General features: G+C 41.4%; 2 protein-coding genes across 4 annotated transcripts; one reads left to right on the top strand and one right to left on the bottom strand.

The window, feature by feature from the left end:
- Positions 1-38,436: 38,436 nt before the first annotated feature.
- mxi1 (max interactor 1, dimerization protein) lies at positions 38,437-99,878 on the top strand. 3 transcript variants are annotated; one of them, XM_073026861.1, is made up of 6 exons: positions 38,437-38,557; positions 47,582-47,669; positions 59,286-59,315; positions 96,812-96,926; positions 98,318-98,489; positions 99,183-99,878. In XM_073026861.1, exons 1-6 carry the CDS (start codon positions 38,437-38,439, stop codon positions 99,341-99,343), a joined length of 687 nt encoding a protein of 228 aa, XP_072882962.1. In that variant the 3' UTR covers positions 99,344-99,878. The 3 variants fall into 3 exon arrangements, with proteins under 3 accessions (XP_072882962.1, XP_072882961.1, XP_072882963.1); XM_073026860.1 differs by having other exon boundaries at positions 99,180-99,878; XM_073026862.1 differs by lacking the exon at positions 38,437-38,557 and adding an exon at positions 47,052-47,322 and having other exon boundaries at positions 99,180-99,878.
- Positions 99,879-105,691: 5,813 nt separating this feature from the next.
- Positions 105,692-125,765, bottom strand: smndc1 (survival motor neuron domain containing 1). Its single transcript, XM_073026858.1, has 6 exons — positions 125,609-125,765; positions 124,387-124,506; positions 110,106-110,248; positions 107,319-107,480; positions 107,042-107,195; positions 105,692-106,125 (listed from the first exon to the last, which is right to left on the bottom strand). Exons 2-6 carry the CDS (start codon positions 124,504-124,506, stop codon positions 105,988-105,990), a joined length of 717 nt encoding a protein of 238 aa, XP_072882959.1. The 5' UTR covers positions 125,609-125,765; the 3' UTR covers positions 105,692-105,987.
- Between the last annotated feature and the right edge of the window lie 18,414 nt (positions 125,766-144,179).

Here is a 144,179-nt window from a genome sequence, read left to right as displayed (position 1 = left end):
ACTGATGCCCAAGCTTTAATATATGAGGGACCCAGGCTTATGTTTTTTCAAGATTTTTCGGTAGCCGTTATTCAAAAGCACAAGGAATTCGACCAGGTAAAGAGGCGGTTGAGGAAATCCGGAATCCAGTACTTTATGCTACACCCAGCGGCGCTGAAAGTCACCTACAATGGGACCACCAAGATATTTGATTCTCCTGGCAAAGCTAAAAGTTTTGTGGACATGTTGGATTAAAGAATGTATACAGTATATTGTGTAGCCCTGGTTATGGAGGATAACATGCTCGATGGTCGCTTTATTTCACCTTTTCATTACTCGACGGCAAGATATATTATAGGATGGGTAACATGTTTGTTTTGATTAATACAGTTTCATTATTTGTTTAAATTACTGGTGCTGTCCAGCCTGAAGGAGTTTAAACATGACGGTAACAAATCGGTGGATTGATAAATCATGCCCTGTTTTCATTTTTAACTACCGTATGTTAAATGCCATATTGGCAGTGGGGCAGAATATGGGGTGCTAGAAGGTTCAGATATCCCCTTTAAGTGTGGGGTAAGTCCTCTTGTTCAACGCTGTTAGCACTTTGTTTTTTTTGTGTGTTTTCTTAATTTACTTTTTGCTGCTCAGCTGATCTCAAGTTGGGTTTCTTCTCCTCCAGAGTCACATGATTGTTATAAAGGGTTATGACCAGTAATATATTAAAATTATGCACTTGGAACATTAAGGGGGGCCATTCACCAATTAAGAGAAAGAAAATCCTACTAAAACGGAAAAAGGAAAGAGTGGATATAGCCTTATTGCAGGAGACACATTTAAATAATGAAGAACATCTAAAACTGCAACAGAGTGGATTTGATCAAGTCTATTTTTCATCTTTTAATACCAGGAGTAGGAGGGTGGCCATTTTAATTAGGAAGAACTTACCTTTTATGTTATTAGATGGCATTAAGGATAAATATGGGAGATTTGTGATTGTTAAGGCTTCAATATATGGAGAGGAATATGGTATTCTCAAGGTTTACTGCCCTCCAGCTCATCCTCTCAAATTCCTAACAGATGCTTTTTCCAAACTTACAAGCTTTTCAATACAAAACATTATTGTAGGTGGGGATTTTAATGATCTCATGGATCCATTGATGAAGAGAATGCCTAGTGGTCCCCCATTGCTCTCCTCACAGTCCAAACGAATCATGAGTCTATGTGGAGAACTAGGACTTGTAGATATCTGGAAGTTGTTACATCCCTCAGACAAAGACTTCACATTTTTTTCTAATCCACACAAGTGCTACACCAGAACAGACTTTTTTCTACCCCCCCCAACCTCTCCTAGATTTAGTTGTATCCTGCACAATTGGAAATATCACTATTTTGGACCATGCAGCAATATGTTTAAATATTAAGCCCAAAGATAATTTCAGCACGATCTAGACATTTGAGGCTGAATCCTTTTATTCTAAAAGATAATAAATTTATAGACTACCTTAACTCTGAATTCAAAGCTTTCCTATCTATTAATTCCAACTCAGCTAGTAGTCCATCAATGCTCTAGGAAACTGCTAAGGCCTATGCAAGGGGATTAATTATCTCCTACTCTGCTAGTAAGAAGCGACAAGCTGCGGAACAGCAGTGTCTAGTGGAAGCAAGGCTTGCAGCAGCTGAAAAGGATTATATTAATAAGCCTTCGGCAGGCAAGTTACAGAATATCACAACCCTACGCTGTACACGAAACTCTTTACTTACACAAGCAGCCAAAAGAAAATTGACATTTGCTAAACAACGATTGTTTGAACATGGTGAAAAACCAGGTAGGTATTTGGCTTATTTAGCTAGAAAGAAAAATGCCTTTCAGACTATTGCTTCAATTAGGGATGGGGCAGGAGCCTTTACTAGTAATTCTAAAATGGTTAATGTTGTGTTTAAGAATTTTTATTCTAAACTGTATCAATCTGAGCAATGTAATTATGGATAATCTAGGATGGAGTGTTTTTTCAGGAATTTAGATTTCCTAGGCATTTCTTCTGAACAAGAGTCCCTCCTCAATGCTCCGTTATCTATACGAGATACAGGAAGCTGTGAAACAGATCCAAAGTGGGAAGGCCCTTGGTCCTGGTGGACTCACTAGTGATTTCTATAATGAGATCACAGGGTTATTATCAGAGCCTATGCTAAACATGTTCTATCATGCATTTAATTGTGGTCTCCTCCCACCATCATTGAGAGAAGATAATACTCCCTCTTTCTTAAGAAAGGAAAAGCCTTGAAGATTGTGCCTCCTACAGGCCTATTTCATTGTTAAACATTGACTTTAAAATTTTATCTAAAACCTTAGTGTTGCAATTAGGAATTGTGTAACCTTTTATCATAAAAGAGGATCAAACGGGTTTTGTAGAAGGCCATAGATCATCTAACAATATCAGAGATTACTTAATGTGATTCAGGCAAGTCAGCAACAGGCAGTGGATGCAGAAAAGACCTTTGATCGTGTCGAATGGCCATATCTTTTTTTTCACTTTGGAATGATTTGGTTTGGGCAATAATTTTATTAAGTGGGTGAAGGTTCTTTATAATGACCCTTTGGCTGCCATTCTCACTAATGGTATTAGGTTGGATAATTTTAGTATTCTGAGGGGTGGCCGGCAGGGCTGCCCTTTATCACCTCTACTTTTCACACTAGTGATCGAGCCATTGGCTGAGGCTATTCGTCGAGACCCCAAAATATCTGCTCCAGACATAGGACTAAAGTCACATAAAATTACATTGTATGTGGATGATGTTCTAATTTTCCTATCAAACCCTGCTATATCAATGCACCACCTTATACAATGCATCAATTCATTTAACACCTTTTCAGGTTTTAAAATCAACTTTACTGAATCAGAGGCTATGCCTTTGGGGAATCTGCAGCAGGTACCTGACACTCAGGGTGTTTTCTCCTTTAAATGGTCACAGACAAGTTTTGTTTACTTAGGTATATTTATCACACCTACATTTGATCAATTGTTCAAAGCTGACAATTGTCACAGTTATCTGACAAAATCAAACAGGATCTTGAGCGATGGAGCGCTCTTCCCATTTCTTGGTTTGGCCGAATATCCTTGCTCAAAATGAACGTTTTTCCTTATCTGTTCTACCCAATACGAATGATTCCAGTCATTTTTACCCAACACATACTTAAAAAAATAAATGGCTGGTTTGTTTCTTTCATCTGGAACAAAAAAAGACCCTGTATTAAAATGTCTAAGTTATAGCTTCCCAGTAGTCTAGGGGGTCTGGATTTTCTGGACATCAAAAAATATCAATTAAGTTCCTTTTTATCTAATGTGGTTGACTGGGTTTGCAGGGACCCCTCCTCAATTTGGCTAGACATTGAAGCTTCACAAGCAAAATGTCATCTTATTAATTTGCTTTTCCTCAATAAGATGAAACTAGTTAAGGAATATTGTCACAATCCAATAAAAATTAATACAGTCAGGGCTTGGAGGGCAGTGCGACAACTTGAGGGCAACGCAGCGAAAATATCACCCTTCACTGCAGTAACCGGCTGTCCAGATTTTCAGCCTGGCATAATGGATTCTGGATTCAAACTTTGGACTTCTAAGGGTATTCTCCATCTTGGAGATTTATTTGATGAAGGAATAATGATGTCTTTTAGTCAAATAGTACAGAAATTTAACATACCCAACAAGGATCTTTTTGTTTCTTTCAGATAAGAGATTATATACAGAAAAAAAATCATTGTTAACTGATTTCTATAGTTCTGACATAGAAAAGAGGGTATTTTGTTCTAAGGGTGAAATCTCCATTAGTACTTTTTACAGCATTCTGAGGGAATGTTCTTGTGGAGAGGCTGAGCAGCTGGGAAGGTCTGGAAAGAAGAGCTGAGGGTAGAAATTACAGCTGAAACATGGGTGACATCTGTGATAATGCAAAGAAGATTTCAGTTTGTAATAGAACTAAAGCATTGCAACTCAAAATTCTGCACAGAGCCCATCTGTCTCCAGATCGTCTCTTGAAATTTAAGACGGGGTTTCTCCAATGTGTTCTAAATGTAAAGTAAATACTGGAACTTTCACCCACTGTTTTTGGACTTGTCCCAAACTTCAGGCACACTGGAGTGATATTTTGGGTGAAATGGAAAAGATTCTGAAGATGGATCTTGAACTGGATCCAATGTCTTCTCTCTTAGGCTTACCCAGCAGTCGTATTATTAACGTACATCAGAAAAAACTTTTTAACATCCTGACTTTTTGTGCAAGGAAGAACACTTTACTTTGTTGGATATCCGATAAGGCCCCTGGACTTTTTGGTTGGCGTAAATCAACCATGGAATACATTCCTTTGGACTTTTTGACATGTATGGTACACTCAAAAACAAATAGTTTTCATAAAACATGGCAACCTTTTCTGCAGTATCTAGATGTAAACCTGTCTGCTATACTAATAAGGGCTTTTGTATAGGATGTTGTGATGATGTCTATATTTTGATGGAAATGTTCTGATAGCTGATATCTGTGAGGGGAAGAAGTGTAAACATATCTGGAAATTGGAAGTTCTGTTATACTGAGCAAAAAAAAAATAATTTTTTTTAAAAGATATCGGTAATCACCACACGGGGGGCAACCACCATCAGAGTTATGGACCATATGGAGGGCTGAAGCCCAGGGCTATTCGACCGGCATACAATGCCAAGTCTTTCCAAGTTGGCAAACTCTGAATTCATAGGTGCCAGCTTTTCCGGGTCCAGTCTACGCGCGTGTACATCAAATGCAGGCCAATTGTGGGAATGTGGTGCTTGACCCCATGTTTTGTGACTGTAGTGGAGAATGTGGGCTTGGTGAGGTTTGGGAAATCGCCCAGCAGTCAAGTAAACTCACATGCGGTGGTGCATTTGCTTGTGGGGAACTTACTGGGGGAGCAGGGTAACAACCCAAAGTCCTTGACATCCACAAGTCGTCAGTTCTAAAGATCGACCAACAAAGCTTGGGCACACAGGAAATCTGCACTGACCAGAGGTCTGGCCACTCTAGCCAGGATGAAGTCCCATGTGTGATGTCGCCCACTGAAGCAGAGCATCACCCATTGGGTCCTGTAAGTCTGGATCATGCTGCCACTGGCAGCCTCTGGTGAGGACTTGTCGCTCTTGCTTTCTCATCAATAGGCGATGCTGTCACTTGAGCTCCTGTCACACAGGAAGAGTTGCCCTGAAAGGGTGTCTGTAATGAACAGTAGATGACCCGGGCAGCTGGAACCCACGGTGTTCTCAGACCTCTGATGTTCCGATGTGCTGACACTGTTGAAGCTACAAGGCAGTCGGCAATTCCTAGCGTTCGTACCAAAGCGAGCGTGGTAAAAACATGAACCCAGCCTCGTCTGTTTCACAACACCGGGCATCCTTATGTTGTGGGCCTTGCTGACCAGGCTTATTGAGGTAGAGAAAGGAGGTGCAATGATGCACTGCTGCCCAGCTAAGTGTAGACTATCAGCCATTTTAACAAGCTCCCTGTAGTCCATCACGGGAGCATTAGCGAGGGCTATGTGAACTTGATCAGGCATTTGTTGTATGAAGAGTTCCCTGGAGAGACAGCATGACGTCCATTAGCATACCTGAGGTCAGGCAATCAGAGTGACTGCTTGGCACACTCACACTCCGGTAGTCCAAAAGGTGAATTTTCAGCGAGTGCTATTTATCATGTTCAGACATGTTCCAGTAGACTCACCACTCTCACATCCGTGGAGTTGCTGAGTGATGCTACCACATAGAAATATTTGGTGTTATCAGCAAAGATTCCTCAGAGTGTGAATTGGGCCTTAGCTTGTGGAAACAAACAATGGCATTTTGCTCCCAAAACCCCTGTAGTTTCAAAGTGACTACATTGGCTGACATATTCAACAACTCTGGAATCACCCTAGAGCATCAGGGTATCACCCTAGAGCATCAGAGCAATGTAGGTTCTCATAAATAGAACAGCATAGGGGTTTTATGTTGAAGAAAATCCGTGGCATCTCATTTATTGTAGTCCAAACACTGAATGTAAAGCACAGTACAAGTACTTTATGTAATTATGTCATCATGTCAGACCAGCCTCTTAAAGTGAACCCCAGCTCAATATTGGTGGCTGTGAATTGTGTATGTTTCCACTAGTTATATTCCCCTACACCTCTCCATAGGTGCTGCCGACCTGCTGAGTTCCTCCAGCATTTTGTGTGAATTGCATTTATTATTTCAATGCAAAGACTAATCTGTTCTGAACTGTAGGTGGCAGCATTGAACTGCTGTAGTACAAGCCAATTAGGGCACTTGCTGAGAAAAACTGGGAAAGAAGAGCAGATTTATTAAAATTAAAGAGGCTTTCCTGCAAAAATGAGCTCAGTCCGTAGCACATTTCTGTCTGAATCACAAAGCTACAGGTTAAATGCTTAATGCAGATATGAGTATAGATTCTAGATTGAAACTCCACTCTAATATTGGGATAGTGTTACTTTGTCAAAAGGGACTACCGGTACTTCTTTTTAGCTGCATTGTAGAATTGAGGTTTCAAGGCCCCATTTTTTTTGCCGAATATTTTCCCCCTACAAAATATCACCAAGTAAAAAGAGTTTTACACTTTAGTGCACACCAGGGTGTAAAACTCTTTTGCACTCTGGCTGATGCTCAAATTGGTGCGGTCTTTCATTGATGTACGAGTGAGTCTGCAAGAAAATGAATATCAAGGTTGTTTATGGAGATAATAAATTTACTTTGAACTGTGAACGCACAAACAGTGTGCGAGAAGTGTGGATTTCTAGCATCTGCAGTGTTTGCACAAGCCTGCAGTGCAGAGGCAAGCACCCAAGCAGAAGTGACGAGGGCGAGCAATGAGAGTGTAGGTGCAACAGCTATTGAAGGGAACTTCATAAAGTCCAGCCTTATCTTGTTCCTTCTCTTCTGCTCACCTCCACCTTCTCAAGGGTAATTAGAAAAGTGTGACTCACACTGGATCAGCAGCACCCAGGTCCTGTGAATGAATTGGTGCACAGCCGATAATTGTCACCCTTACCTCAGCTTATGCTTGAGGTTGAGATACTTACACTCAATCTGATTGGATGGTGGCAAACTGACTGCATTATAGTGGGCCCTAGCAACAGAGGGAGTGTTTGTAAGTGATAGGACACAGGCCTCAGTGTGAATCGGGTCAGTGTTACAGCGGGCAAGGCACGTCATTGGTGGTTACTAGACTGCTGGAATCAGCAAGTGCAGAAACCATGGAGACTGCAGATACTGTATTTACCAAACCCTCTGAGTCACAGAACTGTCCTGCAGTGCCCTAAACTACTTTATCTGCTGTTGTCCAGATAACCAACCTAAAAAGGGCCGGACAGGACTGTGGGTTTTTAATGTTGAATTTTGTTGGTCATTGACAAGAGGCTCCTCGTACAAAAGTAAACACAGGGATGAGCAAAATGTTCCAAGGAAGTTATTAATTCAGCAGTCAGGCCAGATGAGACAAACTGGAAAGATTCTCATTCAACAGGACTGCATTTAATATCCCCTACACTTCACTTTGCCACAAACCATAGCCCATCAGTGCGCTCATCACCCAACTGAGCATCAGGTCTCACAATTCTGAGCTCCCCTCACCCACTGAGCACCCTCTGACCCAAATGAACTCCCCCTCACCCAACTGAGAACCCCTCACTCAATTGAGCATCACCCTCACCCGACATCCAACTTCTCAAATTTCAAAGTTCAAATTCAAAGTTGTTTTCAAAGTATGTATCACAGCCTAAGACAGGGATGGTGTATGGTGGTGCCAGAGACAAGATGGAGGGTACGAGGTGAGCCTATAGAGGTGGGGTGTAGAGGTTTTGCTGGCTGCTCGCTGTACAGAACCTACTCTCTCCTTGGCATTACAGGGCTGCAAAGAAAAGAGCCACCGGGACCATCACAGAGGCTGCTGAGCAAATCCCCAGATGCTATGGATCAAGAGGTGCAACCTATGGACCAGTGCTGCTGGGACACAAGCCAGGGTCTGATCAACCCTGACTGGTGAGTGTGCCTGATGTTGAAAGATCTGTAACACCTGATGAGCCCAGGTTACATCACTGATTATGTGTCCCAGGGCACCTATCTCAGCATCAATCCCCAACTCCTGGTGAAACATTGAAAGTTTTATCACGATTCTCTCCCCTTGACCTTGTCCTGCTAAAGATTTTCTGCTTGCCTTATAGAACTCTTTACACAGCTCCCCAGCAAAAACACTTGCCGGACATTGAATGTTTTTTTTTATTGCAGTCGCTGTTGGCAGTCGATTTTTTTATACATCAAAGTATGCAAAGGAAAAGTTAAATAAACAATCAGTTAACCAGTCTCTGGTGGTTTTGGAAAAAAGGCTTCCCAGGTTCCCTCCTTGGTTAAATAGAAGTTCTCTTCTCCTATAAATAGCCCTGGAGTACTTTTTTTACCAAAACCAACAGGAAAATCTGTAACGTCTTATCTCACAGACAGCAACAGTGGGCTGGTAGTTCTCTCATGTAGTCTACACAACATTCTTAAATGTTTGGAACAAACCCTGATCTGGTCGTTCAGAGGAGACAATCGGCTCAGCACATATTCTCTATGATCTGATGTGTTGTGAATGGCAATGTGCAAGAGATTCATTCTTCATGGAGCCATTCATCACAGTAACAAGCTCCTCAGCCCAACAGCAACACACACAAAATGCTGGAGGATCTCTGCAGATCAGCTTTGATTCCATGGACGCATTTTGGGCTGAGACCCCTCATCAGGACTGTCAACATGATGCTCTGCATTTCCAGTATCTGCACAATCTCTTGTGTTTATGACCTTCAGCCTATTAAGCACCTAATCTTCATAAATCCTATTTCATTCCCAGCAAACCCTCAATAGCTTACCACCCACTCGCCTACACGGTAACTGCAAAACACAGTGGCCAATTCACCTCCTGACTTGTACACCTTCAGGATGTGGGAGGACACTGGAGCACCTAAAGGAACCCACCCTGTTACAGGAAGAACATGCAAACTCCACACAGACAGCACCCAAGGTCAGGACTGAACCTGGGCCATGGGAGCGTGTGGCGGCGGTTCCACTGCAGCACAGTGAAGCTTGCGCTTAGAAAGCAGCTTTCACGTTGCCAGAGAACTCTACTGCCAATGCATGATTTCTGGAGTGTGTTTTATAAGGGCAGCTGAGAGGAAATGTGACCAACTGCAAACTGATGCTGATCTCTGGTCACTTGAAATGAGGAATAATTATTGGCCAAAGCATCAGAATTATCCTTCTGTTCCTTTTCAAAATAGTAGCATAACGTCTTTTTACATTCACCTAGGAGTATGTGTCATGTGTGCATGTGCGCACACGCGCGTGTGTGTGTGTGTGTGTCTATGTGTGTGTGAGTGTGTGTCTATGTGTATCTGTCTGTGTATTACGTGTGTGTGTGTTCCTTTGTACATATATGTGCCTCAAAGCCACTTTAGGTCACATAAAACTATTTGGCCGAAGCAAGTAATTAGGTGGGAAGTTGCAGGTTTGACTGGAGGACGGTACGATGCCTATCCCACGGCAGAGAGCAGATCAAACTCAACCACATGACCATAGGTCGGGAGTCATGCAGGGATCACTCTAACAAAGATCCCAATTTCTGTCTCTTTGGCGTTTTGGGTGACAAGATGCTTTGATATTTATTAGTTTATAGCTGACATTATTCCTGAATTGGGTGTGGAATATATCCAGGCCTACACATTGCCAAGTTAATGATAAAACATTTCAACAGGGCTCCCAGATCTACATTAGTGGGCTGGATTTGAGCCGTATTCAGTTGCTATCAAGAGTCCAAGCACCCTAAGACATTCTCCAGTAAAGAACAGTAAAGAATCATCTGGCTAATATGGATTTAGATCCCAAATCACAGCAAAAGAAAGATCAAATTACATTTGGATCAGGCATAATTCATGAGAAAATATGAGGGTGGCCGGGAAAGAAAGATTATGGTGCCAGTGACTGTGGGGTCTATAGATAGGCCAGAGTTGTCCTGTGATACTTCCTTTTAGATTTTACTTCCCACTAAATCATCAAATTTGCCTTTTTCCTCCCTTACATCAATCACCATCTCAGGGCCCACATGTAGAACCTCTTCTGGATTTCTGATGGTGGTGGAGGGAGATTCTGAATCGTGACTGCGATCTTCTTAGTTTGATTGACTGAGAAGCACTTCAGCACAATGCTTACCCATTGTACCATACTATAGGTGCTCAAATTTCACATTTCACTTTTTCAGGGCTTTCTGAGGTTTGTAAGCAGTCCATCTCCAGGAAGCTGAAGCAAATCTTGCAGTACAGTGGCACAACTAATAGAATCACTGATTCACAGTCTGAACAAGCAGGTTCAATCCTGACCTTGGGTGCTGTTGGTGTGGAGTTTGCACGTTATCCCTTTGTGTGGGTTTCCTCCCACATCTCATGATGTCTGGGTTGTTAGGCTTTCGAGTTGGACTGCACCTAATCAGTGAGCAGGATTCAGTCAAAAGGGTGAACAAAAATAAGGCATTGAGAAGCGGGCAAGTCTTGGATGGTAAAGAACCTTAATGACGGATGTCATCTTTTTGGGACACCACCTGTTGAAGATGTGGGGAGGCTACTGCCCATGATGAACCTAGCTGAGTTTATAACACCTTGCAGCATTTTCTGATCCTGGGCATTGGCACCAATATACCAAATGGAGCTGCAACCAGTCAGAATGCTCTCTACATCTGTAGAAATGTGCTAGAATCTTTGATGACATGCAAGTCTCCTCAATCTCTTAATGAAGAATAGCCCTCATTGCAACTGCACCAATTTGTTGGGCCCAGGCTTGACTTTCCGGGATGTTGATGCCCATGATCCTGAAGCTGCCCACCCTTCCAACCGTTGACCCCTCAATGGGAATGCTGTGATGAGAACTGTCATTAACAGTGTAACAAGAGGCTACACCTTGCTTCCTCCACTGAACCTTCTCCGAGGACCACCACCTTGTCTTGCTGGAGAGGCTTGCGAGTTGCTGAGATCCTGAGATCAATACCGTCTGGAGCTCAGCTCCTGCTAGGGTCACTCTTGGCGGTAAGGTCAAGGGGGAGGTTCCAGACAAAGATCAATCCAACCAAGGTCTCAATGATGGAACTGGAGAGGATGATGGCACATCACAACAGCAGCAGAGGTGGAGGAAGGTGCAGCAGAGAAGGGTCCCCAGTTGTCTTACGCTCCATGCCACTGGACCCTGACTCCAAACTGTCAAGGCTTCCAAAGTTAAACAAAGTCACACATGGGTATTTCTCCACTAACTGAATAACCCCTTGGGAGAACATCTTGTTTGACTCAAGAGACTGCAGTACCACTGCTAAACCAGTTCAGTTGAGAACTGCTTTAGTTCTTGCAGGTTCTGCTGTCTCAAAAAGTTCTGGCCATTTTACTCTGCACAACTAATCCTTGTTGTCTATCCCCTCAGCTGACCTGCAACCATGGTGTGTGGAATACCTGAGCCAGAGCCTGGTTAACCATCCACTTGCATTCCTGTCACCTCCTGGCAAAGCTGTAACGCTGTTGTAATGGACAAATACCCTCATTAAAATCCTGTCCTCGCCCACGCCCACACCTTCCCCTCTGATGCTGCATATCATTTCCACTGGTTCTGTTGTGTCCATATTCATTTGCTCCAAATCTCTGCTCCAGGGTGCTTCCAAATCCGTACCAACACAGAACATCAGCTTGATTCTCTTGCCTTGGTTTAATGTTAACCAGCGCTTATCAACTAGTGTAATCATTCAGTCGCACCAAACATGCCCAAAATTATGAAGGTAGAACATGGAATATACCACAGTACAGCTGAGTACAGGCCCTTCAGCCCACAAGGTTGTGTTAACTTTTCAGACTCAGATGTATTAATCCCATGCATGTTGAAACACAGTGAAATGTATCATTTGTGTTAACAACCAACACACCCAAAAGGGTGCAGGGGGCAGCCTGCAAGTGTTGCACACATTCTGGCATCAACGTAACACACCCATGATACTCAGCAGAACAACACAGAGCACACCAAGTGTTAAAGTAACAGCAAAACAAGCCCTTTTCCTTCCTCCCACCCATGGGCATACTCTAATTCCAGAACAGGCCCTCTTCAGTGGACTCATGGATTTACACAATCTGGACCCTGACTGTGCCAGCAGATTCAAAGGGACTCTGGGTAGCAGGCCTTAACTAGGCTTCTGATCCACACTTCCGACCGGCATTCGGTCTTTGATCTGGGCCTCCAATCGACCTTCAGGCTTTGATCTTTTGCTGTTGACCCAAGAATGGCAGATGATGAAGAATCATCTTGGATGAGGGCCCAGACTCCAGGCTTCAAACGCTGGATTGGCCAATGATGGATTCCTGAAAAATGCAGATTGAAGGGTTCCTGAACATTGATACATATTCTCAATGTAAACTATTAACCAAAATATCATGATACTATATCAACGATGTTGACTAAAAGTGAGAACTTTAGTTAGCTTTGGTAAGGCTAACTGCCTACTAACTTATAGAAATATACAAGGTTCTTCTCGGGGTGAAGGAGAATGAGAGGTGACTTGATAGAAGTGTGCATATAAGATGATAGGAGGACAGACAGCACTTCTTCCCCCAGGGTGGCCATGGTTAATACCAGATGATGTTCTCAAACCAGAACAGAAAATGGTGTAATGTTGCTTGGCATATGGTGGGTGTCAGAGGTACATTTTTTACCAGGAGTGGTGGGTGTGTGGTACACATTGCCAGGGGTGGTGGAAAAGGCAGACACATTAAGGACATTTAAGAGACTCTTAGACAGGTACATAGATGACAGAAGAATTGAATGATATGTGGGAGGGTTGGATTAGATTGAACTTAGAGTAGGTTAGAAGGTTGGCACAACATTGTGGGCTGAAAGGCCTGTATTATGCTGTAATGTTCCACGTTCTATCTGATGGTAAATCTAGACAAGCTTATTTCCATATACACAAGTATGGTGAGGTACAATTGAAAACATTCTAGCAGCAGTATCAGAGGCACGTAGAATCAGGCAGCACACAGATCACATGTTATACAAAATGGAGAACAAGACTCTTCCAGACAAGACATTCATGCAAACAAGAACCAAATAATAAACAAGTCCATGGTGGTGCAGGAGAAGGCCTGTGGTGGTCTGTTGTGCAGGTCAGTTCAAAAACTTCATGGCTGTACAATCTAATAATTTGCAGCTGTAAGGTTTGTAGTGTTCAAGTTTATTTTTACAGCTGTAGTGCAAGCTGGTTTAGTCATGAAGCTGAAAAGAGAAGGGTGTAACACTGCCTACACATCCTGCAGTCCCTTACGCAGCCTTCCACAGCCAAGTTACAGCAACACTCTCTGTGGTTACCTCAGTCAAGTTTTGGAAAGTAACAGCAAGCAAAACTGTGGTGTTAAAGCTGTAATTCCTGCTTTGGAGTATATTAATGTTCCAAATGTAACCCTGTGGTTATCAGGTGCTTCTCAAACCCCTTGCTGAGCACTAGCCCACTCCTTCGGAACTGGGAGATTCCGCCCAGAAAAATAACATTGCAGGTGTGGGGAATCTCTCAAAGCTGCAGTGTCCACCCTACTTTGCATTGGGTTTAAAATTTAACTGCTAAAGTTTAACATTACAGTGTGTGTATATTTAATCAAACTACTCTGCTCTGGAATTTCCTCCCTAAACCAGTCATTTCCTTCTTTAAGACTCTCCTTAAAGCCTGCCTCTTTGATCATCTGTCCCAGCGTCACTGAGAGAGAGGATTGAGCTGCCAGTGCCAGTGGTGGGTGCAGCCTCATTTCAAAGTTTAAGAGAAGGTTGGATGAGTACACGGATAGGAGGGGTATGCAGGGCTGTGGTCCAGGCACAGGTCGGCAGGACTAATAATTCAGTAGAGACGAGTCTGTTGCTGTACTCTAGTGCTCTGTGATTCTAGCTGAGGCTCGGAGTGGTAATCCACTTGCTTTTGTGAGTTTGAAGCAGAAGGAAGACAAGGGAGCTGAGACAATGCGGTCTCAAATGATGCAGGTTACAGTTGAGGCTGGCAAGCCAGAGACAAAGTTCAAATTCCATCATCAAAACTGTTGTGTTGAATGCTTTCTTTCAGAAACAGACAACTCATTGAGTCAAAGAACTACAGCACAAGAAACAGGCCCTTTGGCTCATCTAGTCTGAGCTGAACTATTAACTTGCCTAGTCCCATCAACCTGCATCTAGACCAGAGCCCCCCATACCCTCCGATACCAGAGCCCGCCATACCCTCCCATATCAGAGCCCTCCATACCCTCCCATACCAGAGCCCCCCTTACCCTCCCATATCAGAGCCCCCCATACCCTCCCATATCAGAGCCCGCCATACCCTCCGATACCAGAGCCCCCCATACCCTCCGATACTAGAGCCCCCATACCCTCCGATACCAGAGCCCCCCATACCCTCCGATACCAGAGCCCCCATACCCTCCCATCCGTGTACTTACCCAGACTTCTCTTAAATGCTGCAATCAAGCCCACATTCAATTTTTGCTGGCAGTTCATTCTGCACTCTCATCACCCTCTGAGTGAAGAAGTTCCCCACCGTGTTCCCCTTAACCATTTCACCTTTCACCCTTAACCCATGACCTCATCGAAACTGAGTAGAAAAAGATTGTTTGCATTTACCCTATCTTCACCTGTCATAATGTAGAAGAGTTGTACTGGGGGTGAGGGGGAGTGAATGAGAATTTGGAGGGAATAAAATAGAATTAATTTAGCTTGTTTAAACTCATTTGGCTGAACGGCCTACTTTGGTGCCCTCTAATTCTGTTCCAAAGTCAAGTTTATGTACAAGTGCATGTATACACAAGTGCAATTTTAAAAATATTAGCAATCTGGCATCAGCAGCGTTGCAGGAGTTGCCAGTCAATGTAGGACTGCCTTGGAGAAGCAGATGAGCTTAGAGCATGGATCAGTACTTGGAACTATGATGTTATGGGCATTACGAGACTTGGATGGCTCAGGGGCAGGAACGGCTACTTCAGGTGCCAGGCTTTAGATGTTTCAGAAAGCACAGGGAGAGAGGCAAAAGTGATGGGGGCGTGGCACTGTTGATCAGAGATAGTGTCATGGCTGCAGAAAAGGAGGAAGTCATGGAGAGGTTGTCTACGGAGTCTTTGTGGGTGGAAGTTAGAAACAGGAAAGGGTCAGTAACTCTACTGGGTGTTTTTTATAGACCACCCAATAGTAACAGGGACATCGAGGAGCAGATAGGGAGACAGATTCTGGAAAGGAGTAATAATAACAGGGTTGTCGTGGTGGGAAGTTTTAATTTCCCAAATATCAATTGGCATCTCCCTGGAGTGAGGGGTTTAGATGGGGTGGAGTTTGTTAAGTGTGTTCAGGAAGTTTTCCTGACACAATATGCAGATAAGCCTACAAGAGGAGAGGCTGTACTTGATCTGGTTTTGGGAAGTGAACCTAGTCAGGTGTCAGGTCTCTCAGTGGAAGAGCATTTTGGAGATGGTGATCACAATTCTATCTCCTTTACCATAGCATTGGAGAGGGGTAGGAACAGACAAATTAGGAAAATATTTAATTGGAATAAGGGGAAATATGAAGCTATCAGGCAGGAACTTTGAAGCATAAATTGGGAACAGATGTTTTCAGGGAAACGTACAGCAGAAATGTGGCAAATGTTCAGGGGATATTTGCGTGGAGTTCTGCATAGGTACATTCCAATGAGACATGGAAAGGATAGTAGGGCACAGGAACCATGGTATACAAAAGCTGTTGAAAATCAAGTCAAGAAGAAAAGAAGAGCTTATTGTGGTGAACTACATATACCAGTGTGGTTTGCTCCCAACAGACCCCTGCTGACTGCTCCTGTGGCTCCTCCCACAAACCCCTGTATAAAGGCGAATGAGGCCTGAGGCCGGCCCTCATTCTCCAGGATGTTGTGTTGTTCATTCTTCCAGTCAATAAAAGCTGATATCTCACTTCTTACGTCTCAGAGTGAGTTATTGATGGTGCATCACTTATGAAAGGTTCAACAAACTAGGTAAAGATAGAGATCTAGAGGATTATAAGGCTAGCAGGAAGGAGCTTAAGAATGGAATTCGGACAGCCAGAAGGGGCCATGAGAAGGCCTTGGTGAGCAGGATTAAAGAAAATCCCAAGGCATTCTATAAGTATGTGAAGAGCAAGAGGATAAGATGTCAGAGAATGTCAGGTGGAGTCTCATGTAGATAGGGTGGTGAAGAAGGCTTTTGGAACGCTGGCCTTTATAAATCAGAGCATTGAGTACAGAAGTTGGGATGTAATGTTAAAATTGTACAAGGCATTGGTAAGGCCAAATTTGGAATATTGTGTACAGTTCTGGTCACCGAATTATAGGAAAGATATCAATAAATTAGAGAGAGTGCAGAGACGATTTACTAGGATGTTACCAGGGTTTCAGCACTTAAGTTACAGAGAAAGGTTGAACAAGTTAGGTCTCTATTCATTGGAGCGTAGAAGGTTGAGGGGGGATTTGATCGAGGTATTTAAAATGTTGAGAGGGATAGATAGAGTTGACGTGAATAGGCTGTTTCCATTGAGAGTAGGGGAGATTCAAACGAGAGGACATGATTTGAGAGTTAGGGGGCAAAAGTTTAAGGGAAACACGAGGGGGTATTTCTTTACTCAGAGAGTGATAGCTGTGTGGAATGAGCTTCCTGTAGAAGTAGTAGAGGCCAGATCAGTTGTGTCATTTAAGGTAAAATTGGATAGGTATATGGATAGGAAAGGAGTGGAGGGTTATGGGCTGAGTGCGGGTAGGTGGGACTAGGTGAGATTAAGAGTTCGGCACGGACTAGGAGGGCCGGAATGGCCTGTTTCCGTGCTGTGATTGTTATATGGTTATATGGTTATATAGAATAGGACCAATCAAGTGTGACAGTGGAAAAGTGGGTATGGAACCGAAGGAGATAGCAAAGGTACTTAATGCATACTTTGCTTCAGTATTCACTATGGAAAAGGATCTTGGCAATTGTAGGGATGACTTACAACAGATTTAAAAGCTTGAGCATATAGACATCAAAGAAGAGGATGTGCTGGAGCTTTTGGAAAGCATTAAGTTGCATAAGTCACCAGGACCAGATGAATGTACCCCAGGCTCCTGTGGGAGGTGAGGGAGGAGATTGCTGAGCCTCTGGCGATGATCTTTGCATCATCAATAGGGATGGGAGAGGTTCTAGAGGATTGGAGGGTTGCAGATGTTGTTCCTTTATTCAAGACAGGGAGTAGAGATAGCCCAGGAAATAATAGTCCAGTGAGTCTTACTTCAGTGGTTGGTAAGGTGATGGAGAAGATCCTGAGAGGCAGGATTTATGAACATTTGGAGAGGCATAATAAGATCAGGAGTAGTCAGCATGGCTTTGTCAAAGGCAGGCCGTGCCTTACAAGCCTGATTGAATTTTCTGATGATGTGACTAAACACATTGATGAAGGTAGAGCAGTAGATGTAGTGTACCCATGGAAGGTTTATTGAGAAATTAAGGAAGCATGGGATCCAAGGGGACATTGCTTTATGAATCCGAATTGGCTTGCCCACAGAAGGCAAAGAGTGGTCATAGACAGGTCATATTCTGCATGGAGGTTGGTGACCAGTGGTGTGCCTCAGGGATCTGTTCTGGGACCCTTACTCTTCGTGATTTTTATAAATGACCTGGATGAGGAAATGGAGGGATGGGTTAGTAAATTTGCTGATGACATAAAGTTTGGGGGTGGTGTGGATAGAGTGAGGGCTGTCAGAGGACATTGATAGGATGCAGAACTGAGCTGAGAAGTGGCAGGTGGAGTTCAACCCAGATAAGTGTGAAGTGGTTCAGTTTGGTAGGTCAAATATGATGGCAGAATATAGTATTAATGGTAAGACTCTTGGCAGTGTGGAGGATCAGAGGGATCTTGGGGTCCAAGCTGCACAGGTTGACTCTGTGGTTAAGAAGGCATACGGTGTGTTGGCCTTCATCAATTGTGGGATTGAGTTTAAGAGCTGAGAGGTAATGTTATGGTTATATAGGACCCTGGTCAGACCCCATTTGGAGTACTGTGCTCAGTTCTGGTCACCTCACTACAGGAAGGATGTGGAAACTATAGAAAGTGTGCAGAGGAGATTTACAAGGACGTTGTCTGGATTAGGGAGCATGTCTTATGAGAATAGGTTAAGTTAACTCGGCTTTTTCTCCTTGGAGCGGTTGAAGATGAGAGGTGATGATTGTGTGGATAGTCAGAGGCTTTTTCCCAGGGCTGAAATGCCTAACATGAAAGGGCACAGGTTTAAGGTGCTTAGAAGTAAGTACAGACGAGATGTCAGTGGTAAGTTTTTTACACAGACAGTGGTGAGTGCGTGGAATGGGCTGCCAAAGGCAGCGGATACGATAGGGTTTTTTAAGAGACTCCTGGAGCTTAGAAAAATAGAGGGCGAGGGTAACCCTAGGTAATTTCTAAAGTAAGCACAGGTTCGGCATGGTATTGAGGGCTGAAGGGCCTGTATTGTGCTGTAGGTTTTCTATGTTTCTATGATATAAAGGGAAGTTGTGTCATCTTCACCAGTGTGCTGGCAAATAGCTGAGTCAATGTGACCACAACAGATACTCTGTCATTATCAGACAGCTGAACATGGCAGTCTGCTGGGTGCAAACCCATTACAGTGGCTGGACAGAAATCGCTTTGAGGCATTGCAGAAACTACTTTAAAAATGCAAAACATTCTCTTTGTTGCTTGATCTTCTGCTTCGGAACTGAGTAAGAATTTGGAATCTTAATCAGGGTAACACTCACAAAACGCTGGAGGAACTTAGCAGGTCAGGCACCATCTATGGAAAGCAATAAATGGCCAATGTTTCGGGCTGAGACCTTTATCGGGACTAGTTCGGAAGGAGGAAGAAGACAGAATAAGAAGGTGGGGTGAGGGGAAAGGAGTACAAGTGAGAAGGTGATAGGTGAAGCCTGGTGGATGGGACAGGGGGTATGAAGTGAGGTGATAGATAGAAAAGGTAAAGGGCTGGAGAAGAGGGAACCTGATACGAGAGCAGAGTGGACCATGGGAGAAAGGGAAGGAGGATGGGCATTGGGAGGGATGATAGGTAGGTGAGACGGAGAGAAGAGTTAAGAGGTGAGCTAGAGTGGGGAATGGAAGAAGAGGGAAAGGAAAAATTAGCCAAAGTGAGAGAAATGGATGTTCATGCCCTCAGGTGGAACGTGAGGCTCTGTCAGCCTAGGCTGTGGCCTTAGAGTTGAGTATATGCAGAATGCCAAGAACTTTTGTGATGTGAGTTACTTCTTTAAAAGATATTTCATTCTACTTTAATAAATGTGACTCCAATGGGTTGGTTACTCAACTATGAACAATGAAGAACAGGCTCCTGACTGTACAGATTGTCTGATTAACATTGAAATTGAAATGGCAAAACTACAATTAATTTCATTCTCCTTTGTGTAAAAGTGCAGCCAATATTCTGAAACATAAACAGAAGTACTGGAAGAACTCAACCATTCAAGCAGTACCTATGGAAGGTGAATCAGTCAACATTTCAGAACCTAAAACTGGTTTCACTTCCCACAGCTGCTATATGACCAGCAGAGTTCTTCCAGCATTCTGTTTTCATTTCAGATTTGAGCATCGCCGGTTTTATTTGTTCCCAATGTTTAATCAGCTGTTCTGTGGTCTGAGACTGCTCCTTGAACACATTCGCTAGGTGTACGATCAATGCTTGAACCATGTTCACTGGTAAACTGTCATTCATATTGAAAATTAAATTTATACTGATAAAAGCACAAGATACATGTGCGTTAGATAAGTGTGTGTACTGTGCGAACCTTAGTCACCTTATGTAGGTATAGTGGTACGTAAGATCATAAGACAAACGAGCAGAATAGGCCATTTGACCCATCGAGTCTGCTTTGCAGTCCCTTCATGTCTGAAATATTATCCCTCTCAACATCATCAGAGAAGGTGGATGTGTTTATCAAATAATGCACAGAATCAGAATCAGGTTCATTATCACTGACATCTCGTGAAATTTGTTGTTTTGCACCAGCAGTACAATGTAATACATAGAATATACTATTAATTGTAATAGGAAGGAGCATAGCTTAATGCAGGTTTATCATACTGGGTCGCCACACCACAAGGACGATAAGATGTCACTGCAGCTGGGCGAATTGACAAGAACCTCTTTCAGGATTGGAGAATAATACTCTTGGGGAGAAATAGACCTGTCTGAATCCAATCAAATGCATCACCACTGATTGTATAGTGTGAAGTTCGTTGTTTTGCAGCAGCACAGAACAAAGGCATAAAATTACTACAAATGGCACAAGAAAGAAATGGTGCAAAAAGAGGCGATAATAAGAAATGTAACTGGAGGTTTTATTTCACTTTCAATAACTACGGGTCATGAGTTGGAGTTGATTAAAGTTTGGAGGGGGGGTTCCCCCACAGAGACATGGAGAGGGCTGTTTCCGTTTTCTTATTTGCACCATTTATCTTCTTTGGCACTTTAGATGCTTTCAGTCTATATTCATATGTAGTTTTTTCATAAATTCTACTGTATTTCATCATTTTCCTCTGAATGCCTACAAGGAAATGAATCTCAATGTAATAGCACACTGTTGGCATTTTGATAATGAGTGGACTTTGATTTTGGGAAGACTGAAAGGAGTAGGAGAGGGACAAATCCCAAGGTAGTGGGGGTGAGAGGGATAAACAATAAGGGTATGGATTTAGAACAGAGAAGTGGAATGAACTTAAGGAGGATGATCTTGGTCTTGTTGGTTCAACCCCAAATGTCGTCAATTCCAGTCAAAGTCAATTGGCATATTTAAAATGGAGGTTGATAGGTTCTTGATTAGTCAGGGCATCAAGAGGGGAAGGCAGGAGAATGTTGACAGGGATAAAAAAAACAAAATCAACCATGATTTGAATTGTAGAGAAGACCCAATGGGCCAAATGGCCTAATTTTGCTTCTATGCCTCATGGTCTCACAGTCTTATGTTGCTTGACCATCTGAGCTCCACCAACAGATTGTTTCTAGCTCCACATCCCAGCATCTGCAGTCTCTTTCCTGGCCTTTGATCAGTAGCAGTCTGTGTATTGACTGTCTGGCCTTTGATCAGTAAAGGCCTGTGTATTGACTGTCTGGCCTTTGATCAGTAGCAGTCTGTTTATTGACTGTCTGGCCTTTGATCAGTAAAGGTCTGTGTATTGACTGTCTGGCCATTGATCAGTAGCAATCTGTGTATTGACTGTCTGGCCTTTGATCAGTAGCAATCTGTGTATTGACTGTCTGGCCTTTGATCAGTAGCAATCTGTGTATTGACTGTCTGGCCATTGATCAGTAGCAATCTGTGTATTGACTGTCTGGCCTTTGATCAGTAGCAGTCTGTGTATTGACTGTCTGGCCTTTGATCAGTAGCAGTCTGTGTATTGACTGTCTGGCCTTTCGTCAGTAAAGGTCTGTGTATTGACTGTCTGGCCTTTGATCAGTAGCAGTCTGTGTATTGACTGTCTGGCCTTTGATCAGTAGCAGTCTGTGTATTGACTGTCTGGCCTTTGATCAGTAAAGGTCTGTGTATTGATTGTCTGGCCTTTGATCAGTAGCAGTCTGTGTATTGACTGTCTGGCCTTTGATCAGTAAAGGTCTGTGTATTGACTGTCTGGCCTTTGATCAGTAAAGGTCTGTGTATTGATTGTCTGGCCTTTGATCAGTAAAGGTCTGTGTATTGATTGTCTGGCCTTTGATCAGTAAAGGTCTGTGTATTGACTGTCTGGCCTTTGATCAGTAAAGGTCTGTGTATTGATTGCCTGGCCTTTGATCAGTAAAGGTCTGTGCATTGACTGTCTGGCCTTTGATCAGTAAAGGTCTGTGTATTGATTGCCTGGCCTTTGATCAGTAAAGGTCTGTGTATTGACTGTCTGGCCTTTGATCAGTAAAGGTCTGTGTATTGATTGTCTGGCCTTTGATCAGTAAAGGTCTGTGTATTGACTGTCTGGCCTTTGATCAGTAAAGGTCTGTGTATTGATTGTCTGGTCTTTGATCAGTAAAGGTCTGTGTATTGACTGTCTGGCCTTTGATCAGTAAAGGTCTGTGTATTGATTGTCTGGCCTTTGATCAGTAAAGGTCTGTGTATTGATTGTCTGGCCTTTGATCAGTAAAGGTCTGTGTATTGACTGTCTGGCCTTTGATCAGTAGCAGTTTGTGTATTGACTGTCTGGCCTTTGATCAGTAAAGGTCTGTGTATTGATTGCCTGGCCTTTGATCAGTAAAGGTCTGTGTATTGACTGTCTGGCCTTTGATCAGTAAAGGTCTGTGTATTGATTGTCTGGCCTTTGATCAGTAAAGGTCTGTGTATTGACTGTCTGGCCTTTGATCAGTAAAGGTCTGTGTATTGATTGTCTGGCCTTTGATCAGTAAAGGTCTGTGTATTGATTGTCTGGCCTTTGATCAGTAAAGGTCTGTGTATTGACTGTCTGGCCTTTGATCAGTAGCAGTCTGTGTATTGACTGTCTGGCCTTTGATCAGTAAAGGTCTGTGTATTGACTGTCTGGCCTTTGATCAGTAGCAGTCTGTGTATTGACTGTCTGGCCTTTGATCAGTAAAGGTCTGTGTATTGACTGTCTGGCCTTTGATCAGTAAAGGTCTGTGTATTGATTGTCTGGCCTTTGATCAGTAAAGGTCTGTGTATTGATTGTCTGGCCTTTGATCAGTAAAGGTCTGTGTATTGACTGTCTGGCCTTTGATCAGTAAAGGTCTGTGTATTGACTGTCTGGCCTTTGATCAGTAGCAGTCTGTGTATTGACTGTCTGGCCTTTGATCAGTAAAGGTCTGTGTATTGACTGTCTGGCCTTTGATCAGTAAAGGTCTGTGTATTGATTGTCTGGCCTTTGATCAGTAAAGGTCTGTGTATTGATTGTCTGGCCTTTGATCAGTAAAGGTCTGTGTATTGATTGTCTGGCCTTTGATCAGTAAAGGTCTGTGTATTGACTGTCTGGCCTTTGATCAGTGAAGGTCTGTGTATTGACTGTCTGGCCTTTGATCAGTAAAGGTCTGTGTATTGACTGTCTGGCCTTTGATCAGTGAAGGTCTGTGTATTGATTGTCTGGCCTTTGATCAGTAAAGGTCTGTGTATTGACTGTCTGGCCTTTGATCAGTAAAGTTTTGTGTATTGATTGTCTGGCCTTTGATCAGTAAAGGTCTGTGTATTGACTGTCTGGCCTTTGATCAGTAGCAGTCTGTGTATTGACTGTCTGGCCTTTGATCAGTAAAGGTCTGTGTATTGATTGTCTGGCCTTTGACCAGTAAAGGTCTGTGTATTGATTGTCTGGCCTTTGACCAGTAAAGGTCTGTGTATTGATTGTCTGGCCTTTGATCAGTAAAGGTCTGCGTGTTGATTGGCATTGTGCACTGTACATTTCCGTGACTCTGTCCTGATTTCATCAAGTGTCAGGGACATTGGAAAGCCAGGTTTTGTGGTGCTGAAGATACAGTATATCTAGAAGATGGAATAGGTCACATAGTCTCTGCATCTGCTCTACTATTCAATTAGATCATGTGTATTCTTATACCTTAGTTTCCCTTTCCTGCACTAACCAAATCATCTGATTCAAATTTCAAAGTAAATTTATTATCTAAGAACATATATGTCACCATATACAACTCTGAGATTCATTTTCTAGTGGGCAAACTCAACAAAGCTATAGAATAATAACCATAACCAAATCAGTGAAGGACTGCACCAACTTAGGTTTTGTGCAAAGGACAACAAACCACAAAGACAAAAAGAAATTAATAATAATAATTAAAAATAAATAAATAGATAGATAGATAGATAGATAGATTGATAAATAAACAAACAAGCAAGCAATAAATATTGAGAACATGAGATGAAGAGACCTTAAAAGTGAGTCCATAGGTTGTGGGAACATTTCAATGATAGGGCAAGTTGAATGAAGTTATCCCCTCTGTTTCAAGGTTGAGGGCTAATAACTGTTCCTGAACCTGGTGGTGCGAGTCCTGAGGTTCCTGTTGGCAGCAGTGAGAAGAGATGGAAGCTGCTTTCCTGTAGATGTTCTCAATGGTAGGGAGGGTTTTACTCATGATAGACAGGGTCATATCCACTGCTTCTTTAGGATTTTCCATTTAAGGACATTGGTGTTTCCATACCAGGCTGTGGCACTCTCCACTGCACATCTGTAGAAGTTTGTCAAAGTTTTAGATTTCATGCTGAATCTTCACAAATTTCTTAGGAAGTATAGGCACTGCCGTGGTTTCGTTGTAATTGTGCTTGCATGCTAGGCGCAGGATTGGGCCGCTGAAATAATAACTGAGGAATTTAAAGTTGCTGACTCTCTCCTTCTCTGATCCTCCGATGAGGACTGGCTCATGGGCTCTGGCTGCCTCCTCCTTGCTGACATTGAGTAAGAGGCTGTTGTTATGGCAACACTCAGTCAGATTTTCTGTCTCCCTCCTAAATGCTGATTCATTGCCACCTTTGATTCAGCCAACGACAGTGGTGGCACCAGCAAACGTGAATATGTCATTGGAGCTGTGCTTAGCCACACAGTCATAAGTAGAGCAGAGAGCTAAGCACACAGTCTTGTGGAGCACCTGTGCTGATGGAGATTGTGGAGGAGATGTTGTTGCGAATCCAAACTGACTGGGGTCTGCAAGTGAGGAATTTGAGGATCCTATTGCACAAGGAGGTATTGATGCCAAGGTCTTGATCAGATTTGAAGGAATGATGGAATTGAATGCTGAGCTGTAGTTGATAAAGAGCATCCTATGTATGCATCTTTGCTGTCCAGATGTTCCAGAGTTGAGGCAGTGACAAAACATCTACTGTGGACCTGTCATGCCAGCAGCAAACCCCTTAATAAACAAAAAAACTTCATGGTCACTATTACTCATGTAGGCTTTATATTACAACCGGTTTAATTATAATTGAATGCAAATCCCACAGCTACTGTGGTAATTTTTTGACATATGTCTCTAGATTGTTAGTTTATGCATGTGCATTGCTTGAGCAGAAACAAAATTAACTAGGAACTAACACACAGGGAACCAATTGGAAGCAGATCCAATCAGGAACTAAAACACAGAGCTCTCTCCCATTCAGTGACACAAGCGACTGCAGATGCTGGAATCTGGAGCAGGAAAGAAAGATGCTGCAGGAACTCAGTGGGTCAGGAGCACAGAACATAGAAGAGTACAGCACAGGAACAGGCCATTCAGCCCACAATGTTGTGCTGAACCAGCAAAAAGCAAATCAAAAACACCCAAACATTAAACCCTCTTACCTACACAACGTCCATATCCTTCCATCTTCCTGACATCCATGTGCCTATCCACACGTCTCTTAAAAGCCTTTAATGTATTTGCCTCTACCACCATACCAGGCATCCACAACTCTGAGTAAAAAACTTACTCCTCACATCCCCGGTGAACTTACCCCCTCTCAACTTCAATGCATGCCCTCTAGTATTAAACACTTCAACCCTGGGAAACAGATACTCCCTGCCTAATCTGTCTATGCCTCTCATAATCTTATAAACCTCTATCAGATCTCCTCTCAGCCTCTGGCGCTCCAGAGAAAACAGCCCAGGTTTATCCAGCCTTTCGTGACAGCACATGCCCTCCAAACCAGGCAGCCTCCCGGTAAACCTCTTCTGAACCCTCTCCAGAGCCTCAACGTCCTTCCTACATTGGGGCAACCAGAACTGTACACAATACTGCAGACGCAAAATGAACAGTTCACATTTTGGGACACCATCTTCATTCAGCACAATGTTGAAGTGGTGAGGCCTAATTTGGAGTATTGGGAGCAGTTTTAGTCACCTGCCTACAGGAAAGATGTAAATAATGTTGAAAGAGTGCAGAGAAAATGTACATATAGTAGATGTTGCTGGGATTGAAGGACCTGAGTTTTAGCACAGATTGAATAGGTTAGGTCTTTGTTCCTTTGAATGTAGAAGACTGAGAGGAGATTATTTACAGAGGTAAACAAAATTATGAGGGGTATAGATAGGGTAAATGTAAGCAGGCTTTTTCCTCTGAAGTTGGGGGGACTACAACTAGAGGTCATGGGTTAAGGGTGAAAGATGAGAAGTTTAAGGGGACCATGAGGGGGATCATTATCTCTCAGAGGGTCGTGAGGGCGTGAAACACTTAAGACAAGTTTGGATTGCACTGCAACCAACCACCAAGCGGGAGTACGTAACGAGAGCTGCCTTTTCAATCAGGTCCGCAGTCAAGATTTAAAAGGCGGCGCTTCGCAGCAGTTTCTCTGAGCTGCTCTGCAACCAGACACCGAATGGGATTCATTAGAAAGGGCCAATAAAAATAACACAAGTGCAAGCACAGCGGCCATTCTTTTGAGGGTGCCAGTGTTGAGCAGTGGGTTAAGCACACACCCCTGAGGTGCCCCATTGCTGATTGTCAGCAACATGGAGTTGTTATTTCCAATCTGCACAGATTGTAGAAATGAGATTTTGAAAATGTCTTTGAATTTCAACCAGTTGGTTGGTACAAGTTTACGGAGCCCTACCAGTTACTCCGTCAGGGCCTGTCGCCTTGCAAAAACCGCCCCCTCTGCACTTCGAAGACAGCCTGACGTCAGCGTCTGAGACAGAGATCAGAGGATCACCGGAATCCTCATAGCTATAGTTTCTTCTCCCTTCAGAGCGAGCATAAAAGGCATTGATCTCATCTGGGAGGGAAGCATCACTGCCATTGATGATGTTGGGTTTCACTTTGTAGGCAGTAATATCTTACAGATACCTGCCAAAGCTGACACTCACCCGACCTCGATCAAAATTGTTCCTTGGCTCTTGAGATAGCTCTTTGCAAGTCCTACCCGGTTTTCTTGTACAGACTTGGGTCTCCAGAGCTGAATGCCACAGCTCAATCCCTCAGCAGACTACGAACCTCCTGGTTCATCCACAGCTTTTGGTTTGGGAATGTACAGTTAATTTTCATAGGCACACACTTATCCACACAAGTTTTAATGAAGTCAGTGACCGCTGTGGCGTACTCATTCAGACTCGAAAATGTATCTCTGAATACAGTCCAGTCCACCGACTCAAAGCAGTCCTGTAAGCACTCCTGCACCTCCCTTGTTCATGTCTTCTTGGTCCTCACTACTGGTGCTGCAGTCTCCAGTCGCTGGCAGTAGAAGTACAGCCAGGTGATCAGACTTTCCGAAGTGTGGGTGTGGGGTAGCACAGTAAATATTCTTGTTCAGGTCTAACAGTGCTCCAGTGTGTGTGTTACCTCTGGTACTACAAGTGATTTGTTGGTAATAATTATTTAGAGATTTCACACCCTAATCTCCTCCATCCACCCACCTACCCCCTTATCTCATCACACCTATCACTTGCCAGCTTGTACTCCCTTCCCTCTCCCCCATATTCTTCTTCTGGCTTCTTGCCCCTTTCTTTCTAGATCTGACGAAAGGCCTCTGCCTGAAACATTGACAGTTTATTCCCCTCCATAGATGCCCGCTGACTTGCTCAGTCTGTCCAGCACTTTGCCTGCACTGACATTTATTCACAATGCTTTTCACAATCATCTTTGAAATGTCGGCTTCTAAATTTCGCAAGTCGGTCTTGAGCCCACAGTCTTCTAAACTGGTTGCTGCAACAATCCACAGATATAACAGAGAATTCTGCAGATAGATTGTGCCCTTGGTCTCTTTAGCATTCTGCTTGTTGGAGTTTTCATAAGAATAATCAAGGTGGTATTGTATTAACATCTCAGTGCTCTGGTGTTACACTTCCCGGAGGCCAGCTGTGGCTCAGCTGGCAGTGCTGCTGCATTCAGATTGAAAGACTGCGTGTTCAAGTCCGCCTTTCAGCAGAAAAGATCTCTCCTAATGCTCTGATGCAGAGCTAAGGGATTGTTGCACTGTTGAAGTTGCAGTCTTTTAGCTGGGACATCAACCTAAAGTTCCTGTCTTTTTTTTTCTCGTTGATGGGAAAGAATCTTGTCTAATACAAGCCTTTAGTCAATCATCACTAAAATACACACTCAGTAGCCACTTCAGTAAGTCCAGGAGTGGATCCCCATGTGGTCTCCTGCTGCTGAAGCCCATCCACTTCAAAGTTCAAAGTGCTGTACATTCCAAGATGCTCCTCCGACCATCACTGTTGTAACACGTGGTTCTTGAAGTTCTTGTCAGCTTGAACTAGTCTGGCCATTATCCTCTGACCTCTCTTGCTACCAAGGTATTTTTGCCCACAGGATCGCTGCTCACTGCCACACAAGAGTCTGTTGTGCATGAAAATCCAGGAGATCAGCAGCTTCTGAGATACTCAAACCACCCTGCTTGGCACCAACAATCATTCCACAGTCAAAGCCACTTAGGTCACATCTCTTCCCCATTCTGATGTTTGGTCTGTACAACACCTAAACCTCTTGACCATGTCTGCATGTTTTTATGAATTGAGTTGCTGCCACATGATTGACTGATTGGATATTTGTATTGGCAAGCAAGTGTACTGCTGTACCTAATAAAGTGGCCACTGAGTGTCTTATCTACTGATTACCACATTACTGCGTGAGTTCCCTACTTTATAACAGTGACTATATTTCAAAAGTTACTTCCTTGCCTGTACAGAATTAGAGATGTTCTGCCAATCTTCACTTCTTCTACGAGAGGAAGCAGAGGAGGGTACAGCATTCTTTCTTTTCTGACAAATCCCACATCCTCTCCAAACTATTAATAAAAGCACTAATGGTTACATCACTGATACAAGTATTAATCATTCAATTTAAATCTGCACACATATCACAAATGTGCAAATTGTATTCTGTTTCTGACACAGTCTCTTCCATTGTTATACCAGCATTCATCTCACACTGCTGTCTGGACTGACATACACTAACCCTGTCTATGCTATATATTTAAAAACGCAAACACGAGGAAATCTGCAGATTCTGGAAATTCAAGCAACACACACAAAATGCTGGTGGAACGCAGCAGGCCGGGCAGCATCTATAGGGAGAAGCGCTGACAATGTTTCGGGCCGAGACCCTTCGTCAGGACTAACGGAAAGAAAAGATAGTAAGAGATTTGAAAGTGGGAGGGGGAGGGGGAAATCCAAAATGATAGGAGAAGACCGGAGGGGGTGGGATGAAGCTAAGAGCCAGAAAGCTGATTGGCGAAAGGGATACAGAGCTGGAGAAGGGAAAGGATCATGGGACAGGAGGCCTCGGGAGAAAGAAAGGGGGAGGGGAGCACCAGAGGGAGATGGAGAGCAGGCAAGGAGTGACTATGAGAGGGGCGGAGAGAGAAAAAAAAGGAAGAAAGAGAAAAGAAAATAAGGGATAAGAGACCGTTTCGCTGAACACCTATGCTCTGTCCACCAGAGAAAGCAGGATCTCCCAGTGGCCACACATTTTAATTCCACGTCCCATTCCCATTCTGATATGTCTATCCATGGCCTCCTCTACTGTCAAGATGAAGCCACACTCAGGTTGGAGGAACAAAACTTTATATTCCGTCTGGGTAGCCTCCAACCTGATGGCATGAACATTGATTTCTCTAGCTTCCGTTAATGCCCCTCCTCCCCTTCTCACCCCATCCCTGATTTATTTATTTCCCCCCTCTTTTTTTTTCTCTCTCTGCCTGTTCTCCATCTCTCTCTGGCGCTCCCCTCCCCCTTTCTTTCTCCCTAGGCCTCCCGTCCCATGATCCTTTCCCTTCTCCAGCTCTGTATCACTTTTACCAATCACCTTTCCAGCTCTTTAGCTTCACCCCTACCCCTCCTGTCTTCTCCTATCATTTTGGATCTCCCCCTCCCCCTCCCACTTTCAAATCTCTTACTACCTTTTCTTTCAGTTAGTCCTGATGGAGGGTCTCGGCCTGAAACATCAACAGTGCTTCTTCTTATAGATGCTGGCTGGCCTGCTGCGTTCCACCAGCATTTTGTGTGTGTTGCTATGCTATATATTATCGCTTAGGACTTAAATGCATGGGGACTTGATCAGGGAGTTTTCCAGTGGACAGTGTCCTATCCTCACTTTCTTCCATCCCATTGTGGGAAATTTATTGGAATGTTTTCTAAAGGACCAGACATATGAGCATTTGGATAGACATAGACTGATTAAGGACAATCAGCATGGCTTTGTGCATGGTAAGTCATGTCTAACCAATCTTATAGAGTTTTTTGAGGAAGCTACCAGGAAAGTGGATGAAGGCAAGGTGGTGGATGTTGTCTATATGGACTTTAGCAATGCATTTGACAAGATCCTGCATGGGAGGCTGATCAAAATGGTTCAGTCGCTCGGCAGTCGGGATGAGGTGGTAAATTGGATTAGACATTGGTTTTCTGGGAGAAGCCAGAGAGTGGTGGGAGATGGTTGCTTCTCTAAATGGAGGCCTGTGACTAGTGGTACGCTGCAGGGATCACTGCTGGGTCTGTTGTTGTTTGTCATCAATATCAAAAATCTAGATGATAATGTTGCTAACTGGATCAGCAAATTTTAAAAAGTATTGAAACGTAGGGCTGAACCATCGACTGCACTTTTGTCTGTAGATGCTGCCTGGCCTGCTGAGTTCCTCCAGCATTTTGTGTGTGTTTCTCAGAATTATGACGTTAATGCAAGCAGGCTTTTTCCACTGAGGTGGGTGGGACTACAACCAGAGGTCATGGGTTAAGGCTGAAAGGTGAAAAGTGTAAGGACAACTTCTTCATTCAGAGCGTCTTGAGAGTGTGGGATGAGCTGTCAGCACAAGTGGTCCATGCAAGCTCAATGTCAACGTTTAAGAGAAGTTTAGATAGATACTTGGATAGTAGGGATATGTCCCTACTAGATGGGCCAAAGAGCCTGTTTCTGAGCTGTACTCTAACACAGCTTGGTATGACAAACACTCTGCCTATAACTGCAAGAAACAGGTTGTGGACATAGCTCAGTGTGTCACAGAAACCAGCTTCCCTTTCGCAAACTCTATCAGCACCTCTCACTGCCTCAGTAAAACAGCTAACATAATCAAAGACAGTGCAAATTCTTATTCCCCTCCCTCCCTTTCTGGGACTCTACTATTCCTTTACCTCAATGCACAGTTGTAATGAATTGATCTCTACGGATGGCATACAAAACAAGTTCCTCACTGTAGCTTGGTACCTGTGACAATAATAAACCAATTTATCAATTCTACAATTGTAAAAATTTACAATTTTACCTTACAGTTCCTGATATGGAAACTCCATTCCTCTACTACTGAAGCCATCTATATATATCTTCATCAGCTAGACACAGTTCTATTTCTTTCCATTTATCCAGTTTCACTTTGCATAAACTTCATTCAATGTAGCTGAGGTGAACTTTGGCCTTCTTTTCTCTCTTGTCTCCAGCTCACTTCAGCTGAATCAGCGTCAGACTTCTTTTACTCGTTTTATAATTTCTTCATCCCCACCCAATTTAGAAAGTCAAAGCTGCATCCTTTGGATGAGCCACCAAGATACTACCTGCTTCCAGGAGGACACAAAGGAACCCAGGTTTCCATTTGAAGAGAACTGAGACTTACCCTGGCATCCCAGCCAAGATTAGGCCATCAAAGGCTTAATAATTTATCTAGCAATACGCTGCTTAGCTTTTTATTTCCCTGCTGTAGAAGAGGCCTTGCAGATTGTAGCTTCCCTGATTGTACTCGAGTTTCCTCTCACGTCCCAAAGATGTGGGCTGGTTGGTTAAGTGCCCTAGTGTGCGTCTGGGTGGTAGAATCGAGGCAGCTGGTGAGAATGTGGGGAGAATAAGAAATGGAATTAGTGTAGTATTAGTGAGTCCTGAAGGAAGGTTGGCACAAAATATCTACTTTTTAATTCCTTTCCATAGAGTTCCTCCAGTATTTTGTGTGTGTTGCTCTGGATTTCCAGCATCTGCAGGATCTCTTGTGTTAGTGTAGGATCCATGTAAATAAGTGCTTGATGGGTCAACTTGGACTTCATGCGCTGAAGGCCAAATTGATGTAGGTGTCCATGATTCTATTTGCTGAAGGACAGCATTGGTTACACTCAAAAGAAATGTATTGATGAGGAAGCACTTTGGGACTTCTTTGAATGCTTGAAAGACACTATGCAGCTTCCTGCTTTACTTACTTTCTGCAAATTCTGAATGTCAGATGATGCCAAAATTGTAGCAGCACACACTAAATGCCGGAGGAACTCAGCAGGTCAGGCAGCATCTATGTAAAAAAATAAACAGTCGACAATTCAAGCCGAGACCCTTCTTCAGGACAAAAGACATTTGCGATTCATAAGGAGTAGCAAACTGTATCAGTAATTTTAAACATGATACTATTTATTTGTAATGACATTGCTCTGTGCACTTGTACTGAAATTTAGTGATACGTTCTGATGTAATCAGAGTATGCTTCTTGGTCAGACTGGAACCACTTAATTGATTGCATAAACTTCTGGAAGGTGTCCGCTGTATTTCAGCCAATACAAATTGAGGAACAAATTATTTATAACTTGACTTGTAGGTAGAAAAATGTTGCAAGGCATTTACGAACAATTGACAGAATCGTTAAAAAAGAGGAGTCATTTATTTCCTTCTCTTTTTGTTTTCAACTTGAAATAACCTAGGAGATATTTCAGATGATTATTAAGAGGACGAGAGAAGTTGGTGATCTAATGAAGCTTCCAGTAACTAAAAATATTAGCTCCTAATTAGTCTTGGGTGGACAATTTAACTATCTGGTCAGTGACCTGAAAAATGCACTGTGGTTAGCAGCTAAATGCTACCAGACCTGAAACTAACCATGTCTGGTGCCAGCTGCACTTTAATATTAAAAGAAATCAAAGCAAATGTAGGCCAGGTTCCTTCACAACGCCATCCACTTCGCCTCTCTTCCCCATCAATGCTCGCAAATTCTTACTTCATAACACCAGGGCTCCAGCAAGGAAAAAGATTATTTCAAAGAACAGTGGGTGAATCAGGATAGATGGACTAGACCCCACCAGACTTAAAAAAGCCATGTATTGCACCACACACAAATATTCTGAGCAAAGGCATTTTAGGATTCTAGATTTTATTTTTCTAGCTTGTTAAGTTACATAAACTGAACAATTAATTGGTATCACTGGACTAAAACAACAATAACATGCATTTATATAACTATCTGCAAAGTGAAAAGGAAGTGCGGAGAAGCATAATGAAACTACAGATGCCATTTAGTATCACAGATATCAGCAATGGCCCAGTTGGCCTCTGAGTCAGAAGACGAAAATATTTATTTTGCTAGCAACTATTTTGTTCAAAAAGAAGTAAAATAGCCATCCATTGATGTCTCAGCTGCTGTAGTCAGAGCGTGCTTTACAATGGTTCAGTCCTCAGCTCCGGTGCTGTCTCTGTGGAGTCTGCATGATTGCTGCTTGAACATGTGGGTCTGTTCCAGATGCTCGGAATTCCTCCAACATCCCAAAGATGGGTGTTCTAGGTTAGTTGTCCATGATAAATTTCCCCTGGAACATAGGTGAGCGGTAGGATCTTTGGGAAGTAAATCAGAATGAAACTGGGCTGGTGTAGGGTTAATGTAAATGTCTGCTTGATGGTTAGCACAAACTCGATAGGCTGAAATGTCTGTTTCCATGCTGAATGACTCTACGTGATAAACTCTGAGTCATCTGGTAGTAAGCTGGTCTTTTTTAAATTTCAACTACCCCTCACATTAGTTGACTGTACACCACACAACCCTCCCGCCGGTCGAGTACATATCACTTTTTCCTCTCCTTTATCAGATGCATATCATTCCACCCATTCATTTTGGTGAACAGCGCTTCATTCTTCTAAACTTCCTCCTGTCAATCCCTTTCTCCCTGATTAGTCAATATCGATGGTATTTCTAATTTTCGTTTCCATCTGTGTGAGCTCTCTGTAGGTGATTGTAGGAGCAAAACTTTACTCCTCAGTATGAGAGTGACACCGCACAGAAACAGGCCCACGGACTCTGCTGACTATCAACTAATCCAACATTTTTTAAAATTCTCCCCACACTCTTGTCAATCCCTCCAGGTTCTCCACCTGCCTACACCCTAGCAGCAATTTACAGTGGGCAGGACACAAAGTCAAAGTGAAGCTCATTGCCATGTGCACAAGTGCGATGAAAAACACTCGCAACAGTATCTAGAACAAGAGAATGTGCAGGTGCTGGAAATCCGAGCAATGCTGGAGGAACTCAGCAGGCCAGGCAGCATCTGTGGGGAAGAAAGTACAGTCAATGCTTTGGGCCAAAACCTTTCGGCAGGGCTGGAGAAAAAAGATGAGGAGTCAGAGTAAGAAAGTGGGGGGAGGAGGAAGAGCCACAGGGTGACTGGTGAAACCCGGGGGGCGGGGTGAAGTAAAGAGCTGGGAAGTTGATTGGTGAAAAAGATCAAGGGCTAGAGAATGGGGAAGCTGAGAGAATAGAAGGCCATGGAAGAAAGGGAAGGGGAGGAGCACCAGAAGGAGGTGATGGGCTGGTGAGATGAAGGAGGGGAAAGAGAATGGGGAATGGTGAAGTGGGTGGTGGGGTATATTACTGGAAGTTCAAGAGATTGATGTTCATGTCATCAGGTTGGAGGCTACCCAGCCAGAATATAAGGTGCTGCTCCTCCAACCTGAGTGTGGCCTTATCGTGACAGTGAATTAGACCATGGATAGACATATCAGAATGGGAATGGGAAGTGGAATTTAAATGGGTGCCTACTGAGAGATCCTGCTTGTTCTGACAGACAGAGTGTAGATGCTCAGCAAAGTGGTCTCCAATCTACGTCGGGTCTCACCGATATACAGGAGGCCACACTGAGAGCACCGGATATGATCCCAAAGGACTCATGAGTGAAGTGTCGCCTCACCTGGAAGGACTGTTTGGGGCACTGAATGGTAGTGAGGGAGGAGGTGTAGGGGCAGGTGTAGCACTTGTTCTGCTTGCAAGGATAAGTGCCAGGAGGTAGATCAGAGGGGAGGGACGAATGGACAAGGGTCGACTGAACTCTTTTCCATTGATGCTGCATGGCCTGTTGAGATCTTCCAGCATTTTGTGTGTGTTGCAACAGCATCTAAGCAGCATTCATAAGTAAAACATTTTTTTACAAAAAAAAACACCATTATAACATAATTTAGTCCAAAGTGATCCAGGTAGACTTGGTTTGGTACAAAGTGGCCACAGCATTCATAGGGGAAAGAGAGGGAAGTTAGAAAAGACAAAAGGTTGGTGCCGCCTCCCCACACCAACCCCAGATCAGTAATTGCCCTGCGGGATCAACGGAATTGGGGGTCTTGCGGGCTGGAGTCACGAGGGCTTGTGGTGCCATAAGTATGTGAGTTGACGAGTCCAGCGTTTGGGGTCCCGTCATCAGCGAGTTTGAAGTTTGAGGTCAGGAGTTCATGGTCCCAGGGTTGATAGTGAAGATCAAAACCTGAAGGTCAATTGGAAGTCCGGAATTTGAGTCCGAAGCCTGGGTCTGTGAGGCTGCGAGTCCACTGGGGAAGTCAGAGACCTGATATCTGCGAGTAGCTAAATGCAGTGCAGGCTGAAGCCCGAGGACAATGGAAGGGCGGAAAAGGGCTTGTTCTGCTGAACACTTACATAAATTATGTTAGCACTGGAATGTGAGGCGACTCTTGCAGGCTGCACCAGAACATCCTTAGATTGTTAGTTGTTAAGGCAGACTGTAACAGACTCAAAACACTGGAGGAACTCAGCAGGTCAGGCATGAATAAACAGGCAACGTTTTGGGCCAAGAACCTTCTTCTAAACTAGAAAGGAAGGATGAACATGCCAGAATAAAAACAAGGGGAGAAGGGAAGGTGACAGGTGAAGCCGGATGGGTAGGAAAGGAAAAGAGCTGCAGAAGAAGGTCTCTGGTAGGAGAGGAGGGTGGACTATGGGAGAAAGGGAAGAATGAGGGGAACCAGGGCGAGGTGACAGGCAGGCGAGGAGAAGTAAGAGGCCAGAATGGGGAATAGAAGAAGAAGGAAAGGCCATGGACCTTCATGTCAGAACACAAATGGGAAAAGGAACTAAAACGGATTGCCACTGGGAAAGTCTGCTTTTGGAACATAGAGAGGAGGTGCTCGGCAACGCAGTCCCCCAACTCACGTCAGGTCTCAGCAATACAGAGGAGCACCGGAAACAGTAGACAACCCCAGCAGATTTGCAGGTGAAGTGTTGTTCGCCAAGAAAGATTGTTTGGGGTCCTGAATGGAGGTAAGGGAGAAGGTGAATGGGCAGGCGTTGCACTTCTGTCACCTGCAGGGAAATTCACCAGGAGGGAGATTAATGGGCAGGATGAGGGAATCGCAGAGGGAGCAATCACTGCAGAAAGCAGAGAGTGGAGGGGGAAGTAAAGAAGCTTTTGATGGTACGATCCCGATGAAGATGGCAGGAGTTGTGGAGAATGATGTGTTGGCTGCAGAACTCCATGGTGTGGTAGGTGAGGACACAAGGTGACAGTGACAGGGAGAGGGAAAGGGACAGGGACAGAGACAGAGATGGGATGGGGATAGGGGACGGGGACGGGGGTTAGTGTGATGAGCCATACTGAAACAGCTGTCATTCAATCATTTCACTGTATGTATGCATAAACGTACTTGTGGACATGACAACAAACTCAAATTTGCCCTTGTAAGTTGTCCACCAGACAATATTGTCTGTCTGTAACTACTTGAATGGAATCCATTAAAAATGGATCTTTAATTTGCCAGAATAATCAAGGTAGCAGATTCCTTCTATTTGAAGCATATTAGGAACCAAATGAAGTTTTACAATAATCCAGTATTCACACTACTAATTACAGATTCATTTATTTACTTGTAATTAAATTTCCCCAAGGTCATAGTAGAAAGATAGATAGAAAAATTAGCTTTATTTGTCACATGTACAGTGAAATGCGTTGTTTTGCGTTATCTGAGGATGTCACCCGAATTGTCACCATGCCCTCTGCTTACGAACCCGAACCCGCACACCTTTGTAATGTGGGGGGACACTGGTGCACACAGGAAAAACCCACATGGTCACGGGGAAAACGTACGAATGCCTTACAGGCAGCGACAGAATTAAACCTGGGTCGCTGGCATCGTAATAGAAATATGCTAACTGCTACGCTACCTAGTAGGACAAACACACTACTCTAGTAAATTCATAGTCCAAAAACTTGTGCTTCTGTATGGGTTCAAGCAGAAGCCAGCAGGGTTCAAAGTTCAAAGCAAATTTATTATCAAAGTACCAATATGTCTCCATATACAACCCCGAGGTTCATTTTCTTGCGGGGAAACTTGACTGTGTTCATATTTCTCTACGCTTTTCCTACTGATGACTCTGTAAATGCTGGTAAAGCATTCCCGTAGCCTTATAACGAGATAATAAATCAGCCATGATGGAATGGCAGAGCAGACTTAATGGGCCAAATGGCCTAATTCTGCTTCAAGTCTTATAGTCTAAACCAGGGGTTTAACCTTTTTTTTTTACCATGGACCACTACCGTTAAGCAAGGGGTCGCGGGCCTCAGGTTGGGAACCCCGGTTCTACACGTTGTAATCATATTCACTACTACTATACCACTTTCTTCGGCAGTTCCTTCCACAAACTCGCCAGCCTCTGTGTGGAAATGTTGCCCCCTCGCCCTACATCTGTCCCCTCTAATCTGAAACGGGAAAGAACGACAGTGACCAGTCACTCTACCTCTCCCTCTCATGATTTTCACCCCTCAGCCTCCCACGCTCCGGGGAAAATGCCCAGTCTATCCCGTCTCTCCTTTAAACTCTAGTCCTCGGTCCCAGCAGCATCCTTATGAATCGCTTCTGCCCCCTTTCAGCCGTACTGACATCTTTCCAAGAGCTGAGGAATGTGTTTTCGCTGGCTGTGAATAGTCTGCATAAATTAAGCTCGGATCCTGATTTATATTTTACTGGGGTGATTTAAAGTGACGGTCGTAAATCTGTTTACACAGTATACTCTAAATTCGAAGACATTTTTTAAAAATTCCACTTTAATTAAATGAATTTTTTTTGTTTTAGGATTAAAATTTCTCTTGGTGAATGGCAGCTTCGGGTATAATTGGAGTGAGTTACGTTTCATTCCTCAACTCAGCCTGTGCCTCGGATTCATTTAATGCTGTCTGGCTTTAGACATAGACGCTTAAACGACACGGAGTGGCGCGCCGGGCTCAAAGTCTTTTCTTTCCCCCTCAGGAATAAAGGGAAGCGTCTGTAGGGTCGGATCAGGCAGGAAGGCTGAATAACTCTATTCAGTGCCGGCATCAGTCACAGACAGGCTGAGCCTCACATGGGAGAGAGGAATGGGAAAACGCGGAAGGCCCATGGAAGACTTCTAATTGCCTGTCACTTACCTGTGTCTGTACGTTCAGCGGTTCTGTAACTCGGCTGAGATCGTGCAACAATGTCGCGGCTCTCTCTCGCCAACGTCCTTAACCCAGGAGAGATCGACACTTTCCTGCAGAATGTTCAAATGCTCCTGAAAGCGGCAAATTACATAGAAAGGACCGAGCAAAAAAACGAGAGTAAGTCTGAAAGGGACGTAGAAATGGTCACGCGTGAGTTTCAAACAAAACTCTGTACTTTTGGATATAGCTGGACTTTAAGCACTTAAAATAAACCAGAGACGCCTATTCTGTCGCAACCCGAAAGATTCAGTACCATTAATATAGGTCAGTAGCCCATCGTACAGGTGTTCCACAAGGGGATAGAGTAAATATATTTTTGAAAGTGTTAGGCAATATTCCATTGCACTGTTCTGGAATATAGTTTTTAATGGCGCAATTGTAATTGAAGCAGTGGGATTGCATACTACTCACAGACCAGTATACAAGGCAACAATTTTTGAAGATGATATATTTAAAATGAATTCAAATATGGAAAATAGCCGGAGCAGCGAATCAGAAATTGCGTACCGCTCGGTTACTTCCTTTAACCTTCGAATAATAACAGATTCTTAAATTAGTCGCGGTGTTTAATTAGCGTAATGTTAATTTCGCAGAGGAATTAAAATATCGGTTTGAATCCAACGGGAAATCTAACCTCTCTATTCTCTTTAATCTCTCCGATGTGTAGGAAGACTGTGAGATAAGCGTAAAGCTTTCTATCCTATGTTCCCCAGACAGCCCCATGTATAATTAACCAGTTTGAGGAGCGCTCTGTATAAAAAGCAGTCTCGTAACCCAGGGGACTTGATAAAGTTATTGGGATGCATTTGACGCCGTTTAATGTTAACGTTTCGTTATGATGGGGTTCTGTGACGACAGGTGTACTTTTTCGATGTAACAATCATTATATTTCAACGCCACGTGTAATGAGAAGAACGGGCAAGTGATGCAGAGTCAACCGGGCCTGTATGGTGCCGTAATCTGCCCCAAATCTCCACTGCACACCCGAATTAACAATACAGCGTGAACAACGACTTTGTTTCTATATTCTGCACGGGAGTTTCTGTTTAAAAAAACATTTTTATCTCTCTCTCAACAGGACATTACACTTTAGTAAAATGTCACGAGGTCAGCTAGCCGAAACAATAAGGTTTTGTGCCTTTGGCAACGTTTCGATATGATGCCCGTAGAAGAACTTTGCCTAAAAGAGTTTACTGTCTATAGTTAGCGACGAAAACAAAAGATGATTAAAACAGGCCCAGGGTTAATGTTTTGTGATTCTCTCAATACAGTCAATTTTCAATAGAGAAAAAAGCGGCGTTACAGCAAAGTTTGCCAGATGTACTGGGGGAGAGCGAGTGGGTTCCGAGTTAAGATGTAGTCATGGGCATAAATATGTGGGCTTCACGTAACTAATACGTCTTTTATTTTGCATTAACAGTTTCAAAATGATTATGCTGTATTTTGAAAGATTATATCTTACTCAGTTATTAACAAGTTGAAACTGTTTTTCTGCATCTGAGAAGTTGCTTTAGGTAACATTCTAATGCTAACACCATTTAAGAAAATAAAAATACGATTGATTTTTTGCCAGAATTCAAGTAGATGAAACAATACACAGTAAAAGTTACAGAAAATCCAATTGTTTTTACAAATATTGTTTCTACCCCAAACTTCCACCCACTATCAGAGTTCTCTATTCACAACAGAAGACTAACTTTCAAAGGCTGAGAGATTTACATTCTGTGATACTCTGGAGGCCAGATTGAAGTGGTTTTGGTGGTGTTCAGTTTTGCTATTTAACAGCTTAATTGAGAGTTAACAGAACCCAATGTTGGTTTGTGACACATAACTTTAACATCTCTTATTTCTATAAATCCTGGGCATGGAGATATCTAACCTTCATTCTATATATTAAAAAAACAACTCTGTGAGGCATGACTGCTTTAGATACCAATCAACCACTTTACCACATTCCTTCGAAACTTGGTGATGTCCATCAGTGACCCATACAACTTCTTGGGGGGTTGATATAACACTGTAAGTTTAACAAAGATGTGAGGATTTCTATTCTTCAGACGTTAGACCTGTAATGTTTAAATTCAAAGTTAAAACCAGGACCCCTGATAGAAGCATAGTAAATTTTATCCATAATGTTGTGAAGCAGAAGTATTATGCACTAAGTATATTAAATGCTGCGACTCTGCGTAGCTCCAGCATTCATTTCAGAGTTGCTTCCTCACATTTCCAGAGATTCAGGTTTGATCCTGACCTCTAATGCTGTCTGTGTGAAGTTTGCATGTTTTGCTGTGACTGCATGGATCTTCCCCGAGACCTTTGGTTTCCTGCCAAAGACATGGGGCTTGGTAGGTTATTGGGCAACTCTAAGTTGCCGGTGGTGTGTATGTGGGAGGTGGGGAGATGGGGAGGGTTGTTGTTAAGAGGTGACATGCGATTAATGTAAATAGATGCCTGACTGGCTCAGTAGATCAAAAACATATTTTCCATTCTGTGGTCCTACTCATGCGGCACTTGTTATTAATGACCTCAAACTCCAGACATCTCAAGTATGTACAATATATATATTTTTAAATGTAATTAGTGACAGAGATTGGTAAATGGTAATGAACATGCAGGTGGCAGATTCAAAACTCACCCAGATGTTTGAAGGGTCAAAAGGATCCCATGGGGACCATTCTGAATAAAAAGTTCAAGAGAGAATCTTGGAAACTGAGCCTGCAAGGAGAGTTGGAGGGGTCCAACCTTTCTTTTATACCAGGGACCAACACCATTAAGCTAAAGGTCCATGGGTCCCAGGTTGGGAACCCCAGTCCAGAGGATGTTCCTGGGAATGTAAGGGTTAATGTATGAGGAATGTTTGATGGCTCTGACCCCGCACTTGCTGGAGTTTAGAAGAATCCGGGGTTGGTCTAATTGAAAAACTCCAATTATTGAAAGGGCTAGATAGAGTGGATGTGGAGACGATTTTTCCTGTTATGGTTGAGTCTATGACCAGAGAGCACAACTTTAGAATCAAAGGAGGTCCCTTTAGAACAGAGATGAGAAGGAATTTCTTAAGCCAAAGGACGATGAATCTGTGAAATTCATTGCCACGGATGATGGAGCAAGCCATCCGGTATACTTCAACAGAGGTGAATAGGTTCTCGACTAGTAAAGATGTCAAAGGTTACGGGGAGAAGACAGGAGAATGGTGACTGAAAGAAAATAAATCAATCATTATCAAATGGCCGAGCAGATTCAATGGTCTAATTCTGCTACTATGTCGCACACTTTATGTAATTGGCTGAGCCATAGAGAAATGAGGTGCCATTAATGACCGGATTTCTTTTACCTCCTTGCTTCTCCTCGCCTTGTAACTTGAAACTCAAAAGAGGATGACATCATCAAATCTATTAGGTCATAACCACATGTATCTTAAATATTCATCCTTAGGGATGTGGTCATTGCTGGAAAGACCAGCATTTGCTACCACTCCCTAACTGTACTTGAGAAGGTTTTGGAGCACTACCTTCCGGCATTGCTGCAATCCTTCTTCGACTGTGTTAGGCAGGAAGTTCCAGGATTTAAACCCATTGACTGGTTTTACTGGGACACCTTGAGGTCAAAGGTTATCACTCTTACCTCATGTTTAGAAGGTCTTTGGTGATGATTGAGTGTAAACTGTTAGGGAGGCAGTTAGTTGGATTTGTCCTGTGGTGTTCACAGGTGCTGGCTGATGCTCATTACCTCATCCAAATGACCATTACTTATTCAGGGAGGCTGGCTGGAGAATGCCAGCAGGCCACTGAAGTAAAAAATGTAATGCAAACACTCAGGAGGTGGGGATGTTCACAAAGCCTTCTCCCGTTGCATGTTTACAAAGCATTCAGAGCTTGGTGGAGCACTGTGAGAGGGGTGTGGGACAGGTGGCAGAGAAGCAGTGACAGGGTCAGAGGGTGGTGCAGATGCAGGCACACCCAGCCCTGAGACACCAGGCTTAGTCATTTGATTCCAAACAATTGGTTTATTAATCATTACAGAATGTCTCTCTGGGGTTTCCCGCTCCCTCCCCTCTCCCTACCCCTTCCCCTTTCAGTCCACAATACAGACCCATATCAGAATCAGGTTTATCATCACATGTCGGGAATTTTCTTATTTTTTGCGACAGCAGTACAGTGCAATACATAAAATTACATTACTAGGCAAAAGCCATTCACAGCAAATGCAAAGAAACACAATAGAATCAAAGAAAGAAACACAAAGACTGATAAACAACCAATGTGCAAAAGATGACAAATTGTGTAAATACAAAAAGAAAAACACAATAATAATTATAAATAAGTAACAAATAATAAGGAGAACATGAGTTTGTGTATCTCCATGAACTTACTGGAACTGGTAACCAAGTGGCCTATCAAGAGATGAGTTCAAATACCACCCATGGAATTTAAATTTAGTTGATTGAACCATAAACTAATAAAAAGTTATTAGTAATCACGTGCATGGAAACTGGTTCTAGTGATGACGAAAATAGAGAATTATCTTTTATAAACATTTTCATTAGAGGGAAGTCTGCCATGGTGTTGGTCATGTGATCGATGTGGCCCACAGACCGTTACTAACAGTGTAATATTGGGAGTTTACCGCATGGACAGTTATGGCTGAAGAAGAGAACTTGCCATCATCTTTACAGCCCGTTAGGCAGCACCGTTAATGTTTACTTGTCAGATTCATGCATTTATCATATGTGAAACATTCAGTGAAGTGCTTTGTATTAACAACCAGCATACCCAGGGATGTGCTAATTATCACACCTGCATCAACATAGCATGGCCACAATGTTCCACAGAACACCAGCAGCAACAGCAACAAAATATTGACAGCAAAATTTCCCATCTCTCCCACCCACCTGTACACGCAAACATCTCGACAACCCGCCTCAACTAGTGACCCCCACAATAGAAAAATCCTCACCCACACAACTTTTAGCAGTAGCTGCTGGGCCCTTTTCTCCCCCTTCTGCATAAAAACAGTGAGATCAATTGCAGTGTTGTGACTGGTGTTACATTATAATAATGTTGAAATGTAACCATGTATTTGCAACCTTTTATATAAAAATTGCTTTTAAACATATGCTTCCATTCAATAGGCCAGACGAGTGCACTGCTTTCAAATGTCTTGTACTGTATTTGTACTTCATAAGATGATAAGAACATTTTAAAGAGCATTCTTTAAATCTGGGTCAATCCTGTGGGAAAAAAGGCCACATAGGCACATTGTATGTCCAGCTTCTTCAGCTACATCTCAAAATTGACAGTCACTTCTGAAGCCCCGGCCCCTGTCTATGTCCATATTATAAAGCTGGGAAAGACAAGTCTAACATGTCTACTTTTGAGACACCCTCCGTCCAATCCAATGGGATTCCATCACCAGACAAACCTTCTCTCTCCCTCTCTTTCCCTATTACACTCTTCCACCTTCACCAGTAATTTTCTTCTCACAGCTATTTCCCATGCAACCTCTCCCTTCCCACAGATTCAATCAGTTCTTCCAGATGAGGCAATAATTCATTTGCAATCCTTTCAATCCAGTGCTTGTAATGTGGCCCTCTCTGCCATGGACATACACCAACTTGAACAATTGTGTTGCAGAACAGCCATGTTCTGTCTACAAGGAAACACTGAGGCTCCAGGCAGCTTTCACTTTCAATGTCTGTCCCACTGTCACTCTGACCTCTTCCAACACTGTCCTAGGTAAGCCTGAGGAACAGTATTTCATATACTGTTAGACATGAATTGAGTTCAATAATTTCACAAATGCAGCTGCACTTTTAACTCAGTTAACCTCTGTATTATTTCTGTTCCATTTACTGGTTTTTAAAGTAACTGATAGCTTGATAGCTTTGGTCTGCATCCTGTCACAGACACAGCTTTCATTCTCCCCACTTCTCTGTGGGGGATAATAACACTTGTCAATTTTTGACAAGGTTCCTTGATCAGAAACTTTTACTCTAAAGCATCCCATGCCACTTGACTTCCAGAAAGTGTTCTCCAGTTTTATTTCTGATTTTCAGCATCTGCTTTTTTTTGGCTTCAGAATTGAGTTCCTCTCTGCTTTTGGTGCCTCTTGTTCTTCTCCATACCCTATCTTCTTCTGAATGTACTTCAGAACTACATTAGAAAATGGCATCTTTATTAATAAAAATTGTCAATTACATTAATATATAAACTAATATCATTCATTGTAAAGATCTATGTTTACTGATGGAGAATTCCAACAAAATTAAGAAACTAAGTATACATTGTATTTTATTAATTTACTTCCTGTATGAAAATGTGTAACAAGTTGCCTTAACAGCACATGTATCCATTCTGCTCAGAAGAGGATGCTGCTTTTCCTATTTTGCAACAACGATCACACTCAATGAGTGTATCACTGGCTTTAAAATCACTTGGGACATCTCAAGTTTATGACAGATGCTGTGTCAATGTATGTATTTTCTTTATCTCCAGCTTCCAAGATGTTCCATGAGTTTTGCATTAGGAATGATCATGGTGATGTTGCAGTTTCTTTTATTAGATAAGTTATAGATAACAACATCTGAAATGAAATTCTGCTTTAGAGGTGAAACTATCACTTTTACTTTCTGCACATCATAAAAGTCCATTCAGTTGTTTTTCTTTTGATATCTTAACTAAGGCTAACATGATTTTATTTTTTGGAAGAAACCACTGACCACCAGCAGTCAGCAGACATCAAAGACTCTTTCAAAAGTAGATTTGACATTCAGAAGTTTCAGAACATCACTGCTTTTCAAACTTTAACAATAAATTGATTAGTTTCTCTCTTCACCATCGCAAGAATTCTAAAAGCCAAGCTCACCTATGGGCTACAAATATCTTTCAAGATCACTGTCTGAGCTCTTTTGTGGATATTCATCACATCTCTCACACATGGTATAACAGTGTGATGCTTGATTTTTGTGCTGTTTAATATAGGAATGTTGGTCAGCATCACAAAATCTTTAACAACTGTCGATATGTCTTGAGCAGTCATAAGGGATTTAGGATAATTATCTTTGCTGAAGATAGTACATACCTTTTGTAGTACTATCTATGTTCTATCTTCAAGTGCAAGAACATTGGTACTTGAAGATAGATATAGAATAGTCAGTCCCTGGAGGCTACCCTATCTTCATTATCATCATGCTCATCTTCTCCCACAAAGCAGTATTTTTTACCCTGTCCCCAGATCCCTTGATTCCTTTATTTAACCACTAACCTAGCCATCTTAGTTTTGAAAGCAGTCCATAACTGAGTCTTTGCAACCTTCCAGATTAGAGAATTCCAAAGATTGATCATTTACTAAGTGAAGAAATTTATCATTCCAATCTTAAATCAGTGATTGGTAGGTGCATGAAATATTGTACCGGCGTGGTGGTAGGACATTAGGGGTTTAAGAGACTCTTAGGCACACAGATGACAGAATACAGGAGGGCTCTGTAGAATGAAATTATTAGATCAGTTTTAGCGGAGGTTAAAAGATTGGTACAACATTGTGGACCAAAATGCCTGTACTGTGTTCTAAATAGCCTGCCCCTTGTGTTAAAAGCATTATTCCTGGTTCAAGAAACTTAAGGTGGAGGAAACATCCTCCCAATATCGTCGACGGTGCTTCTTTCTATAGATGCTGCCTGGCCTGCTGTGTTCCACAGCATTTTGTGTGTGTTGCTTGAATTTCCAGCAACTGCAGATTTCCTTGTGTTTCCTATATCAATGTTTTGAGAATTCTGTATGTTTCATTGAGATCACCTCTCATTCTTCTATACTGGGGTCTCTTCATATGACAGTCATCCCAAAGATTAGTAAGGAAACAAAACTCCAGATGCAGTCTCACCAAGACGCTGTATCAGTGCAGTAAGACCTCTTTACTCAAATCTGGCCAGTATTTACAGCTACACACTGCATAAAATATGGTTATACTGAAGCATTGTTCATTTTTGATAAAATAAATTTAGTTGGGCTGAAACCCCCAACTTCAATAAGACAAAAACTTTTTAGCGGGTGAAGTGGCACCAATAACCTTCGGAGCTACCACCGAGAATACTGGTGATGAGAAAAATCCCTCCTAATGATGTTTATGGGTCATAAAAGGCGAAACGTCCAAATCATTGCAACATCGTTATCAATATTATCTAACTCTGCGGGAGAGATTAATTTTGCGTGTATATACGACCTCAGGTTTTACAAAGTTACAAGGCAGACTGCACGCCCACGCGCGGCTACGCGTTCGCGAACATGTGCTTTTCTCATGAAACACAGCTCCTGAAATGTGATTGGTCGCTTGCTTGAAGTCATCCGCGGCTGAGCCCACCTCCTCGGCAGAAGCCTCACCAACAAAAAGACCAACCAGTTTCCACCACCGACGGCGTCGTGCGTTGCCTGCTGGGAATTGCAGTTTGAGTCTCAGCTCGAGCCATGCAGAGGGCGAGCAGAGGACTGCATTTCCCAGTGTGCACTGTGCCCGAGCAGTCGCGAGCGAAGGGGAGGGAGACGAAAGCGGCGGTGAACGCAGGCGCAGTGGGGCCGCTCGGTCGGAGCCGTCCTCGATATTTCCTGAGGTAAACAAACTTGGACTGACAGAGAGTGAGAGGAGGGAGGAGGGTCGGCTGCTTGCAGATCGCTCGCTTCCCCCCCTTTTTTAAAAAAAATCACATCTTTAATCTTTAGTTGAGAACTTTCTTTTTTTTCTAAAAAATCCACCCATTTTTATATAAAAGTATTTTTGTACCTTGTAAATATACACGACCAAATTTAAAATAAACGAAATAATGAACGCTGTGCAATTAATCAACATCCAGAGACTGATAGAAGCGGCCGAGTTTTTAGAGAGAAGAGACCGAGGTAAATAAAAGAAGAACTTCTCAGGACTGCGAATAAACAAATCGGATAAATTATTATGTATCATTAAAAAATTCAAATGGCCAGGAGTTCCAACTGCCATCAACCGCGACAGAAGAAGCAGCAAACACCTCAGCGAATCCTGACGTATATTGTCCTGCTTTGCAATGTGTAACATGGGAAATGATTTGCGACAATAATACCATTTTAAAAAATGTGTTAAAAATATACCAACGTGAACTTGTGTTTGTTTTCCTCTCAGAAGCTGAGCACGGATATGCATCGTCCTTGCCCTGCGATGCCGAGGCGACCAGGAGGAAAATGAAAACCAAAAAGAATTCAAGCAATAGGTAAAAAATATGCCGAGTTCATTTACTTATTTATAAATATGATGTTTCTCAGTATAAGTGCATTAACGTATGGCAAAATTAAACTGAAGGGAGCGTTGTTTATGTGGTTACTGTACCCGCCATTTTACATCTTTTAAAATTACATTTTTAAAACAATACAGACCTCTGCGAACCTGTGACTGCAGCAACTTTTAAAATATTAGGTTTCCCCCTGCAATGGTTTTGATTGTGTTTGCAAAGTGTTGGAGGGAAAAGAAAATGCAAAGCTAATTATATTTTAATGGGGGATGGGGAAAAGGGAGCTTCGAGCGCCATCTGTGATCAGCTGATTGTCAGATTTACAGTTTTAAAAACACACATTGATGTCAAATTGAAAGGGGCCACGGAAGTAACGAATACAAGCATTATGGAAGAATGGTTCAAATTTTCTCCTCTCTGCGATGCTTAATTTGCTGTTGAAATCAAAGTACATTCAACATTTTTGAAGTGCCTTGAATTATTTCACTTGTTTTGTTTTTGCACGTCAAAAGCTTCACTTTACAATGATGGTTAGGAAAAATCGTGTAGTATTATTCAATTCCTTAAAATATTGTCTCAACCTTGTGTTCTGCATGTAAAGTATTTAGACTGCTCACTTGTCTAAATTACTCATTAACTTTTATGTTGACTGTTTCTTGATGGTCTAATTGTAAAATTGTGAAGGAGATTTTATGGCTATTTGCTCATTGTAGTATAAGAAAACGTTTGACTTACATGCTTAAGTTGAAAGTTAATATTGCAACTAAATATAAGCTGTGTTTTTAATTGGAGGTTTTATTTTTCAATACGCTGTTTCATGCAAACGGTGCATGTCATGACATGTAAGGCTAAAATTGTTTGTGGTGACAAGTCCCTCCTACTTCCAGCATTACAGTAGCATACAATCCTTCCTGATCCACCAAAACATGCTGAATCTAAATGAAATGTTTATGGAAACGTAAAGGGATCAAGTGGTATCCAGACAGGAACTTGATTTAATTTCCACCCCACCCTTCTCAAATTTTGCTCTTTCTCTCAGGGAATGTGCTAATTTCTGTAAAGGTAGAGTCTAGTTGAAGAAGCCAGCTCCCTACCAGACATCTTTAAGTACAATTTTCATCAGATAGCAGTGAAAAGCAGGAGCCATGGCTGATTTTTGGATCCCTTGTGGATACAGGCATACCTGTTAAGATTTGCTCAGTATTTAATTTGCACCCATAATCTTTTCATCTATAATCTGCCATGCAGTATATTATGCCAAGGTCTGCATTGAGTATTGAAAAGGAAATGCTGCTAACACTCAGCAGATTAAACAGTATCTGTGGTAAGACAAACAGAGTTAATGTTTCAGCTTGAAGACCCTTTTTCAGAACTGGGAAGGAGAGAAAAGTTGGGGAAAGGATCAGTAAGACAATGACACTTTCCTGAGCAACTATAGAAGATGCAATACCTGTCCTTTCAACACTTCCCCTTCCTAGGGAAACAAACAGTTCTCCCAAGTGAAAGAGGGATATACTTGCACATTTTACAATCTAGTGCATCTCCAATGTAAAGGAGACTACACTGCAGAAATGAAATCCTTTAACCCTTTTCCCCATATAACTTATTTTTAAACTTCTCTTCTGGGCCTGGCAGCCCTAGGCCCACCCTACCACAAACATTTCCTTTGACCTCTATGTCCCTTTCCCATCCTCCATGCAACTTAAAACTAACTAACTCTTTCTCACTTCTGACAAAGGGTCTTTGAGCTGAAACTTTAACTCTTCCAGCTGAGATGACACTTCACCTCCAAGTCTGTTGGGGCCATCTATTGTATCTGGTACTCCTGGTGCACCCTCCTCTATATTGGTGAGACCTGATGCAGATTGTTCTTCATAAATGGGAGGGTCTCTCATTGGCTACCCATTTCAACTGGCTTCCCATTCCCATTCTGGCATGTCTGTCCATGGTCTTCTCTAATGCCTTGATGAGGTCAGTCTGAGTTTGGAGGTGCTACAGCTCAGTATTCTATCTGGGTCACCGCCAACCTGATTATATGAACATTGATTTCTCCAACTTCTGGTAATTTTACCCCCCTGCCCATCTATTCGCTTTCTAAGTTTTAAATTCTGGTTACCCTCCCATCCTTTTTCTTCTCTTCTCATTTTTTGTCACCTCCCTCAGGTTCCCCTTCTCCTTTCTTACTCCCTTTCCACTCTCCTCTCCTGTTAGATTCCTTCTTCATCACTTTACCTCTTCCAATTATCACCTCCCAGGTTCTTACTACCTGACCCACCAACCTTCCCCCTTACCTGGCCTCACTTATCACCTGCCAGATTATACTCCTTCCCCTATCCCCCACACACCTTCTTATTTTGACTTCTACCCCTTTCCTTTCCAGTCATGATGAAGAGTCTTATCCCAAAACATAAGCTGTTTATTCCCTTCCATAGATGCTGCCTGGTTTCCTGAGTTCCTCCATCATTTGTGTGTGTAACTTTAACTCTACTTCTTTTTCCACAGACGCAGCCTGAGCTCCTGGATATTTACTGATTTATTTCAGATTTCCAGCATGTTCATAATGTTTTTACTTGTATATTGCTTTGCGTGATTGCCTCCAGTACAAATTCTCATTATTATGATCAGCCTCAACACCTTTTTATTCTGTCATTTCTTTCTACTCTCAACACACCTGAATAAACTTCCCTTTAAACTATTTACTGCTGTACCTTTGATCACCATAGACTGAGTTCTGGAATTCTCCCCTTAAAGCTATTTTCTTCTCCACCTCTTTGTCCTTTAAAAACTCTCCTAAAGTATACATAACTAAGCTTCAGGACTTCCCTTTTGTTTTTTTAAATTTTTTTTTACTTTATTATTGTGGTTAGTCTTGGATATTTTAAGTAGAATTTACTGTAAATACAAGGAGCTTTTTATTGTTAACAGTGCTAAAATGAGGAGAAAGATCTTCAAGCAGAAGTTGGTGGATTTTTGGAATTCACCAGATGACTTGGAAGTTTGGTCATTGAGGTCCTTTGAAAGAGATTTCTGGATATTAAAGGAGTTAAGGAAACGGGAGATGATGTAGGAAAATAAAACCTAGATGGAAGATCAGCTATGATCTTGATGAAGTGTGCTTGAAGTTGCTAAAAGGCCTACTTTCATTCCTTTGTCTTTTGTTCTTACTCTAAACTAAAATGCAGCTAATGGGTTGCTAAGATAATAAGCCAAAGAATTTTTAAAAAATCACTTTTATATAAATCATCTGTAGAATTGGACTGTATTAACTAAGTTACTGTTACCCATTGGGTCATTTAAAGACCAGAGTGTTTTGGGATACATTTAACAAAATTGTGGTTAATTTATGCCTGTAACTCATTTGGTAAAACAGCAGCTTGTGCATGATCTGTACGACTAGACTGCTGTTAAATTGGTTGAGGTCTAGCTAAATACTGAAATGAGGTGGCAATAAATGAAGCCTTGTGTTTAGTTTAAGCAGCCTAAGTAGTGGTTAAAGAAACCACGGGTGCTGCTGAAAAATTAATGAGTTGGAAGGAGAGCTCCTCCAGGTTCAGCAATAACTGACACTTGTTTTGCAGGTCACTATCTCACACTAACCTTTGGGCTTCTACAAAGTGAGCTGAGGAGAGGTCTGTGAGTGAAACTCCTAGCTTGTCTGAATTATAGTCATGCAGCTGAGGATGAAGTTAAGATGGCCTTTTCTGTACTGAAATCCTGCTGTAGCCTATTAACAACTAGTGTTTGATGTTAGATTTAATAAATTTACTTCCATTATTCATTTATTTAATCTGGGGCATGAAAATAATTTCAGTGGACATACCTATTGGATAAGCTTGTTTACTAGTGTGATTCTGAGCTGTTTGCACCAGGATGTTCTCATATTTCATGTCTATACTATGAACCTGTTGAGATTAGACAATTGAACTCAGTTCTGCAGGCTAGGATGTGTGAGATGTTACTGAGTTATCAGAGTTAGCCTTAAATACTTATAAAAATAAGTGTCAAATGAGAGGGCTAGGCTATGATAACTCTTGAAAAGTGTATTACTAACATCCAGATACAGTTCTAAGCCCATATTCCATATCTTTTCCCCAAAGTCTGCACATAAAGTATGGTCATCAGCTATGTTCATAGATTGCTCTTGAAATGATAGTCATAGTGTAACCACAGAGTGAATTATAGGTGTTTATAGGTAAAGTCATAATGTACGTGACCTTCAAAAAATAAATCCAGGGACAGCATTAAGTATCATGAGTTCTTTTAATCTCTGAAAATCCTCCAACTCCTTCATTCAAGAGGAACTGTAAAATAAGCTTACCAAAGTTATCTCCATCTTGTATTTACTACATTATGACATATAAACTGTAATCTTAATCAATGGATTAATAATAGAACCAATCTCAGTGCAGACTGGCATCATGCAAGGGTATGTTTCTGCCCTAAATTGCTCAATTATTATTACTTCAGCACTGCACCTCATTTTCAACAAGCTTCCCACTTGAGTGGAGCTACTTTAAACAATCAATGAGAAGCTTTACAATCTATATTGTTTCCATTCCAGACAAAAGGCTACTCCAACCTTAGTCATCAAGTTGCATTATGCGTATGACAGTGGCATTTGCACAGATTCGGAGGCTGAGCTACAAATCATGGTAAACTGGGGGTAGACAAAAGTCTAGACACTTAACATCTGCAGAGCAGAGTTCAAGGTACATGTATGCCACTGTGTGCAATTCTGAGATGCATTTTCTTGTGGACATACTCAATAGGTCTACGGAGGAATAACCATAAGAGAATCATTGAAAGACCACCCAGCTAGGGTGTTCAACCAGAGTGCGGAAGCAAACACACTGTGCAAATACAAAAAGAAGAAATAATAATAATAAATAAAGAGGTAATAAATATTGAGCAAACACGAGGAAATCTGCAGATGCTGGAAATTCAAGTAACACACAATTCAAGCAATGCTGGTGGAACGCAGCAGGCCAGGCAACATCTATAGGGAGAAGTACAGTCAACGTTTCGGGCTGAGACCCTTCGTCCTGACGAATAAAAACCTTTACATGATTACATACATTTTCAGTAGAAGACAAGGTGCACACAAATATCTGTTAGCAGCAGCTTCAAATGTTGCCCATTCGCTTATTTCCTGCAAAGGTATTTCATCTCACCTAAGCAGAAGGGCCTTGGCCTGAAATGTCGACAGTGCTTCTCCCTATAGATGCTGCCTGTCCTGCTGCGTTCCACCAATAAATACTGAGAGTGTGAGATGAAGAGTCCTTGAAAGTGAGTCCATACATTCACCAGTTCAGTGATGGGTTGGGTAGTTATTCCCTTTGGCTCAAGAGACTGATGGTTGTGGAATAGTAACTGTTGCGAGTCCTGAGGCGCCTGTACCACCTTCCTGATGGCAGCAGCGAGGAGAGAGCATGTCCTGGGTGGCGGGAGTCCCTGGTGATGCATGCTGTTTCTCTGCGATAGCATTTCATGTAGATAGGTTCAATGATTGGGAGGGTTTTACCCATGATGGACTGGACCGTATTCACTACGTAATTTTTGTTGGATTTTCCATTCAAGGGCATTGGCTGTGATGCAGCCAGTCAATATACTCTCCACAACACATCTGTATATTTTGTCAAAGTTTTAGAAGTCATGCAAATCTCCGCAAACTCCTAAGGAAGTTGATAAACAATCCACTGTCAGTGCCCTCTCTCAGACTAACATCTGCTTTGTTGAAAGCCTATTTACATTTGGTTGGTTATGATGCACTGGTCACATTGTTTCAAAGCCTGAAAAGGACACAATATGAAGGCAATAGATTACCAACTGGACAGAGGAAATAGTTCAAAGATGTTCTTGAAAATATGTAGTATCAGCACCAATTTGAGGACATCCTTGCTTTGATCACTCACTCAGTCTGGAAGAGGAGTAAACAGGAGGAGTGTGCCATCTGCTAATCCACCACAGTGACGTTGAACTTGAGAGACTGCCTTAGAAAAAGAATACCCCAACTATAGGGTGAAGACAGCTTTTGGAGTGAGAAACTGTTTGGGATATTTATTGGTTGTTGCTTGTATGCAATGTATTTTTGTTACTTTGATAAGCTAACTTTTTTTGTAGTTTCTCTGCATCAAAGAAGGTTACATTGTCTAATATGAACAAATATGTACTGTATGTTTTTTGCATACCTCTTGGACTCCTGCTACAGCTAGTGATATTTTTATTTACTCAAAGTAAATTTGTTATTTAAGGTCATATATGTCACTATATACAACCCTGAGATTCATTTTCTTGCAGGCATACTCAATAAATTGATAATAGAATAATAACCTTATCAGAATCAATGAAAGACCGCACCAACTTAGGCGTTCAATCAGTGTGCAAAAGTCAGCAAACTGCAAATTCAAAAAGAAAGAAATAACAATAATACATATCAAGAACATGAGATAGAGACACTGAAACTGAGTACTTAGGTTGTGGAAGCATCTTGAAGGGGAAAGTGCAGTTGAGTGAGGTTAGCCCTTTTGATTCAAGGGCCTGATGGTTGAGGGGTAATAACTGTTCTTGAACCTGGTGGTGTGAGTTGGACCATAAGACCATTAGACATAGGAGCAGATTTAGGCCATTTGGCCGATTGAGTCTGCTCCACCATACAATCATGGCTGATCCATTTTCCCCCTCCTCAGCCCCACTCTCCGACCACCTCCCCATAACCTTTGATGCCATGTCTAATCAAGAACCTATCAAGCTCTGCCTTAAATGCACCCAACAACCTGGCCTCCTCAGCTGCCTGTGGTAATAAGTTTCATAAATTCACCACCCTCTGGTTAACGAAATTTCTCCGCATCCCTGTTTTAAATGGACCCCCTCTATCCTGAGGCGGTGCCCTCTTGTCTCCCCCACTATGGGAAACATCCTTTCCACATCTACTCTGTCTAGGCCTTACAACATTTGAAAGGTTTCAGTGAGATCCCCCCTCTCCCCCATCCTTCTGAACTCCAGCAAATACAGACCAGAACCATCAAATGTTCCTCGTATGATAACCCTTTCATTCCTGGAATCATTTTTGTGAACCTTCTCTGCACCCTCTCCAATGCCAGCACTTATTTTCTTAAATGAGGAGCCCAAAACTGTTCACAGTATTCAAGGTGAGGCCTCACCAGTGCCTTATAAAGCCTCAGCATCACATCCCTGCTCTTGCATTTGCCTTCCTCACCACAGACTATACCTGCAAGTTAACCTTTTGGGTAAACACGAGGAAATCTGCAGATGCTGGAAATTCAAACAACACACACAAAATGCTGGTGGAACACAGCAGGCCAGGCAGCATCTATAAGGAGAAGCACTGTCGATGTTTTGAGCCAAGACCCTTTGTCAGGACTAACTGAAAGGAGAGATACTAAGAGATTTGAAAGTAGTGGGGGGAGGGGGAAATGCGAAATGATAGGAGAAGACTGGGGGGAGTGGGATGAAGCTAAGAGCTGGAAAGGTGATTGGCGAAAGTGATACAGAGCTGGAGAAGGGAAAGGATCATGAGACGGGCGTCCTTGGGAGAAAGAAAGGGGGGGGGGTAAGCACCAGAGGGAGGTGGAGAACAGGAAGAGTGATGGGCAGAGAGAGAAAAAAAAACTAAATATGTCAGGGATGGGGTAAGAGGGGGAGGAGGGGCATTAACGGAAATTAGAGAAGTCAGTGTTCATGCCATCAGGTTGGAGGCTACCCAGCTGGTATATAAGGTGTTGTTCCTCCAATCTGAGTGTGGATTCATCTTGACAGTAGAGGATAGACATATCAGAATGGGAATGGGATGTGGAATTAAAATGTGTGGCCACTGGGAGATCTGCTTTCTCTGGCGGACTGAGAGTAGGTGTTCAGTGAAACGGTCTCCCAGTCTGCGTCAGGTCTCATCAATATATAAAAGGCCACACCGGGAGCACCAGACGCAGTATACCACACCAGCCAACTCACAGGTGAAGTGTCGCCTCACCTGGAAGGACTGTCTGGGGCCCTGAATGGTGGTGAGGGAGGAAGTGCAAGGGCAGGTGTAGCACTTGTTCCGTTTACAAGGATAAGTACCAGGAGGGAGATCGGTGGGAAGGGATGGGGGGGATGAGTGGACAAGGGAGTCGCGTAGGGAGTGATCCCTGCAGAAAGCAGAAAGGGGGGGGGGGGGTGGAGGGAAAGATGTGCTGGGTAGTGGGATCCTGTTGGAGGTGGTGGAAGTTACAGAGAATTATACGTTGGGCCTGGAGGCTGGTGGGATGGTAGGTGAGGACAAGGGGAACCCTATCTCGAGTGGGGTGTTCTGCACAAGGGCTCCCAAGTCCCATTGCATCTCAGGTTTTTGGATTTTCTCTTCATCTAGAAAATAGTCTGCAAATTTATTTCTACTACTAAAGTGCATGACCATGCATTTTCCAACATTGTATTTCATTTGCCCACTCTTTTGCACATTCTCCTAATCTGTCTAAGTCCTTCTGAAGCCTAGCTGCTTCCTCATCACTACCTACCCCTCCACCAATCTTCATATTATTTGCAAACTTGGCAACAAAGCCATCTATTCCATCATCTAAATCATTGATACATAGCATAAAAAAAACGGTCCCAACACCAACCCCTGTGGAATACCACTAGTCACTGGCAACCAACCAGAAAAGGATCCTTTTATTCCCACTCTCTGCTTCCAATCAATTAGCTAATGTTCTAATCATGCCAGTAACTTTCCTTATTGCCATAAATTCTGAGGCTCTTGTGGCTTCTTTTTGATGACAGCAATGAGAAGAGAGTATGTCTTTGTGGTGATGGATGCTGCATTCCTGCAACAACACTTCCGATAGATGTTCTCAATGGTGAAGAGTGCTTTACCTGTGATGGATTGGGCCAGGTCCACTACTTTTTGTAGGATTTCAATTCAAAGGGATTGATGTTTCCATACCAGGCTATGATGCACTCTACCACACATCCATAGAAGTTTGAAAAAGTTTTAAATGTCATACTGATTTTACACAAGCTCCTAAGAAAGTGGAAGCTCTGCTTTCTTTGGAATTGTACTTGTGTGCTGGGCCCAGAACAGGTCCTCTGAAATAATAACAGTGAGGAACTTAAAGTTGCTGACATTTTCTGCCTCTGATCCTCCAATGAAGACTGGATCATGGACCTCTGGTTTCCTTCTCCTGAGGTCAATAATCAACTCCTTGGTCTTGCTGACATTGAGTAAGAGGTTGTGGCACCAATCAGCCAGATTTTCATTTTGTCTCCTATTTGCTGATTCATTACCACCTTTGATTTGGCCTACAGCAGTAGTATCATCAGCAAACTTGAATATGGCATTGGTGTTATGCTCAGTCACACAATCATAAAGTGTAAATGAGCAGAGTAGGGCTCTAAGCACACAGACTTGTGGTACACCTGTGTTGATGGAGATTGTGGAGGAGGTGTTGTTGCCAATCCGAACAGACTGGGGTCCACAAGTGAAGAAATTGAGGACCCATTTGCACACCAAAGCATTGGCGTTTATTGATTAATTTTGGGAGGATGATGCTATTGAATGTTGAGCTGTAGTTGATAAACAGCATCCTGATGTATGCACCTTTGCTGTCTCTGTGTTCCAGGGTTGAGTGAAAAGCCAATGAGATGGTAACTGCTATGGGCCTGTTGCTCTGGTAGTACTCAGTATGGGGCCAGCATTTAATGACAATCTATAATTGTCCTTTAAAAATAGCAATGAGCTACCTTCTTGAGCCATCAGAATCCTTTTGGTGAAGGTACTCTCACACCATATTTTGCAAGGAATTCCAGAATTTTGACACAGCAGCGTTGAAGGAAGAGTGAAATGTTAACAAATCAGGTCAGTGTGTAATTTGGATGGACCTTCAGATGGTTTTGTTCCAATGTACCAATTGGCCTCTTCTTTTTAGGTGATAGAGATTGAGTTCAGGAGACACTGTTAAAGAAGCATTAGTGAATTGGAATTGAACAGTCTGCAATTGTAAGTTCTAACCTCAAGATAAAAAGAAAATCATTAAAGAAAGAGTTGAACTTAATTGATATCGGACACTATCCTAAAGATAATCTGCAGGAATGTCCCAACTTTGAGTGATCTTGAGGATCTTCCTATCTGCTAGTTCTGACTCCAAGCAGTTGTATTCCATTAACTTCAGTTTTACCAGAGTTCCTTAAGGTTACATTCAGTCAAAACCTGCTTTGATGTTGAGGTAACACACAAGCTGCTGGAGGCACCATATAGAGAAAAAAGGCAATCAACCTTTCAGGCTGAGAATCTTCATTTGGACAAAGCCACTGACTCGCTGAGTTCCTCCAGTGTTTTGTGTGTTGTTGCAGATTCTGGATTCTGCAGTCTTTTTTTTTGTTTCTATTTTGATACCAAAAAAGTTGTACTTTATCTTTTGTCTGAAATTCAACCCTTCATTTTATGCAATACAATGTTATGGCATGCAACTAGAGTTACCTTGTTTTTGTTACTGTTCTAGAATGCCTTAGATGATCATGTTAAATTCACATTCATATGCAAAAATATTTTCAATACGAAGCCATTCCCACTCCAGCCAAGAGTTTTTTTTCTATGATTTTCCTGTATGGGAATTTGGCATTCAGATATTTTTTTTTAGCAATTTTGTCAATTATATGCTTCTTAAAAATGAATAATATAATTTGCATTAGATCCTAACCATGGGCATGAAGTTGGCTTCTACAAATGTACTGTGGAGAGCATTCTAACTGGCTGCATCACCTTCTGGTATTAATTGCACAGGATAAAATAAGTTGCAGAAGCTTGTAAACTTGGTCAACTCCATGGGCACTAGACTCTCCGGTATTAGGGTATCTTCAAAGAACGATGCCTCAAAAAGATGCATCTATCATTAAGGGCCCCTAGCCCCCTTCACCCAGGACATGCCCTCTTCTCATTACTGCCATCAGGGAGGAGCTATAGGAGCCTGAAGTCACACACTCAATGATTCAGGAATAGCTTCTTTCCCTCTGCCATCAGATTTATGGATGTTCATTGAACCCATGAACACTGCCTCCCTACTTTTTTTGCACTACTTATTTAACTTAACTTTTTAATATATATCTATTATTATACTTGTTATAATTCACAGCTTTTATTATTATGTATTTCAATGTACTGCTGCTGCATAACCATGAATTCCACGACATATGCTGATGATGTTAAACCTGATTCTGAGGAAGTCCCAGATTTGGATTGTACGGAAGAAGTTGAGTTGAGCTCAGCTCACACACTCTGCTTGTCCTCAGCATCTGTGGTTTAAGAATAGATGTAAAAACAATCGGAATTCCTGTCTCTGACCAGTGATCCATGCTGCAAAGTTGTGTATCTGTATAACAAATAGATCAAGACAGGATGAGACTCAGTAGTGACTTCTCTGATAATCATGTGGCCTTTTGATACTTAAATTTTTAATTATATGACTAAAATGCACAAATCAACATCTTTTTTGGAGCGGAGATGGTTGGAATAGCAGTAAAATCAGATTAGTTAAATTCAAATAACAGTTTACTGATCTAAATGATGTGTTCAAAAGCTTTTAAAGTAACTGCTAAATTTCTGTCTTGCAGATCTACACACAATGAATTAGAAAAGAACCGGTAAGTCACTGACAAATAGGATGCCATTCAGTCATGTTATCTGGTAATTGGAGTATAAATGTTATTTTTTAGTTATAAAACTGAACCAAAGGTTTTGATGCTTATAATAAAGAAAATGGTTAGCAAATTGACCAGGGATTGAACTTCAAGGAAAACTATAAACCTCCGTTACACATCTGCAACATGTTTCCAAAATGCAAGTAGATGTGTGACCTATTGGAACAAGAAAATCTGAATGCTGCAGAATGCTACTTGTCTCTTTTTTCTCTCTCCTGACATGCTGAACTCTGATTGGATCACATGCTGGTGTTGTTGCTAAGGTGTCAGGTTACTGAGGCACTGCTGGTGAGCTCATTTAGGAAGTGGAAATAAAACCTATATAATCACATCATTCCAGAAGCAAAAAAGTTGTTTATTCTAGAGCAGCCGTTCATGTCCTCCAACTTTTCATTGAATTAGTAAAACTAAACCAGTGCAGAACATTGCAGTGTTCTGGAAACCTCAGGAAAAAAATAAATTTTAGTAAGTGTGGTTTGATTGTCTAGTAGCAATATAAGCACCATAAGAGGAAATTTTCATTCAATAAATCTGTTACTTGCATTGTACTGTGAATCTAAGCTTCTTTCACTATTCCATCAGTGAAAATAACTTGCTGTTTAAATAAACTTTTTGCAGTGATTGCATTATCTGTTTCTTTTGTAGTCATATTTAGTAATATTAAGTGTTAAAATTTTCTCTGTTGGAAATTCTGTAAATTGGTACAAAGAACGACTACCACCTTGAGTATTAGCTCTTGATGCCCATTGATTTCAGTTACACCAGAACTTCTTGATGTCATACTTGATTCATTGTTCCTTCAAGGACTTATATTCTCATTTAGCCGTTGGAATTAAACAATTTGGTGCACACGTGATGATTCAATGGCCCAATATGTTGCTTCAAACCAGAAATTTCCCTGTTTTTTGTTCTTGCAAGGTTTGCTTGATCATGTTAACATGACATTTGCTTAGGTCATGAGGTCTGGAGCTGAATGGTCCTCAGCAAAGCAAATAAGCATTGGTGACTAAATAAAAGCAAAAATGCTAGAAGCACTGAGCAGGCTGGCCATCATTTTTGGGAAGAGAAACAGTTAATGCTGTCGTGCTGAACTCCTCTTCAGAACTAGGAAAGACAAAAACAAAATTAGTTTGTTCTTATCAGCAGAGAGTGGAGCTCTGATGGTTGAAACAAAGGAAATATCTCTGATAGGTTGAGACTAATAGTTAAATATAGCAGTTTAGTAGCCAAATCAAATTATACTGCTTTGAATGTATAATATATTGCTAATTGCAGGGCTGTGGGACCTAATTAGCAGTTCAGACTATGCAATTAGAAAGAGAAAAACTGAACCAAAATGATGACAGGCAGAATTGATTAATTTGAATTTGGCCAAGAAGAAGGAGTGAGTTCTCTAAGGTTGGAGAATTCATTCTTCCTAAAGTTGGAGCATTTAATATTGAGCCCTGGAGACCTCAGAAGCAAACTTACACTGTCATCAATTTGTCCTGTGGTGGCTTCACTCTGTTATTGCATGGAACTTTGCCATTTAGCACACCTATAGCCCTATATTGTAGTTTATTACATTGGTGCCTTATTTAGGAATGCTTGTTTGTTGTTTTTTTTTTGCATTCCCCTTTTGCAGTCTTCATTGGCTTGACAGGATTGGTAGAGTTAGGGATACAGTGGGCCATGAGGTTACAGATTGTGGTGGTAAGGTCTAGCTCAAATGAGTTTACCTCTCTTATAGTTTCTGTCAGATGCCTTGTGCAGGAAGGCACAGAGTCGACTGTACTTCCTTAGAAGGTTGGCGTCATTCAATGTCTGTAGTGAGATGCTGAAGATGTTCTATAGGTCAGTTGTGGAGAGCGCCCTCTTCTTTGTGGTGGCGTGTTGGGGAGGAAGCATTAAGAAGAGGGACGCCTCACGTCTTAATAAGCTGGTAAGGAAGGCGGGCTCTGTCGTGGGCAAAGTACTAGAGAGTTTAACATCGGTAGCTGAGCGAAGGGTGCTGAGTAGGCTACGGTCAATTATGGAAAACTCTGAACATCCTCTACATAGCACCATCCAGAGACAGAGAAGCAGTTTCAGTGACAGGTTACTATCGATGCAATGCTCCTCAGACAGGATGAAGAGGTCAATACTCCCCAATGCCATTAGGCTTTACAATTCAACCGCCAGGACTTAAGAACTTTTTAAAAGCTATTATTAATGCTTTTTGAGATAGTGATTTAGATGCATATCATATTTTTTACTGAGTTAAGTATTGTATGTAATTAGTTTTGCTACAACAAGTGTATGGGACATTGGAAAAAAGTTGAATTTCCCCATGGGGATGAATAAAGTATCTATCTATCTATCTATCTGTCACTACAGCTATTTGAACTGCTACAGTTTTGTGCTTAAAGACTTGATAGGCTCAGTGAGTGGTGCTACCTCCAAAACACTCTGTGACATTACTACTCTCATTGCTTCTTTTAAGCATTGCTCAACTGGAGAAGCAGGAATTCATCAGCTGAGGGGAGACGGTAGGTGTAAATAAGAGGTGTAAGTAAATGCTTGATCCATTTAGTTAATGTAGAGGACACCCAGCACACCTTTTGCCTGTGTACCACTGTGCTACCATGTCTTGATTAGGCAGGGCATCGAGGATTACAAGGAGAAGGCAAAAAAAAATGTGGCTGAGAGGGATAATAAATCAGCCATGATTGAAGGGTGGAGTAGCCTCGATGGGCTGAATGGCCTAAGCTGTTCCTATGTATAGTGGTCTCTAGTGGGTCTGTCCTGCCTGTTCAATAGGTTGTATCCAAGCAGCCTGGCATTTATCTGTAAGGTAGAGTTCTGTGTGTACAATAATGCTAAATAGTTGTTTGACTAATCTGTGAGACATTCTTCGCAGTTTAGACACCAGTTTCTGGACGTAGTGGTTTGAGATGGAAATGACTTTGCCATAGCTGAATTAAGTGCACGGTCAGTATTAGGAGGGTCTCACCTACCAGTTTTGCTGTTTCATTGTTTCATCACAGTAATAATGGTAAAACTAAATGACTTCCTAATCAGAAGACTGCAATCAGTGCAAATTGGTGATAACATATTCTCCTCACTGACGATCAACACTGGCGCACCTCAGGGGGGTGTGCTTAGCCCGGTGGTCCCCAACCTCCGGGCCGCGGACTGATACCGTGCTGCGAAGCATGCAGGGGTGCAGTAGTAGCCAGAGAGCACCCAGCACATCTTTAAGAAAAAAGCCGAAATAATCACGTGCTGGGCAGCACCCCTGCATGTTTCGCGGCCTGGTATCAGTCCGTGGCCTGGAAGTTGGAGACCACTGGCTTAGCCCACTGCTCTACTCTCTATATACCCACGACTGTGTGGTTAGGCACAGCTCAAATTCCATCTATAAATTTGCTGACGATACAACCATTGTTGGTAGAGTCTCAGGTGGTGACGAGAGGATGTTCAAGAGTGAGATATGGCAACTAGTGGAGTGGTGCCACAGCAACAACCTGGCACTTAACGACAGTAAGACGAAAGAGCTGATTGTGGACTTCAGGACGGGTAAGATGAAGGAACACATACCAATCCTCATAGAGGGATCAGAAGTGGAGAGTATGAGTAGTTTCAAGTTCCTGGATGTCAAGATTTCTGAGGATCTAACCTGGTCCCAACATATCAATGTAGTTATAAAGAAGTCAAGACAGCAGCTATACTTTATTAGGAGTTTGAAGAGATTTGGCATGTCAATTAATACACTCAAAAACTTCTATAGATGAACTGTGGGGAGCATTCTGACAGGCTGCATCACTGTCTAGTATGGGGGGTGGGGGGGGCTACTGCACAGGACCAAAAGAAGCTGCAGAGGATTGTAGATCTTGTCAGCTCGATCTGGGATACAAGTCTACAAAGTATCCGGGACATCTTCAAAGAGCGGTGTCTCAGAAAGGCAGCGTCCATTATTGATAACCTCCAGCACTCATGCCCTTTTCTCACTGTTACCATCAGGTAGGAGATACAGAAGCCTGAAGGCACACACTCAGCGATTCAGGAACAGCTTCTTCCCCTCTGCCATCCGATTCCTAAATGGACATTGAACCCTTGGACACTACTTTACTTTTTTAATATACAGTATTTCTGTTTTTTTGCACGTTCTATTCAATATATGTATACTGTAATTGATTTATTTATTATTATTTTTTTTCTCTTCTGTGTTATGTATTGCATTGAACTGCTGCTGCTAAGTTAACAAATTTCACATCAGGTGCCGGTGATAATAAACCTGATTCTGATTCTGACTTGGTAGGCCATTTCAGTGAGCATTTTAGAGTTAACTTCATAGATGATATTTGGAAGCACTTATGAGCCAGATCAGTTAATGACAGATTTACTTTTCCTGAAAAGCATTAGTGCCCCATATGGGTTTTTAAGACCAAATGGCTACCCCATCCTGAAATTATTAACTAAATTTTAAACTCCTCAGAATTGTTATACCAAGCCTCTGAATTGCCCATCCAGGGAAAAATTGTTATTCTATTGCCATACTGATCACAAAGTTATTTTGTACAAATTTTAGGTACCTTGATGAAAAATTGTGGAACTAATCAGCTGTGCATCTCTCTCTCTCTCTCTCTCTCTCTCTCTCTCTGTCTCTCTCACTCACTTACTCACACATGTTCTTCAACACTGTAAGGGCTATTTACAGTTCAGATACTTAGGGTCTCTCCATACTGAAAACAAAGAACAGCAATTAACTCATCATGACAGAGAGGCTATGAAAACCCATGTGAAAGAATACCTTGATTCATTTACTACTCTGTCCTTGACAAGGGTGCCCTTGACTTCATCCATAACAACTTGTTCAGGCCAGTCTTATTGTCACTCTTGATAGACAAAGCCATATTCTCAACCAAAGTGCAAAGCCATGGGAGTAGATGCTGTCTCTGCTGATGCCCTGAAACTTCATGAAATCCACTATCTCAATGTACATATCTGGAAAGACATAGATATACCACAGGACCAGAAGTGCCGTAAGCATGGCATCTTCAAGGAAGGAGGCAACTATGATTGTGGTAACAACAGAGGGGTTACTCTACTGTCTGATGCAGGGAAAGTTATTGCCAGGATTCCCCTCAATCATCACCTCCTAGTTTCCAAGGCTCTACTTCCCAAACACAGTGTGCATTTCGCCCATCAAGAGACACAATGACAATAAAATTTGTCACATGGCAGCTCCAAGGAAAATGCAGTGAGCAGCACCAGCTGGTATACAGGGTCTTAGACTATAAGACAGAGGAGCAGAATTAGGCCATTCAACCCATTGAGTCTGCTCCGTCATTCCATTATGGCTAATATATTATCCCTCTCAGTTCCATTCTTTTGCCATCCCTCATAATCCTTGATGCCCTTACTAATCAAGAACCTATCAACCTCCACTTTAAATATATCCAATGATTAGGCCTCCACAGAATCTGTGGCAACAAATTCTACAGATTCACCACCCTCTGGCTAAATAAATTCCTCATCGTCTCTATTTTAAAGGGACATCCCTCTATTCTGAAGCTGTGTCCTCTGGTCCTAGACTTCCCCACTATAGGAAACATCCTCTCCATGACCACTCTATCTAGGTCTTTTAATACTTGATTAGTTTCAATGCGATCTCCACTCGTTCTTCTAAACTCCAGCAAGTACAGGCCAGAGCCATCAAGCTCTCCTCATACATTAACTCTTTCATTCCTGGAATCATTCTTGTATATCTCCTGTCCATACTAGCTCATCTTTTCTTAGGTAAGTGACCCAAACCTGTTCACGGTACTCCAAGTGCTTTCTGACTAATGCCCTTATAAAGCCTCAGCATTACATCCTTCCATTTACCATCTAGTCCTCTTAAAATGGTTTCTCAAACCTCTGAAGCCTTTGACTACAAGTCAGGAAGAACTGTGGAACAAATGCAGCTTCCCACAGAAGTTCATCACACAAACCATATGCAGATAAATAGGATTAGTGTAGATGTGCATAAGGATTAGCATGGACATAGTGGGCCAAAAGGCTAATTTCTGGGCTGGACAATTCTATGTGATTCTATAACATTAGTTACACCATTGTTAAGAGTACTGTATGCAAGTCTGATTGATGCAATACAGGAAAGATGTGATTGCACTGGAGAACATGGAGAAGAGATGAATGAAGATATTGCCAGGACTGGAAAATGTTAGTTATGATGCTAGGATTATTTTCTTTGGAACAGAAGAGGCTAGTTAAATAGGAAATATGTAGGAAGATGGATTAAGAAGCAGGGGTTGAGTATTTAAAGTAATTAGAGGATGAACTAAAGTGAAGACAAGGAAAATATTCCTCACACAGAGGGTGGTTGAGGTCTGGAAATTGTCTGATAGGGTGGTAAACAGACAGACATACTTTATTGATCCCGAGGGAAATTGGATTTTGTTAGTTGCACCAACCAAGAATAGTGTAGAAGTATAGCAATATAAAACCATAAATAATTAAATAATAATAAGTAAATTATGCCAAGTGGAAATATGTCCAGGACCAGCCTATTGGTTCAGGGTGTCTGACATTCCGAGGGAGGAGTTGTAAAGTTTAATGGCCACAGGCAGGAATGACTTCCTATGATGCTCAGTGTTGCATCTTGGTGGAATGAGTCTCTGGTTGAATGTGCCTAACCAGTACATTATGGAGTGGATGGGAGTCATTGTCCAAGATGGCATGCAACTTGGACAGCATCTTCTTTTTAGCCACCACTGTCAGAGAGTCCAGTTGCACCCCCACAACATCACTGGCCTTACGAATGAGTTTGTTGATTCTGTTGGTGTCTGCTGCCCTCAGCCTGTTGCCCAAGCACACAACAGCAAACATGATAGCACTGGCCACCACAGACTCATGGAACATCCTCAGCATCGTCCGGCAGATGTTAATGGACCTCAGTCTCCTCAGGAAGTAGAGACGGCTCTGACCCTTCTTGTAGACAGCCTCAGTGTTCTTTGACCAGTCCAGTTTATTGTCAATTCGTATCCCCAGGTATTTGTAATCCTCCACCATGTCCACACTGACCCCTTGGATGGAAACAGGGGTCACCGGTGCCTTAGCCCTCCTTAGGTCCACCACTAATTCCTTAGTCTTTTTTACATTAAGCTGCAGATGATTCTGCTCACACCATGTGACAAAGTTTCCCACCGTAGCCCTGTACTCTGCCTCATCTCCCTTGCTGATGCATCCAACTATGGCAGAGTCATCAGAAAACTTCTGAAGATGGCAAGACTCTGTGCAGTAGTTGAAGTCCGAGGTGTAGATAGTGAAGAGAAAGGGAGACAGGACAGTCCCCTGTAGAGCCCCAGTGCTGCTGACCACTCTGTCTGACACACAGTGTTGCAAGTGCACGTACTGTGGTCTGCCAGTCAGGTAATCAATAATCCATGACACCAGGGAAGCATCCACCTGCATCACTGTCAGCTTCTCACCCAGCAGAGCAGGGTGGATGGTGTTGAATGTACTGGAGAACTTTATAAAGGGGGACAAAAACTCATTACATTTAGTACTTGAATGTGTTACACACATTCCACAAGACCACAGAAATGCTGTTGGTAAGTTGTGGTGAACTAACCTTTTGAACAGTTGCTACACTTTCAGTGAAGGTAGTTGCATACTGTTGGAGGGAAAGTAAATTTTGACCCCTGCCACAAAGAAAAATGCAAATTCAAGATTCTTTGCTAGACAGAATTGGCTGCAGTGTCATAAGAGACTGATAGATTTTTAGACACCAGGAGAATCAAGAGAGTGGAAATGTTGCTGATTTAGTCATGATCAGGTTTAATGTTGGAGCATCTTTGAAGAGCCACATGATCTTTTCCTACTTCTATGTTTTTTGTCCCAAGCTTGGGCTATATAAACATTAAGCACTTCATAATTATTGTGGTGACAAGATGATTCTGGTCTGATTTGTACTTCAATTACACAACATATCTACATGGAGAAGTCTATAGTAGAGAGGTTCATTTGTATTGATACCATTCTATCAATTAGCAGTCTATGGGGAATCCTATACCAGTTTTTCCAATTGGAGAAAGCAGTAATATTTCTGTTTCAGACTTTGGAAAGTGATTGATGAAGTGGTTCATTAACAATTTTCTACAGGGTGTTGTGTGCATGTGTCACAGATTTTTACATCACCACAGCAGCAGATAATTTTTCAGAAATCCTGTGTGCATGTGGAAGGAGCTGCTGCTGAATGCTAGCACTTGTTGAAAATTCTCATGATCTCAAACTGTCATTTGAATGACCATTGTGAAGCTTTGCACAGGTTGGGTGTACAATGGAATATTCGTGTATGTGCGCATCATACCATCTCTTCTTGCAAGAGTTGGTGATAAGGACCTACTGACTTGAACAATATTACTTCTGCTGCCAATAGAATTTGTATACAGAGGGTACTTGTAATCAACTTCTGTATTAACTTCCTTGTTGAGGATTTTATACAGGTCATCTAACCATTGATGTAGGAAGTTATGAAGGCAATGTTATGTTCACTAAAAGAAGAACAAATTTGCCCAGGCTCATTAACAGTTTACTCTCAACTATCAATAAAGTGATTAAATACATCACTGACATTGCTATCATGAATCATGTGCTCTCCAAATAATCTGTTCAGCAGTCCCCAGTTTGGATATCACCAGGACCCTCAGCTCCAGAATTCCCACAAAGCTCTGAGATAAATATCACTTAGGATATAAGAATGCTGGATAATGACACTTCCAACAATAAAGTCCCTCTGAGGCTGGTGGATAAACTGTTCTCGGTGGGTCTCAACACCCCTCTCCGTAACAGGATCTTGGACTTCTTGATGGAAAGACCCCAGTCAGTCTGAATTGACAGCAACATCTCAAGCTCCATCATGTTGAACACTGGTGCCCCCAGGGTTGTACACTCAGTCTGCTGCTGTTCATGCTGCTGGCTCTCAACTGCACTGCCAGAATCATCTCAAATGACATCCTCAAGTTCAGTGATGATACAACAGTGGTTGGCCTCATCAGCAATGATCAGTCTCATACAGAGAGGAGAGAGAGGCTTGTCAAATGGTGTGAGAACAGCATGGAGAAGACAAAAGAGATGATTGTGGACTTCAGGAAGGCATAGGTTGACCATTGATGACTCTGTTGTAGAGAAAGGAAAGAGCACAAAATTCCTTGCTGTGCACATAATGGATGATATAACCTGCACCCACAACACCACTTCACCACTCAAGAAGGCACAGCAGCATCTACACTTTCTGAGGAGATTGAGGTGTGCAAAGCTCCCCACCCCCAATCTAACAACTTTCTTTTGGAGCACCATCATGACTGTGCTGTCTGTCTGCATCATTCTGTGGTAGAAACTGCAAGGCATTGGACCACAAGACCCTACAGAGGATAGTGAAAAGTATCGAGAGGATCATCGAAGTCTCCCTCTCCCTCCCCCCCACTATTTCTGTTCAGGGGGCAACCTGCCAGTGTCATCATACATTACAGTGCCAACATGGCGTGCCCCTCATGTTCACAAAACAACAACAAAAACAACAAAGCAAGAGCAACTAAATAACAACATCAAAACAGCCCTATTACTCCTTCCCACCCACCCATACATGTAGACAGTCCTCCAACCCAAGATAGGCTGTCTTCGGTGTCTAGCCTCCAGTGGAGTCATGGACTTGCAGAAGTTTGGAAGATTAAATTTAACTAGTTAAATAATCTAAAGCCAATGCTCTTAGAACCACTATCAGTAATGACAGCTACCAAACTACTAGCTTATTGTGTAAGAAAGCAGCTAGTTCATTAATTCCCTTTAGTGAAAGAAATCTATTATTCTTACCCAGCCTGACCTATGTCACCCTCATGACAACTTGGTAGATTTGTACTCTACTCTGTACATTCAGTTGCATGATACCAATATGAAAAAATGATAAAAATAACAAACCTTTAATTGATACCTTTAATTTGACTTAACAATAATGAGCCCAACTCATGCAACCCAGTAGTGTCTTACTTTAAACCATGTGGGACATACATGGCATGAACAACATGCCGGCAGAGCAGGACATGAGTTCACTGCTCACTAACCTCACTGCAGTCTGTGCTGAATTTGCATGTGCACTCAGTGATCATGTGGTTTCTTCCCTTAACTCATTGATATACAGGTAGTTGAAGGGCTTCTGTAGTTTTTTTTCTTGGATGTTAGTGTACATTAGCATCAGGTTAAAGAGGAATTGACAGCATAAATGAAGGAGAATAACGTACACGGGTGTAGAAAAATAAGGTGAGAGGAAAGGGGAAATCAGACTAACCATATTGCTCCTCTGCAGCTAATGTGAACCCAATGGGCCAAATGATCTCCTTCTGTATAATTAAAAAAGAGATAAAAATTGGACAGCTGTCCTACAGAGTAGTCAGTCAACAGTCTGACATAACAATTATCATTGTGCAAACATTATAGCTGTAGAACTGGAAGAGATTATAGTGATAGGGAAAGGTGAAGCCAAAGGTTGATATTCAAACACTACAACACACTACTAACTTGATCGACTGAGGAATGAACATTAATCTTGCTCTGTGATTATAATGCAGTGGCTGCTGATTTTGGGAATAAACAGGTTTTGTTGATGGCTTGCTGGCTCATTTTACAGCCTTTTCAATTCCATAAGCCATAAAACATAGGAGCAAAATTAGGCCATTTGGCTCATTGAGTCTGTTCTGCCATTCAATCATGGCTGATCCTTTTTTTACCCCTCCTCAGTCCCACTCCCCCCATAACCTGTAATCCCATGTCCAATCAAGAACCTGTCAATCTTGGCCTTAAATATACCCAATGACTTGGCCTCCACAGCTGCTGTGGCAACAAATTTAACAAATTCACCACCTTCTGGCTAAAGAAATTTCTCCACATCTCTGTTTTAAATGGATGCCCCCTATCTGAGGCTGTGCCCTCTTGTCTTAGACTCTCCACTATGGGAAACATTCTTTCCACATCTACTCTGTCTAGGATTTTCAACCTTCAAAAGGTTTCAGTGAGATCTCCCCCTCATCCTTCTAAATTCCAGCAAGTACAGACCCAGAGTAGTCAAATGTTACTCATATGATAGCCCCTTCATTCCCGGAATCATCCTGTGAACCTCCTCTGAGCCCTCTCCAATGTCCGCTTTTTTTTAGATGAGGAGACCAAAGTTATTCACAGTACTCGAGGTGAGGCTTCACCAGTGCCTTATAAAGCCTCAGCATGACATCCTTGCTTTTGACCTCTTGAAATGAATGCTAACATTGGGATTTGCCTTCCTCACCACTGACTCTACCTGCAAGTTAACCTTTAGGGTATTCTGCACAAGGATTTCCAAGTCACTTTGCATTCTAGATGTTTGGATTTTTCTCCCCATTTAGAAAATAGTCTGCACATTTATTTCTACTAAGAAAGTGCATGTCTATGCATTTTCTAACATTGTATTTCATTTGCCACTCTCTTGCCCATTCTCCTAATCTGTCTAAGTCCTTCTACAGCCTACCTGTTTCCTCAACGCTACCTGCCCCTCCACCAATGTTCATATCATTTGCAAACTTGGCAACAAAGCTATCTATTCCATCATCTAAATTCTTGATATACAGTATAAAAAGAAGTGGCCCCAACACCGACCCTTGCGGAACAGCACTATGACTAATTACTATGATTGCACATTTAGACAGAGACGTAACGTAAAGTTTTTTATTCCTCAAGTATGTGAAGGATGTAAGAAATAAAGTCAATTCATTCATTCAATTCACTCATGATAGTGTCTTTGGTGGTCAACCAGAAAAGGATCCTTTTATTCCCACTCACTGCCTCCTACCAATCAGCCAATGCTCTAACCATGCCAGTAACTTTCCTGTAATGTCATGGGCTCTTATCTTGGTATGCAACCTCATGTGTGACACCTTGTCAAAGGCCTTCTGAAAGTCCAAATATACGACATCCACTACATTCCCTTTATCTATCCTACTTGTAATCTCCTCAAAGAATTCCAACAAGTTTGTCAGACAAGATTTTCCTTTAAGGAAGCCCTGCTGACTTTGTCCTATCTTGTTCTGTGTCACCAAGTACTCCATAACCTCATTCTTAACAATTGACTCCAACATCTTTCCAACCATTGAGGTCAGGCTAACTGGTCTATAATTTCCTTTCTGCTGATTCCTCCTTTTTTAAAAAGTAGAGTAACATTTGCAGTTTTCCAGTCCTCTGGCAACAGGATGTTTGAAAGATCATTACTAATGCCTCCACATTCTCTACCGCTACCTCAACAGAATTCTATGGTGCAGTTCATCTCGTCTGGGTGACTTATGTACTTATGTACCCTTAGGTCTCTTAGCTTTTTGAGTACCCTTGCAATAGTAACTTCACTCACTTTTGTTCCGTCACACCCTTCAACATCTGTCACACTGTTAATGTCTTCCACAGTGAAGACTGATGCAAAATACTCATTTAGTTCATCTGCCATCTCCTTGTCCCCGTTATTGTTTCCATGGCCTCAGTTTCTAGTGGTCCTATATCTACTCTCATCTGTTATTTTTTACTTACTTGAAAAATCGTTTACTATCTGTTTTGATATTGTTTGCTAGCTTGCTTTTATATTTCATCTTTTCCTTCCTAATGATTCTTTTAGTTACTCTCTGTAGGGTTTTAAAAGCTTCTCAATCCTCTATCATCCCACTAATTTTTGCTTTGTTGTATGCCCTCTCTTTTGCTTTTACATTAGTTTTGACATCCCTTGTCAGCCACGGTTGTGCTATTTTGCCATTTGAGTATTTCTTCATTTTTGGAATACATCTATCCTGCACCTTCCTAATTCTTCCCAGAAACTCATGCCAATGCTGTTCTGCTGTCATCCCTGACAACATCTCCTTCCAATTTACTTTGGCCAACCCCTCTTTCATAAAACTGTAATTTCCTTTACTCCACTGAAATACTGCTACATCAGATTTTACTTTCTCCCTATCAAATTTCAAGTTGAACTCAATCATATTGTGATTATTGCTTCCTAAGGGTTCTGATACCTTGAGCTCACTAATTGCCTCCAGTTCATTACAAAACACCCAATCCAGTATAGCTGATCCCCTAGTAGGTTCAACACCAAACTGCTCTAAAAAGCTATCTTGTAGGCATTCAACAAACTCATTTTCTTGAGATCCATTACCAACCTGATTTTCCCAGTCTACCTGCATGTTAAAATCTCCCATGAATGACTGTCGTAGCCTTGCCCTTTTGACACGCCTTTTCTATTTCCCATTGTAATCTGTGGTCCACATCCCTGCCATTGTTGTGAGGCCTGTATATAATGCCATCAGGGTCCTTTTACACTTGCATTTTCTGAATTCAACTCACAAGGACTCAATATCTTTGGATCATATGTCACATCTTTCTACTGATTTGATGCTGGTCTTTACCAGCAGAACCCTGCCACCCCTCTACCTACCTTCCTATCCCACCCATAGAATGTGCAACTTTGGACATTCACCTCCCAACTGCAACCATCCTTTAGCCACGATTCAGTGATGGCCACGACATCATACCTGACAATCTGTAATCGTGCAACAAGATCACCCACCTTTTTTCTTGTACATTGTGCATTGAGATACAACACTGTGAATACTGTATTTGCTGCCCTTTATGATTCTGTATCCCTGATATACTGATACTCACCCTGCTGTATGCAATTTTGTCCTACCACGTGCCTGCCCTTCCTGACAGGCTGACTGCACGCTATCTTCGCCTTTTTTGCAATCACTCCTATCTTGAGTCCCTTCGCTCTGGTTCCCACCCACTTGCCAAGTTAGTTTAAACCCTCCCCAACAGCTTTAACAAACCTAAATCCTTTTCAGTTCATCTAACCTTCCAGTCTTTAGGGGTATCTACAAGTTCTTATGGGCTTTAGTCTGCTTGTTGTGTCTAGAAATGCTCACAGGTCTTTAAGTTTGATTTCCATGCAATATTTCTCTCCCATTATCACCTACCTTGGGAGCCATCTTTTAGTGAGAAGAGATAATGATCATGAAATTCACCATTGCCTTCAGTGTGCCAGCACCAACTTTGGCTAGATGAGGAAAAGAGTACTTGAAGATGGGTACAAAGTTCACAGACTACTAGACAACAGCAAATCTTGCCTCTAATATGTGCCCGAGACATGGACTGCCTACGTTAGACATCTCAAAGCATTAGTGCTATCTCCTCAAAACTCTCCAAATTTTTGACAAAATGTGCATTTTAAAATCATTGTCCTTTCCCTGACCAATGCTGTACTTCCAGTACTGAAGCTAATTGAACAGGGCCTACTCCCATTTGGATAAACAGAGCAGCACTGTGAAGATCATGTTTTTTGATTTTTTTTCAAGTGCTGCCAATACCATACAGCTGTCATTGCTGCAGGAAAAGTTCTGTTGAACGCAGGTTGGTACTTCCATTGAATCCTGGATAATGGACTACCTGACTGGCAGATCACAGTTTGTGCAGCTTCAGAGCTGTGTGTCAGACATGGCTATAAGCAGCACTGGGGACCCATGGAGGACTGTATTGGTTCCCTTCCTGTTTACCCTGTATACCTTGGACTTTAAATACAACGCTGAATCATGTCATCTGCAGAAATTCTCTGAGACTCAGCAATAGTTGGGTGTATAAATCCAGGGCCCTGGTGGATTACTTTGTCAAATGGTGCAAGCTGAATCATCTGCAGCTCAACACCGGTAAATCAAAGGAGATGGTGATAGACTTTAGGAAGACTAATCCTGCATTACTCCCTGTTACTATTGATGCTGAGACATGGATGTAGTGAGGACCTACAAGTACCTGGGGGTGCACCTGAATGACAGACTTGAGTGGAGCACCAACTCAGAGGCTGTGTACAAGAAGGACCAGAGTCGCCTCTACTTCCTGATGAGACTGAGGTCCTTTGGAGTATGCAGGCCTCTCCTTCAGATGTTCTACTAGTTAGTTGTCACCAGTACAATCTTCTATACGGTGGTATGCTGGGGCAATGGCATCAACACGGGTGATGCCAAAAGGCTCAATAAACTCATTAGAAAGGCTGTTTCTATTATAGGAGTCAAACTGGACACACTACACTGGAGGCTGAGGTAGAACAAAGGTCCCTATGGAAAATCCTGGTAATTTTGCACAATGTTTCTCACCCTCTGCATCCTATCTTGGCTGAACAGAGGAGCAATTTTAGTAATAGACTAAGACAACTGTGCTGCTCCAAAGAGCGGTATATGAGGTCATTCTTGCTGTCAGATATTGGGCTGTATAACGGGTCAATCTATAGCGAGGGAAGTAGTGACTCCCTCCTGTTTGACTATTTGTGGTAACTTACTTTTTATCCTTTCTTACTTCTCTTCTAATATTTGAATCCGCACTGCATCCGCAAAGGAAACAACATTATGAAGGACCCCATGCACCCCTCATACAATCTCTTCTCCCTCCTGCCATCTGGGAAAAGGCTCCGAAGCATTCGGGCTCTCATGACCAGACTGTGTAACAGTTTCTTCCCCCAAGCTATCAGACTCCTCAATACCTGAAGCCTGGACTGACACCTTGCCCTACTGTCCTGTTTATTATTTATTGTAATGCCTGCACTGTTTTTGTGCACTTTATGCAGTCCAGTGTAGGTCTGTAGTCTAGAGTAGCTTTCTCTGTGTTTTTTTTTATTACGTAGTTCAGTCTAGTTTTTGTACTGTGTCATGTAACACCATGGTCCTGAAAAATGTTGTCTCATTTTTACTATGCACTGTACCAGCAGTTATGGTCGAAATGACAATAAAAGTTGACTTGACTTGACTTGACTTGTAATGCTACTGTGACACTGTAATTTTCTTCAGGATCAATCTGCACAGAGAACAAAAGCCTACTTGGGAAAATAAGTACAGCACTTCACCTAATCCCTAGCCCATGGTGATTCAAAATGGTGAACAGGCATTTGGGATAGCACTGAGTACCTTGGATTGTTTGTCATGAGCTTAGGAAAGCCTAAGCAAAGAATGTGGAAAAAGCATATTACCGCCTGTACTTATCCATCCACCTACCACATTAAGCTCTTCTGTTTCACTTGTGACAGAGTCTATGGACCCCATATTGGGCTCATCAGGAAGTTAAGAACCCACAGAACTGGAGTGGAAGCTTTGACCCTGACAGGCAGTTTAACAAGATGATTAATTGTATACAAAATTGTGTGATTACATGTTGATAATGAAAATTGGGGATATTTCTATTTGAATCTGTCTAAAGTACCCTTGTGGGACCTTTGATTTTGTTTTTTAGCCTGTCTGCTATCCTTAGACCCTTCTAGGATGATGACTGAGTATTAGGAGTGCTCCCAGAACAAACCAGTCATAGTCATAGAATCACAGCCATTCAGCCCAACTTGTTCATACTGACCAGTTGGCATCTTTCTGTATGAGCCTACCCACAGCCCAAACTAGTGGTTAATTTTTCAGAGCAGGAAATCTTATGGTTCTACCCCTGAATGGGAGCTATACAAATACCTCAGCCATCTCTCAGAAATATTGTATTTTCTTAGACTTGGCCACTAACTGAAAGCTACAGGTTTTAGTAAGCATTGTATTCAAATAAGTAACATCTTTTTGTTCAGTGGTTATCTTTCTTGGGTTAGGAAGGCAGATTAGGATATGGATTTGCATTGTTTGAACATTTGGTAATACTAATTGAATAAATGGCTCAAAATATATGAAGTCCATAAGCCCCTCAGGCTTTCTTTCACAGTCTTAGTGCTTTTAAAATTCAATCTTGGCATCATATTTACCTTATTACCTGATTTATCATAACTTTGTTTCACCTTGGTGTCTATATTTAAAAAATGAATGACAACAAAGTGTATCCTGTTAGTTAAGATCAGGATTTACAGAGTTATTTGGAAGTAACCTTGTCCTACAGCACTTCTCATCAATTAGATAAGAGTATCTTGATATTTGATTTCCTTATGAACTCCTATTGATGATGTCTTGTGGCTACATTAGTAAACATTGTGATAAACATATGACAGCAGTAATACCTATTTTCAAACACTGGCTGCCACGAGATGCTTTGTTCAAGAATTTGACATTGTGTTGTGGAGGGTGAGGGCACTTGATTGGGCTGCTCAGATGAGAATTAAATACATAATGGCTTCTTTTGGATTGCTAGCATGGTTGAAAATTATATTTTTTTCATTTTTGGGTTCTGGTCATTACTGTGAAGTCCAACATGTATCGTCTGTTCCTAAGTACCCTTGAGAAGGTGGTAATAAGCCATTGTGAGTTACTGTTGTGATATCAGAAAAGGAGTTCCAGTATTTAGACCCACCTGCAGTAAGCAATTATCTGCCCTTGACTAATGTTACTTTAATTCTATGAAAATGCTGCAAGTTTTATGTAACAAAGTAGGTGCCTGTTAGCTTTTGAGGATGTTTATTTTAATACTGCCATATGCAATTATAATAGACAGAAATTGTTGGGGTGGCCAAAATTGTTGGAACCAAATGTAGTTATCTGAACTTGCAGCAGCATGGAACCGTAACATGATATTTTTTTCTAACAGAAATATAATGGGAATGCAAGAATTTTCATTGAGTGTTATTGACAAGTGTTGAAAATTTATGAAGTTTGTGAACTTCTACTTCTGATTGCTACCAACTCAGCTCCTAGGTGATATCAGTTATGTCATGCAAGCAGTGATTTTCCCAATTAAATGATATAAAATCAACACACAGAGATCAAGCAAGCATTCAGAAGAAGATCAGATAGACAAGGTGTTTGAATGTTAATAGTTTTAATATCTTGGATTGAATTACTACATTCAGGATAACAAGTTAGAAGTAAAAAAGGGAGAAAAATTGTAATGGTATTTGATTTTAAATGTAATTATGTAAGTACCGTATTTTAAAGGTTTGCAGTTGTTGTCAAAGTTATTTTGAAGTCTTCATTCTAAATGAGGCACAGAGAAAGGAATGACTAAACAGTTCTCTGTGTACAGTTATTTATGGGATATGACCTCTGTGGTGTAAACAACAATCTACATAGTATATATCACTTCCTTTTTTAAATTTTAAAGTGAGTATTTTGGTAGGTCAGAACAACAGTTTATAATACATACTGTCAGTTTCACGCATTGAATTTCTCCGGAGGCCATGTATATTAAACATTTTGCAGTGCTGTATCTTGCTAAGTGTAATTTTGTATATATTTTTCAGTTTTTTCTAGTTTAGCATTAAAATTATGATTGTCATGCCACTTGTTTAGTTTAGCAATTCATTTTTCATTACAAGTTAGTTTGCAGTTGTATCATTGTATTTTATATAACTTTATAGTCTAGTTTCATTAACGAATTGAAAATCCATATGTTCTGTTACAATAAAGAATAGACACATTACACTTCTATTCATTGAATTTGTTAATTAAAATGTAATTAACGGATCCTCTCAAGTTGGCAGCCTGTTACCAGTGTGCTGTTGCAAAGGTTGGTGCTTGAACCCCTCTCCTCATAATCCAGAATGAAATGTAGTATTTCCAAGTTTGCCAGGTATTCTTTTGTTTGAATTTTTTTTTTCAGATGGAGCAATTTCATAGAAGAACAATACTGATACTGTCATGATTATTTTTAGCATTACTGAGGGAACCCACAAGTCATACGGTTTTTTATTATCTGTTGGTACAGAATCTGGGGAAGCCAAGAAGGCAGCACCCAGATGGAATAGGTTTAGGCTCATATTATTTGGTGTTACTGGGAAGAGCGAAATATTTAAAAATTGCTGCAGATGCTAGAAATCCAAAATAACACACACAAGATGCTGGAGGATCTCAGCAGGTCAGGCAACATCTATGGAAATGAATATTGTTTGAGCTGCAGGTACCATTTGGTGTATATATGAAAGTTGATCCCATACATGGAGAGAATTGAGCAGAGCTGATTGCACTATCTTCTGTTTCCATGTTATGGTTGTAGTTTCTTTGATGCCATAGGTATGAATGGAACCATGAGAATCTATGGAGTAATTGTTGGCAGTGACAATAATGACTTGTACACCTCATGCTTGTTGATTGAGTTGTCACTTATTTCCTGTCTGCCTCTGGAGACAGTACTTTCCTAGCAGAAGACACAATAGGACTACCTTCTTGAGGATGCTGTATACCAGATAATGCATTTCTAGCATAATAAAATCCCAAAATAAATATTTTGTATGCATGCACAGATCATTGTTGCTCTTCATCCCTATCATACAAGTAAGGAATAATTACTTCTCATCAGAGAAAAATGAACTAGTTTTCTGATCAGAGTTGAAATAATTACAACTTCCATTGAACTAGAGTAAATTTTAGCAGGCTTGATTTGGGAATGCTGAGTTTTAGATGGAAAATTATTTATTTTTGTGCAATATTAATACTTAAGATCTTTGACAATAAATTGTATGTGAGAAATATAAAGCTTTTGCGTAGAAAATTCAGTAGAAAAATAATTCTGCTTCCATGAAATCAGTTTAGCAATATTCTATTTTTACCACAGTCTGTCATATGTTAACAAAGCAGTAGTCTGTACAGTGTGTAATACTGTGATGGGAATTGCTTTTGTAGCATGCTGTAGGGTTTCATTGCTGTGTAACATGCTGTAAGGTTTCACTGATAATGTGATGGTTTCTCTGTAGCAGCAATGTTTGGGTTATGACTAGAGATAACAGGGTTTGGAATGCTGTTGTTCTTTCTTGTGAGTCTGGAAGAGAGATTTTTGTGGTCTTTGCCGGGGAGAGATGAGGAGAGAAGACACAAATGGAGAGAGTTGGTAGACCACCGGACGGGGTGGACTAGGAGGGAGGGTCCGAAGGGCAGCGAGGATCGGAGGAGGTCGATAGTAGACAATCAGCTTATCTATGAGCTCCAACATTGTGCAACAGACTGTTTCATAAGATTGGGCCCTTTTTCTTTTCTTTTCATTTCCTTTACTAACCATCTAGTCAAAGTACGAATTACAAAGCTTAATCATTTAATTGCATATGTGTACTGTTAGTTATTTCAGGGTACTGATTTGTAACAGGGGACACATCGCGCAGCATCCACCCAAACGAGATTTCTTAAGTTTGGCTGGGCCGGGGGCTATCACCCCCTCTATTTTGCTGCTAGCCAAAACGAGAGTTACACTTTAAAAGTAAAGTTTGATCTTTCTCAGCTGAAGCATGTTTGAGTTCACCTTACTGAGTCTGGCATGTTGAGTTTGATACTTATAGATTTTACATGTGATGTTACAAAAGACTGCAGTTGTAAAACCTTGCATGGAACTGAACTAGAATATTTTCACCTGCTTGAAACAATAAAGCAGAAGTACCTGGAGTGGAGCTGGCATGTGGTGGAAAAGGTATTTCTAAAGCTTAAAGACATTCCACAAGAAATTAAAAGGCACTGGGTTTTTTAAGAGATGGAGATGATAGAATGTAATGAATTTTAAAAAATAATTTGGGTAGTCGATGATATGTAGTGCAATCATTATTAACTTTTTTTTATATAAGCAATATTTTAAATAGGCGGTGTTAAAGGTCTGATTAACTGTTCAACATGTCAAACCTGACATATGCTAGCACTGCATTTATGGTTACAGTTGAATGTCATAAACTAATCTATCATACTAATTAAAAATGAAAGGTTGTGATTACTACAGTAGAACATTCTAAGACTTAGAAACTGCACTAACTAGGTTTGACACTGAACACCAGGTGAACAAATGCTCGATTAAAGAAGTTTAAAGTAACTTAAGGAAAAAATATGGAGTTTTAGGGAGAAAGTTTTAGAGCTGAAAGGGTAGTTGATAACAGCCAGAGGAATTAAAATCAGGAATTTGAGAAATGTTAAAATGAAAGAGCTGCAGAAAGATCTAGAAGCTGGAAGAAGTTGCAGAGATTGAAAGACTTGAAAGTGAGGAAATGGATTTTAAAACTGAGGCATTGTTGTAATGAGACAGTCTGAAATGTAAATAAGACTCAAGTGAATTTAGATTTTGGCAGCAACAGTTCGATTGAGAACATTTTTGTACGTTAAAAGGTAAGAATTTGATATTTAAAGTATCTTAATCCAAAGACCTAGGATTCACAAATGGGGTCTTGACAGCAGAAAAGCTTAAGCAGAAATAGAACTGGGTTATTTGTTTCAGAAGTGGAAATGGAAAATTTCAGTCAGACAAAAATTAATAAATGAAAATTTAACTCTGTGTCAGACACAGCACCAGTACTGTAAAGATTCTAGCTCATTTCCTTGGATGGGAATGGTAACCAGGGAATCATGTTTGTGACAGGAACCAAAACGGTTGCCCTCAGCCTTTCCTAAGAGGGCCATGAATAGATCTTTTGAGGAATAAAAAGTTTTGGAACGGGAAATGAAGATGTTGCAGCTGATCCTGGAAAAATTCAATTAGTAGAAATGAAATCAAACGAGAGTACCTCCAACTGAACAATGGGGGTGCAGGTTTGGAGAAGTACATAGTGATCAACTCAAGACTACAGATTGTGATTTTAATAAGGGTTGTTTCATTACTATGTCAGGGCACATGCAAACAATTAGTGGCAAAGAGACAAGTCCAACAATTTTATGAGTACTTTTATTGACACTAGGCTTCTGTATTAAATTAACAATTTGTAATTGTGTTTTTGGTACTTAATCTCATGCTTCAGGACTATCCATTCAGGCTACTGGATTACTAGTTCAAAGGGATAATATTACACTACCATTCCTTTCATGAAGTCTTCAGTGTCCTGCCTAAATGACTACCATCCCGTTGCACTTACATCATGAAGTGTTTCGAGAGGCTCATCATACTGCCCCCCTCACTGGACCCCCTGCAGTTTGTGTACCATCCCAACCGCTCAACAGATGACGCCATTGCCACCACCCTCCACCTGGCTCTAACCCACCTGAACAAAAAAGACACATATGTTCGGATGCTGTTCATAGACTTCAGTTCAGCATTCAACACAATCATCCCTCAGAAACTGATTGGAAAGCTGAGCCTACTGGGCCTGAACTCCCTCTGCAACTGGATCCTAGACTTCCTGACTGGGAGACTTCAGTCAGTCCGGATCGGGAGCAGCATCTCCAACACCATCACACTGAGCACGGGGGCCGCCTAAGGCTGTGTGCTCAGTCCACTGCTGTTCACTCTGCTGACCCACGACTGTGCTGCTCGAACTACATCATCAAGTTCGCCGATGACACGACCATGGTGGGCTCACGACTCATCAGCAAGAATGATGAGTCAGCTTACAGAGAGGAGGTGCAGCAGCTAACGGACTGGTGCAGAGCCAATAACCTGTCTCTTAATGTGAACAAAATAAAAGAGATGGTTGTTGACTTCAGGAGGGCATGGAGCAACCACTCCCCACTGAACATCGACGGCTCCTCAGTAGAGATCGTTAAGAGCACCAGATTTCTTGGTGTTCACCTGGCGGAGAATCTCACCTAGTCCCTCAACACCAGCTCCATAGCAAAGAAAGCCCAGTAGCGTCTCTACTTTCTGTGAAGGCTGAGGAAAGTCCATCTCCCACCCCCCATCTTCATCACATTCTACAGGGGTTGTAATTAGAGCGTCCTGTGCAACTGCATCACTGCCTGGTTCGGAAATTACACCATCTCGGATCACAAGACCCTGCAGCGGATAGTGAGGTCAGCTGAGAAGAACATCCAGGTCTCTCTTCCCGCCATCACGGACATTTACACTACACGCTGCATCCACAAAGGAAACAGCATTATGAAGAACCCCATGCACCCCTCATACAATCCCTTCTCCCTCCTGCTGTCTGGGAAAAGGCTCCGAAACATTCGGGCTCTCATGACCAGACTATGTAACAGTTTCTTCCCCCAAGCTATCAGACTCCTCAATACCCAGAGCCTGGACTGACACCTTGCCCTATTGTCCTGTTTATTATTTATTGTAATGCCTGCACTGTTTTTGTGCACTTTACACAGTCCTGTGTAGGTCTGTAGTCTAGTGTAGCTTTCTCCGTGTTGTTTTTTTACATAGTTCAGTCTAGTTTTTGTACTGTGTCATATAACACCATGATCCTGAAAAACGTTGTCTCATTTTTACTATGTACTGTACCAGCAGTTATGATCGAAATAACAATAAAAGTGACTTGACTTGATATAGTAACTGCATAAAACGGCTCATAGAATTGAAGTATCACAATAATGTCTTGGTATACAGACTAACTTCTTGTATGGTGATCTATTTGACTTTTATGCTTTAGTATTTAAAGTAGAATTTAGAGTCCTCCATGCTCTTGGTAGTTACTCTGTCTTAGTAATTTCCTCCCATGTTGTTTCCCATCAGTGGCATCTGTGTCTTTAGCTGCTGCTTTAGATTTCTTTTTCTAAACTTCTGTATGCCTATCTCTTTCTTTAGCAAAATTCTTAAAATTTCTTTGATCATCCCTCCTAATATCTTCCCTTTGACAACTTGAGACATTTTTCTACATTTAAACACTCTAGGAAAGAATAAGCTGTTGATTTATTCATGTTAAAGTGAGTCAAATGTACTTCTCATTTCTTGTACAGTGGCATGCAAAAGTTTGGGCATCCCGGTCAAAATTTCTGTTATTGTGAATAGTTAAGTGAGTAGATAGAAGATGAACTGATCTCCAAAAATCATAAAGTTAAAGATGAAACATTCTTTTCAACATTTTAAGCAAGATTAGTGTATTATTTTTGTTTTGTACAATTTTAGAGTGGAAAAAAAGGAAAGGAGTACCATGCAAAAGTTTGGGCACCCCAAGAGATTTGAGCTCTCAGACTTTTACCAAGGTCTCAGACTTTAGTTAACTTGTTAGGGCTATTGCTTGTTCACAGTCATCATTAGGAAAGGCCAGGTGATGCAAATTTCAAAGCTTTACAAGTACCCTGACTCCTCAAACCTTGTCCCAACAATCAGCAGCCATGGGTTCTTTTAAGCAGTTGCCTAGCACTCTGAAAATTAAAATAAATAATGCTCACAAAGCAGGAGAAGGCTATAAGAAGATAGCAAAGTGTTTTCAGGTAGCTGTTTCCTCGGTTCGTAATGTAATTTAAGAAATGGCAGTTAACAGGAATGGTGGAGGTCAAGTTGAGGTCTGGAAGACCAAGGAAACTTTCCCCGAGAACTGCTCGTAGGATTGCTAGAAAGGCAAATCAAAACCCCTGTTTGACTGCAAAAGACCTTCAGGAACACTTAGCAGACACCTGCACAAATATGACCTTCATGTAAGAGTCATCAGAAGTCTTCCTGCATCCTCACCACAAAATTCAGTGTCAGAAGTCTGCAAAGGAACATCTAAACAAGCCTGATGCATTTTGGAAACAAGTCCTGTGGACTGATGAAGTTAAAGTAGAACTTTTTGGCCGCAATGAGCAAAGGTATGTTTGGAGAAAAAAGGGTGCAAATTTCATGAAAAGAACACCTCTCCAACTGTTAAGCACGGGGGTGGATCGATCATGCTTTGGGCTTGTGTTGCAGCCAGTGGCACAGGGAACATTTCACTGGTAGAGGGAAGAATGAATTCAATTAAGTACCAGCAAATTCTGGAAACAAACATTACATTGTCTGTAAAAAAAAAAGCTGAAGATGAAAAAAGGATGGCTTCTACAACAGGACATACCTCAAAATCCACAATGGACTACCTCAAGAGGCACAAGCTGAAGGTTTTGCCACGGCCCTCACAGTCCCCCGACCTAAACATCTTTGAAAATCTGTGGATAGACCTCAAAAGAGCAGTGCATGCAAGATAGCCAAAGAATCTCACAGAACTAGAAGCCTTTTGCAAGGAAGAATGGGCGAAAATCCCCCAAACAAGAATTGAAAGACTCTTAGTTGGCTACAGAAAGCATTTACAAGCTGTGATACTTGCCAACGGGGGTGTTACTAAGTACTGACCATGCAGAGTGCCCAAACTCTTGCTTTGGGCCCTTTTCCTTTTTTGTTATTTTGAAACTATAAAAGATGAAAATACAAAAAGTAATCTTGCTTAAAATATTAAAGAAATGTGTCATCTGTAACTTTATGCCTTTTGGAAATCAGGTCATCTTTTACTCGCTTAGCTATTCACAGTAACAGAAATTTTGACCAGGGGTGCCCAAACTTTTGCATGCCACTGTATCTAATCTGTTCTACATTGCATCTCTGCGTACTGCATCAATGGTAATTACTTATTAGTATTTTCATGATATTTTATCCTTGTTTCACTCCTCTCTTGTCCTATAAAGAGAATCATCTCTTCCTAACCTCTGCACATGATGCTTTAAAGTATCTGTTGTGACTCCCTTCAGTTTTATCCATCTAATGTGAGGAATCAACTAGCACTTCATTGCAGGTCTCGGCACTCCATAGCATAAGTTACTTCATGTTATGTTTTAAATTAAATTTTGTCAACAAAATAAAGACAGTACAGATTTACTAGAATGTTATCTGGGTTTCAGCACCTAAGTTACAGAGAAAGGTTGAACTAGTTAGGTCTTTATTCTTCGGAGCGTAGAAGGTTCAGGGGGGACTTGATAGAGGTATTTAAAATTATGAGGGGGTAGATAGAGTTGACGTGGATAGGCTTTTTCCATTGAGAGTAGGGGACATTCAAATGAGGACATGAGTTGAGAGTTAAGGGGCAAAAGTTTAGGGGTAACACAAGGGGGAACTTCTTTACTCAGAGAGTGGTAGCTGTGTGGAACGAGCTTCCAGTAGAAGTGGTAGAGGCAGGTTCAATTTTGTCATGTAAAAAAAATTGGATAGGTATATGAACAGGAAAGGAATGGAGGGTTATGGGCTGAGTTCAGATAGGTGGGACTAGGTGAGAGTAAGCATTCGGCATGGACCAGAAGGGCCGAGATGGCCTGTTTCCGTGCTGTAATTGTTATATGGTTCAATTCAGCTATGCTTAGTTTTCTTTGCTTTGTTTTTAAGTATTTTTGCAGTAAACCCCTAAAGATAAAATTGCCTGAGAACGTTGCAAATTTTTGATAAAATTAAAAGTGGTGAAATTCACTGCATCTTGTGTGTTGTAAAAATGTATATTCTGTCGTACAATTTTTGTCCTTTTGTTAATAAGCTGAAAAAATGTATTTATTTTAATTCCCCTCTCCACAAACTGTGCCCCTACAATGAGATATCTGTATTATATTTCTGAATGCAATATTTGAAGTCTTTCAGCCTACCAAGTCAGTGCCTACTCTTTGAGCAATTCCATCAATCCTATTTCTCCTGCTTATTACTCATTTTCTTTAACAACTCTCTGATTTTCTCATTGCTCACTATACTGGGAATAATTAGCCAAACAACTAGCACACCTTTACGATGTGGGAGGAAACTAAGAACCGGGAGAAACATCATGATCACAGGGAGACCATACAGACTTAACAGGAAATAAGGACCAAACCTGGGTTGCTGAAGCTGCGCGAACACCAGGCTGCATTCACCCAATGGCCCTATGTTTGCTGACCAACACATAGAGTCCTAGAGAAGTCCAGTACAGAAACAGGTCCTTTGGCCCATCTAGTCCATGCCAAAACCATTTAAGCTACCTACTCCCATCGACCTGCTTTGGGACTGCAACCCTCCATACCCCTAACATCCATGTACCTGTCCAAACTTCTCTTAAACGCTGACATCAGGCTCGCATTCAGCACTTGTTCTGGCATCTCATTCCACAATCTCACAACCCTCTGAGTGAAGAAGCTTCCGTAAATCTTTCCTATAGGCTTTTTACCTTTCACCATTAACCCATGACCTCTGTTTGTAGTCCCATTCAATCTCGGTGGAAAAAGCCTGCTTGCATTTACCCCATCTATACCCCTCATAATTTTGGATATCTTTATCAAATCTCCTCTCAATCTTCTACATTCTAAGCAATACTTTCCTAACATATTCAGTCATTTCTTATAACTCCAAACATGCCAACGTCCTTAAAAATTTTCTCTACACTCTTTAAACCTTGTTTACATCTTTCCCGTAGGTAAGTGACCAAAACTTCATACAGTATTCCAAATTAGGTCTCACCAACGTCTTTTACAACTTCAGTGTAACATCCCATCCCCTGTACTCAATACTGTACATTGATTTATAAAGGCCAGTGTACCAAAAGCTTTCTTTATGACCCTATCTACATGTGATGCCACTTTCTATGAATTATGTACCAGTAATGCCAGATCCCTTTGTTTTACCACACCCCTCAGTGTCCTACTGTTCACTGTGTAAGACCTACCCAGGTTGGTCTTGCCGAAGTCCAAAACCTCGACCAGTCTACATTAAATTCCACCTGCCATTTTCAGCTCATTTTTCCAGCTGATGCAGATCCCTCTTCAAGCCATGATAGCTTTCCTTGCTATCCACCACACCCCAATCTTGGTGTAATTCTCAAATTTGCTGATCCAAATAACAACATTATCATCCAAATCTTTGATGTAGATGACAAACAACAAAGGAACCAGCACCAATCACTGCAGCACGCCACTAGTCACAGGCCTCTAGTTAGAGAGGTAGCCATCTACTACCACTTTCTGGCTTCTCCCACAAACCCAATGTCTAATCAGACTTACTACCTCATCTTGAATGCCGAGCGACTGAACCTTGTCAAATGCATTGCTTAAGTCCATGTAGACAACATCTGTTGCGTTACTTTTATATCATTCCTGGTAACTGCCTCAAAGTACTCTATAAGATTGCTTAGACGATCTACCGTGCACAAAGCCATGCTGACTATCCTTAATCAGCCCATGAATACCCAAATACTTGTATATTCAGACTCTTAGAATGCCTACCAAAAACCTTCCCACAACTGATGACAGATTGACTGGCCTATAATTTCTTGGTTTATGTTTAGAGTGGAACAACATGGCTATCTTCCAATCCTCTGGTACCTCTCCTGTTACTGGGGATGATTTAATATCTCTGCTAGGGTCCCAGCAATTTCTGCACTTGTCTCCTGTAGAGTCTGAGGGAGCACCTTGTCAAACCCTGGGGATTTATCCACTCTGATTTGCCTTGGGATAGCAAAAACCTCATCCTCTGTAATCTGTACAGGGCCTATGAAGTTGAAGCTGCTTAGCCTCACTTCTCTAGACTGTGTCTGTCTCCTGAGTAAATGCAGATGCAAAAAAATTATTTATGATCTCCCCCATCTGTTTTGACTTCACACATGAATCACTATTCTGGTCTTCCAGAGGACTAATTTTGTCCCTTGCAATCCTTTTGCTCTTATCTGTAGAATCACCTTGTCTGTTAGAGCAACTTCATGTCTTCTTTTAGCCCTCCTGATTTCTTTCTTAAGTGTCCTCTTGCATTTCTTATACTCCACAAGCACCTAATCTGTTCCTACCTGTCTCCCGACACCTTTTTTCCTCTTAACCAGGGCCTCAATATCTCTTGAAAACCAATGTTCCCTACAGTTGTTATCTTTACCTTTTATACTGACAGGCACATACTCACACAATTTTGCTTTTGTAGGCCTCGCACTTACCAAGTACACCTTGCCAGAAAACAGCCTGTCCCGATCCACACTTGCCAAATCACTTCTGATACCAGCAAAATTGGCCTTTCTCCAATTTAGAATATCACCCCATGGACTAGACCGATCTTTTTGCATATTTACTTTGAAACTAATGGTATTATGATCACTAGATGCAAAGTGTTCCCCTGCATAAACTTCTGTTACCTGCCCTGTCTCTCTCCATAATAGCAGATCCAGTATTGCACACTCCCTCATTGTGACTTCTACATACTGATGAAGGAAACTTTCCTGAACACATTTGACAAACTCTATCCCATCTAGTCCTTTTACAATGTGGGAGTCCCAGTCAATATGTAAAAAGTTAAAATCATCTACTATAACAACCTTGTGTCTCTTGCAGCCATCTGCTAAATCCTTACAACTGTGTTCCTTTTAATCCCTAGGACTGTTGAGTGGTTTGTAATATAGTCCCATTAACATGGTCATACCTTTCTTATCTCTTAGTCCCACCTATAACGCCTCACTGGATGAGTTCTCAAGTCTGTCCTAATGGAGCACCGCCGTGACATTTTCCTTGACTAGTAATGCTACCCCTCCTCCTTCAATCCCTCCTGCTCTGTTGCATCTAAAACAACGGAACCCCAGAATATTGAGCTGCCAGTCCTGCCCCTCCTGCAACCAAGTCTCACTAATGGGCTACAATGTCATAATTCCAGGTGTTGATCCATGCCCAGAGCTCATCCGCTTTTCCACAATACTTCTTGCATTGAGATGTACACAGCTCAGGATACTAGTCACACCATGCTCAACCATTTAATTCCTGATTTTGTCTGAGGTCTTACCAATATCTGTCTCCACAATCTCTCTACTAACTGTTCTGACACTCTGGTTCCCTATCTCCCTGCAGCTCTAGTTTAAACCCCACTGTGCAGCATTAACAAACTTTATTAATCCGCCTTTATTAATTCAGTTACAAATCGTTACTTTTGTACAGGCTCCACCTTCCCTGGAAGAGAGCCCAATGATCCAAAATTCCTAATGCCTTCTCTCAAAAACCAACTACTTAGCCATGTATTAAACTGTATAATCTTCCTAGTCCTGGCCTCACTAGCATGTGGCAGGGGTAGCAATCCTGAGATCACAACCCTGGAGGTCCTGCCCTTTAACTTAGCACCTAACTCCCTGAACTCCCGATGCAGAACCTCGTCACTCATCCTACCCATGTCATTGGTACCTACATGGACCATGACCACAGGCTGTGTACCTTTCTACTTGAGAATGCTGAGGACTTGATTGAAGATGTCCTGGACCCTGGCACCCGGGAGGAATCTCACTTTTGCCTATAGAGCCTCCTTTCTGTACCCCTAACTAGTGAATCTCCTATCACCACAGTGCACCTCTGCTAGTGCACAGTGCACAGAGCCAGACTCAGTGCCAGAGACTCAACCGCTGTGACTCTCTTCTGCTAGGTCATCCCTTCCCAATAGTATCCAATGTGTTATACCTGTTGTTGAGGGGGATGTCCACAGGGGTAACTCTGCACTGACTGTTTAACCCCTTTCCCCTTCCTGACAGTCACCCACTTTCCTGTGTCCTGCACCTTGGGTGTAACTACTACTCTATATGTCCTGTCTGTTACCCCTTGGACCCCAAATGATCTGGAGTTCATCCATTTCCAGCTTCAACTCCTTACTGTGGTTTGTTAGAAGCTGTAGCTAGATGCTCTTGCTACAGTTGCAGTTGTCAGAGACACTAGAGGTCTCCCTGCCTTCCCACATCCTGCAAGGGGAGCATTCAGCTATCCTGCTTGATCTATCTCTATTGTTCTAATTGAGCAAATCTGAAGAAGGGAAGGAAAAAAACTCTACCTAGAGCTTTTCTATTTTGCTTTTTCAGACTGAAGTCTCAAAATCACCACTCTAACTTTATCCACACCAATGATGGCCATTGTGACAATGGCCGCTGTGCTTGCCCCTGCCTTCCTTTAATTTGTTCTTGCTCAAATCTATCTCAAACACTGATTATTTGCTGGTCAGAGCTCCAAATAAACTGCTGCGGTTGCTTCCCCCTTTAATCTCGGTCAACGGACCTGAGTGAAAATGTGTTCCTGGTTAAGTAATACCACAATTGTTATTCATGTTTTCTTTTTATTTTCATTTTGTCGCCATCCCCTTTCTTTGTACTCGCTTTGTGGCCTATAGCCCATGAAAAGTTAATAAATATTTTTAAACTTGGCTTCCTTTCATCAGGTTTCTGTGTGTTTATATTTTAGTTCATTTGGCATCATAGGATATTCTTTTACAATACTCTAGCCTATTCCTCTGGCTCCAATATCCAGACAGCACCATCTCCCCAGCAGGCCACTGGTGACTGTAATCCCAAAGCTCAGTCTCCAAGCTACATGCTCTATGTTCATTCTGTGTAAAGTATATGAATAAAAACTAAATACAGTTTATGTTAATCCTTTTCACTTTGTTTTTCAATCATGTATATCATGAACTAGATTTTCTGACTCTTCCTATTGACGGACCTGGGAAAGTAGGTTTGGAAAATGTCCAGAGGCTTGTGTCTCTATGTGCTCACTTTGATCTTTTGTTTTGTCTATGTGCTGGTAGGTATGTATATACATGTAAGTTAGCATAATGTATACTTTAATGTAATGTTTGGTATTAGTGTCATTAAAACCTGTCAGGTTTAGGTGTTTATTATTTAGCAGTCGGTGTAGCGGGTGTAGAAAGAAGATGGCAGTTAAGGCCTGGGAAATTACACAAAATGTTTTACTTTAGGAAATCAGAAGCTATATAATTTACCATCAGTTTGAAGTTTTTTGCCATTCTTATGGTGTTATGAACTTTGAAGGTCTTTTGTCTTCATTGTTTTCATCCTGATTTTAACCAGACTTTCAAGAGAAGGAGAGTCATACTCAGTTTATAAGTCTCCACATATTAGAATACTAGCCAGGGTCAAGGATGCATTTCTACAGGAGTCTGGTCCTGATGTAGATAATCCCAGATTTTAAATCTTCCTTAATATCTCTTACTACAGGCTCATTATATCTGCTGTTCACACATATCCGAAGTTATATTTTGTTTCACAATTACAGTTCAAGGAAAAACACATAATTAAGGCAACATGTTGAATGGTAGCTAAAATAATAAAGCAGGACTTTTTTGTTGTTTCTTTTGATTAATGTAATGTATTGTCAAAGCCAGATATTCCTTTTAAATAATTATGTACCTTTGCTTAATGGTTCTTTTTAATTAAAGTTTTAAACTGTTAAATTTATTCTATCTTGTATGGAGCTTAATGCAGTTTGGCAATTGACCTGCTAGAAAGCGTTAACAAGCTGAGTAAAATACAAAAATTACATAATGAATTTAATTCTGCACTTTCTGAAAGTCAGCTTAAGTTAAAATGGTGTCACATATCAAAGAGTGGCAGATTAGTAACAGATCTGATCAAAGCATAAAATGGCATTGAACAGAACAGTTTTGTATTGTCATGTCTTACGATGGACTTGGTTTGAGCTACTCAAGCCTCTTCTGACCAAGGACCATACATTCTCTTGCAGTTTTATACATACAGACAAAGTATGGCAAAGTGGGCATCACTGAGTCGCGGCTGAAAGAAGACCATAGTTGGGAGCTTTACTTCAAAAGATATACTTTGTATTGAAAGGACAGGCAGGGAGACATAGGCGGTGGTGTGACTCTGTTGGTAAGAGATGGAATTACGTCTTTAGAAAGAGGTGACATAGGTTCAAAGAATGTTGAATTTTTGTGGGTGGAGTTAAGAAACTACAAGGGTTAAAAGAAAAATATACATACACTTCTCTAAATAGTAGCCAAGATGTGGGGTTGAGTTGTGTGAGCTGGAACAGGTATGTAATAATAGACAATAGACAATAAACAATAGACAGTAGGTGCAGGAGTAGGCCATTCGGCCCTTCTAGCCAGCACCGCCATTCACTGTGATCATGGCTGATCATACACAATCAGTACCCCGTTCCTGCCCTCTCCCCATATCCCTTGACCCCGCTATCTATAAGAGCTCTATCTAACTCTCTCTTGAATGCATCCAGAGACTTGGCCTCCACTGCCTTCTGGGGCAGAGCATTCCACATATCCACCACTCTCTGGGTGAAAAAGTTTTTCCGCATCTCTGTTCTAAATGGCCTACCCCTTATTCTTAAACTGTGGCCTCTAGTTCTGGACTCACCCATCAGTGGGAACATGCTTCCTGCCTCCATTGTGTCCAATCCCTTAATAATCTTATATGTTTCAATCAGATCCCCTCTCATCCTTCTAAATTCCAGTGTATACAAGCCCAGTCGCTCCAATCTTTCAACATATGACAGTCCCGCCATTCCGGGAATTAACCTTGTGAACCTACGCTGCACTCCCTCAATAGCAAGGATGTCTATAAGGGTAATATAATAAGGGTAATGGCACAATTGTAATGGGGGACTTCAATATGCAAGGGGATTGGAACAATCACGAGAGAAGGCATTTGTTGAATGCCTACGAGATGGCTTTTTAGAGCAGCTTGTGCTCGAGTCTACAAGGGGAAAGGCTATCTTAGATTGGGTGTTGTGTAATAATCCCAATTTTATTAGTCAGCTTAATGTAAAGGAACCCTTGAAAGCAGTGATCATAATATGAGAGGGAGAAGCACAAGTCACATGTATCAGTATTGCAATGGACTAAAGCGAATTATAGAGGCATAAAAGAGGGGTTTGCCCAGGTGGATTGGAAGAGGGTACTGACGGGAGTGACAGCAGTGCAGAGATGGCTGAAGGTTCTGGGAGTAGTTCAAATGGTGCGGGATAGATATATCCCACAGAAGAAGTTGTTCTCAAATGGCAGAGGTGGGCAACTGTGGCTGACAAGGGAAATTAATGCCAAGGATAGGGCATATAATGTAGCAAAACTGAGTGGGAAGTTGGATGATTAGGAAGCTTTTAAAATCCCATAAAGGGCAACTAAAAAAGCTATAAGGGAAAAGATGAAATATGAGGGCAAACTAGTCAATAATACAAAGCAGGATGCTAAAATATTTTCCAGTTATATAAACAATAAAAGGGAGTTGCAAATTGATATTGGACCACTGGAAAATGACGCTGGTCAAGTAGTAATGGGGAACAAAGAAATTGCAGATGAACGTGACGAGTACTTTGTACTTTTTTACTGTGGAAGACACTAGCTGTATGCCAGAGGTCCGTAAGCGTCAGGGAGCTGGAGTGAGTGCCATTGCTATTACAAAGGAAAAATGCTAGTCAAACTCAAGGGTCTTAAGGTAGATAAGCCACCTGGACCAGATGGACTACATCCCAGAGTCCTGAGAGAGGTTGCTGAAGACATAATGGATACATTGGTCATGATCTTTCAACAAACACTTGATTCTGGCATGGTCCCAGAGGACTGGAAAATTGCAGTGACACTCCCACACTTTTAAGAAGAGAGGGAATTGTAGGCTAGTTGGCCTAAACTCAGTGGTTGGGAAAGTGTTGGAGTCTATTATTAAGGACGAGGTTATTGACAAAACAAGTCAGTCATCATGGTTTCTGTAAAAGGAATTCTTGCCTCACAAATCTGTTAGAATTCTTCAAGGAAGTAACAAGCATGGTGGACAAAGGAGAGGCAGTGACTGTCTTTTACTTAGATTTTCAGAAGGCATTTGATAAAGTGCCTCATAATTCCTATGGTGTTACAGGAAATAGACTGGCATGGATGGAGGAATGGCTAACAGGCAGGAGACAGCGAATGGGAGACAGTGAGCCTTTCCTGGTTGGCTGCCAGTGACTAGTGGTGTTTCTCAGGGGTCAGTATTGGGACCACTACTTTTCACATTGTTTGTCAATAACTTAGATAATGGAATTGATGGCTGTGTGGCAAAGTTTGCGAATGATATGAAAATGGGTGGAGGGGTAGGTAGTGTTGCGGAAGCAATGCGATTGTAGCAGGACTTAGACAAATTGGGCATAAAAGTGGCAGGGAATACAGTGTTGGGAAATGTATGATAATATATTTTGATAAAAGGAACAATAGTGCAGACTATTATCTAAATGGGGACAAAATTCAAACATCAGAGATGCACAGGGACTTAGGAGTCCTCGTGCAAGACTCCCAGGTTAATTCACAGGTTGAGTCTGAGGTGAAGAAGACAAATGCAATGCTGTCATTCATTTTGAGGAGAATAGAATATAAAAACGGAGAAAATGCTGAGGCTTTATAAGGCACATTTACAACAGAAGTAAAGAGGATTTTCTTTAGCCAGAGAGTAGTGAATCTGTGGAATGCTCTGCTACAGGCTATGGTGGAGGTCAAGTCCGTGGGTGTATCCAAAGCGGAAGTTGATAGATTCCTGAATGGTCGGGGCATCAAGGGATATGGTGAGAGGGCAGCTGTATGGGGTTGAATGGGATCCAGGATCAGCCATGATGAAATGGCAGAGCAGACTCAATGGGCTGAATGGTCTAATTCTGCTGCTATGTCTTTTGGTCTAATGTATTCTGTAAAAATGGAAAACTACATTCTGAACAGTCACTGCAATGTTTTGAATTAAAAAAAATTCTGCAAATAAAGGGAACAAGGAGCTGAAGTTTTAATTATCTTTCATTGACCTAAAAGCTCTTGAATGAATCATAGTGAAAAAATAGATTACTGACAAATTCCAAAAAGAATCTCTTTGGTTGTTATATCTGCAGCAATTCTTCAATATGGAACCTTTTTTTTTGATGGCTCTGAGTTTATCCTGTAACTAGCTGAGATATACAAATTAAGACGATCAAGCCCTAAATCAAGACAATTGGCTGTTTTAACCCCTGAAATGAGGTGAGGAAGGGAGAGAATAGGTAATGGTGAAGAGCTAGGAGAGGTAAGAAAGAATTAGCAGGGCTTCCATTTCAACAACTTTAACAAGTGCTCCTAACTGATGTCCCTATGTTTTATTATACAAAAAGATCACTTTCTTTAGGCAAAATTTTTGATGTCCATACAGGACACTTTTTTTGGTTGTTGGGAAACATTTCTTTTAGAAGGTTCAGATATGTCACATCCACTTATTACCATACTGAGGTAACATCCTTAAAATATTTTGACTTTAAAAATACATTTGCTAAGGCACTACAAAAAAAAACTATGAAAGGTGCAGCCAAACCAAACTAAAGCCAAAACCAAAATAATTGGCGCTGCCTGCAACCCTGCAGATCTGTTATACTTGCATGATGCTCCCCCAGCTCTAATGATTGCTCCAAAAGCCAAATCCCTGATCTGATCCTTCATTAGCAGTACAATCTTGAAGCGATTGAACTTAAGTTTACGCAAGTGTAAGCTAAGTGTAAATGAGCGGTCAGCAAAATATATGATATCCATCAGCCAGCCCCAAGCTACAAACTGCAACTAAATAAGCAACTTATTCCCTTTGCTTTTACTACCCCACCACTCAAGTGACTAGTTACATCATAAACACATGACACAGAATACAATACAGATAGAGAACAGATGCATGTGTGCTACAAACGGCTTAACAGAGCTGAAAAAACTAAAGGTTGTGAATAGAGGATTAGTTAAATAACAGCAATCAAACCAGGAAAAACAGCTCATTTTATATTGATGTTCATGGAGTATCACAGGGATCAATACAAGGCCAGGCCTTCAGTTGGAAGTAAAGACACGGTGATATAAAACTAGGTGGGCATTGTGAAATTTTAAGGTAGATATAAAATACCTGAGTAAGAATGTAGGTTAAGAAACCTGGTCTCATAGGGAACAATCAGAGATTCTTTACTTTCAGATGAAGAATACAAAAACAGTTTTTAAAAATGATAAGCAAGAAAAATATTGATCCCCATATACAAAGCAGTTCAGTCCAATGTGAGCTTTATTTGAGGACATGGAAAATCATATTTCAGTAAGACCAGGCAATATCTGTGGAAAAGAAACACAATTAAGTGTTTCTACCTGAAATAAAACCAGAAAACTGCCAGATCACTGACTGTTTTTGGCACTTTGTTTTCATTTCAGATATCTAGCATCTGAAGTTTCTTTATCTTCACATTTGTGAGGAATAGTTTGGTGAAGTTTAGCCTGAGAATATGTGGCCCTCAAAGCAACGTAGATAAAATCTGACTGTCTATAAACTCATGATGAATAAGGCCGTGAATGATGATATATTTTATGCTTCCTTAGACATGATCCTTATGACTTTCTGTGCTAATCCAATGCATATGAGCCATCTACCAAGAAAGGTGTTAGGTGTAAACAGACTGCCATTGCAAGTCAAAAGTAATAGAAATGGAAAAGATGGCTCACTTAAATATAAATAATGTATGGAGTAAGCAGTGACTTGAAGAGTGCTGTGGAGTATCCTGGAAAAGAATACAGTCCTTTAAAATAATGTGGTTTCATGGAAAATTGGGTTAATAAAACCTGCTTTGTTAGGAATAAACGAAAAAGACATTTTAAAATCCACTGAAAAGAATAAAGTTGGAGAGAATATTGAATGTTCGACTATTGCTAATACCATTTAGGGAAGTTTTATTCTGCTACAGGTTAATGGTGCTAGAATTGGGCACAGTATTACTCTATTCCAGGTCTTATTGTTTAACTGCAGTGTTTTGTTTCCAACATTGGAATGAAGAATGTTTTTGCTCAAATTTCAGTATTGGACTCACTGGTCATTCAGAACCTATAGAATATTAGATAGTATTATCCATTCTATAGAAAATCAAGACAAATAGCTTAGTAACAAAGCCAAAACCAAATTTAAAAATTTCCTCCGATCATCATTAGGTAGACATTTAACATTATATAGAAACATTGTTAGTTTGGCTAGATTGCTAACCACTTAATGCCAATGAGTATTCTGTCAATTGTTTAAATTATTGCTGAATATTTAATTGTTAAAATGTTCACTAGTTGTGTATTGGATTGAGTATTGAAGCAAGAACACATTACATTTTTGATTACAGTCGAGCACATCTTCGTCTCTGCTTGGAAAGATTGAAGGAACTTATACCACTGGGATCAGAGTGTACCAGGCACACTACTCTTGGTTTACTCAATAAAGCCAAAGCACATATTAAGGTAAACCAAAACACTACATCTATATTGCTGTTCATATATGTTAATAAATACCTTCAGTTTCATTAGAAAATTACAAGAATAGCTCACTCTGCCATCCAGTAAGATCACGGCTGTTCCAATTTTTGCTTCAGCCCCATTTCATGTCTCTCCCCATTTCCATTAATCCTCTTCTAGGTTGAACATCTGTTAGTCTCTAGCATAGATGTGTTCAGTAACCATGTTTAAAGGCTCTCTGGAATAGAGAATTCCAGATGTTTACAATTCTGTGAGGAAAGAAATTCCACCTCATTGTCATCTGTAATGGGTAATCCTTTATTATGAAAATATGCCCCTGCTAGATATCTCACATAGAGGAAACATCTTTCATTGCTTTCAATTTTCTTCATAATCTTTTGTTTTGATAAGATTATTTATTCTGTAATTCAATGGTAAAAACCCAGCCTGCTCAGCCTATCTGCACACATTAGCCCCCTTCATCTCAGAAATCAATCCAGTGAATATTATTGGAACTGCCTCCTATGCAGAACATTTCCTTTTCATAAAACCATTTCAGTTGTTTGACTGCCTGCTACTACTGATCTATCTTAATCAGTAGTACTATCTACTCTGTAATCATAGTACCATTTTTATTTAAAAAAGGTTATGTTACATGATCTCTCCCCAATAGTGCAGCTACTGTTGGGACTATATACTACTCCCACCACTGACTTACTACTTTTACTATTTTTTACTGAACTGATTCATTTTAAGCTTTTGAGCCAATCACATTCCTCATCACTATTCTTTATTAACAGAGCTATCTCACTTAATTTTACCATTGGAAATGCGAAATATCCTTGAATAACCAGACCCTGATTCTGTTGACTTTGTCGCTCTTTAATGGCTATCAGATCATACCTGCTTATTTCCATTTCATCAATGCATCCATCTTGTTATGAATTCTATGTACATTTAGATGAGGCACCTTTAATTTTAACATGCTTTATTTCTGTGCTCTTTCTATTTGGTGATGCACTGTTACGCTTGCGTATTCTACCACTGCCTAATACTGTAATTAATATTTTAAATTGAAATTAAAGCTTTTTGTGTCATGGCCACACTAATAATTTAAATTATAGTATAAATTATTTAGAAATGTTGATAGATCAAAAATAGATTTATTAGAAAAAAGCTATTTCAGTTTTTCATTTTTTACACTTGTTTGGTTAAGTACTCTTAATCACAGTAATGGAATTCTCTTGTAATTGTACGTGTGCTAATTTTAAGATCTGTTTAAAGACAGCTCAGTAAATGCCACAGGTGTTAATTAGCTTGGGTAATTAACTCCTCTGATTGGCTTACTTTGAAAAGCTTATTACTCATTTTTTGTATTTTGTATTTTTCTGTGTCAGAAACTTGAAGAACTGGATAGGAAGTCAATGTACCAGATTGAGCACCTGGAAAGAGAACATCGTTTTTTAAAGAGGAGATTGGAACAGCTACAGGGTCTGCCAGAGAATGAACGGCTACGAATAGATAGTATAGGATCTAATGTCTTCTCTGATCGTTCAGATTCAGAACGAGGTAAATGCTGTTGTCCACACAACTTGCTATTGATTGATGATCGGAGTAACGCTATATATGTGGTTTGTAATTCCCTAAAGTAAGTATTTCAATATATAATAGATGATTAACAATGTTTTGGTATATCAACCTACAGCACCGTCACTTGTGTTTTGGACTTTATTTTGTGCTTCACAAGATACTCAGTGTCTTAGAAATTGCTTGTAACATCTTGGTTTCCTACCAGAGGATTTGTCAGTTCAACTAACTTAGTGCCAACATTGTTGCTGATGGCATTGTTCTTCTGGAATCTAATCTGACACCCATACATGTTTGAAAAGGGGACAACTGCAGAGTTTCTTAAATCTTTGTGTGCATCTTTTTTTCATGTGAAGTCCATGTCACTAATTTTAAGAGTGTTTGTATGTTTAGGGTATAATATAGTAACATCACCTGCAAGTATGCTGCTCTCAAGAAACGAGTTTATGTATAGCAGGCAGTGGTAAATCGGGCTTGAATTACAAAGAGAACCACTAATTTTTGGTACTCTTATTCAACAAACTTGACCATAACATTTTGGGTTATTCTGCACTGAAAAGTTTAGACTAATAAACTATAAAATTAGGTAATTTTAAAATATTGTAAAGCATTTTTTTGTTTGGTATAATTAGCTGACACACTTCTAATGGTCTGCCTTTTGCTTATTTCTAGAAGAAATTGAAGTGGATGTTGAGAGTACAGAATTCTCCCATGGAGACATGGACAATATTAGCACTTCTAGCATCAGCGACCTTGATGACCACAGCAGCCTCCAAAGTGTTGGTAGTGATGAAGGTTACTCCAGCAGCAGTATAAAGCTGTCCTCATCCATTTAAGGAAGACCCTGAAGCTACTGCAAATATGCCTGAGGGATCACAATGTGACAAGCTACTTCAGCTTTGGACTTCTGTGAGGAAAAAAATAGGTTAAGGACATGTGCTTGTACTACAATACTCATGCACGAGGCACTCACCTAATACTGAGATAAATTACATCGTTTTGAAGAAAGAAATAGCACATAGTGCATAGGATTGTGGGTACAAAGCAACCACTATTTAGGTGGTTTCTTTATGTATCCACAGATAATTCATTAGTGTCAATTCAGTTGGAAAATACAAGCCTTTATTAAAAAAAATGCACTTTTAAGGTGAAGGGCATCTTGATGTGTAGCCCAGAGTTGCAATGTAATTTGAACAATGTTGGTAAGCTTGGCTTTCTGATGGATTGTTTCTAACCTGCACTTGGAGGTCTTTGTTTCCTTTACAACTGCAGATTTTACCTCTGGAGACCTCACCAATCAAATTGTTTAAAGTCCATTTACTGTAAAAAAAATAATTACCCCAAATAGAAATGGAAAAACACTTTACCAAATTGGTAATTTATGGCTGATTTTATTTGGTGTATTTAGAAAAAAACAAGAGGTGTATCTTGCCCCTTTGGATTCTCCAAGTTTTATGAAGTTAAATCATAGGGACATTTTTTTCAGTTTTTGTTTGTGCTGATGTTGTGCCTTCTAAGTGTGCATTGTGTTGTCATGAAGTTAGTGTCTCTGTTATCTATTTGTCCCTGCATGTATCAGAGCAGCTTTAAAAAAAGTACAATCTTTATTTCCTTTGCTTCCTTCAACCTTAGTTCCATTCTAGAATGGCCTGATTACTTGACCACCTCAACCCCTTCAGAAGCAATTTTGAAGCTCCCATTACAAATGAAGTTGATAATCAGCTTTGCAAGAATAGAAACCTATAAGCATTAGTATCTGATTTAGCTTTTCCTGTGTGTGCACACCGCAGTACAGTTAATGGTATTTTTATAGAGAAGAGAAAGAATTTATTGTTACTATGGTTAAATCCAGTGTTGGTGTTAACTACAGAAGCATTAGTAGTAGATTCATTACTATGGCTTGCATAGAGATTGTGTTCAACCAAGTTGAAAACCACTAGGGACTATTAGGCAGAGGGCTTGTCTACATTTGTATTTAACTTTTGCCTGTAGCTGAGCTTAGCAATTTTTATTCGGAGATATTTCACTTTTAGTTTTGAAAACTTTTGTGCAAGTCTTGATTTCATCTCCGAGATGACCTTCCCCTGAAAGTCCATCACTGCTGTATAGCCTGCTGGATAAATTGTGTATCAGGATATTGCAGTTAAGTTGCACAATGTTTTAACCATTAAAATTTGACAAAGTGTCATTGATGAGAAAAGGTTCAGAGCTTGATAGATGCTTTTCTAAAATCAATCTAAATGTTTTGGGAAAAATAACCTCTCAAAAGTAGAATTCTGTTTTCAGTTGATTAAAAAGCACTTCCACATAATCAATTGTAAACTGCCATTATTCAGTTTTTCGGATCAAGGACCTTGGGAGTAGCTAAGGTAATTTGAAGAGTTAATATGAACATTTGTTTATTCTGAGCTTCAACATGATTCCAAATTTATGTAAAAAATCAATTATATTTTTCCTGTGCTTATTTCTGGTAAATTTTGGAATTTAAAATTAGTACATTAAGTAATTCTGGTCACCATTTGTTTGCCTTTTTTATAGGTTCCAGTTTTGACTGGGCTTATAAGAATATTTACAAAAGCAAAGGTGAAATACATCAAATTGTACCAAAGGCAGGTATTAATTGCATGTGCTTTCCATTCAGTTCTAAACTAAGGCCTTTCATTTGAAGGAAATGAAAATTTACTGTTTTCATTGAACTTCACATTTTAAAACAGGGAAAGTTTGGTTCTGGTGCTATTCAGTGTTAGCTATTTGGGAATTTCAAAATTACATAATTTGAAATTGCTTTGCTATTTGGTAATGTATGTTTAATATACTTAACAGCCTTGTGCAGCTTAGTTACCAAGTTCATATGAATAATGCACAAATCTGGCAGCTCTGCAATATATTTCATAGTCTGATCACTTATTTTTCTGCTTTGCCTCTTTTCTGAGAAGTGAGCAGAACATGAATGTAAAACAAGAGGCAGCTTTTTCTAAGACACTCAGCTACAAAATCCTGTGACTAATTGAATGTGAACGACCAATTCTAGAGTAACACTTAATATTCACCAGCAACTTCCACGTTTACACCATGAGACATATCCTATAGATATCGCCTGATTCTGATGACATTTATGACCAAATCTTTTAAAATTGTGATTCTTTCATATGTCATAATCATCTTTAAGTGTAGAACTGCTCATCCAAGTTATGCAGTGGCTTAATCTTATTAGAAGGTAATCTAGCTATGCCTAGTAGATTCACTAAAGTTCTGGTTTTGATGTTGAGCAATCAATAATGCTGCAGTGTGCTTTGTCAAAAAACACTCCGTGTAGCTGTTACACTTTAATATGTAAATGCCCAGTTCCTCAATAGACCACTCAACTAGATAGTAACTGTACACAAACAGCTGGAACAGGAATCTTATGTAAGTAGACAAAGATTGACAGCAATATGGAATTCACTCAAATGAATATTGCTGAAAAGAGATCAATGTTCATTGTTAGAAGTTAAGAACACAAAATCTTAATGAAAGGCACAATTCCAAAAAAAAGCTTTGTATTTGCTGGATTGTTTTTAGCACTGACACTGTTGAAGTTTGAATATAATGTACAAAAATGTGTGATGCCTTTCCCTTTCCTTAAAGCAGCAATAGCGAGAAATAATTACATTGGTTTATGTCAAAGAATTAAACTGAAAAAGAAACCGCTGGTGTCAATTGGAATTCAGTATTCACAATTGATAATATGATCTTCATACTCATTGACAATAATTCTTCATAATGAATTTTTACTTTGGATAGTTATTTTGGAACAACTTTTCACATCTGTTAAAATTTATTTTATTTATAAAATGGTATTGCTAGTTTTACAGCAGGCTTGCCTATGTAGATCTCATGTTATTTACCACCAAACTGCTTACTGTGCCTGATTAAATTAAAAAACACACAAACCATTTCTACTCACTGAAAATAGGCCAGTCTTAGTTTAGTACATTTAATTTATTATGCTCTTCGTGTCACATGTAGTAGGTTGGTTGCAGTGCTAATTAATATTACAATATTACATAAATGGTGTATTTTCAGGGCTGATGTGTATGACCCTCAATTACATCATTGTAAAGGATCTCAGTAGATAGTTCTCTCCTTCCAGGAGGATTTCACCTGTAAACTTTTCTCAATTTCTGCCAGCTGTCAAATTACAATGACTGAAGAAATCTGTACATAAAATACATTATAGCATTTTCCTTAATACAGTTTTTTGTTCCTACAAATTACCTTCCAGGTTTTATTGTAGAGCTGTATTTTTTTTTTGCAGAGAATGCCTGAAATAATAAAGAATATACTTTTGTTCTTTAAAGTCTGAAAGCCTTAACACTGAGAATTGGTCCCGAATTTAGCCTGGCGTAGTAAACCAAACTAGTCTCATTCTGTATTAGGGGTAAGATCAAATCTATTACCCCAATGGCAGATGCCGATCTTAATGAAGGAACAACTATTCTCATTCAGTCCAAGTTATTTATCAAGGTATGTAGCTTTGTTTAAGTATCTAATGTTATACAGACCCTCTCCAGTGCTCAATATACTGCTTTTATTAACTCTCTCTTCTACATTCATCTAGTTGATTATAATTAAATGCAACTGGTAACACATGATCACAGACTTATTGGTGTCTTTCTGACACATTCACTAGAAGAAATGCATTTAGAATCTCCAGAGGCTGCAAGAGAAAAGCACAGGATTCAACTCTATTGTTCAATTAGTATAAACCATTTTGCATTCTCAGTTCTGAGGTGGAAAAATAATCTAAACACAGCCATTTTATGATGTTAAAAGCAAAATGGTACATATTTGGCTAAAATAATTCTTAAGTTAAACAATTCAGATCCTCAAATTGACCTTGTCTGTCATGACAAAGACTGGCTTGGTGTAAAACTGAATCAATTTGATCAATTCCATTTTCAGTGATTATTTGTAAGCAGGTAGGTGAAGTCAAATAGGACAGTTATGTGGAAGAGTGGGAACTTAAATACCATGTACAGCAAATTTTTAAAAAATACCATAGATTTAGTCACTGCAGAATTGTTTTTCTGTTAACTAGGTCAACTACTGCCTCCTCTTTGAATAACTACAATGATTTGACCTCACCCTCACAAGCTCAAACACATCTTTTTGCCTCAATTTTGTTACATATTTGTACTGACTGGATCGCATCTTGGCTTACTAAAGCATGCACCTGTCGCTGAACCAACTCAAACTTTGTGGTTTCCATAATCTAGAACAGCTTCCATCTTAGTGGTTATAACATGAATTTATTGTGCACTTACATAATTTGGCTCTTACTTCAAAAAGATGAAAAGTAAAATAAAATATACCTCAGATCACTGGCATTTAACCCCACTAAGTTACATTAATATGATTACATTTGTTAAATCTCATCTTTCTTAAAATTAGCTCCAGAAAATACTTTGGCTTTTATGCCAGCAGGAGGACATTCACCCAAAATCAACAGCACCTGTACTTCATTCACTTCTGCTAAATATTCGTTAATTTACCTCCCCTCTTTGCACCTGGCCATGGTTGATTCCAAAACCCAGCATTCTAACCGGAAATTTAAAACCTAATCCAAAATCTCTCCCATGAATGGAGGAAAGGGTGCTCAAATCCAGATTTTAGCATACGGCAATAGCTATGTTAGTGGATAGTAACAGGATGTGTTTTCAAATCACATGAAAATGAGCAGTATTAAATATACTGCAATATCCATTGCGATAGAAACCAAAAATGGCACTGTTGTTATAGTATAGGTGCTATGTATGGTTTAGCAGTTAATTACTGATATTAATTTCTCACCTAAATCACATGCTGCAAATGTATACAAATTAAGGCTTGTAGCAATTCTGAAGCAGAAAGTGATGCAAGGGAAAACAAAAGGGGACATTGTTTTAAGGTTAAATTGTCCATTTACAGCACGAATACACAACTTGTAAAAACTGAGTTACTGCTGGTTGAAACAAATATCGCACTTGTTCCCTAAACTTACTCTTGTTTGTAGAGAACCCTCTTGTGTACCTCTTGTATAAAGCTTAAAATAAAACTTTTTTTGTGAAATAATGAATTTCATTAATTGAGTTGTGCACATTTTCCAGTGGCTTCACCAATGTTCTCAACTTGGAATTGGTCAATTGTACTTAATCTTGGAGAGAGGTGAAATCTTGTGGGGGTGGGAAGAGTGGAGAAACAGAAGATTATGGAGGAAATGAGATAGCTATGATCTGATTGTCTCAATGGCCAAATCCTTTCAATGCCATAAGAAACAAGGAATATGGAAATTTGCAGTCAGTTTTTGTGTAGATTTGAATGATATCCAACAATCTTCTTTGCAGCTGATCAGACACTATTCCATTATGGACAATTAAGTAAAATGGCAATTGTAAAAAGAGAACATTGACAATTTCAGAATCAATGGAAAATGTTTTGATGAACAGATGTGCACTCCACATTTAACTACTACTTGGGTACTTTCACTTAAATTGGCATTACTTGTAAACAGCATAATTTAATTTGCTAAACAAATCAATGAAGTCAACAATACCTTTCAGCAGGTTTGTTCTGTATCATGGCAAACTCAAGTGATCTGAAGGTTATTTAAAGTTTGGCAGTGATGATGTAAACCACTCAATTATCCAATAACTTGCCAGCAAAAAGCCAAGTTCTAAAACAGATACCAGTCCCCCCCATCATTCTTAATTGTTAAATGCAGATTATTTTCTGCACATAAAATCAGCAACTGAACTCAAACCTCAGTCTTGTGGTTAAATTCAGTTGCCATATAAACTTAGAATTTAGAATCATGCCTACCCTAGCCTTAATACTAAAATTGAAATCAAACCTCTATATCTTTCCACTTCTGAACTATAGACATATTCCTTCCATTTTTCCAATGACAAAAATTACAATAAAATATAATTCTTCTGAAGAAAGGCATCATAGCACCTATGACCAATAAGGAAATAATTTCATTCTGACAAACCACTACTCTGATTGTATTGTTCTGGGAGTACAAAGATACAATGAACCTTCTTCCATTTGTTCCTTTAATGAAGACATTGTACAAGTTAAACTGAAAAACCAGCATAGGAGACATTATGACAGTACTCAAAATTTGTTCCACTCAAACAGATCTTAAATTAGAAAACACCAGAAAGATTTTAGATTATTTTTATTTGTTAAAATTGCCCAATTATACTTACAAAAAAAGCAAAATTGTAAAAATTATTCTTCCTCAAATAGGAAGATTGAGTTATCAAATTCTCCACCTGCCTCAGTAATAGATGGTAACTATACACATTAATTTTCTCATATAGACCTAATATCACACACCTATAACTTCTTGCCAATACACCAAATGAAGTTGCCAAAAAAAGCTATTAAAAGTGCACTAATGTATTATAACATTGACAAAAAAAATTATCCTGCAAATATTTTACACAGATGCTAGTTACTGCGGCATAAGATGCCGCACATTATACTTGGATGTGTCTTGGTACTGAGTCATCGGTCTGTCTGCTATACCACATGTGCCAACTCCAACTTTTCCAGTCACGCTTTCCGGTGAAGCAAAAATGCTTTTCTTTACCTTTATAACAATAAAAGCTGAATTAATACAATTTGCTTGCAAATAGTTTTAAAAACTTACTGGCAATTAGAATGGCAATAGTTTCAATTTTGATCATTTCTATTTTGTATTTAATCATGGTCTGGTACAATGTGAACACCAGGCTAAAATGGCAATATAAAGACATACATATATATAGCCATATGCTCACTATAACACGTGAATCAAAACTAAACATTTAGTACTGTTATAGTAATATATCACGACTGAGCAGCAAGTTACTGCATTACCATTTAGTGGCAAATTGTTTTACGAAGAATGAGAAACATTTTTTATAACCTGCGTTTCACAGTACAGAGGGGAAACAGTTTTCTATTGCCATTTATGCAGCACCTTTGCTACGAAAATTCCAATATTCACTGAATTTGGAAGCAAATTTTCATCTAGCACTCTAAAGGATAGTGTAGAATGTTGAGATGAATTGTGACCTGCTTTTTAGCTACAACAGAAATATCAAGTGTCATAGTAAACAAGTATTCTTTCCTATTTGTGCCTAAGGGTCTGCTAACCAAAACATCAATTATTTCCAAATTTACTGCCTGACTCACCCACTGTTTCCAGCATTTTCTGTTTAATATTAAAAACCAAAGTACTAAGTTTCAGAGATACTCGTAAGAGAAATAAATTTGACAAGTTTATGCTATCCATCACCATGCATCCAATATGAACTCTATTCCCTGCCCCACACATATGCACCAAATCTAAACTGGCAGTAACACGTAACAAAAATCCTTTAATCCACTGTTTTATTTGGAAATCTCAATGGTTTGGCAACTAGCTATTTCCTGTGCTCCCTTTAAACTTACTGGGGCAAAGGGAAAAGACCATATGGCACAAAAGGGCAGGACATTCAGAAGTATGCATACTTTATACATACCTGTCCCTTTTTGTTCTTAGAATAAGCTCTGTTATTAAATTGCTGCCATTTTACTTTTTGTTCCTCTCGTTCCTGTTCAAGCTCCTTCATTCTCTGGGCCTTTTTCAAAGCTTTCTTCTTCTTATACTCCCTCTGCTGGGCAACCATTTCTTTCCTGTAAATAATCCAAAGCAAAATGTCTTTTAACATGGTACTGAATTCCCCATGCATTTAAAACTAGATGTACGTTTTAGATTTCAACAATAATACACACTTTTATCTGACTGCCTGAACTCACTTTGATTTGGGTTTGTCGCCGCCCAGCTCTTCACTATCATTTCCTTCTTCAACAGGTTTCAAGTTGGCCAAAGGAAGCACATCGGCATTACCGTATCCAGTAAAGGTGATGGCAGCCGTACCATTCTCCTGGTCAATCTCTTCAATTTCCGCCTCATACAATCTGCAAGGAAGTTAGGGCTGTAAGCATGTGAGTAGAGGTTTGATAACCAGACCCTATAATGTCTACAACTTTAACCGATGTTAACTGTTTTACAAGTCAAATGTAATTTATTAAAGACCAAGAGCTATACATTTTCAAATTCCCATCAATAAAGTGAATTTATTTAATATAGGTATGGATTCAATAATTAAACATCAAGTGGTTTTAGTAATATAATTATGCTTCAGGGATCATGAGGAGAAAATCAGCAGGGACTTCGCTGTGCATCTTTTAAATGAGAATACAGAGTATGGAAAGTGTGTCACAATCTGATGTCACATTAAAGATATACATGCAAAAGTTTGGGCACCCCTGGTCAAAATTTCTGTTACTGTGAATAGTTAAGTAAGTAGAAGATGAACTGATCTCCAAAAGTCATAAAGTTAAAGATAAAACATTCTTTTCAACATTTTAAGCAAGATTAATGTATTATTTTTGTTTTGTACGATTTTAAAGTGGAAAAAAATGAAAGGCATACCATGCAAAAGTTTGGGCACCCCAAGAGATTTGAGCTCTCAAGACTTTTACCAAGGTCTCAGACTTTAATTAACTTGTTAGGGCTATTGCTTATTCACAGTCATCGTTAGGAAAGGCCAGGTGATGCAAATTTCAAAGCTTTACAAGTATCCTGACTCCTCAAACCTTCTCCCAACAATCAGCAGCCAGGGGCTCCTCTAAGCAGCTGCCTAGCACTCTGAAAATTAAAATAAATGATGCCCACAAAGCAGGAGAAGGCTATAAGAAGATAGCAAAGCATTTTCAGGTAGCCGTTTCCTCAGTTTGTAACGTAAATTAAGAAATGGCAGTTAACAGGAACGGTGGAGATCAAGTTGAGGTCTGGAAGACCAAGAAAACTGCTCGTAAGATTGCTAGAAAGGCAAATCCAAACCCCCATTTGACTGCAAAAGACTGGAAGAGTCATCAGAAGAAAACCTTTCTTGTGTCCTCCACAAAATCCAGCGTCAGAAGCTTGCAAAGGAACATCTAAACAAGCCTGATGCATTTTGGAAACAAGTCCTGTGGACTGATGAAGTTAAAGTAGAACTTTTTGGCCGCTATGAGCAAAGGTATGTTTGGAGAAAAAAGGGTGAAAATTTCATGAAAAGAACACCTCTCCAACTGTTAATCACGGGGGTGGATGGATCTTGCTTTGGGCTTGTGTTGCAGCCAGTGGCACAGGGAACATTTCACTGGTAGAGGGAAGAATGAATTCAATTAAATACCAGCAGTTTCTGGAAACAAACATCACACCGTCTGTAAAAAAGCTGAAGATGAAAAGCGGATGGCTTCTACAACAGGATAATGATCCTAAACACACCTCAAAATCCACAATGGACTACCTCAAGAGGCGCAAATTGAAGGTTCTGCCATGGCCCTCACAGTACCCTGACCTAAGCATCTTTGAAAATCTGTAGATAGACCTCAAAAGAGCAGTGCATGCAAGACGCCCCAAGAATCTCATAGAACTAGAAGCCTTTTGCAGTAACAAAAATTGAAAGACTCTTAGCTGGCTACAGAAAGCATTTACAAGCTGTGATACTTGCCAAAGGGGGTGTTACTAAGTACTGACCATGCAGGGTGTCTGAACTTTTGCTTTGGGCCCTTTTCCTTTTTTGTTATTTTGAAACTGTAAAAGATGGAAATACAAAAAGTACTCTTGCTTAAAATATTAAAGAAATGTGTCATCTGTAACTTTATGCCTTTTGGAAATCAGGTCATCTTTTACTCACTTAGCTATTCACAGTAGCAGAAATTTTGACCAGGGGTACCCAAACTTTTGCATGCCACTGTATGGTCAGACAATGGCTTTAAGTTTCCAAAGGGAATTAGAAAGGTCTACTAAACAACTCCTTTTCAGGTTTATAAGTCATTGAGTAACTGTAAAGGGAGCAATTTGTCATAATTGTATGTAGGAGCAAGCATCTACTTGACATTGTAATTGGTGACTGCATTTGATGTAAAAATTTAAAAGGATCAGCCAGTCTTGCAATAAGCTGCATCTACAGCAATCTGAAAGAATCAGCAAATGTTAGCTCTAATGTAATGGAGGCATCCAATCATCAGACATGGCAAGGAAATAAATTTTTACATCACCTTAAAGACAAATGGGTTAATGTACTTTAAAGAAACAATGACACAATTAGACCAAGTCACAAAAGAAGCCACTAGACTACAGAAAATGATCAGAAGTATGATCATAAATATCTTGGAGGGGCACAGAAGTCTAGAAATGAGAGATAGTTGGTGGCTCCAGCAAGATTTAGGCTGATGTAGCTACAGAACCATGTGATGCCACATAGAAAAAGCAATCCCAATGACTACACAAATATATGACTGAAGCTCACCTCAGTGCTAAATTTGATACCATGGATACAACAGTGTATTTCAGTTTTACATGGCTGCCAGAAATTATGTTTGCAATACTTGTGGCAAGCTTATGGTACCATCAGAATTAAAACTTTAATGCTATCGGTATGATAAAATATTATTGACCTGAGTGACAAACTACAGAATAAATCTTAAAAGAATCTCTTACCATTTTTTTTACTGTTCTATTGATGTACTGTTAGAGAGTTTTACACTTACTGTCCGTCTTCATTCCAAATGGCCATACACTTGTCACCAGTCTTCCATTTATGGCTGGACACAGAATTTGCTGAGCTATCTGCATTGGCTGTGGCAACAGAAGGCTGATTTGATAGCAAGTCCTTGGTAAGTTCTATGACTTCCTGTAAGACATTTAAGCCAATATAGGAATTAGTGCTTCCCTTTGGCAAACTAGGAAACCATCACATGTGCTTGACACAATGCCAACATCAAGCTAGTTTAGCCCATGCTTTGTTAAATTAGGAAACATAAAGAAATGGTTAAGTTACAAACCAATTTTATCGCTTTCAAATAACTGAAGCTCTTTATGCTACATTTGCTCTGCCTTGTTCACGATATAAAGATTAAAGTATCTTCATTTGTATACCAGTAATTGTTAACCTATGCTTTCATATGACAACTCACTGAAATTCAAGGGTTAAAGGTAAAAGTTTCTAAATCAATACATTGTATGTTAGCATTTCTTTGATTACTTAAATCTCAAAATCGCTCTTTATCCGGCGTCAAACTGCTTTGATTGCATTTCAACCCAATTTTAATGGAAACTATTCATTTACCCTTTTTTCAGTTCTAAAGAAGTGTCCGACCTGAAATATTAATGATTCTTGTATTTAAAATCAGCACCTACTGTTTTCACTTTTGATTTTCAATCACATCTAAAATGGGCAGTCCCAATTCCTTTCAACTCCCTTAATTGATGGAGCACCAGATGGAAAGTTATCGCAGTTGGAAGTCAGCAAACTCTTAACAGCAATGGCCACACAAAGTGATAACAAAATTGTACATTTCTCACCCATGAGCAATTACTGCCAGCTTTTGATCTATCAAGTCCTCTCCCATACCAAACTCAACTATTACAGTCCCTTCTAGGCATACATCAAAATATCTATCAATGAGCTCTTCCCAAAATGTTTCCAATATACTCATCTACAGGCTCAGTCACTGCAACTTTCAACACTGATCTGCTATGGCTTCTCGTGTTCTACCCCTCCATAGCTCTACCCCTACTCCCTCCACCCCCAAAGCAGTTCTGATGTGATTTGCATAGGCACTAAAGCTATAGCATGACCATAAAGTCAGATCATTCATCTAGATTTGCAACATAATCATCTTCCCTCATAATGACACACCAGATGATATATCTTTACACAGAGCACCAGCTATTTTAAAAATTGAGTATTAATAAGAATTAGATCAAAGATGACAGCAATATCTAGCTTGTTTGTTCTTCAATGCAAATATCTCATTTAATTTTAATTTCAAAGCCCTTTGAAGGAAGCCTGCCACATACAGCTACACTTCCATAAGAAGTGCCAACTGAAAAATGAGAAATATGAAAACAATCTAAATAATGAGTATGCCATTAAGATTACAATGTTTAGTCACATTAACAACACACATGAACTGTGATAGATCTGGGTGATAACCTTCACAACCAGTAACTTGCATCCATGAAATAATCCCTCACAAATCATACAGATCTTCAAGTGTCAGATAGCAGATGAGTGATGAGTTATGGTTGATAATTGCTAAACTAGATCGAAAGGCATGCTTATAGGACTTTGAACGAGCCAAGTGGCAAAGTTTTGGGACAGCAATCAAATGTAGCAGCAGAATGGCAAATACATGGAAGACCAGGAGAAAATTACTGGATTCCTACATTAACAGCAGCAGAGCATTAAAAAAAAAGCAAAAGAGGGATCTTTGAGATTGATAATGGGTGTCACATGGGAATCACCATTATGAAGTTCCCATGAAAATTAAAGAGAAACAAGTCCCAAGTTATAACCCCATCTAATGGTTGATGCTAGCAGAGCTAGCACACCCTCAACCACATACACTGACTGTTCAATCCCATACTTTAGTGTTGCTATCAAAAATGTTGCTCCCTTCACTGCCTATTGATACATTAAGTAAACAGCTTGAAGCCAAACGCCATAGCGGCAAGCATACCTCAAGTACAAGTCGGTTAATAATTTTTCTGAAATTCTCTTCACAAAGTAGACTTGGTATATCATGACTCCCATCTCCATCATCCATATTTGCCTTGTATATCCACTTACTCTAAACTCAATGCTACCAGTTGTACTTTGGCTTTTTTCATTTTGCAAATGTTAACAGCTTCAAAATTGTAATTCTAGGAAATGACAGCATTCATGAGGGTTCAATGATTTACAAAGAGTTTACATGGGAATGAGAGGATTTGTTAGGTTAGAGTAACTTTGTTCAAATACAGGGGGTCAGGGGAAATTTAATTCAGATATATCAAATACAGGATGGAACAACCCCTTTCTTTTGGCTGTGAAGAGCAGTGACTTAAGGCAAGCAGCACAAAACACTCACATTTAAAATGTGCCATTAAGTTATACAAGGGGTGATTAATAAGTTCATGGCCTGAGGTAGGAGTCAATTTTTGAAAACCTAGCACGTTTATTTTTCAATAGTCCCCTCCTACATGTACACACTTAGTCCAGCGGTCATGGAGCATACAGATCTTGGACCTCCAGAAAGTGTCCACAGCAGAGGTGATTGATTAAGTTCATGCCCTACGGTAGAAGGAAATGAGTTACTAACTTCAAACTTTCTGCATTTTCACTCAGAGTTGAATTGCATGTGCATGTAACGAGAGCGGCTTGGACCTCCAGATGGCCCATAGCAGGGGTGATTGATAAGTTCGTGGCCTCAGGTAGGAGGAGATGAGTTATACAGCTCTCGTTACATGCATGTGCAGTTCAAATATTTGAGTGAAAATGCAGAAAGTTTGAAGTTAATAACTCATCTCCTTCTACCTTATGCCACAAACTTATCAATCAACCACATGCATTGGACCACTCCTGGAGGTCCAAGACGCCGACTTCTACAAAGAAGGGATCCGAATGCTCCACGACCACTGCACTAAGTGTGTAAACGTAGGAAAAATAAATGTGCTAGGTTTTCTAAAATTAACTCCTTCTAACTTAGGCCACAAACTTATCAATCACCCCTCGTATGCTACAACCTTCAAGGATACAAACAGCCATAAAGCTAAGCCTACTGTATGTTTCTTTTGTGGCCAGTGTGAATTTTATGGGACAGAAAGTATCCTTTTGAGATGCATAAAATTCTATGTTCCAGTTTCAAGAAACAACTGTGGTAACTTTGGAAACTGAAGATTGCTTATATTTCTTATGACAGTAGGAAAGCTCCTTGTCCTACTTTATCTGTTGAATTGAACTTTAAAGGAAAGTAGTTTGCAGCATTTACAAAATACCATTAAAGGCTTCACGTGTCCCAAGTTAAAGGAAGAAAACAATTTAAAATGTAACCTTAAAGAAAACAAAATGAATTCACATTTGAAACACACTTAAAACAAAAAGATAAAAGAATCAAAAATAAAATCTTGCTCCTCTTCCACAAGCTCCTAGCAGCCAGCCATTTCTGGGTTCAAGCTTACCAGGGAACCAGGTGGTACTGAACATGAATACTGCTGATATCCAATTGCCAATCTCTTCAGTCCTGTATTCCAAGCACTGCTGGAGCCACTTGATGGCTATTCTCATGCTGGTATTAGCTCCCCGGTGAGTTGGAGACCTGGAATAGCAAGTTTCCAAAGCGAAATGGAGGTGGAGTTGTGGAGGACACAGGACTCTTAAAGACAGTCTCTTTAAGGTGGGAAAGTGCAGTAACATTTGTCATAAAACCACCTTAAGACCAGGGCACTAACACAGGGCATGAAGCAAAGCTTTACAGGATCCAGGCATGAATAAATTTGCAAAGGGAGTGCTATGATATCACACCCCCTTCCCTAATGACAGAAATATTTCCCCATCAGATTCACTATCATTTATTAAACAGACCAAAGGCAAGGTACGTTTTCTATTACTGACACAGCTATTCTAATCTTCCATCTCTTCTGGAAAACCAGAGGTTGGGGATAACCAAAGGCAGGGGGCATGGAGGAAGGCTAAGATACAAGGATAAAATATGGGTATTTATCAGTGATATATTTTATAATCATGCTAGGATCAATGAAATGGAAGGGCAGTATTTTATCTATCAAAACACAAAGGTCCACAGGAATGTGCTCCCCTTCGAAGCTTTTGCAAAGTGCTGAACGTTTTGCAAAACTGGAAGCCAGATCTAACCAATGCACCCAAGAGATTAACCAATAGAATAATTTAGAACACAAATCCATTAAAAAAAACACAACAGCAGACTCTCAAGTCTGCTTTGTTATTCTTTAGTCAGCTCCAAATTCCTGCCTAATGTTCTTAACATCTCAAACTTCCACTCCAGACTTCTGAGGGCCAAACTCATCTTGAGAAAAAGCTACATGTTTATCAACTTTTTCCCAGAGCACCATCTTGTGGCAGGAAAAAGAACTATATTACGACACAGCATTTAGAAAAAGCTAGACAGTAAGTTACCATCTGTGTGGAGAATAAACCAAAATGGTATCTTTATAATAAATACATTTGTTTTCTCCACAGATCTTTCTAATGCTGGACCTTGGTTTAGATAACACCTTGTTTGTCACCTTAACATAACCACACTCCCCACATCACTCTATGCATGACAAATGAGAACAATTTCATGGCATTAAGTCTAATGAAGCTAAAATCTACAGATTTAAAACATAGAGAAAGATAGAGAGTCAAAAATAAATTCTTGCTCCTCTTCCACAAGCCCCAAGCAGCTAGCCAGCCATTTCTGGGTTCACGATTTCCATGGGACCAGGTGCTACTGAAATGCATACTGCTGATACCCAATTGCCAACCCTTTCAGTCCTGTATGCCAAGCACTGCTGGAACCATTTGATGTCTATTCTCATGGCTGATACAGCACAGGAACATTGTCTTGTCTGGTCCACAATGTTGTGCTGCACCAATTAAATTAGTGATCTCTTCTGCCTATGCAACGCCCAAATCCTTCCATTTTCCTCGTATTCATGTGCCTATCCAAACATTTCTTTAAAATTCCCTAATATATCTGTCTAAATCACCAATCACTGTCTAAAAATCCTACCCCTCGCACCTACCTTGAAATGATCCCATTTCAATCCCTGGGAAAAGATGTCGTCTGTCTACTACTAATACCTCTCATAATCTTATAAACCCTTAGCCTTCGCTACTCCCAAAAAATCAACCCAAGTTTGTCCCTCCATACTCCAGACAGCATCCTGGTAAACCTCTTGTGTATTCCCTCCAAAGCCTTGGCAAAGTATCTATCTATCTATCTAACCTACTTATAATGAGGCAATCAGAACTGTATTCAATGCTCCAAATGCAGCCTAACTAGACTTCTATATTGCTGCAACATAACTTCCTGACTTTTGAATTCAATGCCACAACTAAAGTGAAACATGCCATAAGCCTTCAAGGCCACCCCCTCAACCTGTGTGGCCACTAAAAGGGAGCAATGAACTTGGACCCCAAGATCCCTCCACTCATCCTCATCAATACTGTTAAAGATCTTACCATTTAACCTACCAATGTTGAACATTTCCCTTTCGACTGGGTTAAATGTCATCTCCTATTTCTCCACCCATATCTGCAACTGGTCTATATCCCACTGGATTCTTTGCCAGTCTTCTACACTGTCTGCAATGCCACCAATCATACCGTCCGCAAACTTACTAAATCACCCATCTACATTTTTACACAGGTCATTTATCTACATCACAAGCAGCAGTCCCACCACTGATTACAGACTCCAACAAGTCCCTCCAGAACTACCCTCTCACTAATATAGGCAAGCCAGTTCTGAATCCAAATGGCCAATTCACTATGGATCCCACGCATAGAAACCTTACTGCATGAGCATTCCATGATGGACCTTGTCAAATGCCTTACTAAAATTCCAGTTGACAGCAAACACAGCTCACCCATATCACCTCCAAAAAAAAATCTCGAACAGGTTAGAAAGTCACAACTTGCCCCTCACAAAGCCATGCTGGCTGTCCCTAATTAGGCCATGGTTTTCCATATGCTCATAAATCCTATCCCTAAGAATTGTTTCCATTAACTTCACCACTGAAGTGAGACTCACCAGTGTTTCCAGGATTATCCCTGATTCCCATAACATGTAGCATCCAAAGTCTATTCACTAGTAAAGTACAAAATATTCCTTACTCGACTTCTCTTCACTCTCACCCAAAGAATCATTATGTAAATCAACACAAAAAATACTGGAGGAACTCAGCAGGGCAGCATTTATGGAAAAGAGTAAATAGTTGATGTTTTGAGCTGAGACCCTTCATCAGGACTGGACAGGAAGGGGGAAGAAGCCAGAATAACAAGGTGGGGGGGGGGGGGAAGAGAAGGAGAATAGGTGGGAGGTAATAGGTGAAGCCAGACGGTGGGAAAGGCCGGTAATTAAGAATATGATTGAAGAAGAGTAGACAACAGGAGAAAGGAGGGGGGTGGGGGGAACCAGAGGGAAGTAACGCAAGTAAGAAATGAAAGGTCAAAGCAGGGAATGGGTAGATTTGTTTACCGGGAGGACAAATCGATATTCATGCCATCAGGATGGAGGTCACCTCATCTCGGCACAAGAGGAGGCCATGGGTCAACATGTCTGAACGGGAATTGGAATTTTATGACAGATCACAGTAGGAGGCCACACTGGACACAACAGACAATCCCAGCAGATTTGCAAGTGAAGTGTTGCCTATTCTGGAAGGGCTTTTCGGGGGCCCTGATTGAAGGTGACAGAAGTGGTATATGAGCAGGTGTAGCAGGGAAACTACTGGGGAGTGACAAATGGACAAGGGAATTGCAGAGGATGCAATCCCCAATCCTGCAGAAAGCTGGAGGGGGGTGGAAGAGGGGACTGCTAAAGATACGTTTAGTGGTAGGATTCCTTTGAAGATGGCGGAAGTTATGGAGAGTGTAGGAGGTGAAGGCTGACGGGATGAGCACGGATGTACAGGAAATGGAAGAGATGAGGGTGAGGGCAGCATCAACAGCAGAGGGAAGGAAAGCCCATCCTTTGGAGGACATTTCAGATGTCCTGGAATAGAAAGCCATATTCTGGGAACAGATGGGGAGCAGGCAGAGACTAAGAAAAGGAAATAGCATTTTTCCAGGATAGGGTGGGAAGAGGTACAGCCAAGATACATCTTTATTTTCAAAACACTGTCATGTGGACTTTGTACATTCCCGCTACCTGCTCACATACCTCAGAAACAAAATGGCTAATCGATGCTCATAATACAAGTATGCGAGTTAATTAAGATATATCCAATTGCATGCAGATTCACGTACATTGTGGTATGCCCAAGAATGAACAATTCATTTAGAGTTTGAGAGCAGACTAGAAAAAAGTGCACCAATTTATTTTAGTGAGAAATAAAATCTCAACTATTTTAAGCAATCAAGACTATGTAAATCCATGTGCAACTGTTGACAAGGATTAATACTTACTCAGAACAAGATGAAGAGTCCATTTCCACCTGAAATCAAACATGGCGTGTACCAACTGTGAAAAAAAGATGTAAAATATAGAAGTACTACAGTCTGATTTCCCCTAGAAGTGTCATTATGGTAGCTTGGTTTGACAGAGAGCAATAGATCTGATATTTTGCTTATCAATTAATACCTCGTGTAAAATACTTTAAGCATTATGTGGAGGAAGGAGTGGGAAGAGGTGCGCAAAGAAATTGATAAATCCTTATAGCAGTATTAGAAACTAAACCCAATAGTAGTCTTATAAACTTCAATTGTTATCCAATTAATGGGTGTGGCATATCAATGATCTAAATTAACAATTCTCAGAGCTGTACTATGTACATCTGCAGTCGAGATATTCTGAGAAGTCACTATTTATTGCTGTACAGCATGAAAAATTCTGAACTATGGCACAGGGCAACTGTCACAAAAACTACTAGACTGCCTCTGTAGACTTTCTGCACAAAGATACATAGAAAAGGAATAATTCAAGCTAGTTAAAATGAGAGAGAGCCTCTTTTTAACATGCTGATAGTTACTTTGTGCAATTTTGTATCCGCACACCTGATAGTCAAAAATGGAGTGGCTCCATGCAAATTAACTTCTTGAAACAACTCTATAAATTAGTGTCTTACAATTTATGTGCTACCTGTTCTCCTTTCATCATTCAATCTCGCCATAAACGTATAATCATCATCTACTTCCTACAGAGTATTCCTGAGCAGTCGTTATAAGTTCAGCAATCCTTAGGCATGGACTAAGTCCCAAAATTACAAGCTCTAAATTCACAAAGTGTTTCAGAATTACTGGCTATTTTTTAAATTATTAAATAAAAACGAGGCTGGTGGATTGTTGTTAAAACATCTTTGCTTTTCATGAAAGTAGTGGATACAGCTTAGTCTACTACAGCACAATTGCAAGGAGCCTATTATAACCATATAACAATTACAGCACCGAAACTGGCCATCTCGGACCTTCTAGTCCGTGCTGAACGCTTACTCTCACCTAGTCCCATCAACCTGCACTCAGCCCATAACCCTCCATTCCTTTCCTGTCCATATACCTATCCAATTTTACTTTAAATGACAATATCGAACCTGCCACACAGCTACCACTCTCTGCGTAAAGAAGTTACCCCTCGTTACCCCTAAACTTTTGGCCCCTAGCTCTCAACTCATGTCCTCTTGTTTGAATCTCCCCTACTCTCAATGGAAAAAGCCTATCCATATCAACTCTGTCTATCCCTCTCACAATTTTAAATACCTCTATCAAGTCCCCCCTCAACCTTCTATGCTCCAAAGAATAAAGGCCTAACTTGTTCAACCTAACTTAGGTGCCGAAACCCAGATAACATTTTAGTAAATCTTCTCTGTACTCTATTTTGTTGACATCTTTCCTATAATTTGGTGACCAGAACTGTACACAATACTCTAATTTGGCCTTACCAATGCCTTTAACAATTTTAACATTACATCCCAACTCCTATACTCAATGCTCTTGATTTATAAAGGCCAGCATACCAAAAGCTTTCACCACCCTATCCACATGAGATTACACCTTCAGGGAACTATGCACCATTATTCCTAGATCACTGCTCCACACCTGCACCCCTATTTCCACCTCCTACTCAAGATACACAAACCCGCTTGTCCAGGTAGACTAATTGTTTCAGATCACTGTTGCACGAAAGCAGCATTCATCAAGACCCCATCATCCAGGCCATGTTCCCTTCTCACTGCTGCTATAAAGGAGGTAAAGGAGTCTCAGGTCTCACACTACCAGGTCCAAAAAAAATTATTACCATTCAACCATCTACCTCTCTAAACAGATGCCATTCACCCTTACACTGAACTGATACCACAATTACTGATTTCACCTTTAACGACTCTACAGTTTATGCTCTTGATATACTGACTCTGGGGATCTCCCATCCACTGCCACCAACCTCAGAGTACCCACATCCTGCACCCCTATTTCCACCTCCTACTCAAGATACACAAACACGCTTGTCCAGGTAGACTAATTGTTTCAGATTGTTCTTGCCCCACTGAACTCATATCTGCATACCTCAATGGTCTTATTCCCCCATAGTTCAGTCCCTTCATAACTACACCCATGACACCTCACACGCTCTTGATCTTTTCAGGGATTTCAGGTTCCTTGGCCTCCATCTCTTATTTTTGCTATGGACGTACAGTTCCTATACACCTCCATATTCCACCAGGAAGGCCTCAAAGTTCTCCGTGATTTTTTCTGAACACCAGACCTAACCAGTTCCCCACCACCAAGCGGAACATCATCGTTCTAAATAATTTCTCCTTTGGCTCCTCCCACTTCCTTCAAACAAACGGCATAGCCACGGACACTCGCATGGGTCCCAGCTGTGCCTTCCTGTTTGTCAGCTACATGGAACAGTCTATGTTCCAAGCCTACACTGGTGATCATCCCTCACTTTTCCTATGCAACGAGATCCTTATTCATTATGGACTGTGCCTTTAAAAAGAGAGTGGGAAGAGGGAAAACCAAACAGCTTGTTAGTCGCCATGGTTACGCAAGGGTGAAGCTGTATGATGGACAGCTGGCATTCAGCATGTTTGGGATATATACAAGATCAGCTGGCTTTTCAGACAGACACAAGAAATAGACAATGGATGAGCTCTGAGTGCCCATGAAAGGGTGGGGGCTTCGATTGCAGTGGGGAAAAGGGGTGACCAGTGGAAAGCTATCGATGTGTTTAACCCTTGCCTGGGTTGACAGCTTTACCACGTGAAGACGGTACCTTCTGTGTGGTCACAGTCGGTGACTTTAACAGGACCTCGGAGGACAACGTGGAACAATCGACGGCATCGGCTTACTGGGAAAACAAATCACCTCTCTCTCTCTCAATTCTACTCAACTCAATATCATGAACTGAACTGACTTCATTCCTATACCATCGTAAGACTGTATCAATTACCACCTAAGCTTGAAGAAGTTTGGGTTTTATATTTACACACTTATATATGCATAAACTCTGCTAACCCGTTTGATTTATCTGGTTTTATATTACTATATTATGTAGATGCTAATAAATAGATTTTTTTAGTAGCAAAACGAGGTGTGTTCCATTTCTGCTGGTTCTTTTAACCCGTTACGGGGTACGTAACACCCATGCTACATTGACCACTGCATTGGTGCTGCTTCCTGCACCTGTGCTGAACTCATCGACTTCACCCTCTTTGCCTCCAACTTCCAACCTGCCCTCAAATTCACCTGCTCCATTTCTGACACCTCCATTCCCTTTCTCAATCTCACTGTCTCTATCTCCGGAGACAGCTTATCCACCAACGTCTATTACAATCCAACACTCTCTCACTATACCTCGTCCCCCAATCCTGCTACTTATAAAAATGCCATCCCCTTCTCTCAATTCCTCCATCTCCACTGGATCTGCTCTCAGGGCAAGGTTTTACCATTCCAGAACAAAGGAGATGTCCCTCTTTTTCAAAGAAAGGGCTTCCCTTCCTCCACCATCAACACTGCCTTCAACCACATCTCTTCCATTTCACACATCTGCTCTTACCTGTCACCCTACTAGGGATAGGGTTCCTCGTCCTCACCTACCACCACACCAGCCTCCGCAGCCAGCACATAATTCTCCAAAACTTCTGCCAACTCCAATGGGATCCCACCCATTTCTCAAACTTCCAGTAATGCCCTTCACCATTTCCCACCCCCTTTTCCCTCTCTCATGTTGACTCCATTGCCTCTCTTTGGTGCTCCTCCATCTCTCCTTTATCCTTCTTCCACGGCCTTCTGTCTCCTACACCAATCAACTTCCCAGCTCTTTGTTTCATCCCCTCTCCCGGTTTCACCTACTGCCTTGTGTTTCTCCCTCCCACCTTTTAAATATACTCCTCAGCTTTTTTTCTCCAATCCTATCGAAGGGTCTTAGCTCTAAACATCGGCTGTACTTTCTTCCCCCTAGATAGTGCCGGTCTGCTGAATTCCTCCAGCATTGTGTGTTGCTCAGACTTCCAGCATCTTCTCCAGATTTCCTCGTTTGTCTCTCGATACTTATAGCTTTTTTTTCTTTTTGTATTTGCACCCCTTGTCAACTGCATACTGGTTGTTTGTTTTCTGCAGTTTTTCATCGATTCTGTTGAGTTTCTGTGTATTTACGGTGAATGCCCACAATAAAAACAAATCTCAGGGTAGGTTGTGAATAATAAATTTACTTTGAACATCCTTTTATGGTAATTTGCTGTACTGCCTATCTGCAAGTCCAATCCTACAGCAACACTATTATCTTACCAGCATTCTGAAATAAATGACTTCAATTAGCTTAAAAAGGCAGTTTACCATTCTCTCAAACCATAAGGCAATGTTATCAAAGTTCAAACCATAAGTGAAAAATGGAAGAAATATGTACAGGTGCTTTAAAATTCTTTTTTTTAAAAACGTGAAGGAATCAAAGTTTAGGAGACAGGGGCTTAGTAGGATGGCACTTTTTCTTCATTGTAGTACAGAATGAGAGATGACCTTAGAGGTATATAAAATCCTGAAAGGCATACATAGGGTCAATGTGCTCAACAGTATTTGCCAGGGTTGGAGGACATAGGTTTAAGCTAAGAATTAGTAGAAATTGGAGACAACTTTTTTCATCCAGAGGGTGGTCAACATACAGGATGAACAGCCAGAGGAAGTGGTTGAGACAGATTCCTGGAAAGAAGAGGTGGGAATTTTGGCTGGCATAGACCAGTTGAGCCGAAGGGTCCCTTTTTCAAGCTCTGACTCTGAATGGTATTCTGTCTTCACGTATTGCAATATAAAAGGAATTTAAAACCATTCAATTTTATTAAGTCCTGAGCTCCACTTTTTACTAATGAATAAGATAGAACTTTACTCTAAACAATACAGGTTGAGTACCCCTTATCCAAAATGCTTGGAGATGATAGTGTTTAGGATTTTGGAGTATGTCATAACATACATTGGCATCTCCACCATCTCCGACTCTGTATTTGAGGTACCGATAAGCAGGCTTTGTCTTATACTTGTGCATCATACGTATGTACTTAACAGTAAAGTCCATCACACACCATTAATACATTGAAAATACAATGTGTGCAGTGTAACGAAAGCAGCATGGGGACTACCTGAATCAGCTGTTGAACAGCAGCAAACAATGGAGCCTTTCAGTCTCCCCTGCGATGCCATGTTTTGATTAAAGGGTTACAGTACACACTGTGTTTGTATTTTACTTTTTAGGTTTTATGTAAGGGACAAAAACAATCAGCATTGTAGACTTGCATTAAGGTTGATGATCATCATTCCTCAGAAACTCAGTGAATTCCTCTGCATCATGATCAGCACTTTAAACCAATCCGCTGAACATTCACAATTACCATCAATTTTCAGTTTGTCATGTTGTAGATAGACCTGTTATGATCAGCATGCCAATTAGCAGCATCAGTTCACTCCGACTGACAAATCCCTCTCAATACACTATCGAGATCTTCCATTTTTCACTTTATGTAGTCTTTTTTCTATTTTTCATTATCTTCCGTTCATTACATTTGAGGTCTCTTCTCAGAGCTGTCTGATGCACAGAAACCTGTACAACACCTAGGAACCTTTACAGCAACTTGTGGAATTTTCCATTTCTGACATTACGACAGTGCTCGAAAAATTTTGGATTTTGGATAAGGGGTACCCAACCTGTACCAACATCTGTCAAATTGTAAACACTGCAGAAAGGCCCAAATCTCAGACCCACAATTAAACTTGATGATGATAATAATGGTCATTAAAAACCTGAGCAAAAGTCATGAAAAAAGGGCATTAGGTGACAGCATCAAAGCACAAAAATTAAACATATTTATGGTCCCTCAGGTTTCAAACCTGTCAAATGTTAACAGATGATTTCAGCTGAATTGTCACCATGCATCTGCACAACAATATGCCCTAACGGTAGTACGTCAAGCTAAATGAAGAACTAATCTGGAATTGAAACTGAAAAATCTGATCAAATTGTCAGGTCTTGGCACTTACAACAAAAAGCCATTCCCCTTATACTAAAGCAGACCAATAAGACTTGAAAAGTCAATGAGTTTATCAATTCAACAATCAATTTAACGCCGGTGTTTCCTAGAAATATTTTACAAGCTGTTTTGCAATGTATTTGCAGTACTTGCAGCGAAACACACAAATTACACAAGCCTATTTACTTTTATACATTAACTTTTAACTAACATTTTTCAAACCAAGAACTGTATCTATTAACTGCAAATACTTGAGCCTATTGCTTTTAACCCATCCAAAGAGCTATCACATTGTCAGACATTTGGTGATTTAGGATTTTTCTTTGACTTAACCTATTTTTGTTGAAAAATTAAATGTAAATGGTTTTATTAAAGTGATCTTAAGAATTTTACTTTGTTTTGACTGTCAGCTACTGAACTGCTAATTTCAAGTGGTTACTTTAATCAAAACAGAACAATGACTGAAATCAATGTTAGCAACTGCTACATACTCTGCCTGTTATCTCCAACAATGGAAGAAACACACTGGCAATGTCAGCATTCTCCCTACGTTAAGTAGTTTGATTTAATTTTTATCCACTTGCTCTTGACTCAGTGACAAACTGGAAACAATTTGTTACTGACCCCACAAAAGCAACTCAGTCCAATAGATATGATACAGCAATTTGCTTTCATTAATTGTGACTGATGGATGAACTTTAACCATTTTATTACAATCCCTTTAGTGTTTCCCTAGGAATAAAACGTTGTTTATTTCATAAATGGAGACATGCATGGAAAATTTTGAGTATCAAAATAAAGTAGAACACTAACCTGCAGATCCTTTTGTAATTTAAGGAGGTCTTCATTTTCTGCATCAGTAGATAAAGCAGCTTCTACTTGTTGAAGTTGAGCCTTGTAACTGGCTAGCTGCTTTGCCAGCTCATCTGACATCTGGAAAATAATTTAGTTAGATTAGGAAAATACTATCAACCTGCCAAGACTCAAATAAGAGTGACCAATTCTTGACATAGAAATTTAAACTCACCTGATAAACCAATTCAATATGAAATACTGAAAATATTCTATTTATTATTGAGACACAGCACAGAGTAGGCCCTTCAAGCCACTTCGCCCAGCAATCCCTCCATTTAACCGTGGCCTAATCAGTGACCTATTACCGTTCAGAGTAAAACGGTGCTTCCGGAGAAAACCCACGAGGTCAAGGCGAGAATTACAAACTCCTTATAGACAGTGGTGAGAATCGAACTCCTTTAACTGGTTCTGTAAAGCGTTGTACTAACCACTACGCTACCGTGCCGCCTATTCATGGGAAATTCAAAAGCGCAAAAGGCAACCATTTGACCTTTAAGGTCAATGACAAACGATTCCCACCTCAGCGGACCATCTTATTCCTTGTGCTTGTGTACCCAAATACGTTAGTGCAATCTGCGTCGTTTCGTTAGCATGCTCCACTCACTCACTCGAGCCTCTTCGCTCAATTTAATAGATCTTAAATGAAAAATGGGCTTTGCATATACTGCATGATGCACTTTACGTTCCAAGCTTTTCAGTAACACAATGAAATCGTTAATTCTTTCTGTACCCTTTTACTTCAAAATTTCTGCACTCCGCCAACAAAAAGTATTCTACTTATGGAGAATAATTAATAACTCACACAATGAATACAGGCAATAGCAGAGCATCCTTGTAAAAGTATTTAATCCTCTTTGAAAGAGTGCTGAAGAGACTGAGTACAAGTTACGGTTGCTGCACAATTAATAACATTGGATGACGGTTTCTCTCCCTACAGGCTGGGAAAGAAACCGTTCTGGCCCCGCAGCTTCAACCCGGGCTTGGCCGGGCCGGACGTGAGCAGCCCGCATGCCTCACCCTCAGCCTTCCTCCGCATAAATCACCCGGGGAAGGCGGATCTCCTCCCGGCCCACTCGGCTGGCGATTGGGCCTACTTGCGCAAGCACACCGGCAGCCCGGGATGGCGGCGGCTGCTTGGCCTCCTGCCCACCCCTCCCTCCCCCGGTTCACTTTTACTCACATTTCCGACGCCAGGCGACTCTAACGATAAGCGATGGTTCTTTACGGCGACCCCGGCGGATCTCTCCCCCCTTCCCGGTTTCACTTTCACCACAACACCGCGCCGCCCGGCCGCTTCGCCAAGTCTCGGCCTCCAACCTCCCGCGAGAACTCAATGACGTCCACACCCGAAGTTAGTGACGTCAGGGTGATGCCTCAAGCCTGTCAATCATCTTTAAACTGTTTAAAGTACTTCAGTATTAGCACTTGTAATGGAGATTGAGGAGCGTTTGGTTAAGATCAAACATTTATTGAGTGATAACATGTCATGCTAATTTAAGTTTCTGTAAACTAATGTTTGTCATGCATTTTCCTGGGATCTATACAGTACTCAATGTATGTTTGCCTCTGACACTGTAAGACATTTATAGGCAGGATCGAATGGTGGCACAGACCCGGGTCTGTGCCACCATTCGATCCTGCCCATAAAGTTGAACTTGAAGGGTTGCGTGCCATCATGTGGCAAGCAACAGGTTTCTGTGGCTAACACACACACACACACACACACGCACACAAAAAAGGCTGAGGAGTAGATTTAAAAGGTGGGGGAAGGAGAGAGAGAAACATAAGGTGATAGGTGAAAACTGGAGGGGGAGTAAAGAGTAAACTTTAGTAAAGTTTACTAAAGTAAAATACTTTAGTAAAGTAAACTTCCCAGTAAAGAGCTGGGAAGTTGGTGAAAGAGAAGGCCATGGAGAAAGGAAGGGGTGGGAGGAGCACCAGAGGTAGGTGATGGGTAGGCAAGGAGATAAGGTGAAGGAGAGAAGAGGGGATGGGAAATGGTGAAAGAGAGGAGGGGTGATGGCCATTACTGGAAGTTTGAGAAATTGATGTTCATGCCATCAGGTTGGAGGCTACCAAATGGAATATAAGGTGTTTTCCTCTAACCTAAGTGTGGCCTTATGGAGGAGGCCATGGATGGACATATCGGAATGGGAATGGGAAGTGGAATTAAAATGGGTTGCCACTGGGAGATCCTGCTTCTTCTGGCAGACAGAGCGTAGGTGCTCAGCGAGGCAGTCTCCCAATCTATGTCGGGTCTCACTGATATACAGGAGGCCACACCGAGAGCACTGAACACAGTATATGATCCCCAACAGACTCACAGGTGAAGTGTCGCCTCACCTGGAAGGACTGTGTCTGGCCTTGGATAGCAGTAAGGGAGGAGGTGTAGGGGCAGGTGTAGCACTTGTTCTGCTTGCAAGGATAAGTACCAGGAGGGAGATCAATGGGGAGGGATGAGTGAACAAGGGAGTCATGTAGGGAGTGATCCTTGCGGAAAGCAGAAAGGGGGGGAGGGAAAGATGTGTTGGGTGGTGGGATACAGTTGGAGATGGCAGTAGTTTTGGAGAATAATGTGCTGGATGCAGAGTCTAGTGGGGCGGTAGGTGAGGACAAGAGGAACCCTTTCCCTGGTAGGGTGGAGGAAGGATGGGGTAAGAGCAGACATGCATGAAATGGAAGAGATGTGGTTGAGGGCAGCGTTGATGGAGGAGGAAGGGAAGCCCCTTTCTTTGAAGAAGGAGGACACCGCCTTTGTTTGGGAATGAAAAGCCTCCTCCTGAGAGCAGATGCAGTGAAGATAGATAGATAGATAGATAGATACTTTATTCATCCCCATGGGGAAATTCAACTTTTTTCCAATGTCCCATACACTTGTTGTAGCAAAACTAATTACATACAATACTTAACTCAGTAAAAATATGATATGCATCTAAATCACTATCTCAAAAAGCATTAATAATAGCTTTTAAAAAGTTCTAAGTCCTGGCGGTAGAATTGTAAAGCCTAATGGCATTGGGGAGTATTGACCTCTTCATCCTGTCTGAGGAGCATTGCATCGATAGTAACCTGTCGCTGAAACTGCTTCTCTGTCTCTGGATGGTGCTATGTAGAGGATGTTCAGAGTTATCCATAATTGACCGTAGCCTACTCAGCGCCCTTCGCTCAGCTACCGATGTTAAACTCTCCAGTACTTTGCCCACGACAGAGCCCGCCTTCCTTACCAGCTTATTAAGACATGAGGCGTCCCTCTTCTTAAGACGGAGGAATTGAGAAAAGGGGATGGCGTTTTTACAAGTAGCAGGGTGGGACGAGGTGTAGTCCAGGTAGTTGTGAGGGTTTGTTGGTTTACAATAGACATTGGTGGATAAGCTGTCTCTGCAGATCGAGACAGTGAGCTTGAGAATGGGGAGGGAGGTGTCGAAACTTCTGCCATCCCCAATGGGATCTCACCACCAAGCATATCTTTCCCTTCTCCCCCCCCCCCCCCCCCCCACACTTTCTGCTTTCTTCTATGTAACTCCCTTGTCCATTCGCCCCTCCCCACTGATCTCCCTCCTGGCACTTATCCTTGTGAGATGAACATCTGCCCCTACACTTCCTCTCTCACTACTATTCAGAGCCTGAAACAGTCCTTCCATGTGAGGCGACACTTCACCCGTGAGTCTGTTGGATTCATATACTGCGTTCGGTGCTCCTGATGTGGCCTCCTGTATATCGGTGAGACTTGACATAGATTGGGAGACTGCTTCACTGAGCATCTTTGTTCCATCCACTGGAAGAAGTGGGATCTCCCAGTGGCCACCCATTGTAATTCCATTTCCTGTTCCGATATGTCCATCTATAGCCTCCTCCACTGTCATGATGAGGCCATACTTTGGTTGAAGGAAGAACACCTTATATTCTGTTTGGGTAGCCTCCAACCTGACAGCATGGACATTGAGTTCTCAAACTTCCAGTAATGCTCCCCCTTCACCATTCCCCATCCCCTTTTCCCTCGCTAACCTTATCTCCTTGCCCACCCATCACCTCCCGCTGGTGCTCCACTCATCTTTTTCTTACCTCCACGGCCTTCCGTCTCTTTTACCAATCAACTTCCCAGTTCTTAACTTCATACCTCCTCCTCCAGGTTTTACCTGTCACCTGGTGTTTCTCCCTCCCCTCCCCCCACCTTTTAAATCTACTCCACAGCTTTTATTCTCCAGTCCTGCTGAAGAGTTTTGGCCCGAAACGTCGGCTGCACTTTTTTCCATAGATGCTGCTTGGCCTGCTGTGTTCCTCCAGCATTTTGTGTGTGTTGCTCGGATTTCCAGTTTCTGTAGATTTTCTCGTTTGTGATTTCTGTGGCTAGCCAGATTTAACAAGGTCAAGACCCGAAATGTTGACCGCTTCTTTCAACTGATGCTGCCCGACCTGCTAAGTTCATCCAGCTTTTTTGTATGTCTTGATTTGACCACAGCATCTGCAGTGTACTTTGTGTTTAGAGAATGAGCAGTGTGGGTGGCTGCTTTACAGCATCCAAGTTTATGTGAGGGAGTGAGAATATACCCTCTTCTCATTGCTACCATCAAGGAGGAGGTACAGGAGCCTGAAGACACACACTCAATGCTTTAAGAACAGCTTCCTTCCGCTCTTCCATCGGACTTCTGAATTAACAATGAACACATGTACACTACCTCAATATTTTTGCTCTCTCTTTGCACTACTTATTTAATAAAAAATTTTAGTAATATATAAGACCATAAGACATGTGAGCAGAATTAGGCCATTTGGCCCATCGAGTCTGGTCTGCCATTCAATTACGTCTGATCCTCCTCAGCTCTTCTTATTGCAATTTATAGTTTTTAAAAAATTATACATAGAAACATATAAAACCTACAGCACATTACAGGTCCTTTGACCCACAAAGTTGTGCCAAACATGTTCCTACCTTAGAAATTACTAGGCTTACCTATAGCCCTCTATTTTACTAAGCTCCATGTACTTATCTAAAAGCCTCTTAAAAGACCCTATCCTATCCGCCTCCACCTATCTTTGCCGGCAGCCCATTCCACGCACTCATCACTCTCTGAGTAAAAAAACTTACCCCTGACATCTCCTCTGTACCTACTCCCCAGCATCTTAAACTTGTGTCCTCTTGTGGCAACCATTTCAGCCCTGGGGAAAAGCCTCTGACTATCCACACGATCAATGCCTCTCATTATCTTGTACACCTCTATCGGGTGTCCTCTCATCCTCTGTTGCTCCAAGGAGGAAAGGCCAAGTTCACCCAACCTATTCTCATAAGGCATGCTCCCCAAACCAGGCAACATCCTTGTAAATCTCCTCTGCACCCTTTCTATGGCTTCCACATCCTTCCTGTACTGAAGTGACCAGAACTGAGCACAGTACTTGAAGTGGGGTCTGACCAGGATCCTATATAGCTGCAACATCACCTCTTGGCTCCTAAATTCAATTCCACGATTGATGAAGGCCAATACACCATACGCCTTTTTAACCACAGAGTCAACCTGCGCAGCTGCTTTGAGCGTCCTGTGGACTCGGACCCCAAGATCCCTCTGATCCTCCACACTGCCAAGAGTCTTACCATTAATACTATATTTTGCCATCATATTTGACCTCCCAAAATGAACCAGTTCACACTTATCTGGGTTGAATTCCATCTGCCACTTCTCAGCCCAGTTTTGCATCCAATCAATGTCCCACTGTAACCTCTGACAGCCCTCCACTCTATGCACAACACCTCCAACCTTTGTGTCATCAGCAAACTTACTAAACTATTATGACTTGCTACAGCAAAAAAAGAAATTTCACAACAGTATGTTACAAGGCTGGCCTAATAGGAAATTTCAAAATTTTCAAATGCTGAAATTGACATCCAATTGCTTCTTTTTACAAAATTTTTTCACACTTTCATCACTATATCAACAAAGTACAGAAGTTACATGGATGTTTACCCTATACACTTCTGTCCCAATCGACAAAACCTCAAAGCTCTCTGCTTCTTTCTTAAAAAAAGAATCATCCAGTCCTCTCCACCACCACCCACCTATATTTGGCAGAACTGGTAGATTTTTCCTTCAGCCCCTTCCACTTTCTGCAGACTCAAGGAGTAACCATGGGCCCAGCTCTGCCTGCTTCTTTGTCAGTTACATAGAACAGTCCATTTTCGAAGCCTTCCCTGGTAATATTCCTCAACCTTTCCTCCACTACATTGAGAACCACATCAGTGCTGCTTCATGCACTCATGCTGTGCTCGTCAATTTTATCAATTCTGTCTCTAACTTCTACCCTGCCCTTATATTCACTTGGTCCATTTCTGACGTCTCCCTCCACTTTCTCGATCTCTCTGTCTCCATCTCTGGAGACAAACTGTCAGCCGACATTTTTTATAAATCTTCTGATTCTCACGCTCATCATACCTCTACCTCTTCCCTCCTGGTCTCCTGTAAAAATGCTATTTCCTTCTCTGGGTTCCTTCGCCTCTGCCACATCTGTTCCCAGGATGTGGCCAACTTTTCCAGAGCATCAAAGAATGGGCTTCCCTCCCTCCCTCACCTGCATCTCCTCCATTTCCCAAACATCATCTTCCCACCACTTCAACAGTGATAGAACTCCTCTTGCCCCACCTACCACCCCATCAGCCTCCACACCCAATGCATCATCCTCCACAACTTCTGCCATATCTAAAGGGATTTTACCACTAAAAATATCTTTACCACCACCCCACAGCTTTTCACAGGGATTGCCCCCTCCATGATTTTAATCTGCGTCCCAGTACTTATCCCTGTAAGCAGCCTACCCACTCACCTCCTCCCTCACCTTCACTCATGGCCCTGAACTGTTCTTCCATGTGGGGCAACACTTCACCTGTGAATCTGCTGGGGTTGTCTATTGTGTCTGGTTCTCTCAAAGTGGCCTTCTCTACATTGGTGAGATCCGTTGTAAATTGGGGGACCGCTTTATTGAGAAACCGCACTCCATCTGCCAAAAGCGGAAATTCCCGGTGGCCAAATATTTTAATACCTATTCCCATTCTTGTTCCGACATGTTGGTCCATGGCTTCCTGTTGTGCCAAGTTGAAGCCACCCTCAGGATGGAGGAGCAACACTGTATATTCCGCCTGGGTAGGCTGAAGCCTGATGGTATGAATATCGATTTTCTCTCCCAGTAAATCCCCTCCTCACCCATCACCTACAAGCCAGCATTCCTCCCCTCACCCACCTTTTTATTCTGGCATCTTCCCCCTTCCTCTCAGTCCTGATGAAGGGTCTCGGCCCAAAACATCGACTGTTTACTCTTTTCCATAGATGCTGCCTGACCTGCAGAGTTCCTGCAGAAGTTTGTGCTGCTTTGGATTTCCAGCATTTGCAAACTTTCTTGCATTTGTAGGTTACTCAATACCTGAATAGTACGGTTACAGGTCATCATTGGAGATATTGCAGAACATGCCAAGTGGCCTTCTTGCATCATAGAGTCTGAGAGTCATGGAGCATGACAGGACAAAGACTGCATCATAGAGTCTGATTGTTACCCGGTTCAGATATGCCCCAAGTGCGGAGTGAGAGACACTGAAGCAGGTCGATAGTTCACAGACTTTAATATGAACAGTGTGAAAGGGAAAATAAAACCATAAACACTAGGCCAAAACAGGGCTGTTAACTAAAACTCTCAAATGGGAAATGAAGCCAACACTGCAGCTAAAAGGAATAGCTAAATATAAAACAAACACCGCTGGTCTTTAGAGTCAGTTGACTTGAAAGTCCAATTTCTCAGGGAAGGCCGAAATCAAATAAGCAGCAAAGTGTTGCTGTGCTCTGTCCAAATCTCAACAAACAATGATGGTGACAAGTATGGAGTTAAATACTATCACAATTAGATAATAATTAGCTGACACGTGCTATTCACAAGCGCAATTGCTGTATTGACCGTGCTGCTGAATCCGTGGTTGTGACAAGGCCCCCTCTCTAGGCACAGCCCTTGTGTCTGCTGGAAGTCCCAGATCAGTGACTTGTCCAAGACGTCCTTCGCCGGGGTCCAAGTACAGTATGTTCTTCTGGGGCCATACCCTTCCCAGTCCAGAAGGTACTGGACCTTACCACGTACCCGGTGAGATGCCAGGAGGCGCCGCACAGTATTGACAAGGGAACCATCTACCAGGCGGGGAGGAGGGGGAGGTGGGGTGACTGGAGCCGGGGAGAGGTAGTAACTGGCTTGAGCTGGAAAACATGGAATACTGGGTGGATCTTCAGCGATGCTGGTAGACGCAATCTATAGGACACCTTGTTGACAGCCTTTTCTACTACAAACGGTCCCACATAATGTGGTGTCAATTTCTGGTTCTCGACTTTCAGGGGAAGATCATTGATGCCAACCAGACCCCCTCTCCTGACTTGAATGGCCTTACCTGTCAACAGAGCCGATCAGCCTGCCGGGGATGTTGTACCTGGGTGCAGAGCAGAGAAGCCCTGCTCTGTAGCGTTGGATCAGCTGGTCAGCAGCAGGAACTCCTGCATTGATCTCCTGATCAGGGAAGTGTCATGACCACGGATTCGGCAGCGCAGTAGTTATGACAACTGCGCTTGTGAACATGCACGTGTCAGCTAATTATTATCTAATTGTGATAGTATTTCCCTCCATACTTGTTGTCGTAGTGATTGTCGAGACTTGGACAGAGCACAGCAACGTTTTGCTGCCTGTTTGCCTTTGGCCTTCCCTGAGAAATTGGACTGTGAGTCAACTGACTCTGAAGACTAGCGTTAGTCGTTTAATATTTAGATGCTCTTTTCAGCCGCAGTGTCGGCTTTGCTTTCTATTTGAGAGTTTTAGTTAACAGCCCTGTTTGGCCTGGAGTTTATTTTTTTTTAATTCTCCCTTTAACGCTGTTCGCATTAAAGTTTGGTGAACTATCGACCTGCTCTGGTGTCTCTCACTCCGCACTTAGGTCATATCCAAACAGGGTGACAGGAAGAGTGGGGGCTGGAATCCCTTCTGACATTCAAAGGGAGACACACCGGTGGAGGACGAGTGGAAGTTATTGTGGGCGATCTCTGCCCAAACCAATTGGGAGCTCCAGGACGTGGGGTTGGAAGAGGCAAGAAAATGCAGGGTTGTCTCCAGCTCCTGGTTCACTCTCTCAGTCTGGCCATTAGATTGGGGGTGGAAGCCAGACGAGAGGCTGGCCATGGCTCCTACGAGAGAGCGGGAAGTGAACCGGTCCATAATCAGACACTGTGTCTTGAGGAAAGCCATAGAGCCTGAACACATGTTGAACCACGAGTGTGGCAGTCTCACAAGACGATGGGAACTTGAAGTGGGCAGCCTTGGAAAATGATCCACAACAAACAAAATGGTGGTGTTACCATTAGACGGGGGCAGCCCAGTGATGAAATCTACTGAGAGGTGGGACCAGTGGTGGTGGGGCATAGGCAGTGGACATAACAGACCTGCAGGACACTGGCATGATGTCTTGTTCCGACCACAGGTGGGACAGGCAGATACAAAGACGTGGACATCCTGGGATATAGATGGCCACCAAAATTGTCTCTTTATAAGCTCCTGAGTCCATTGAATTCCCGGTGTCCAGCCAGATGGGAGGAGTGACCCCCATTCCAACACTTTGGAATGCACTGCATTGTAGAGTTTGAGAGTCGTGGAGCTTGACTGTACAAAAACTGGACCTTTAGCCCATCTAGTCGATGCTACTTTGCGTATACCTGTAAACCCCTCCCATCCATGTACTTATTCAAACTTCTCTTAAATCTTGCAATTGAGCCTGTATCCATCACTTCGGCTGGAAACTCATTTCAGATTTGCACCGCCCTTTGGGTGATGAAGTTGTTCCTCAGATTCCCCAAAAATATTTCACCTTTCAGCCTGAAGTGAACTATGCCAGCAGTTTGAGAGTGTCGGGAGCATAAGTGAGTGCCAAGATTCAAAGTACATTTATTAACGAAGAAGGTTTACATTATACAACCTTGAGATTTGTCTGCTTACAGGCAGCCACGAAACAAGAAACCTGAAAGAACCCAACTGAAGGAAATAAATAATAAGACCAATACCCAATGCGCAAGAGAAAGGGAAAAAAACCACAAATCATGCAAACTATTGAAGAGAACAACAAAATCCAAACCAAATTGAATCGTCGGATCCAAACCCTGGAGTAGGCCCAAAACCGTGCTTATCAGTTCATCATGTCAGCGGGCATGGAGTACAGCAGCTGGGGCAGTCCACAGCCTTAGCACCATGGAGAGAGAAGAGGCTGTCACAGAGTGCAGGCAAAACTGGCTCTCGCCTCCATCCTGACACCTTGTCTTTTCGTTCTACCCGGGCCGGCATTTGAATTGCCCAAACAATGGGACAGCGAGAGGCTCCGGTGCCCTGGAGTGAAGAGAGAGGAGCAAAGTCGGCACTCACCTCTGATCAGGGCCATCTTTAAATTGTCTAAGCAGCAGATCGTCCCTCACACTGGGACCCGGCTTCTACAAGGGCCTGCAGGCCTAGACCACACCACCCAGCAACACACTCTAGGCCCAGATTTTGCCACCCAGCCTGAAGCTGCCCAGATGATTGAGCCTCGCACCAGGCCAGTTGTACAGGCATCCAATCTCCCCTCGGAAGGACTCACTTGTTCTGCATCTATTCAGCAATACTCCATCTTGGCTCATCCCCAATTTGCCTCTCCATTGGTCACCCACTCACTGTTTGCAGCGATAATTTAACACAATTTATCTCAGAAGAGGTGCTTTTAGTGATGTTTTAATCAGATTTCCTGGGTTTTTCACTGCCATTTAGCTGTACCACACTTTCGGTAGCATCATCTTAACGAGAAGTTGATATTATTAAGGAGAAGATGCTAGAGAAACTGAAAGGTGTGAAGGTAGATAAATCACCTGGACCAGATGGACTACACCCAGAGTTCTGAAAGAGGTGGCTGAAGAGATTGTAAAGGCATTAGTAATGAGCTTTCAAGAATCACTAAATTCTGGAATGGTTCTGGAGGACTGGAAAATTGCAAGTGTCATTCCATACTTTAAGAGGAAGGCAGGAGAAAGGAAATTCTAGACCAATTAACCTGACTTCAGTGATTGGGAAGATATTAGAGTTCATTATTAATGTTAAGGTTTCAGACTACATGATAAAATAGGCCATGGTTCCTTAAGGGAAAATCTTGCTTGACAAATCTGTTGGAATTCTTTGAGGAAATAACAGGCACAATGGACAAAGGAGAGTCAGTGGATGTTGTTTACTTAGATTTTCAGAAGGCCTTTGACAAAGTGCCACTCATGAGGCTGCTTAACAAGCCCATGGTATGACGGGAACAATACCAGCATGGATAGAGGATTGGCTGACTGGCAGGAGGCATAGAGTGGGAATAAAGGGGGTCTTTCCTGATAGGCTGCTGGTGTTCCACAGGGGTCTGTGACAGGACCGCTTCTTTTTATGTTATATGTCAATGATATGAATGATATCAGCAGGCAAAGAGTGAGAATAATGGGGGCCTTTTCTGGTTGGTGGTCAATGACTAGTGGTGTTCCACAGTAGTCTGTGTTGGGACTGATTCTTGTTACGTTATATGTCAATGATTTGGATGACAGAATTGACGGCTTTGTGACCAAGTCTGTGGATGATATGAAGATAGGTGGAGGGGCAGGTAGGATTGAGGAAGTAGGCTGGCCGTAGTAGGATGGATTAGGAGAAAGGGCAAGAAAGTGGCAAATGAAATACAGTGTTGGGAAGTGTCTGGTCGTGAAGGAATAAGGCACTGGTGAGGCTTCACGGAGTATTATAAGCAGTTAGACATTTAATCTTAGTTTTGAAATATTTCAGCTTCCTCTTTGGAATTCCTGTGAAGCCCTATCATCTCTGAGGATAGAGATGTTCTTGCATCCTCTTCCTTTACTGTTGGCTGTTCAATTGCCAGAGGTCACAGCCTCAGAATTGAAGGGCATCCTTTTAGAACAGAGATGAGGAGGTATTTCTTTAGCCAGAGGCTGACAAAGCTGTGGAATTCACTGTCACAGTTTTTATCATTCATGATGAGATTTAATCTGATCCACTGGTTGTAGGATCACTTTTTTGTGTCTATTCTATGCTATTTAATGACCATGCCGTTTATGCTGTCATCTCCGTATTGGGGACATCTTGTGCTGCTCTCATCACACTCTACTGCACTCCACAAGAGACAAAGAACAGAGGAAGGTTGGTCTGTTGACTTATTCATTGGGAGTTTGAGGAGATTTGGTATGTCACTGTGGAGAATTCCACTGTCTGGGATGGAGGCGCCAACGCACAGGATCAAAAGAAGTTACAGATGGTTGTAGACTCAGCCATCTCCATCATGGGCACAACCCTTACCAACATGGAGGACATCTTCAAAAGTCGATGCCTCACAAAAGTGGCATCTATCATTAAGGACCCTCACCAACAGGGTCATGCCCTCTTCTCATTGCTACAATCAGGGAGGAAGTACAGGAGCCTGAAGGAACACACTCAATGTTTTAAGAATAATTTCTTCTCCTACACCATTAGATTTTTGAATGGTCCATGAACACCTCACTGTTCTTTATTGCACTATTTATTTATTTATTGTTTGTTTGTTTATTCATAATTTTTATTGCAACTTGCAGTAATTATTTTGTCTTGCACTGTGCTGCTACCACAAAGCAGTAAACTGTATGACATTAGTCGGTGATAATACACCTGATTCTGCTTCTGATCCTTTGCTTTAATCAGTTCATAGAAACATAGAAAACCTGCAGCACAATACAGGCCCTTCGGCCCACAAAGTTGTGCCGAAAATGTCCTTACTTTAGAAATTACCTAGGGTTACACAGAACCCTCTATTTTTCTGAGCTCCATGTACTTATCCAGGAGACTCTCAAAGGACCCTATCGTATCTGCCTCCACCACCATTGCCAACAGCCCATTCCACACACTCACCACCCTCTGTGTAAAAAAACTTACCCCTGACATCTCCTCTGTACCTACTTCGAAGCAGCTTAAAACTGTGCCCTCTTGTGTTAACCATTTCAGCCCTGGGGAAAAGCCTCTGACTATCCATACGATCAATGCCTCTCATCATCTTATACACCTCTATCAGGTCACCTCTCAACCTCTGTTGCTCCAAGGAGAAAAGGCCGAGTTCACTCAACCTATTTTCATAAGGTATGCTGCCCAATCCAGGCAACAGGAAATCTCCTCTGCACCCTTTCTATGGTTTCCACATCCTTCCTGTAGTGAGACGACCAGAACTGAGCGCAGTACTCCCAAGTGGGGTCTGACTGGGGTCCTATATAGCTGCACCGTTACCTCTCGGCTCCTAAACTCAATCCTATGATTGATGAAGGTCAATGCACCGTATGCTTTCTTAACCACAGAGTCAACCTGTGCAGTAGCTTTGAGAGTCCTATGGACTCGGACCTCAAGATCCCTCTGATCCTCCACATTGCCAAGAGTCTTACCATTAATACTATATTCTGCCATCTGGACACACTTATCTGGGTTGAACTCCATCTGCCACTTCTCAGCCTAGTTTTGCATCCTATCAATGTCCCGCTGTAATCTCTGACAGCCCTCCACACTATCCACAACACCCCCAAACTTTGTGTCATCAGCAATTTTACTAACCCATCTTCATCCAGGTCATTTATAAAAATCACAAAGAGCAGGGGTCCCGGAACAGATCCCTGAGGCACCCCACTATTCTATTCCATTGTATTTCTATATTTTTCTGTAACTGCCCAGAAGAAAATGAATCTCACTGTAGTAAAGATACTTTAAAATAAGTTTACTTTGAACTTTGACCATCACCTCCTGCCTTCTATCCCCAAGCCAATTTGGGATCTATTGTTCAGAAGACAACAATATTAAGTGTTGAGTTTCTTTTCAACACCACTACAAGGTTCATTGAACTTTCTCAGTATTTGCCTGCATTTTTGAGATTTCTGTCCTTCATTATTCCATTCAGTACATCCGAAGCTCAGTTTGTACAATATCCTTCCCCACCTTCTTCAAGTGTCCTCTCCTTTCTATGGGTGATATTTCTGTTCCTGCAGAAATAAATATTATTTAATTGCTAGAGATCCAGAGATGAGCTGTTGTCTCCATTAAATTATATTACTGCTGCTGAGATGATGCTTCTTAACAACTGTAGCATCACTAGTCAAACACGGCAGCCTGATTACATACAATTACAATAATACCTCTGTTCAACAGATCATACATCTGTGCTCACCCACTGCCAGTGGGATTAACCGTCCTGTTGTAAGGGCTGTGTCTCTAGCCCACTTCACCTCCCAATGGCACCGAAGCACTCAGGAAAGGACAAGTGGTAAAAGAAGCGTTGACACCTCATCAAAGAAAGATAATCATTTAAAGAATCACTAACAAAATAAGTAACAAAGATCTGTCATAGTGACAAATTTCCATTATCAGTTGTGGTTGTGGTTTTCTTTAATGGTGGTCTGTTCCTTTGCTATGTCCTTGCAATTTATTGTGGTTTTACATTTTTACTTCCTCTGCAGTAACAAGTCATGAAATGCTTGAAGAACAGAGACTCAGGTTAGAATGATATGCAGAAGCATAATTGTGCCATCATTTCTAGTGGATCAAAATGAAGAGTCGTTTATGTCCAAAATGTTGACACGTGCAGTCATAATAACACTGAATAAGAGGGAACCGGTCTCTACGGTCTGTGGTCTATGGTCTCTGGCCAAAGCTTTACAGACTGTGCTCTATGCTCTCTGGTCTTGGCTCTACAGTCTGTGCTCTATGGTCTGTGTCTATTGTTTCTGGCCTAAGCTCTACAATCGGTGCTCTCTGGTCTCTGGCCAGAACTCTACGGTCTGTATGGTCTCTGACCTAAGCTCTGCAGTCTGTGGTCTGTGGTACCTGGCCTAAGCTCTATGTTCTCTGGACTATGGTCTCTAACCTAAGCTCTACGGACTGTGCTCTTCGATCTATGGTCTATGTTCTCTGGCTGAAACTCTACAATCTGTGGTCTATGGTCTCTGCCTAGCTCTACGATGTGTGTTCCACAGTCTGTGGTCTATGGTCTTTGGCCTTAGCTCTATGGTCTGTGCTATACTGTTTGAGAATTTGATGTTCACACCATCAGGCTGGAGGCTACCCAAACAGAATATAAGGTGTTGTTCCTCCAACCTGGGTGTGGCCTCATCATGACAGTAGGGGAGGCTATGGATGGACATATCGGAATGGGAATGGGAAGTGGAATTAAAATGGGTGACCATATAACCATATAACCATATAACAATCACAGCACGGAAACAGGCCATTCCGGCCCTCCTAGTCCGTGCCGAACTCTTAATCTCACCTAGTCCCACCTACCCGCACTCAGCCCATAACCCTCCACTCCTTTCCTGTCCATATACCTATCCAACTTTACCTTAAATGACACAACTGAACTGGCCTCTACTACTTCTACAGGAAGCTCATTCCACACAGCTATCACTCTCTGAGTAAAGAAATACCCCCTCATGTTTCCCTTAAACTTTTGCCCCCTAACTCTCAAATCATGTCCTCTCGTTTGAATCTCCCCTACTCTCAATGGAAACAGCCTATTCACGTCAACTCTATCTATCCCTCTCAACATTTTAAATACCTCGATCAAATCCCCCCTCAACCTTCTACGCTCCAATGAATAGAGACCTAACTTGTTCAACCTTTCTCTGTAACTTAAGTGCTGAAACCCAGGTAACATCCTAGTAAATCGTCTCTGCACTCTCTCTAATTTATTGATATCTTTCCTATAATTCGGTGACCAGAACTGTACACAATATTCCAAATTTGGCCTTACCAATGCCTTGTACAATTTTAACATTACATCCCAACTTCTGTACTCAATGCTCTGATTTATAAAGGCCAGCATTTTCCAAAAGCCTTCTTCACCACCCTATCTACATGAGACTCCACCTTCAGGGAACTATGCACTGTTATTCCTAGATCTCTCTGTTCCACTGCATTCCTCAATGCCCTACCATTTACCCTGTATGTTCTATTTGGATTATTCCTGCCAAAATGTAGAACCTCACACTTCTCAGCATTAAACTCCATCTGCCAACGTTCAGCCCATTCTTCTAACCGGCATAAATCTCCCTGCAAGCTTTGAAAACCCACCTCATTATCCACAACACCTCCTACCTTAGTATCATCAGCATACTTACTAATCCAATTTACCACCCCATCATCCAGATCATTTATGTATATTACAAACAACATTGGGCCCAAAACAGATCCCTGAGGCACCCCGCTAGTCACCGGCCTCCATCCCGATAAACAATTATCCACCACTACTCTCTGGCATCTCCCATCTAGCCACTGTTGAATCCATTTTATTACTCCAGCATTAATACCTAACGACTGAACCTTCTTAACTAACCTTCCATGTGGAACTTTGTCAAAGGCCTTGCTGAAGTCCATATAGACTACATCCACTGCCTTACCCTCGTCAACATTCCTCGTAACTACTTCAAAAAATTCAATAAGGTTTGTCAAACATGACCTTCCACTCACAAATCCATGCTGGCTACTCCTAATCAGATCCTGTCTATCCAGATAATTATAAATACTATCTCTAAGAATACTTTCCATTAATTTACCCACCACTGATGTCAAACTGACAGGTCTATAATTGCCAGGCTTACTTCTAGAACCCTTTTTAAACAATGGAACCACATGAGCAATACGCCAATCCTCCGGCACAATCCCCGTTTCTAATGACATCTGAAAGATCTCCGTCAGAGCTCCTGCTATCTCTACACAAACTTCCCTCAAGGTCCTGGGGAATATCCGGTCAGGACCCGGAGATTTATCCACTTTTATATTTCTTAAAAGCGCCAGTACTTCCACCTCTTTAATTGTCATAGGTTCCATAACTTCCTTACTTGTTTCCCACACCTTACACCATTCAATATCCTTCTCCTTAGTGAATACCGAAGAGAAGAAATCGTTCAAAATCTCTCCCATCTCCCTCGGCTCCACACATAGCTGACCACCCTGATTCTCTAAGGGACCAATTTTATCCCTCACTATCCTCTTGCTTTTAATATAACTGTAGAACCCTCATAATTTCACCCTTAAATGACCTCCATTTCTCTATTACATCCTTCCCATAAAACAACTTGACCCAATCCACTCTCTCTAAATCCCTGCGCATCTCCTCAAAGTTAGCCTTTCTCCAATCAAAAATCTCAACTCTAGGTCCAGTCCTGTCCTTCTCCATAATTATATTGAAGCTAATGCTATTGTGATCACTGGACCCGAAGTGCTCCCCAACACATACATCTGTCAGCTGACCTATCGCATTCCCTAACAGGAGATCCAACACTGCCCCATCTCTAGTCGGTACTTCTATGTATTGTTGCAAAAAACTATCCTGCACACATTTCACAAACTCTAAACCATCCAGCCCTTTTACAGAATGAGCTTCCCAATCTATGTGTGGAAAATTAAAATCTCCCACAATCACCACCTTGTGTTTACTACAAATATCTGCTATCTCCTTACACATTTGCTCTTCCAACTCACGCTCCCCATTAGGTGGCCTATAATACACTCCTATCAGTGTTACTACACCTTTCCCATTCCTCAATTCCACCCAAATAGCCTCCCTAGAGGAGCTCTCTAATCTATCCTTCCAAAGCACCGCCATAAGATTTTCTCGGACAAGCAATGCAACACCTCCTCCTCTGGCCCCTCCTACTCTATCACACCTGAAGCAACTAAATCCAGGAATATTTAGTTGCCAATCACACCCTTCCTGCAACCATGTTTCACTAATAGCTACAACATCATAATTCCAGGTATCAATCCACACTTTAAGCTCATCCACCTTTCTTACAATGCTCCTAGCATTAAAATAGATACATTTAAGATACTCTCCACCTCCTCCTCTCTTTTCATCCCTAGCAATGCATTCAAATTTATTATCCTTTTCTTTCTTCTCCCCTACATCTTCGGGCTGAACGCATCCCTTCTCCATCACCTGCCTTTCCTCCCTCACACACTGTCTACTTACTTGCTCTACTGGTGAACTAACCTCCTCTCCCATAGTTTCCTCAAATTGATTTCCGCCCCCCCCATCTTACTAGTTTAAAGTCTGCCCTGTAGCCCTAGCAAACCTCCCCGCTAGGATATTGGTCCCCCCAGGATTCAAGTGTAACCCGTCCTTCTTGAACAGGTCACGCCTGCCCCAGAAGAGGTCCCAATGATTCAGAAACTTGAATCCCTGCCCCCTGCTCCAATCCCTCAACCACGCATTCATCCTCCACCTAATTCCATTCCTACTCTCACTGTCGCGTGGCACAGGCAGTAATCCCGAGATTACTACCTTTGCGGTCCTTCTTCTTAACTGCCTTCCTAACTCCCTATACTCTCGTTTCAGGACCTCTTCCCCTTTCCTACCTATGTCATTGGTACCTACATGTACCACGACCTCTGGCTCCTCACCCTCCCACTTCAGGATATCTTGGACGCAATCAGAAACGTCCCGGACCCTGGCACCAGGGAGGCAAACTACCATCCGGGACTCCCGATCTAATCCACAGAACCGCCTGTCTGAACCCCTGACTATCGAGTCCCCTATTACTATGGTCCTCTTTCTTCTATCCCTACCCTTCTGAGCTACAGGGCCGTCCTCTGTGCCGGAGGCCCGGCCACTGTCACTTCCTCCAGGTAGGCTGTCCCCCCCAACAGTACTCAAACATGAGTACTTATTGTCAAGGGGTACAGCCACCGGGGTACTCTCTAGTACCTGCCTCTTTCCCTTCCTGACCGTGACCCACCTATCTGCCTCCCGTGGCCCCGGAGTGACCACCTGACTGTAACTCCTCTCTATCACCTCCTCACTCTCCCTGACCAGGTGAAGGGCATCGAGCTGCAGCTCCAGTTCCCTAACTCGGTCCCTCAGGAGCTGCAGTTCGACACACCTGGCGCAGATGTGGACGTCCGGGAGGCTTGGAGACTCCAGGATCTCCCACATCCGACACCGAGAACAACAAGCTGCCCCCACACTCATACTTCCCAAATAACTGAAAATAACAAGGAGAACTAAAAGATAAGCCTACTGTGCCCTCTTCCGCCTAAGCCCTCTGAGACCACTGGGAGATCCTGCTTGTTCTGGCGGATGGAGTGTAGATGTTCGGCAAAGTGGTCTCCCAATCTATGTTTGGTTTCACCGGTATAAAGGAGGCCGTACCAGGAGCACAGTATACGACCCCAACAGACTTACAGGTGAAGAGTCACCTCACCTGGAAGGACTGTTTAGGGCCCTGAATGGTAGTGAGGGAGGAGGTGTAGAGGCCCTGGATGTAAAATCATGTTGGAGTTGAGCTGAGTGAAGTTCAGGAGCCCAATGTATGTAGGAACCTGGTGGAGTGAGAGCATGAGCTGGACGCTGGGCTCCATGATGATGGACGCTGCTGTTTTGTTGCTTGATGGTGGGGAGGGCTTTGCCTGTGAGGGTCATCGGAGTTTCCACCTCAGGCCATGACGCAACCAGGTGGGATTCTCTCCACTGTGCCTCTATAGAAGTTTGTGAGACTGGTAACTGGTGCAAAGACTGCTGCTGGGATTTCTAGTATTAGTTATCTACATTAACAATATGGATGCACAATTATGAGTAAATTCACCAGTGACTCAAAAATTAGTGGGTGATGCATTTTGAGAGGGTGAGTGCGTTACTGAAGTCAGGATGTACAATACAGTGGTGATACTCCGAGGAATATCAATGA

Source organism: Hemitrygon akajei, chromosome 23 (genome assembly GCF_048418815.1).
Source record: "Hemitrygon akajei chromosome 23, sHemAka1.3, whole genome shotgun sequence".
Taxonomy (NCBI): Eukaryota; Metazoa; Chordata; class Chondrichthyes; order Myliobatiformes; family Dasyatidae; genus Hemitrygon; species Hemitrygon akajei.
This window is presented reverse-complemented; position numbering and strand designations above follow the sequence as displayed.

Excerpts from the sequence above, each read along its gene's own strand:
- mxi1 (XM_073026860.1), top strand. The coding sequence starts at position 38,437 with ATGTCGCGGCTCTCTCTCGCCAACGTCCTTAACCCAGGAGAGATCGAC. Across the intron at positions 38,558-47,581 it reads GACCGAGCAAAAAAACGAGA|AAGCTGAGCACGGATATGCA; the intron begins GTAAGTCTGAAA and ends TTTTCCTCTCAG. Across the intron at positions 98,490-99,179 it reads TCGTTCAGATTCAGAACGAG|AAGAAATTGAAGTGGATGTT; the intron begins GTAAATGCTGTT and ends GCTTATTTCTAG.
- smndc1 (XM_073026858.1), bottom strand. The coding sequence starts at position 124,506 with ATGTCAGATGAGCTGGCAAAGCAGCTAGCCAGTTACAAGGCTCAACTT. Across the intron at positions 107,196-107,318 it reads GGCGACAAACCCAAATCAAA|GAAAGAAATGGTTGCCCAGC; the intron begins GTGAGTTCAGGC and ends GATTATTTACAG. Across the intron at positions 106,126-107,041 it reads CTAAGAACAAAAAGGGACAG|GTAAAGAAAAGCATTTTTGC; the intron begins GTATGTATAAAG and ends ATTGTTATAAAG.